The following is a 142919-nucleotide window of genomic DNA, read 5'->3' as shown; positions in this document are numbered from 1 at the left end:
AATGGGGTTCAATCGTGATAGGCTTGTTGGGGAGGGTGCATCTGCCAAGGTTTATAAAGGGTATCTTCCCTTTGGAGGGGATGTGGCAGTGAAGAGATTTGAGAGGGAAAATGATTTGGATTGTTTGCATAACCCTTTTGCCACTGAGTTTGCCACCATGGTGGGTTACTTGCGCCACAAGAATTTGGTTCAGCTTAAGGGGTGGTGCTGTGAGGGAAATGAGTTGGTCCTGGTTTATGAGTTTCTTCCCAACGGGAGCCTCAATAAGGTTCTGCATAGGAACTTCAATTCTTCCATTGTTCTTTCGTGGAGGCAAAGGGAGAATATTGTTCTTGGGGTTGCAGCTGCTCTCACCTACCTTCATGAGGAGTGTGAGAGGCAGATCATTCACAGGGATGTGAAGACCTGCAATATAATGCTAGATGCCGATTTCAATGCAAAACTTGGGGATTTTGGGCTTGCGGAAGTGTATGAGCACAGTTCTAGCACGAGGGAGGCGACTATACCAGCAGGGACAATGGGATATCTTGCTCCTGAGTATGTTTATTCTGGTGTTCCTACTGTGAAGACTGATGTGTACAGCTTTGGGGTGGTGGTGTTGGAAGTGGCAAGTGGGAGGAAGCCTGTGGAAGATGATGGAACTGTGGTTGTGGATTATGTGTGGAGCTTGTGGGAAAGGAGGAAACTCATTGAGGCTGCTGATCCAAGATTGATGGGGAAATTTGATGCACTAGATATGGAAAGGATGCTATTGGTGGGGCTTCTTTGTGTGCACCCTGATGATCACAAGAGGCCAAGAGTAAGAGAAGCAGCAAGAATTCTTAAGAAGGAAGCACCACTTCCTCTCTTGCCTCCCACTAAACCAAGGGTCAGAATTAGGCCTATTTCTCCTCATGCTACACCTGAAACACCCTATGTTGTTACAGATTCTTTCACCACAGATGAGGCTCCATATTTGACCCCTAGAAGTCAGTTTTACTAGGATTTTCTACATACAACTCAGATTATCTCCAGAAGGAAAAACACTTGTTTTCTTGTTTAATAACAATATCCACTTTACCAGCAACTTTGTGTTTTTAGACTTTCAAATCAATTCAAATTTCCTCAAAACTAAACTTGTTTCAAACTCTTTATGATCAGGGAAAGCAGATTCTCTGGTTTTGTGACCAGTTCACAAGAAACTAACTGAATGAAGAAATCAAGCAAAACATTTACAGAGTAGGTTACATGCATTTAGTGAATCAATAATATGAACAGTGAAAAGAAAAGTACTTATAGGAGGAACCTAGAAAATGACAATACTTAAGCAACACGATACCTACCAGGATTGGGGAAAAACTGAACACACATGTAAGCAACTTGTACGGAATTTTTTTCAATAAAAATGCTATTTTAATGTTCGTCCCTGTTATTTAAATTTGAAAAATTTTACATGTACACCTTTAAATTTTTTTGGGAAATATTTTACAGAGCTCTTAAGTTTTTCTTTAATGATATATAATAAATTTTAATTAATATATCGTAATGTTTTTTTAATATAGTATACTAACTTTGAATATAATAGATTTCAAGAAGTTATTTACTCTGTGTTGATAAGATAAGATATTATTTACTCTTATAATAAGTATTTAGAAAAATATATTTAACATACTTTTGGTTGATTAATCTTGTAAAAGTATTTAGTGTATGAAAACTAAACTCTAATAAAAATAGAAATCACTTAAATTTCATTTATGATAATAAGAGTTTAAAAAATCACTGTATGATTTTTCAAATTAAAACATGATAAGAAATATTTCTTCTAAAATGATAAATTATCAAAACTATTAATATTTTATACTTTATATTTGTAGAATAGTGATTTTCCTTTATATTATCGTTAAATTTATATTCAATTGTTTTTCTACATGTATATATGCTATATCTTCTGGGAAAGAGATAATAATGTTTAAGTTAAAAATCAATATTTTAGGTGGTGAAATTTTATCTAGAAGTATTTAGCAAAATAATATTTGAACTGGAGTTATATTACATTAAGTTTAAAATTAATATATTTAATTTTTGCTGATTTTAATTTAATTTTGTGATAACGTGATAATTTATTCTACAGAGAGTATTCATTTTTTCAGTGTGAGAAAGAAAGGTGCCCAACCCAAAGCGAGAATGTTGTGCATGTTAAGATGAATCCGAAGGGTCGGTTTTCGTTTCAGTTCTGCAAACACTTATGGTTGTTTAGTTCTCTGCTACACTTCTCTCTCACATCAAAACAATCCTTCTTTCACAGCCCAATCCAACCCTCGCGCTGCTCCAACATCAGCGTATTGTCATCAAAATGGTCAGTTTTTTTCTTTCCCTTTTCCTTACGATGATGGAGTAAGATTTCCTGTTTTGTGGGCAGACAAAAATGTTGCCCTTATGAATAAAAATTGAATCTTTATCGTTTTTGTTTACTGGTCTCTGTCTTTGAAGGTGCGAGGTAAGTGGTTTATGTTTTAGGTGATGTAATTGCTTCCGCTGAGATGTTGTCTGTTTCATTGTGCTGTTAATTTGGTTGGTAAGAGTAATGTGCCATAAATGGCAATCCTAAGGTCATAGCATTCTGGCTCGGTAGAAGAATTGTGATTATAATTTTGGAATACTTGCTTCTTACGAAGTCTACTGGATCAATTTGTGTTTAATTTGATTTAATGTTGTAAAATCCAACATCTGAAGAATTATTGATCTGGTTGCCATTTTGGAGATTCCTGTTGTTGGTTTGTGGAACATGCAATCCAAATGATTGTATTGTAATCTCTTGCTAAGATACTGGTGCATGAGTTGAAAAGGGGGCAAGTGTTGTTAGTGTTTTGGAATTGTTCTTTACATCAACCAATAGATACATACATGACTCAGAAGATAAGCATAATATATGATTTGGTTTTTGTATTCATGTGTCTGTTATAATATTTAATGAAAGAGGGCGTGTTTGGAGTTGCACTCGTGGTCTTGTGAACCTTTTCAGTTAAATATTTAACCATTGTTGTAGGACACTGTTTGTCTCAAATGTGGCGATAGAGGCTTTCAAGTTGCATTGGTTTTTTGCTCTGGGTGTAAGGCTTATGCGCTACATAGGTAATTATTGCATGTGCCCTCTTTCTGCCTTCTTGCATGCACTTATAGCAATTTTTATCATCATACTTAAATGCCACTACTACTTAATGCTGCTTGAACATTCTATAGAACTTCTCCAGTAAAAAAAAACGATGTAAGACTGTACTCTCTATAGCTGGAAATTCCAAAAAATAATTGGAATGATACTCACTGCTTAGTATTGATACCCTGATCACTTTTTATAGTGTGTATTGTTTTTTTTATCCATCACGACTCTGTAAAGCATATATGTACCTTTGGATTTTAAATGTAAGTGCTTTTAAAATTATGATTTACTTTATTAGCCAGATTTTAAAATCAGTACATAGCTGATGGTGCCTCTCTTTTTACTGCCATACAGACCATCTAAAATTTCTGTTGGTATTGAAGGTATGACCAGGGAGTGATACATTATTGCTGGTTTGGATAAACTGAAGGATTATTGAATAGATATGCAACATAACTGAATAATTCCCTTTTTAATTGGATTTTTTTTCTCCCAATGTTTTATGAAAATAGAAAAACTGCAATGCAACTTGTAAATTTGCGATTTCGTTTCTTTAAGTCTTTAGTTGACCTTTGACGTCTTAATTGTCCTTTTTTTATCAGGTACTGTTTAAAGGGGCCTGTGATTTTTACTGATGCTGTTACATGGTTCTGTGATGATTGTGCAAAACGGCTTAGGATACCACCTTCACTCGACCAATCTACACCTCTCTCATCTGTAACAAGAAACTATAAAAATTTGGAAAAAAATGTAACCCAAGCCACGAGAGTAGTTGCAAATTGCAAAGAGAGAGTGAAGAAATTGAATAAACTGCAAAAAGAGAAGATTAAAAAGAAACATAAGGAAGGAAAAGTTAACTATGAAACAAAGGGTGTACTATCCAGTTCACCTGAGCTTGAGCATCCTCAATGCATTATCAGCAGTGAAGAAGAGTGTGAGGTAACAAATGAGTGTGGGGCAGCTCCAAGGGATGTAGCTAATTCTGATTTGGGTCTCCAAACTGTTCCATTTTCTCAAGGAGCTACCAATAATGATTCAAGTTGTGTAGAATTACATGATCGTGTTTATGCACAGCCTCTAATTGATCCTATCTGGAGGTACACAAGTTGTTTTGCTGCCTTCTTTTGAAATTGGTGAACTGCTATAGCTGTTGTGGTGAATATCATTTGAAGTTGATTTTTCTGGTTAATAGGGGAAGCATATACTTCTGCAATGAAACTATTGGTACTGTCAGTGGACTTCTTGCTCATGTGTCCGATTTAGCATGCTCCAAAGTTGCACAGGAGACAGGACGTTTCCCAGAAGTTCTTCATGCAGAATTGGTTCCAAAATCTATTGTGTGGCCTGAAAGTTTCAAGAGGAAGGAGCCAACTGATCAGGACATCGCACTTTTCTTCTTTCCTGACAGTGAAGGGTGATTTTTCTCAGACATTTTTTTACATAATGTTACTATTTCTTTCTTTAATTTGATATGCCTGAATATTTCTTCCTTGGCAGAACTGAGAAGGTATTTGACGCGCTGGTTGATGATGTCATTTGCCAAGAACATGCAATAAGATTTGTGGCTAAAAATACAGAGCTTTTAGTTTTTCCTTCCACCGAGCTTCCAATCGCTTATTGGAGTGAGCTTCATTTATTGTACCTCTTTAGGGGCTCATTTCTATTTGACTTAAGCTTATATTTTAACTTTTTTGTCCTTTGGACAGGATTTGAAGCTAAATATTATTTGTGGGGTGTCTTCAAAAGAAAGCAAACTTCGGAACAGAGAAATAATGGTGCATGCAGAGATTGACGAAGCTCTTATTAGGTTAGCTTAACCTTAGACATAGTCCATCCAATATACAAGCATGATGAGGATTAGAGTGAATAGAATAGAATGTGATGAATGCAAGAGTTTAGATGGCTTGTAGTGGTACACCCTTGTTGTGACTACTTCATATTCCAAGATAGAGAAGCATACATAGATGTATGTTCTCGAAACCTTTTGAAACTGCCTCAATTTTGTCTGACCAAAGTCTTTGATTGTGGTAACTGGTAAGCATTGTGGCCTTTAGTGTGCCATAATCTTGGTCTTCTTAAAACGTTTTTCATCACAATGTTATTTGTATTTCAGGTAGATTTGGGCCTGTAACTTGTAATTTTTCCTTTGTTGGAAACCATGCAAATATATACTGATATTTCATGTTGAAAGAGTTAATGTGACACAACTATAGTAATAAATAAATATACGTGTTTAAAAATCGATGGATATATCCATTGTGGTCCAACACTAGTGGACTCCACGTACCCGTTTTCTCTGGCGGCTTCTTCTTGCACTGCACCTCTATATGTTCTTGTGGCATCCCATACTTTGTGAAAATGCATTTTTGTTTTTAGATAAAAAAAATACATTTTAGAACATACTTTTTAAACCGAAAGCTTCTCTCCAAAAAGAGAGAGGTTTCAAGATTGTAATTCAGAACATACTTTTTTGAAAAAAAAAATTGGATTTCATAATTCAAAATTATAGGGAATTTTTTTTTTGGATTATGGGATCAGAATGTATTTTTATATGTAATTCAATTTTTTTTTAAAAAAACGTTAAATATAAATTTGCATCATATGGATTGGTTAATCCACATTTTAGTGAATATGGAAACAAGTTTTGAATTGCGTTTAACTGAATTTAAAAACAAGTTTTGAATTATCTAATCCAAAACTATCATGGATTGATTAATCCGGAACATTTTAGTGAATTTAGAAACGAGTTTTGAATTGTGTTTTACTGAATTTAGAAACAAGTTTTGAATTATCTAATCCAAAACCCGTTTTCTCTCTGTCTAAGCCTGGGCTGTATAGCCTCATCTTATTAAGAAGCCAATAATTTTTGGATGAACTTAATTTGACGTATAACTAGCTGAAAGTAAAAAGTTAAATTTCTTATTTACCTTATTATGAAGGTAAAGATGAAGATAATTTGAGGTCATATTGGGTATGTAAGACAAACAATGTATATATAATTGTGCGTAAAACACTAATCAGAGAAGAGAGAAATGGAGAGATGTAAATCTGAAAATGGAAATGATTTTACATTATCAAGTAAATAAAATAATTTTAGATAACTTTTTTTCTAATATAATTATTATAAAACTAGTAAGTAGCCTTCTGAAGACTTGCTTTTGAATATGCACATTTTATGTGTGGAGACATTAGTGAGCAGATGTGGCGTCCTATACAGAACAATGTAACATCACATCAATACCAAATTTGACAATCAAACAATGTTATATGATGGATGCATCCAAACCAACTTTGGATTTTCTACATTCATATCCTGGTGATAACGTAGGTTTTTTTTTTTCTATAATAGTGTAAATTCCTTTTGAATTTTCAGAAATGGATAAATTAAAATTTTATTTTTTAATTGGGCGGTAGGGGTAGGAGCTATGAGACTCAGACACTTCTCTTAAATGGTGTATCCGTGTTGGACACTCGTAAAACACTTATCAAGTTATCAGTGAAGATGTTCAATTCAAAAAAATGTTTGTTGAATTTTTAAAAATTTTAACATGATTCTAACACAATTTTAAAATGTATAAATACAATAATTTTCTAAAAATTCAAATTTATTGTATAAATTTCTATTATGATTATAAAAATAAGGAACAAATTCTTTTGAACCAGTCATGAAAAATATCTTCATGCTTCCAAAAGAATCTCAAACATAGCACATAAATATTTATTTTCAATTTATATAATTTAAAATTATATAATATATAGATCCGTGTCCCATGTTCTACATTTTAGAGATTACACGTATCTCCGTATCCGTATCGTGTCCTCAGTGTTCATATCTGTATCTGTGCTAAAGAATTAATTTTAAAAAAATTGAATTACACGGTTATTTTCAATATTTTCATGTAAACTTTTTATAATAAGATTTTTGAAGGAAATCATAAGAAATGTGATTTTAATTAGAATAAAAAAATTAAATTAGTTAAAATCGTACACTTCAAATATGATTTTAATGAATATAAAAAAATAAATTAAATTTATAAGTAAAAAAAATGAATTCTTAAAATGATGAAGAGGAAACACATGTACGAGTGAACTCGTCGCGGATAACATGTTTGAGTGTTACATGGCAAAATAATGAAATGCATAGGTCATATTCATATTTTAATTTTATAGTATTCATTATGAAATTGCACCTTTAAATTCAAAGAAACACTAATTTAGCCTTCATCATTTCAAAATACAATTTTTTTACCTATAAATTTAATTCATTTTTTTATACTTATTAAAAAAATATTTGAAGGGTAGAATTTTAGCTAATTTAGTTTTTTTATACTAATTAAAGTTTTATTTCCTAAATACAAATTTATTTAAAAATTTGATTGAATTTTTTTTCACATAAATTATAGGTAAAGAATAAGATTTTTTTTTTAAATTTTAAAAACCGATGTAGCACAAGAATTTGATGGTAGGTTTGCCTAACTGCTCCATTGGTATGAAGCTGTAACCTTGGTACTCTGGGACATGCACAAATTGAAGCAGTAGTAAGCACAATTATCACGCAACCAACAAAAACAATGTAACATCACATCAAGAACACTTCAACATGTTACATCACAATGTTGTACACACACTCGACACTATCAAATTAAGGTTACACTTTTTCCCAATATTTGTGTATATTTTTATTTTAATATGAACATGTTTAAATAATGAATGAAAATTATTAATATAATTTAAATAACTATGAAGGAAAATACCTATAACATGTGTTCAATTCCACAAATGAATTTAATTAATAGGATTTTATAATTGTGTAAAATTAATATTTTTATTTATATTTGAATCATTGTTTCATTGAGAAAATTATACATTCTATTTGTTTGGCACTATTAGAGACATAAGTACAATAATTAAATGGATAAGGTTGTTTTCTAGTGTATTAGGTAGCAAAGTAATCAAATTTTGTCCTATAATGATTGACTGATTATAAGGAAAAATTGCACCAAAACGGATAGGGAGATCTATCTCCCCTCCCAGCATAGGTTACTTAAGTTTTTACTCAACCTCAATACATATAATCTTTAAAAGAAAATTTATATATATATATATATATATATATATATATATAATATAGACAGCTAAGATAAATATACACACACAAAATTATAAAATAAAAATTAATTTTAAATATCAAAATAATTAGTTATTATATTGATTAAATTAGAGATTATTTTATAAACTAAAAAAAATATTTGTATCTAAAGTATTTTTTATTATTAATAAAAATTTATAAAATAGTTTTGAAATTGATTAGCTACTAAGGTTTATTTATTAATTACTTATATTTTAATTTAATTTTTATTAATCTTTTAGAGACTAATTTAAAATTTAAAATATTAGTAACTAAAATCTTGGTAGCTAACTTAGATACCAATTTAGAAACTATTTTATAAATTTTTATTAATAATAAAAATTACTCTAAATATCATATTTTTTTAATATTTAAAATAGTATATAACTTAGTTAATATAAAAACTAATTATTTTTTTTCTAAATTTTGTTGTTATTCAATTATTTTCTTATATTGAAAAATACTTATGCTTAAAAAAAGTGATTATAAAATAGTAATATAATTTTTTTCTACGTTTACTAAAAGTTATTATTTTATCAAAAAATTACTCTTTTTTTTTCTTTACGAAAGTTATCCAAACAAACATTATCTTTCTGGTGGATTCACTTCTTTTCTCTTTTTATTTAATGAGATTTTCATATTTTCTTTTCATGTTAAGTTACTTTAAATCTTGCGTAATTAATTTTTATTTTTTTATATGGGTAAGTTATTAAATTTATATCCAAGACAACCAAATCTTATTTAAGCTTTGAATTAATGAAGAAAAATAATAAGCCATCTCCTTGATTATGATATAGATGATATTACATATTACATAATATATATATATATATATATATATATTAGTTATATTGTATGTTTAATTTTTTTTACTTAAGAGTTAGTATTTATCTATTTAGAAGTAAGTTGCATATAATAAAATTGATAAAATAATTATTTATTGGATAAGTTGTTGTAGTGTCAAGAAAACAGGGTTTTAACGAAGGTTATTTAGAAGAAGAGAATATAACCTTAGAAATTGATTTAATTAATAGAGATTTTTTTTAAAACTTTCGTCCAATTTCAAAGGTTATTCTAAAACCTTAACAAAATAACATAGGTTTTTTTAATCTTCGTTAAATTTCAAAGGTTTATTTTAAAACCTCAGCAATATAACAAAGGGTTTTTTTTAACCTTCATTAAATTCAAAAGGTTTATTTTAAAATCCAAGCAAAATAAATGAGGTTTTTTTAGCCTTCATTAAATCTATTTATGAATAATTAATAAAAAACTATATAGTTTTAAAATATTTTATATATAAATTTTCTAAATTTTGAAAAATGTTACAAATAAGTTTTCTAAAGTTTCAAAATTTTATTTTAAAAACTCAGCAAAATAACTTTGAATAATAAGTAACTAATCTTGGATAATAAATATTACAACAGTATTTGCATATTTCTTATGATTGATGATAATTGGTTTATATAATTCCTAGTTTTTTTTTGTTACGAACTCATACTTCAAAAAACTTGAATTATTTTGTTTTATCTTTTGATGTTCGTATATTTGATGTGCAATTTTAGTTTTAGTTATAATTGCTAATATTTAATTCTCATAATTTTGAAATATTTTAAATTATGGTCTTTATTTTAATATGGATCTAATAATTAATTTACTGTGAAAGTGAGAAGTAATAAAGTTAATTTCTCCTGGCAATATGTTTTTGTGATCTTTAGTCAAAAACACACATGACTTTGAAGCCCAAATCTAACAGATAATGCAATTATTTAGCATATATAAAGCAGTGATAAACACTAGTTGTTGTTGAGATAGGTAACAATGGTTTGTGACCTAAGTTGGGGTAGTAAGGTGATGGAAGAAGCAATATTGGAGTAAAAAAAAGATAGTGTTTTATTTAATGTTTCTTCTCCTTAGATATAATAATCAGAAGTGTGATTGAATTGTGATTCCTTGTTAGGACTACCATCAACAACCATTGAGCCTCTACGGGAGAGGTGTGTGTCTACCGTGGAAGAGAGAAGTTAGGAGGATCGTTAGAGATGGTAAAAAATGGGGTTGAGGGTTATTTCAAACAATAAATCATTTTATGAAAATTTTGAAACTCATGGTATTTTACACAGGTTCTTAAACCCATGATATTTAACAGAGTTTTGAAAGACTTTTCCTGAGGTTTAAGAAAACCCCCGGAAAGACGTTTCCCTGAGATGGTTTAGCGAGGAAAAGTACAACTCTGAGTAAGTGACTTAATAGAGGTTTTAACCATGATAATGAAAAAATAAATCTCCGTTAATACAATTTTTTCTTGTAGTGTGTTACATATGGATTTTATAATAGTTAATGCACAATGTTTATTTATTTTTTGTATAATTAAGACTTAAATTTAACAAGAAAACATCCTTTTTGTTGTATCTTGAATGCATTTTGTTCTCACAAGACGCACTAAAAAAATCAATAAACAATAATTAAATTAAAAAAAATAAATTAATTAATCGTAGACTAAATTAGATATTATTTTAAAGATTAAAAATTTATTACTAGTGTGATTTTTATTATTAATAAAAAATATATTAAAAGTACTAGTATTATTACCTTAGAAATAAAAGTATGAAAAAGATACCCACACTATAATTAAGAGTGAGAATTGAGAAATATTAGTACTTTAATAAAATTTAAGAGGTTGATATTGATAAAAAGATAAACTTAATTTGATATTAAGATAAATTAATATAAAACATTACTTGTATTAATTCTTCTTTTGATATTTACTTTAATCTTTGTTAAATTATAATTTTGCTAATTTATGAAAAGTTTAGTTTTCAAAAACCATCATTTATCGTTCATGTCGCTTTTCTCTGAACAAATATTGACTATAATATTTTATACATCTAAAAATCATACATGATATCTTAAAAAAACTTATAAAAAAGTTGAAAAATTATTAAGAGTACAATTCAATCTCGTCTTGTGTTTTCCTTGTTTTATATTGAATTTATGTTAGATACTTTTTCCTTGAGTTAACTTCTAGGTATGAATTGAGGGTTATGTTTATAATATTATGCAACAAATATGAAGCCCCTGGTCACTTGATGACCTTAGAAATAATTTACCGATTTATGTATGTCTCATAATAATTATTCAGATAATACTCATTTATTTATTAAAAAAATTAATTATAATCATTTAACTCTTACAATTTAATAGTTTTTAATAAATTATATTTTTAAGATTCATTAGTTTTTATGCACGATATAACATTCCCAGTTACTTTATCAAACTATTATGTCATGAAGTCTAATATATAAACAATGTTACATGGAAATATTATTATATCATAAAATATCTTTCATTCATATAAGAATTTTTAAATATATACATCATCAAACAAAGCATTAAAAGATCTAAAATGAAAATTCCATCATCTTCACTGTGGAATCTCATAACTTGCAACATCCTCTACTCACATGTAACACACAATCACTATAATTTTTTAAATAAATAACATGAACAAAAAAATAGGGTGAGTTAGTGATTCTTAAATCCTTCGATAAAACTTTAGATTTGAATTATCTAATCACAATCATATGAATCATCACACTTTATTCATTCCAAATATATTAAACAACCAAATGTCTGTAAATATCTCATGTTTCACATTACTCATGCTAGAAATTCACTGACATAGTTCGATACCAGTCACGTAAAAAATCTATTGACATTCATATACATACACTTGACTCTACTTTCGGAAGACTCGTACATTGACTTAGACTCAAAGATTTGTACCTGTCATACTACCACACTATGAAATTCACACAACTATGCGCATAATAATCTCAATATCAATCACCTTATATGACAATGTTAATTTACATGATGCTATACCAAATTATTTTTCGAACTGAAGACAAAGTCATATGAACCTCCTTTGACTCTCACCACCTGAATAACTTCATCTATATGATTCTATTATATCAGTACAGTCAAGATATCTCATTCTAGACGAATCATTAGTCAATGCACATCCTAATCATTCTCAACACGATATTTTCTTTCCTGAAAATATTATGTCTCGATCCAATTCCACATAATTCATATTTCATCTCATTCATCAACATACCATCTAATCACAAAGGAGTCTAACTTTTAAAATTGGTAGAAATTATCAATAATCGTCTAATATAAAAATTTCTCAAATAAATTGTTTTAAACACTTATGTTACATAAATTTAATCAAATATAGGCCTTGGAAAGTTGTAATTATTTCCAATTTACAAAAATGATAAATTTTCAAAAGATTTAATTCAATTTCATGGTATATAGAAAATAAACAAAAAGGTAGATGAACAAAATAAAAAAATGTTGTCAAAATGGATTGAGCCAATTAAGATTGGCTTGTGCCTAGGAAAAAATGGTTAAGCGCATGGAATTTGACTAAGCGCATTTGAGGTCGAGAACACCCCAAAATTGCAAATCAAATCCATCAAGCATAGAGAAATTTGGCTGAGCGAATTTGAGATTGAGATCTCCGCTAACCCTACATTTGAAATTCGCTTTAAGCGCAAGAAAACGCTAACTGAATTTGGGGCTAAGAGCACTCCAAATCTGTTTGTCCAAATCCGCTTAGCACAGAGCAATTTTGCTAAGCAGATTTGAGACCGATAGCAAGTATACCTTCTTTTTAAAATCGAAATTTTCAAGTAAATTTCATAATTCATACTACAATCAATTTAAATTCTCAACTACTTATCCAATTGTTACTTTTAATCATTTTTCATAAATTTACATCTATTGAAAGATAATACTAGTTTTTCCTACCTGAATTTTCTTATCTCTAAAGCAACCTTTCAAAATCTAAGTAAGAAATGATATACAAAAGTCAGAGGACCTAAAGAAAGTTATTTAAACATCACCAAATTTCAGTATAAGGTTAATCAGGTTTTGATGATTTTTTTTAATTGATAATAAAATCATAAAAAAAACATAAAACAACGAATCCTTAAAGTAAAAATAATTTATTTTATTTGAAATTCTTATCAAATAAGATTGATTTGTGATTTCTCGACTATTCAAAGATATAATCAAATTCTAGAATGGATAAAAAAAATTAGAGATGAGAAATAGAGATAGAGTGGGAGAGAGGAGATTGACACAGGGAAAAAGGGGGAGTGTGGCTTCGGTGTTACACATGAAAGCACCAAGAGGGATGGTACTAGAACAATACTATGTTCCCCAAATTCATTTGCTTTTGCGTCCAAACACTTTTTTGAGGGAAAAAAAAGAGAAAAAGAAAGAAAGATAGTCAAAAGAATGTTAAAAGAAGTGTACGTAACTCAGTACACATCAAGTTTATGAATTGTTACTCCTTTATGAGTCATAACATAGCGCATTGGGAGATTCATTTCACGCACCAAATTTCTCCACTTTTTAAAAAAAAAATTATTATAAACAGATTTTAAAAAAGCTTAATCAGCTTTACATATTCATTCACATTAGTTTTTGGAGCCTACACATTATTCTTGCAAAAGGAAGATATTTGTAAGTTAGCAATTTCTCTTTTTCTTCCTTTTTGATTTTCAAATAGCATTAACATTTGGTTGTTTATGCTCAAATAAAAATACTCTTAAAACTCCTATCAAGGTAGTTGAAGGATAGAATCAAATCAAATGAATATGTTTAAACTTGTAGAATAAATATAATTAAATATTAAACAAAATAAAATTTTAAATAATAGAAGGTTGATAAATGATATTCTGTTCATAGGTTCATAATTGAAATATTAAAGTATTAACAATGGAAATAAGTTTGAAATTAAAAAAATTATTATCCTAATTTAATATTCATAAAATATTTTCCTCTTATCTGTGTGTGAGGATTATAATACAACATATAGTGTGCATCCTTTTTCTGTCAAACACAGAATTTTGTGTAGTATATGCCTTCACTTTCTTTTTTCTCCCTCCACTTTTTCTTTATATTCCCAATGTTTTTTTTTTCCTTTAATATTGTTCCCAAAGCTTTCTTTCTTTCTATTTTTTTCCTTAATATTAAATGAACCGACTATTAAAGGATGTGTTGATCAAAAGTCAATTTTTTTGTATTGTTTTAATTAGTTTGTAAATTATTTTGAGTTACTTTACTAAATATTTTTTTGTCTTAATTAAATTAGTTTATAAGGGAATTAAATAAGTTAGTTGTTATGTTATTTACCTTAAAAAGACAAATTAGGATGAGTTTAGTTACTTGTTAGAATTATAAAGTTGTACATTATTTCCTCAGTAAAAATAAACATGTACAAGTGGAAAACAATATGATTAAGTAAGATTTTCAATAAAAAACTTGTAAAAGAATATACTTTTATAATAAAAAATTTATCAATAAAAAATTATGATTTTTGAAGGAGTTAATATGAGAAAAATTGTATAGATTAATTTTAATTTACAGAAAAATATTTTTTTTCCGCAGGAAAACTTATTCAAAAAATATTTTCACAACTTATTGAGATATATAATATTTTATTAGAGAACGAAAACACAAAGACAAGAGGCTAAACCAATTTTAGTAAGATCAGAAGCAATTTCAATCTTTTTAAATACAAATTCAAACTTTGTAAAATAAACAAAAATTCAGCCAGTGTTATATATAAATAAATATGATTAATAAAATAATTAATTATTTCAAACCAATAATATGGTTTAAAAAAATATTTTATGTATTTAATCAATTCACTACAACAGAATTAATAAATAAAAAAAAAATTTTAGTCACTATATTAACTAAATTAGATATTAATTTAAAAACTAAAAAATTATTAATATCTAAAGTGTTTTTTATTATTAATAAAAATTTATAAAAATAATTTTTAAATTAGTATCTAAATTAGCTATTTAGATTTTAGTTATTAATATTTTAGATTACAAATTGGTCTCTAAAAGATTAATAGAGACTAATTTAAAATATAGAGTAGTAAATAACTAAAATCTTGGTAACTACCAATTTAGAAACTATTTTATAAATTTTTATTAATGATAAAAATTAATTTAGATACCAATAATTTTTTTAATTTATAAAATAGTTTCTACTTTATTCAAATAATAACTAATTATTTTAGTTTTAAAATTAATTTTCATTTTAATGATTTTTTTTAGTGGTTCAAACCATATTTATCAGAAAGAGATAAGTAAAAGTTGTATACCAAATAAATGTGTAGTAAGCACTAACAAAATTTTTTCACTAACTTTATTAGACAGTTTGAATCTTTGATGGAACACAATTGGGTTGAGAACACAAATACCTTGAAAGGAATGTTACAACAACTATATATTATGATATCTAAGGTATAATTATTATAATTAACATTAGGAAGTAAGCCAACTTGCTAAATTTAATTATATTTTTCAAGGTTTAGTTTATTTATTTTTATGAAATTAAATTAAATGTTTATGAATCTTATTGAACCTGATAATCATCATTGTATTTAATATATAAATTCTTTCAATTGATTACATAATAAATATATAATAATTATTTTCTATTTATCTAATAATTATTATAAAAAATATTTTATATTTTATTATATGAATACTATTTATGTATTTATTGTAAGTATTATCTTTACTCCATATTTATTAAATAAGTAATTAAATTTAGTTAAATTAGGTCAAAAGTTAAATGGAAAAATATGATTTTATGTGTTACTACTCATATTATAATTTCTTAACACATTGTTTGATTCTAAGAAAATAAAGTGACTGAAAAAAAAATGAGAAAAAAAGTTAGGTCTGAATCCATAAAAAGAAGATTAAAGTTTGAAAATCAAGAAAATGTGTGGTGTAAACATGTTTTCATACAAATGTGAACGGTAAATGCATGAACATAACACAAGATAATTGATCATGTTGTGTTTTTTAACCATAACTCACATTAAAAATAATCTCATAATTAATTATGAAGTCAAAATTAATAAATAAAGTTAAACCAAAATATATAAATAATGCAAAATCAGATAAAATAATTTATACTCAGAATATTCTATTCTTGTTTTTTATTTCTTTTAATTTTGATTTTTTTTCATTTTCATTTATTTTTTATTTTTCACTTTCTTACTTTACCTTACAAAGTCTAAAGTCTAAAAAAAGTAAAGAGAAAAGAAAAATAGAGTAAATAGTGAAAAGCAAAAGAGTAAAAGCATAGCCATCCCAAAGCCTCGATCAAAGCAATAAATTTGCCTAAAACAAAACAAATATAAAATTTCTTAGTTACTATTAATCTCAAAGTTTCAGAAAATGAAGTTTTTAAAAACCCAATCATAAATCATGCAACTAATAATATTTCCATTTTTCACAGCTCACAATACCATCACACCAACCTAACTACCCCATTTTGTACGACAGTGGAATAATGTTTCCCCTTTTTTTTTTTATCGAAATCCAATTGATTTTAAAAAAAAAAATATAAACTAAAGAAAATCGGGTTAATGTGTCACAATTTATATCATGTTAAAGTGAAGTCATAGTAAAGTGATACGGTTTTAAGTTTGTAGTTGAATTCATGTTAATTTAGTACGATTTTGATTAAGAATTTTTTTAGGAAAATTGTGTCTATATGTGACATGACTACTTTGATTGATTTTTTTTAAATGTTTTATTTTTTATTTGTTTAGAAATTAAAGTATTAATTTATCAAATTTTATAAAATTAAAAAAGATTTATTTTTTAATTAAAAAATTAAAGTGGTGCTAAATCCTAAATTTAAAACTTAAATTAAAAAGATAAAAATGTACAAAATGTTTCAAAAATACCAATAAAAAAAGCTAGTAGTAAATGATTGATTTTTTTTAAATTTAGTATCATCAGTCTCCTACAACATTCTTTATAATTCGAACAACTTTTATTTTTAACGCATTTCAGTCTTACGTAAATTTATTTTTTTACAAAACTTTCTTAATCTTATAAAATTTATCATATAACAAAAAATATTTTTTTTTATATATATTAACATTTCTTATTTAATACATGTATGAAGTTAAAAAAAATGACTTACAATAAAGTCGTGTTTAGGTGGATCATGCCAGAGTGACAAAATTTCACTTAACAAATTAAAATAAATCTTAATCAAATCCAGAATTATAATCGGATCATCTTAACACGATTTCACTTTGACATAGCAGAAATCATGCTACATTAATACGACTTTCAGTACTTCTAATTTTTTACAAAATCAATCCTATTTTATTAAAAAGAAGAAAAATTATCCTACTGTCTTAGAAAAAATACCCTTAACCACCATTGATAACTTCACACTTAAAATTTGATGGTCAGCCATGCAACCAATAATGAGTTAAAGAATAATCATCATATATTATCTTCACCTTATCTCTTTTTTTTTGAAAAAAAAATTCATGTTAAACATGATCCTCACCTTACCTCCTTACACATTAAGAGATCTGATTTTTCATTATCATCAAATCCTAAGTAGGGTATTTAGTGTGAAACTTCAATTATCTTTATATTTGATTATATGTGTGTGTTTTGTTTTCTTCTTCTTTTACAATACCATAAAATCAACAACTAAAGTTTGAAAGTTAACATTCGTAAAGTTTAATAATTTAACGACGGCAATGGCACCGATCCTGAATCTTGCCATCAGTGTACAAACATTGCCAATGAATAAGAAACAAAAACAGAAATGAATTGGGATACAAGAAACGAAACAAAACAAACAAACCCAAAACAAATTTCAACAACTAATTAGGCACATGTTTCCATGTGACTTTATTATGACTTGCTCCGAATATTTTGGTCTGCTATTGTATTTTTTTCCTATGTATTAAGTAGTAAAATTTAACCTAATTCAATTATCTTATAAAATTGATTTTGAGGGATCTACTTTCATTTATTATTATGGTAAATTTTGAATAACTCTAATATCATATTAAAGTACTGAATTTTTAAGTATAATTCAATATCATTAAACTGACTTAATAAGATGAGATTTGTCTTTATTTATGTACGGTAAATTGATATTTCTTACTTGATGCAATAACTTAACACGTCTCTTTGTTGAGAACATCGAACATGAGAATCAAAAGAGACCTGATAATAGATGGAATGATAGACCAAAAAGTATCGACTATGATAGATTTTTAATGACTCATATTAGGATTGTGAGTTTTAAGTTTAACTCATCTTTACAAAATCAACTTAATAAGATTAATTTTTTCCCACTTAAATATTATAAATTGATTTTATCTCTATCATTGTCGAATTTTTGATCTATATTATCAATGTACATCACTATCAATTTTCACATTTGATGTTCATAGTGTGAATACACAATGGCATCAGTGGTTCTCTTTCACCATAACACGGAAAAACATTGGAACATTTATTTAAAGAATGAGCATGTCTTAACTTCTTTTGTCTTCTCTTAGGCTTAAAATTTATATGGAAATGAGAAGGAGACAATAATATAGCATCAATGTAAATAGCAAATATGAATATTATCTTGAGGGCTCCATCACTACCTTACCAAAACGATATACACACGTATTGAAAAGGAGAAGTGCCGCATAAGAAAATATCAAAATTTATGATTTGAAATAAGTAATAGTAAAATTGTCGTATGATAGTTACAAGTGAGAGTTTAAAACCCTAAACCCTAATTTGGATCCTTTTGGCCTTTATCGTAATTGGTCGAATTGCAAGAACGAATTTTAAAATAATACACATTAAGAAATTATTAATTTTAATATATATATATATATTTAATTTCTGCATATATATATATATATATATATATATTTAATTTCTGCAATCTTATTGCAAAATTACAATCTATTGTTTGAATAGTATAAATAAGTCAATTTTGAGTTAGTTTAAAATTCACTCTTTATCACTTATTTTCTTTTTTACATGACTTATTATTTTATATTAAAAAATAAGTTTTAAGAAACGAGACATCCAAAAAATATTATGTGGGATTTTGTTTAAGAATTAAATATAAAATATATTAAATTAACTTGTACCAATTGATTTATAATATGTTATAGCATTTATACTTTTAAATTAATTTTAATGTCGCAGTTTTTTTTTTGTTAATTTCTATGAAAACAAAAATGTAAATTGAAAATCCAATAACCAGCCTACTACAAATTAAATCAAGTCACAGATAAGTTAATTTTAAATTAATTAGAAGGCAAAATATTCTAAATTAATTTTAAATGAACAAAATAAAAATTTAAAGCACCTATATATATATTCTCACAAAATGATCAAATTAAATTATTGAAGGATCAATTTTAAGCGGAGAAAGCTGCCGACAAAAAATTACATTTAATATGACATGCCTAAAATACAAAAATGTAACATTCAACTCCATTATATCAACCTATTTTTTTAATTATTTATGATTATTAATTGGTATAAAATTGAGTTTTTCAAAGTCTTAGAGAAATTTAAAAAAAGAGAAAAAATTAATTTGATTTTTATTGACTAGGAGGGAAGAAGATAAGTGGAAATTTTAATTTGGTTTTATTAACATTTTCACTACAAAACTAACTACAAGGAAAAAAATGTCTAACACGATACTTAAGATGTCTGGTGTCTATAAGATTAAGTTGTCTCAATCAGATACAACTCAAATATTATTTTTAGATTTTTCTAAAATTTATAGAAAATAAAAAACTTTTACAAATTAATTTATTTTGGAATAATTTCTTTTATAGCTTAAATTATTATCACGTAACCGATTGAATGATGAACTCGGTGGTCTGGTCCTTTTTATGCTGATGGAAAAGCATTTCCCTTCTTTTAGCCACCGTTACCAACCTACACCTAAAATGGAAGAAAGCCCCACCACAACTCTCAATAACAGCAATAAAAATAATAATAATAATCTTCATAATATTTCTTGTTGGCTAACTCAATAGTCTACGTAATCTAATCTGGAAGTAGATATTAAAAATACTTTCTCCTTATAATTATCAACTTAAAAAATTTATTAAAAATAAAACTGTAATAATTATTTTGAAAATATTAACTGGCAATGACCTAGTTAAAAATATCAATTTATAGTCATTCAAAATTTCTGTACCTCATCACATAAGTCCATATTTTAATAAATAACTATTTCTACTTTTAATTTTAGCAGTTTTGTTAACATATAGACTCTATTATATAATCGTATTATACACATTTTTTAAATTTTTTTTATAATTTTGTACACTTCCATTTTGTCTAATATTATTATTTTAGTTTAAAATTGTGTTTATATTTATTTTTATAATACAATTTTGATTCTTTCCTTCTCACAGTGATTTGGCAAATGGGAGTGTAGAAAAATTACAGTGATGGTCCCAGATTAAAACAACATCCTTGTCTCACATACGTTGTTTCTGGGAACAACACAAATGCAGACAAGTAAAACAGTGAAAAAGGGAAATGAATTTGTTCTGTAAATGCAAAGATTCTTTGTACCACCCGAAAACCTGTCATTTCGTGCTTTGCCTATCTCTTCTTGTTTTCCCACACACGCTTCTGCACTATTAATGCATTATCCTTCTATTCTTAAATGCTTCTTCTTTTTAATCTGGCTTCACTCCAAATAATGGCAGTGTATGCACTATTTGCGTCTATCTTCCGTCTATAATACTATTACTATTCCCTTTCATCAACATGCATGTATGCATGTTATACTTTTCTGCGTGATTCAGCTATAATATATAGAAGGAGTGAAGGACCACACTTGGTTAAAGCTTCTTTTGCTGCTTTTCTTTATTCAGGCACACACTTCGTTCTTCAATCTTACACATGATTCTTCGCTTTCCGCCTTTTTCTCTCTGAAGGGAATGCTTTTGTGTGAGTCGGCAACTTCCACGGGATCACAATTATTCGGTCACAATAATGATTACGTTTCTTTTGTAACCTTGCATGCATTTCGAGGACCATCTCACAAGTTAGTGTTCCTGTAAACACGCGTTGCCCTTTCAGTGTGAGCTCTGCATGCCATAATCATATATACCTCTCGTCGTTGAAGTTGATCTCTACTCTTACCTGCATATGCAAATGTGCTTTTCCAAATTAATTATATTATTTCGTACTCATAATAGTTTGAAAAGAAAGGGGTATTCAGCTAAGCAAACCCAAAACATGCTATGATTAAACCCTTTACAGGCTTACATTTTCGTGGTTTTTCGAGTGTGTTTTAGTCACAAAAACTTGTTGATGATCTCCTTTTTCTGTTTTTTTTTTTGCCTGTTGATGTTACAGAACAAGGAGAGTGAGGCTTTGAGCAGCAACTAGAAGGCAAATAAAATGGAGAAGTTTTGCAGCATGTTTTGTGGGGAATCTGGTTCTTCAGAGCCAGGAGGGAATCCATGCATTTATGAGTTTGAGTTTCTGAAAGATCCATCCTCGTGTATCAACCATTTGCTATTCATTTGCATTGATGTGTTGTTGTTGATCATGATCTTATTTACAATGCTCAAGAAGTCATCAGAGAAACCATCCCAGGGTCTAATCAGAGTGCACAATTATTCCAAATTGCAGCTAGTGTCTGCCTTAGCCAATGGCTCTCTGGGGCTGATACATTTGTGCTCAGGCATTTGGCTTTTAGAGGAGAATCTGAGGAAAACACAAAATGCTTTTCCTCTTCATTGGTGGATGCTAGAATTCATTCAGGGATTCACATGGTTGCTGGTGGCTTTTACAATAAGTCTTCGGCTGAAACAACTTCCAAGAGCATGGTTATTTATGTTTTCTATTGTAATCTTCTTGGTTTCCGGCATTCTCTGTGTTTTATCCTTGTTTTATTCAATTAATAGCAGAAAACTATCCCTGAAAGTAGTTCTAGATGTTTTATCTTTTCCAGGGATAATTTTTTTGCTATTATGCATTTACAAGGAATCTAAGTACAGAGACACTGAGAGAGAATATAATGGAAGTCTATATACCCCTTTAAAAGAAGAGACCATTAAAGTTGACTCTGTTAGTTATGACACACTATTTTCAAAAGCTGGACTTTTCAGTAGGATGACATTTTGGTGGATGAATCCATTGATGAAAAGGGGTAAGGAGAAAACACTTCAGGAAGAGGATATTCCAAAGTTGAGCGAAGCAGATCAAGCAGAAAGTTGTTATTTTCTGTTTCTAGACCAATTGAACAGACAGAAACAGAAAGAACCGTCATCACAGCCATCAGTTTTGACGACAATAATTATGTGCTACTGGAAGGAGATTTTGATATCAGGATTATTTGCTTTGCTAAAGGTAATCACTCTCTCTTCTGGCCCTTTGCTTTTGAATTCTTTTATATTGGTTGCTGAGGGTCATGCGAGTTTCAAATATGAAGGCTATGTGTTGGCCATATCACTGGTCTTCACAAAGATCATAGAATCCTTATCACAAAGGCAGTGGTACTTCCGCACTAGACTCATTGGTATTAAAGTTAGATCATTGCTCATTGCAGCAATTTATAAAAAGCAACTAAGGTTGTCCAATGCTGCAAGATTGACGCACTCTGGTGGTGAGATAATGAACTATGTGAATGTGGATGCTAATAGAATTGGAGAGTTTCCCTATTGGTTTCACCAGACGTGGACAACAAGCGTCCAACTATGTATTGCATTGGTTGTGCTTTTCCGTGCTGTTGGGCTGGCAACATTTGCTTCATTGGCGGTGATAGTTCTAACTGTGCTCTGCAATACTCCACTTGCTAAGTTGCAGCATAAGTTTCAGAGAAAACTTATGGTGGCACAAGATGAGAGATTGAAGACCACTTCCGAGGCTCTTGTGAACATGAAGGTTTTGAAGTTATATGCGTGGGAAACCAATTTTAGAAATGCAATTGAAAAGTTGAGGGATGTGGAACTCGAAAGGTTGTCTGTGGTGCAATTAAGAAGGTCATATAGCAACTTTCTCTTTTGGGCCTCACCTGTTTTGGTCTCTGCTGCTTCCTTTGGGGCATGTTACTTGCTTAATGTTCCTTTGCATGCAAATAATGTTTTCACTTTTGTAGCAACTTTACGCCTTGTTCAAGATCCTATTAGAACAATTCCTGATGTAATTGGAGTGGTCATTCAAGCAAAAGTTGCATTTGCAAGGATTATAAAATTTCTTGAGGCACCTGAACTGCAAAGTGATAATGCTAGGAGAGGTTTTAGTGACAATACGAGGGGCTCAATTTTGATCAATTCGGCTAACTTTTCATGGGAAGATAACATGTCAAAATCAACACTGAGAAACATAAATTTGGAGGTTAGACCAGGGAAAAAAGTAGCAATCTGTGGAGAAGTTGGCTCAGGAAAATCAACCCTTTTAGCAGCAATTCTCAGAGAAGTTCCTATTACTCGTGGAACTGTAAGTTTTAACCTCTTGTATGCTTATAGAAAACACTGCAATAACTTGTGATAGCTTAAATGGTTTTTAGCAAATAACATTTAAGGACATTTTATTCCTATCTCCACTTCAGTATAAATGGTATTATTGTACTGTTAGATATCTGATTTTCTTTTTCGAATTACAGATTGAAGTACATGGGAAATTTGCTTATGTTTCTCAAACAGCATGGATACAAACAGGTACAATACGTGAGAATATACTGTTTGGAGCAGCCATGGATGCTGAAAAATATCAAGAAACACTTCATAGGTCTTCACTGATGAAGGACCTTGAGTTGTTTCCAAACGGTGATCTCACTGAAATAGGGGAGAGAGGGGTCAACCTGAGTGGAGGTCAGAAGCAGCGAATTCAACTTGCTCGCGCTCTTTATCAGAATGCTGATATTTATCTCTTGGATGATCCATGCAGTGCTGTTGATGCACACACTGCTACAAATTTGTTCAATGTAATGGAAAAAAACACCATTTCTTGAGATACTTTATTTATGTTTGCTTTTTATTGATAGATGGTTTTGAAACTTCACAGGATTACATCATGGAAGGACTTTCAGGGAAGACAGTCTTACTTGTGACTCATCAAGTTGATTTTCTTCCTGCCTTTGATTCTGTTTTGGTAAATTTCTTAATCTTAAAAGACCTTGATCATGTCTTTTTCATTTTTTTCCTTCTAATTAATCACTTTAGATTTGTTGTTTCAGAAGTTTTATTTTTTGTTTCTTCAAAGTTTTGAATGATGACAAGATGATTACTTACAGTTGATGTCCAATGGGGAAATCATACAAGCTGCTCCTTATCATCATCTGCTGAGCTCAAGCCAAGAATTTCAGGACCTTGTTAATGCTCACAAGGAGACCGCTGGTTCTGACAAACTAGTTGATGTCACTTCTTCTAATAGACATTCAAATACTGTTACAGAGATTAGTAAAATACACATGGAGAACCAGTGTGAAACATCACAAGGCAACCAATTAATAAAGAAAGAAGAGAGGGAGAAAGGAAACAAAGGGTTCAAACCTCACTTGCAGTATCTGACTCAGAACAAAGGATATATATACTTCACTGTGGCTTCTATTTCTCACCTTATTTTTACAGTTGGCCAGATATTTCAGAACTTATGGATGGCTTCCAGTGTTGACAACCCTTATGTCAGCACATTGCAATTGATTGCCGTGTACTTGTTGATTGGTTTTATTTCTGCATGTTTCTTGTTCATCAGAAGTCTTGTTGTAGTTGCTATGAGTATTCGAACATCAAAATCTTTATTTTTACAGCTACTAGACTCCCTTTTTCATGCACCTATGTCCTTTTATGACTCCACACCTTTGGGAAGAATTCTTAGTAGGGTAAGCTTATCAAATAGTTTTTTTTTTCTTCCTTTACTGTGAAATGCAATGAAAATGTTAATATTGTTAACTTTATCTCCTTGTTCAGGTCTCCTCGGATCTAAGCACTGTGGATCTCGATGTCCCATTTGGCCTTATTTTTGCTGTTGGAGCTACTGCAACTTCTTATTCAAATCTTGCAGTTATAGCAGCCATTACTTGGCAAGTCTTGTTTATCTCTGTACCAATGCTTTTCATAGCATTTAGCTTGCAGGTATTACACAGATTCTTTGATTTATTTATTTTTAGATTTGGTATCTATATTTAACCATGTAATACTTACATTTGAAATGAATCATATATTATCAAATACATATACTTTTTATTCTATATTATATTATAAATGAAGGTAAATGCATAATTTATAAGAAATACAATGTGTGATTACCTTATTTAAATAATACTTTATACACAAAAAACAAATATTATTTATAATACCCTAAAAGGTAAAAACAAGTTATAAAATTATATTTTGTGTAATTTTATTATTCAATAAAATAATAAATATATTACTTAATTGAATCATATATCCAAAATTAATGTAATTGTCTTTATTTAAAATATTTTAATTTTCTTAACTAAAAAGCAACAAAAAATGGTAAGAATCTAAACTTTGCTCAATCTAAAATTGAATGAGAGATCATATTCATGGAATTAAAATATTATTCAAGCTTTTGTATGCATAACTGTGTTTAATTTCAATACAAAATATTGTTTGCTGGAAACATAGTCTGCTAAGAATCTTATTTTGTAGAGATACTACTATGCCACTGCAAAAGAATTGATGCGGATGAATGGCACGACAAAATCTTTTGTGGCTAATCATCTTGCTGAATCTATTGCTGGAGTTGTGACAATAAGGGCTTTTGAGGAGGAGGATCGTTTTTTTGCGAAGAATCTTGATCTAATTGATGTGAATGCAAGTCCTTACTTTCATACCTATGCAGCAAATGAATGGTTGATGCTGAGGTTAGAAACAATCAGTGCAGTGGTTTTTGCATCTGCAGCACTTTGCATGGTGGTACTTCCACCTGGGACTTTCAACTCTGGTGACCCTTCACTTTTTTCTATCTTTGAAATTAATGTCACTTTATGTGTTCTCTAATACCTTACACATTATATGTTATTTACTTGTCAAAATCTAACATTCTCTCTTGTGCATGTATTTTCTTCTCCACATGTGACGTTATTCAGGGTTTATTGGCATGGCTCTCTCATATGGCCTTTCATTGAACTCTTCCCTAGTGTTTTCAATTCAAAACCAATGCACTCTAGCAAATCAAATCATATCAGTAGAGAGGCTAAATCAATACATGCATATACCAAGTGAGGCCCCAGAGGTGATAGAGGGAAATCGTCCACCTACTAATTGGCCAGCTGAGGGAAAAGTAGAATTTCATGATTTGAAGGTATAATAAAGTGAACTTGCTGCAAGTTACTTATTTTGAAACTTAGGTGGGACTTTATCACTTAGACACATGATTTGTTTGATGATACCAAACAGATAAGGTACCAGCCTGATTCACCACTAGTACTACGAGGGATCACATGCACATTTGAAGGAGGGCACAAGATTGGTGTTGTTGGCAGAACAGGCAGTGGAAAGTCTACTCTTATAGGTGCCTTATTCCGTCTGGTAGAGCCAGCTGGTGGAAAAATAGTAGTTGATGGCATAGACATTTCTTCTATTGGACTTCATGACTTGAGGTCACGCTTTGGTATCATACCTCAGGATCCTACTCTTTTCAATGGAACTCTCAGATACAATTTGGACCCCTTATCTCACCACTCTGATCAAGAGATATGGGAGGTAACAGCTAATAATATCATAGTTTTCAACATGTACATTAAGTCTGTTTGGGAAAATTTTTTCAGAAGCCTCTGTAGCAGAAGAAATAAGAAAAATTGAGTTTCAAAAGTTAAAATCAACTTATATAATATGCACTTTAGTTTTTTGAGAAGTTCAATGAGATAACTTATATCAAAATTAAGTTCATAAACTGATTTTAGTTTATACAAGAACTAGATCCTTTCTTCTTATTTCTTTCCTGACATGAAAAAGTTGATCAAAACAGAGATTTTCTGGTAGTTTATCTTTTCTTTGATTTGCTGAAGTGGACTAGTTGTTGCTTGCATGTGAAGGTTCTTGGGAAATGTCAATTGAGAGAAGTTGTTGAAGAGAAAGAAGAGGGGCTGGACTCTTCGGGTACATTTTTAAGCTTTGTTGAAACAACCTTACAGAAATCAAGTCTTGCTTGATTAAGTAATTGGTAGTGATGAAATTTTATGCAGTTGTTGAAGCTGGAGCAAATTGGAGCATGGGACAACGACAATTATTCTGTTTGGGGCGTGCCCTTTTGAGGAGAAGTCGGATACTAGTGCTTGATGAAGCAACTGCATCAATTGATAATGCAACTGATTTGATTCTACAGAAAACAATCAAGGGAGAGTTTGCAGATTGTACTGTAATCACGGTAGCCCACAGAATACCAACTGTGATGGACTGCACTAAGGTTGTAGCCATCCATGAAGGTATGTTGCATACTAATCCATAGACCTTATTAATGTTTGATCTCAAAGCATATAAACCTTATTTTATAATAATCGATTTTGTAAGTTGCAAATGAAATGAGATAGTTCTATTGAATGAGTGTTGATTTCACATTTGCACTTCTAATAGCATAAAAAAGTAATAAAACATTTGATCTTACTCTAAGAAAAAGAAAATTGTGTGACTGTTTTTTCAGGAGAATTGGTGGAATATGACGAGCCAATGAAGTTGATGAAGAGAGAAGAATCACTGTTTGGACAGCTTGTGAAGGAATACTGGTCTCATTTGCAGTCTGCAGAATCACACTAAAGCTAGAAATATTTTCTTCTAATGCATCTATTGTGTTTATAGGTGTTAAAGAGAGTTGTTGTCTATGATATGAGTCAATTTATTACAACCAGGTTTATGAACTAAGCAAATTAAAAAGTGACACATAATGAATAGGTTGAAGTGAGTTAACTTATCAACTTTTTCTTATCTTTCTAGACTTTTTTTTTCTCCTTTTTGGTTTCAAAATTTTCTTTATATCTATATTTTCTTATTCTGTGTGTTGTTGGTATGTTGCATTTTTTTATATTCTTCTTATATTTGTGTATTTTTTTAATTTTTGTTTTATTAAATTAGATAAACCAACTCATGAACTAACTTAATTTACCCACAACTTATAGTCCGATGAGTCAATTGTGTAATTTTAGTTCATAAAAATAAATAAGTCAAGTTCATCTAACTCAATCTTTTAAGGTATGTTTAATTTGATTTTTACTTGTAAGCATTTAAACAAAAAAATTTATTCTTTGTAGTTTAAAAAATTCATCTTCTAGTCCAATACTAAAAAACATCACTTTTAGTCTACATATAATGTTTTTCATCTTTTCTAGCTTTTATGAGTTTAAACAATAAAAACTAAAATGAGATTAACAAGTAATATATATAATTAAAATAGATTAAAATTGCATATGTAAGGATAAGATGGATTATTTTTAAGTATAAAAAAAATAGTATAACTAGAGTGAATAAATAATGAAATCAAAATTTTAAAACCAAAACTAGTTTTTAGTTTTCGTTTATTTTTAATCATTTTATTCTAATTTTAAAAAAATTGAAAGTTCTTTATCGTGTTAAAATTAAATATCTGTTTATATTGTAGTGGACTGTGTTCATAAATGATTTTAACTGATAATAATAATAATAATAATAATAATAATAATAATAATTTTAATAATATGTGAGTTATATCATTGTTGAAGTAAGAGATATTTCCTTCAAGTTATTTACTTCTATAATTAATACTTCTAATACTTTGAATAAATGACACTATCATCATATAACCTCATATTTAACTATTCAAATTGAAATATAATCTATCATATCATACCTCATTTAAATCATACTTTTTCATAAAAATTAATCAATTTTAGCAAATTATAAATTTCACTAATTAAAGAGAAACATGCAAAATATATACCCATAATTCTATTAAATCCATAAATATCAAATTTATTTAAATAAAATAAACTTATAAATTTCTTTTAGTTTTTGTTAAACATGTTAAGCGGAAATTACATTTCTTAAACAAATCAGTTTGAAAATGAAACTTAAAACAAATTTCTTTAAGCGAATTTAACAAATCTGTTGATCGAATTCAAATTCCATGAACAAATTATGCACAATCTATAAATGTACATTTTTTTCAAATTTTTTTTAAATCCAAATGACCTAGTTTAAACATTTCAACTAGAACTCACAAAGTCTAAATTACATGTTATAACATATATTTCTAAATTTGAACATTTTCAGACAAATATTTATATTAAAACGTAATAATTCATCATTGAATCTCACCAATAGTTCAAAGATGTTAATGAAATCAAACTCTTCTACTGAATCTTTACACTTATCTCAAATTTATTTTCAAACTTACACATGCATATATCCTTGTAAAAACCATTTTTGACTATTCAATACTCATATGCACAAATAAATTTAACAATTTAAATTTATAATCAATTTAAATCTGAACATTCATTCCATTTAACAAAATATCCTAACACTATGTAATTTCATAAACTTAACATATTCATTATTTAAATAAATAGTTCAAAATGACTCTCATTGTTGAAATTGTATTAGGAATTCAAGTAGAACTTAAAATTTGTTGAAAACTCGATAATTTATTCATCAATAAATGTAATCATATATAAATTTAAAAGGTTAATTTGATCACAAACAGAAATTATAAAAAATATAAAGACTATGAAGTCAAAATGAACTTAGTGTAAATGGTATAATTTAATTGTAGAAAAAATTATATGTGGAGATAAGAATTTAAGAAAACGAAGAGCACATAGATATATAAGGTGAAAAATTTGAAAAGAAAAGATAGAAGGAGAAAATAAAAGAAAAGAATGCGTCAAAATGTCCTCACATATTTGAGTATAATTTCCTTGATTATCTTATAACATTGGGCTTTTTCTTTCTTCATGGCACAGTTAAACTAAATTATTCTAAATTATTTTGCTTATTTTATATTTTTATTTAAGTAGAAAAGAAAATAATTTATAATTTTTTTTTATTTAGAATTTTAAAAGAAAAAAACATTGAAGGTCATTTTTAAAAAAAAAAAAATTCACCTGTCCTCTGTCTTCTGTTTATTGTTGGGTTTTAGTTTTTATTTCTGCTGCTTTTGTTTGTGGGCTTCTTTTAGAAAGGCCCGCTTTTCTTTTTCTGTCTTTTTTCATATATAGAGACTTAGTTTTCTATTGGCTTCTTCTTCCTGCACCCCTACGTTTTTCTTCCTACACCCCCACAATTTTGTAAATTCCAAAACTGACCTTCACCTTTTATTTTAAAAAACTAGAGTTTTTTAGGTTACCGGATTCATCAATCCGAGAGTGTGCTACGGATTCATCAATCCGAGAGTGTGCTACGGATTCATCAATTCGAAAGTGATTCGTGTTTTTTTTCAAATAAAGGGGTGTTTCGAAGCAACTTGTTGATTTCCAGATTGTTGAATCCGGAAGTCTAATTTTTGTTATGGATTGATGGATCCGGAAGATTACCGGATTGGTGAATCCGGAAGATTACCGGATTCACCAATCCAGAAGATTACCGGATTCACCAATCCGGAATGCAAAAAAATAAATGTGGATTTCCTATTCTGTAAAATTACCGAATTGCATTGTCCGGAAGAAGAAAGAGTAGTGTGGGTCTTATGTGTATTTTGGAAATTTTAAAAAAATAATAGGGATATTTTTGTCTTTGCATTACATTGTGGGGGTGCAGGAAGAAAAACGTAGGGGTGCAGGAAGAAACTGCCTTTTCTCTTTGCATCTATTTTTTTTTTCATTTAGAACGTTTTGTTTTTGGAGTGGTTATCCTATGTGCATTAAGCTACACATACTGTGTATAGTAAAAATTGTTGGAAAATTTAATAAAGTAAAATAATAACTCAATAATAATAAGTAGTGGATAATAATTTCTCTAACTTGTAAGAATCTGTAAGGAACAATAACAAATAATGACAATAAAAAAATACATTGAAAGAAAACAGACAAGTTTTAACGTGAAAAACCTTCTTAACGTGAGAAGTAAAAAACCTCCGACACAAACAATCAATCAAGCTTCATTATGATCAAAATTAAATTACAAGAGTCTCAAATCACAACACAAATTATGTTCAATAATCAAACAAATAACAAAAATTATACTCAATAATCAAACAAATAACAAGAGAAAAGAAATGAAATAGATAACAATGAACAATAATAAACAATAATACATCTCTTACTTTTAATCTTGATATATTTTTTTCCTCGCATCTATTTGGTTATTTTCATTTAGAAAGTTTTGTTTTTAGAGTGGTTAATTAATGCGCATCAAGCTTACACAGTATAGTAAAAGCTTCACTCTTTTCTTTTCATTTTTTCTCTGTTATCCTTTCTTCTTGGGCTTCATTTGTTATCACTGTGGTGCCTTTTCTACTTATGCGAAGTATGTTTCTGTTCTTAATTTTAATCTTATCTTGATATATTTTCTTTGATTTTCTATTTATTTTGTTACTTTCATTTAGAACGTTTTGTTTTTAAAGTGGTTAACCAATATACATCACGAAGCTCCAGTATAGTAAAAGCTTCACTTTTTTTTATAGTACAATCCAAAAGTCAAAAAATAATCTTTCAACTGTGCAATTCAAAAGCTTTCTTTTTTATGCAAAAAAATATGTCTAGATAGTTAAAAAAAATAGATTACACAAGATAAAAGTTATTTGAAAGTTTTTTATACAAAAATTAACTTTCAGATTATAAAATTTGAAAGTGAAAAGTAATTTAAAAATTATGCAACAAAAAAAAATATACCAAAAAAATATTCTCAAATTGTTGCGTACAAAAGTATTTTTTCATATTTATAAATATTAGGTGAAAAAAAATTCCCTAAAACATTGTTGGACTGGATATAGGATTCAAATACATAATATAAAAGTTTTGTTGTCTAAATTTAAATTAAAGTGTTTATTATAGTTTTTTTTATCTTTTCCTTATCTATTTACAAATAAAGTAGATAAATAATCAAACAAAATAAACATGTTGATATTATTTTATATTTTATCATGTAATTTGATTACTAACATACTCTTTTATTTTTATTTGCTAATTTTAGTTTGTGTTATATGTGGATTGTACAGAACAGTCTCATATTAAAAAAAAAAAAAAACAATTTAAGGTACAAATTATACCATAAAAGTATTTTGAGTGTGGCTTTTGTGGATATAAAGCACTACCACAAGGTAAGGCAGTGAGTGAGACAACACAATGTTAAAATGATATGAGTTTATTTTATGTCCTTATTCCATTAACCTTTTTCTTGCAGAGTCTCTCTCAAACACACTTTGTATTCCATTTGAAAGTCACCAACTGAGTTTATATATCACAGTCATTCATTGGAGAAGGGACTAAGAAAATAAAAGGACAACGATTCCACACTTTTGAGTATTACAAGTTTTTTTTGAACATGTTAATATTATTATATAGTAAAAAATTAAATTTAAATTTTAAAAAACTTTGGTTCTCAAAAATAAAAAAACATTTAATTATAATAATTAGATCAACTTTTAAACATGTAAATAAAAAATTATAAAAACATAGGTATTATATAATCTCTTGTAACTTAATTCTGATTGAAAAATAATTTGCTTCACTCTTCCAAAATCTTCTGCAGTGGACTGTGTAAAGTGCTCATATTCTCTGTCTTCATTCCATATAAAGAAAGACATAAGAGATTAACAAATACAGTGATAGAATCTTTGTCTTTACTTCTCCCTTTTTACTCTATACATGTAACTTTAATTTCAGATAAAAAAAAAATCTCTAAATTTCTATGTTGATAAGCATATTAAAAATAAATGGACTTAAGACACAATTTTTCTTTATATTATAAGTTTCAATAAAATAAGAAAATTATAATCTTAATACAAAAAATACTTATTTTTTTAATGCAGTTTACTCTGCCTCAGCTTTATAACTGCACTTATTTGAAGCTCTGTTTTAAGCACGTTGTCTTCTTTTAACATGAGCCAAACACACTTTATGAATGTGCTGCTTAGGACCCACACCATCTCTTCAAGAAGTTGTAAGTGCGTGTGTCTCATTAGGTCTTAATGTACTAACTTTTAATGCTCTTTATACATAAACTAGCAGAACCACATGCATGTCTGTTTTCACTTTTATGTAATTTTATCTATCATTTAAAAGTAAAATAATTAAATATATTAGTTATCTATAAAAAAAAATGCTTATTAATATGAGTAAAAAAGGGACACTAACTATAACAAATGGATGTCAAAGTGTAGTTATCATTAAAATTTGGAAGCTAATATGCTCAACATAAAAATAGTGGTGCGGGACACAAGTGATGCTCCCCACACAAAATTATATTTTATATTGTTTATTTAAAGAAGGTGGGTTTAACCTACATATTGACCACATAATTTTTAAACAAGCGTGGACTTAACCTACATGTTGCTCACACAAAATTATATTTTATACTGTTTACTCAAAGAAGCGTGGACTTAGTCAACAGAGTGACCACACAATTTTAAATTTTTAAAAGTGTGGGCTTAACTTTCATAATTTTATTGCATATTTAAATTTAATTTTTTTAATATATATATTATGTTTGTGTGGGGTTTAACCTACCAAATTTTAAATTTTTATTATTATTTATTATTTATAGTTTCAATTGGAACCGTTCGACCCACTCAATTTTTTTCGTTTATTTCCATATAAACCATGCTTACCCACGCTTTATTTTTATTTTTTTTAATAATGAAAGTTTAGTGGACACTATTTAGCGTTCATAACATCACTTTCACTTTCTTTTGCAGCTAATTTTGTTTTTTGGTGTAGTGGTTATTATATATTATATTAAAATTAAGTTATAATAAAAAGCTCATTATAATTATATTCATATCTAAAAGTAATTAATTTTTAATTTTAATTTTTTACTGTAATTTAAAAATATTATTAAGAATGAAATAGATAAATAATTTATGTACACTAAATTAGATAATATCATCTTCTATTTCATTTTTCATAATATTCATATTGCATAATATTATATTTATAATCATAAATTTATTTTGAATATATATGATAGATGTCGTTTTGCTCTCAAATTAAGATCATTGTAGTGTAGATATTACCGGACAAAATCATTATTAGACTTAATTACAAGAATATAATCACTATTAATGAGTTTATAATTAGACTTAATTATAGGAATATAATCACTATTAATGGGTCTATAATTAGTCTTAATTACAGATGTTATGTTAGAAAAAGAATCTGTACGGTTCTAATGCTATGGTTATATATATGTATCATTGCTATAGATGAAAGACAGATTGAATAAAACAAAAAATATTCTTTCATGGTATCAGAGCACAAAACTCTGATACCCGACAAACACAAAGCAAAGGCAACGGTGCACAACCATGCACCAGAAAAGAATAATGCCAACAAAGCAGAGCACGAAGGAGGAGGTGCTAAGAAGACCTACTCGCCATATGATCTCAATGCGAGTGACAATCCCGGAAACATAATCACGCAAGTGGAGAAAATTACGACGAATGGGCAAGAACAGTAAAGATCTCGCTTTGTGCCCGGAGAAAATGGGGCTTCATTGATGGAACACATATCCAACCAGAGGATGAGGCACCCGACCTTGAAGATTGGTGGACCGTGCAGTCCATGATTGTCTCTTGGATTCTAAACACCATTGAACCAAGCTTACGATCCACAGTAGCATATGCTGAGACTGCACATAACTTGTGGGAAGACATTAAAGAAAGATTCTCGGTCGTGAATGGACCTAGAATTCAACAACTAAGGTCGGACTTGTCAAGATGCAAGCAGGAGGGAATGGTGGTGGCAACTTACTTTGGAAAATTGAAGGTCCTTTGGGATGAGCTTGCTAACAGTGACAAAATTCCATCTTGTACGTGTGGTGGATGCAAGTGTGGGATTGGTGCTCAGTTGGAAAAACGAAGGGAGGAGGAGAAGGTTCATCAACTCCTTATGGGGTTGGATGACGCAAGCTACGGGACAGTAAGATCAAACATTCTGGCCTCAGACCCATTGTTGTCTCTGAACCGCGTATATGCTATGTTGGTACAAGAAGAAAGAGTGAGAATGATGGCCAAATCAACGGAAGAAAGGGGGTTGGTCGTGGGTCTCGCGATGCAGGCCAGCTACAAAGAAAAAGGGCGTGGAGATATGGTGGAAAAATTAATGACGTGCAGTCATTGCGGTAAAAATGGTCACGACATGAAGGGATGCTTCCAATTGATCGGATATCCCGAATGGTGGGGTGACAGACCAAAAAGTGAAGGAAAATGGAACAGCAGGGGACGCCAAGGGATGCGAAACAAAGGTAACCCGACACGTGCAAATGTGGCACACGCTAGTGGAAGCAACAGTCAAGCCAACAATGACGACAAGAAACTTGAGATGGCAGGTCTGACCAATGAACAATGGAAGGTACTGGTTGATATGATCAGCAAACAAAAATCAAATGAATCAGAGAAAAATGACTGGTAAGAGCATTTGGGATTTGTGGATTATTGACAGTGGGGCATCAAACCATATGACCGGGTCACTGGAAAATTTGAGTGAAAAGGAAACTATACAAGGGTGCCCCGTAGGGTTACCCGATGGTGAACGTGTTCTAGCTTGCGAACAGGGAACAGTGACTCTTGAAGAAGGACTTGAATTGAAAAATGTCCTTTATGTTCCTAAATTAAAATGCAATTTACTTTCAGTACCTCAATTGACGGATGAAGAAAATTGTGTTGTAACATTCACTGATAAATTGTGTATAATACAGGACCGCACTTCGAGGACGCTGATTGGAGCAGGTGAACGGAAAGATGGGCTTTATTGGTATCGTGGGGTACGGAAGACTCAAGCATGTCATGTCAAGATGGAAAATCAACTAGCACTTTGGCACCAAAGATTAGGACATCCGTCATTTAAGATTGTGCAAATGCTTCCTGATATAAGTGGGAAATGTACTCGTGATGAGTTGAATAAAGTTTGTGAAGTTTGTGAAAAACGAAACAAACGAGAGATAAGTTTTTCTTAAGTGCGCATCAAGCTTTGAATATTTTTGATTTAATTCATTGTGACTTATGGGGTCCTTATAAAACTCCTTCATCCTGTGGTGCTTCATATTTTTTGACAATTGTGGATGATTGTTCATGGGCAGTTTGGATCTATTTGTTAAAAGAAAAAACAGAGGTATCAGTGACTTTGAAAAAAAAATTCACACTCGTTGAGAGGCAATACAACAAATGTGTTAAAATGGTTCGCTCTGACAATGGAACCAAATTCATGTGTCTAAAACAATATTTCATTCAACAAGGTATCCTTCACCAGACTTCCTGTGTCGGGACCCCGCAACAAAATGGACGCGTCGAACGCAAGCATCGGCATATTCTGAATGTTGCTCGGTCATTACGGTTTCAAGGCAATCTTCCCATTAAATTTTGGGGGGAATGCGTTTTGACTGCATGCTACTTAATCAATCTCACACCATCCTCCATTCTAAAAGGAAAAACCCCTTATGAAGTGATCCATGGATGTGTACCCAGTTACGCGCACTTACGAGTATTTGGTTCATTATGTTATGCTCATAATCAAAATAGACAGCGGGATAAATTTGATAGTCGTAGCCGAAAATGTGTGTTTGTCGGGTATCCATATGGCCAAAAAGGATGGAAATTATTTGATTTGGAAACAGAAACTTTCTTTGTCTCTCGTGATGTACATTTTTTCGAAAATAAATTTCCATATTTTGAAGCCAAAAAGATGGACACTGCACCACCATTGCAAAACCCAATTATTGCCAACTCTTTAGAAACTGGAACGGACCCACATTTTCTTCATGAAGTTGCCTCCTCAAACCTAGATGAATGCATCGTCAACCAACCCATTGCATCTCCCATCCTAGCCAAGGAGGATGCTACCCTCACAGATGACTTCGACCACACTATCAACGACTCCGATCCGTGTATAGAAGCCTCGACGCTACCCGCGGATCCACCGCCGCGTCCGACGGAGACGGCACCGTCGGTTTCTTCACCACCGCTGACGGCCGCGGTTCCCCTTGGGCGAGGGCATCGTGCGAAGCTGCCTTCCGTACGGTTACGCGATTTTGTCGCAGCCACCACGATACCGTCAAGCCCCTCTGTTCCGTCACCTCCTTCAACAGAATCCTCAGGTGTTTCGTATCCTATACATGATTTTGTGAATTGTGATTCCTTTTCTAAACATCATCAAAGTTTTCTTGCCTCTTTACACACCGAGCAGGAATCCCTGTTCTTTTCTCAAGCGGTCCGAGAACCCCGGTGGCGTGATGCTATGGCATAGGAGATTCATGCTCTCGAACTCAATGACACCTGGAAACTCACTGCTCTCCCTCCTGGAAAGAAGGCACTTAGGTGTAAATGGATCTACAAAATCAAATACAACTCGGATGGAACAATTGAAAGATTCAAGGCTCGATTGGTAATTCTTGGCAATCATCAAGTGGAGGGTTTGGATTACAACGAGACGTTTTCTCCTGTCGTAAAGACGGTAACCATTCGCACAACTCTAGCAGTAGCAGCCGCAAAAGATTGGGAGCTTCATCAGATGGACGTTCACAATGCGTTTCTCCATGGTGATCTTGATGATGAGGTTTATATGAAACTCCCTCCTGGCTTCCAAGAATCTCAACCAGGGGCAGTGTGCAAGCTTCAAAAGTCTCTATATGGCCTCCGACAGGCCCCCAGGTGTTGGTTTGCTAAACTATCTTCTTCTCTCACTCGTTACGGCTTCCAACAATCCCCGAAGGATCATTCCCTGTTTACTCTTAATAATAATGACATACAGTTGGTTGTGCTAGTCTACGTTGATGATCTTGTGATTGCAGGGAATAATGGTACTGCCATCCAATGTTTTAAAGGCTACTTAAATCAATGCTTTCATATGAAAGATTTAGGCCGCCTCAAGTACTTCCTGAGGGTTGAAGTTGCTCGCTCCCCCAACGGAATCTTCCTTTGTCAGAGGAAATATGCCTTAGATATCATTACTGAAGTCGGATTGTTGGGTGCGAAGCCCGCCACTACACCATGTGAAGAAAATCACAAATTGAGCTCCGCTACTGGTTCTTTTCTTTCTGACCCGGCTACTTATCGTAGACTTGTTGGGAGGTTAATTTATCTGTGTTTCACTCGACCTGACCTTGCCTACAGTGTCCAAGCTTTATCTCAATTTATGCAAAATCCACGCTCCGAGCATTGGCAAGCTGCTCTTCGTGTTGTTCGATATTTAAAGGGGCATCCTGGACAAGGAATACTCCTACCTCGAGAGAACAACTTACAACTCTTTGGGTGGTGTGATTCTGATTGGGCAAGTTGTCCACTGACACGGAAATCTCTCACCGGATGGTTTATTCAACTCGGCACTTCCCCAATCTCTTGGAAAACCCAGAAACAACAAACGGTTTCTGCCTCCTCTGCTGAGGCTGAATATCGATCAATGGCTAAGACCACCCGAGAATTAAAGTGGATTAAAGACATTCTCGCTTCTCTACATGTTCCTCATCCTGACCCAATTCGTCTTTATTGTGATAGTCAAGCAGCACTTCACATTGCTAAAAACCCGGTCTTCCACGAACGCACCAAACACATTGAAGTTGACTGCCACCTTGTTCGAGATGAAATCATTCACAAGCGCCTTCTTCCATCCTATGTGCCCACACATACACAACTAGCTGACCTTTTCACCAAAGCTCTCGGTGTTAAAAAGTTTGGAGCCATCTTGGTCAAGTTGGGCATTCAAGACTTACATGCTCCAAGGGGATATTACCGGACAAAATCATTATTAGACTTAATTACAGGAATATAATCACTATTAATGAGTTTATAATTAGACTTAATTATAGGAATATAATCACTATTAATGGGTCTATAATTAGTCTTAATTACAGATGTTATGTTAGAAAAAGAATCTGTACGGTTCTGTACAGTTCTAATGCTATGGTTATATATATGTATCATTGCTATAGATGAAAGACAGATTGAATAAAACAGAAAATATTCTTTCAGTAGATTTGTCTAACGCTGGAGAGATGATAATATAAAAATAATTAGATGAATGGCTATAAAGAATTGAAAAATGAAAACTTTTATTAATCAAAACCTCATAACTCAATGGGAAATCACAAAGAATCAACCAAAAGGTTTAGTTTTCATGCGAAGGCAAAAGAATTACAAAGAAGAAAAGAAACTAAGAAAACCCCTTTTTTAATAGGTTTTTCTGCTCCAAGGATATTTGAGAAAATATTGTAGTTTAAATTTTGTAAACAATTTCCAACTTTCCATAATTCTTTTTATTTGGCAGAAGATTTGTTTCCAATTCTGTTTCTAGGATCTTGTAACTTTTATTTTCTCTTTCTTCTCCTCAGAGCTTGTTTTCTGTTTCGATTCAAATAAATAACTTAACTTTTGCATATTCGACTCATTCACAAAGGTAGACAACTTCAAATCATTTATCCTAAAAACACAAAATTACCAAAAATGATAATTAAGGCCCAAATAAACCCAATTATATGAATATTAATTAAAACAACGAATTTATTTATTATTATAATTCAATAATCTATAATTAAAGTTATTAAGTGTGAATAAATATATGTTCATCAATATATTATACTTTAGTTTATATTTTATATTTACTATATTATATAAATGTATAAAATGTTAAACATAATATATTAGAATATAATTTGGTTGACCTAATCTTGTTTCTGAGTTACTATTCCTAACTAAATTGAATTAAAATTTTAGCAAGTATCTCTCAAATATTTTTGAATAAAATAAAAATGATAAACTCTTTCTAGTTGAAGTAGTAGGGTAAACAGGAGAGAATAATAGGAGGTGAAGTACAGTAACAGGAGAGAATAATACATCGTACATATGATAATGAACTAAAGTTGTTGGTGTCAGCGATTTGACATGAGATGAATGGCATGCATTACATCTTTGGTTAGAGAGAAAGAGAACATTTAGCTTTTTAACTTTGCATCTTTATGGAGAACTAATTCTTACTTTAGATTGGGTGGGAGTTGACAAAAAAGAAAAAGAAGAAGTGCCAATTAATGTACAATTATATATGAAAAACATCAAATTTAAATAATTCAATCCAACTCATGCAATAAACACTATAAGAAAATTATGAAATAAAAATTAATTTTTTAAAAATAAAATAATTAGTTGTAATAGTAATTAATTTAAAAACTATTTTATAAACTAAAAAAAAAATTGGTTTCTAAATTAGTTTATATTATTGTTAAATAATTTATAAATTAGTATCTAATTAGCAATCAGTTTTAACTACCAATTATTTAGTTTCTAAATTTGGTAGCAAAAATATTGGTTGCTAATTAAATACCAATTTAGAAACTATTTAACAATAATATAAACTAATTTAGAAACCAAACAAAAATTTAGTTTCTAAAATGGTATCTAATTTAATTATTATTGTAACTAATTATTTTTGTCTCTAAAAATTGATTTCTATTTTATGATTTTTTTTAGTAACATACAACACATGTAAAATTACAAGTTACAACACATATATTACTGTAATTTTGTTTGTTAAGAATATAAATGTTAATGTGATTATATGAGATTTTCTTTTCGATCAAATTGTTGATACTAAGGTAATGAAGTTCTCTTTATTTATTGATTCTGGAATACAATTTTCACCCGTATTTAGAGTATTAGGAATTGGAATACTTTGTCTATCAAAATAGTTATTACTATAAATATATATTAAAGGATTTTTACTTAAATTTAAAAGTGGTTGATTTTGGTCACTTGTGTATTAAGGTAAACTAAACAAAGATGAAAATTAAATCCTGAGATTGATTTATTGTGATTAACTTTAAATATAAAAGGTAAAAGCTTTTACTTTTAGACATATTGAAGAAGATGAGATGAGACAATATTTTATTAATAGATTTTAAAATGAATTAGTTATGATTTCTGATCCGGTCGGTCATCGATAGTTGGTGACATCAACAACAGATAGTCACGTGGACTGTTCTTAGCGGAACACGTGGGGCAGGGAAGCAGATGAGTCATTGAGAAAGTCACCCAGGGTGGTGATCGGTGATCGGGGGCGGTGGTAAAAGAGGATGCGCGATCAGCGCCTAGATAAGCGCCTGGAAGCAGAAGGCGTGGCGCTATGGTGCACCGATCGGTCATCCGTTGTGAGCGATGATAATCGGGTTTTCGTGTTACACGCAGTTAAGATGGTAACGAAGGGTGATTCACAGGGAGAGCGTTGCATATGAGCCTGGCGTGGCAGGGTATCAGAGAAAGGAGAAGTTATGTGCTTTGTAGTGTCGTGCACGAGAGTGGCCTAAGAGAGCTAGTAAGTCAGTCGGTGATTGGTGCTCTCTTAACCCATAACGTGCATGGTGCAAAACAGAGGTGATCGTTCACACAGTAGGTAATGTCTGGTGCGTGCGCTTAGCCAAGCCACACTTGGTATTCACACTGAGGTTGCACGAGCCACCTAGTGGAAGAAACACGCTAAGTTACTTCATGCACGAATAACTTAGGTGCGCAACATAGTATATATAAAGGGCATTCCGCGCTCATGCAAAGGGAGGTAAGATTCATTCTTGCAAGTTACCAGTTTACACACACAGAGAAAAGAGAGAATCACAGAGTGCACACGAGTCTCGCAGAGAGTTAGTTCTTAGTTCTTTGGTGGTTTTGTAAGGCTGACTTGAGCGTCGGAGTGCCACCGACCGCTAGAGGCGCCGTTTTGGTGTGTTTCGCAGGTTTGCTTGGAGTTCTTGTGGAGTTCCTAGAGCGTTCTTGCACTTGTCACGATTGCGGAGGTGGAAGATAGAGTTTGACGAGGCCAATCCTTTGACGTTTGAATCCTTGCAAGATCAATTTCTATAAATAGAAGTTACACTAAAAAAATCATCATGAAATAGAAACCAATTTTTAGATATAAAAATAATTAGTTGCAATAGTAACTAAATTAGAGACCATTTTAGAAACTAAAAAAATAGTTTCTAATTTAGTTTTTATTATTGTTAAATAGTTTTTAAATTGGTATCTAATTAACAACCAATATTTTTCTAACAAATTTAGGAACTAAATAATTCGTAGTTATGGATAATGAAAATATGATTGATAATAATGATGATGATAATGGTGAAATAAATTACTTTATATTGAATTTAATTAACTCACCCTGGTATGTTTTTGTGTTACTATGATGATTGTCTTAGTACGAAAATTAACTTTGTTACAGTAGTGGTGGTGGAAGAATCTCAACTTTCATATAATTCATTTAATAACATGTATAGACTTTTATTTCTATATGATGTATCACATAAATAAAATATATTATGCAACATACCATTATAATTTTATCTTATTAGTATGTTATTAATAATTTTGGCTAGGCATTAGAAACTACAATCATGATATATGACTTTGAGTTTTATGATAAACTTTGAGGTATCAATATAATCAGTAAGGAGATATTTTTATGTTATGCACCCTCATAAGTAACATATACATTAGTTAGATGATAAAATTAATTTAACAAAATATTATTAAAAAATTAGACATTAATGTTAACACGATCTAACATGTAAAGATCAACTAAAATTATTAACAACATCATCCTAAAGATGAAGAACCTCCAAATGATGTGTTGGAATTGAAACCACGTGCCCAACTTAACTTGAATGCTGAATGCTCAAACTTGAATAATATTTAGACTACCAAAAGTTATACTTTAAATATAAATATTTGTCAAAGAATGGACACACTTTCACGAATCTTTAATTAATTTAGAGAAATTTTTAAATAAACATAACTCTTTTTTTCAATTTTTTGGATTACTATAATTTATATTTATGGTTGCATGTTATTTTCCTTTTTTTTCTTTGATAATTTACTAAATGTCTTTTTTCTAGATATGATTATAACTTTTACTTTTTTTTTCTTAATTTATAATATATTTAAACATGAATTTAAATTAATTATCTCATGTAATTTAAGATAAATTAATTATTAATTTAAATTTTGTTACTTTAGATATTAACTTATTATGTCTTGTTGTTATATTATAATTTTTACTTCTATTAAATTGTTGTCATGATTTTTTATTTATTTATTTTAATTTATTATATATTTTAAAACTTTAAATTATCAAATTATTTTACAAAATTATAAACATGGATTACATAATTGGTTTATTCAAAAAGTGGGAGAATACATATTTAAACGTTTACTAACATTTCATTACATTATATTTTTAATACAATAACACCTTAATAAATTTTTAAACATTAATTTATAATTTTTATTTTATTTTATCACATCAAGTATACTACTCATAAATTTTTTACTAATTTTTTTCATTTCTACTATTTTTTCATCGAAACTATCATACCTTTTCTTCTTTTCTTTTCTTTTACAAATCTCTATTTGTTTGGGGCTCTAATTTTTTTTTCTTTTCACTCAAAATTTTAGTTGTTATTTTTTAATGATAAATATATAATCTAGACTTATGAATTTGTGATCATTTCAATTAATCTTCGTAACAACTGTATTATCAACATATTTTTATATTAGAAGAAAAACTTATGATAATATCCCTTATAAACGAAGCAATATTATATTTGTTGGTCATAGTTTTCTAAAAAAAGTATATTTTATAAGAGTTTTGACAAAGTAAAAATCACCCTTTTCTCACACAACTAACATGACTGAAACATTTTATAATTCTAAGTAAGATGTGACGCAGATGGAAGAAGAATGTAGCAGATAATTTTAAAACATGGACAGCTAGCTATATCATTCTTCTGCCTATCTTTATTATAAATTCCAAAAGTTTATTCATTTTTATGAAATCAATGTATTCAAATTAAATATACTTTTTAAATCAGGAGATTATGACATCTAATCTATTTTTAGCAAGTCATCACATGCCACTTCTTATATTGAATACTTTACGTCTTAGTTCTTATATAATTTGAATTTGTATTTAAATTAATATATATATATATATATATATAGAGAGAGAGAGAGAGAGAGAGAGAGATTTATGTTTTGATTTAATAGGTATTTTAGTAAATTTTAATTATTTATACCTATGTATTCGTATAAGATAAAATAAATTTCCCATTACTGATAATGAAAACATTTATCTTGCATTGATTATTATTTAGTGAATATTTATTGATTCACATTATTTTCCAATTAAAAATGATGATAAATTAGAAAAATAAAATAAGTTTCATACTCTTGCAAAGTTTCTGAACTATTCAACATTTTTCTTTAAAAAAGTTCGTATTAATTTATTTTTCTAAGATTTAAAATATCTTTATTAATAGATAAATAAAAAAAATATAACTCAAACTTAGTAATTATCAATTTATTTAAATTTGTTGGTTGCTAAAATTTAGTCTATAAAAAATTATAAACTAGTTTGTAAATTTTATTGATAATAAAATTTAATTTAAATATCAATAAATTTTTTAAGTCTCTACAATAGTATTTATTTTACCAAATACAATACAGTAATTAATTTTTTTATTTTTAAAATTAATTTTATATATAAAAAATTACTCTTATATATAGTTTACATATTAAAACTCCTATCCACTGTTAGTTTTCATGGTATAATTATTAACATGATTAAAAAATATATTTAAAATTTAGTTAAATATAAAATATAAAAAGCCTCATATATATATATATATATATATATATATCCCTTAAAAAGCCTCATATTTTTAAAGAAAATTACATCTTTTCATAAATATGTTATGTATTATTAATTGATGATGATAGTAAGTAATAAAATAAAAAATAATGTCTAATACAGATGATGAGATATATGTCACCTAAAATATTTTTAAGGGTTGAATTTATTTTTTCCTTAACACATACTATATTTTATTTGCTTTAACATTTGTTTTTCAAAAAATTTGTCCTTAATAATTTTCATTTTATTTTATTTTTAGAATTCTATTTAAAATATTTTATTTAATTTTTAAAATATTTTATTTAATTTTTAAAATATTATTAGTTATTTTATTTTATTTAATAAAACTTATATAGTTATATTATTATTTTGTATCTGTGAACTAATTTATTAATTTTGCCAAATATTTATAATCTAGTACTTAAAATTTTTAAGTTAGTAACAACTAAATTTACCAAGTACATCTTAGATAATTTCATGCAAATAAAATTTGGATACGTGCCACGGAAAGAAAAAAAAGAAAGAAAAGGCAAATAAATATAAAAGTATGAAAAAAAAGAGAATAAAACACACTAGTAAGAAATATAATAAATTTTGGAGATGTTTTATTTGAAAATATGAAGAAAAAAAGTTAAAAGTGTAGAATATGTTCTATTTGAAAATGGCAGTAGAATCTAAATTAGTTAGATAGTGTTGGGGTGAATTTCACTTAACAACTCTTTTTAACGATAAAATATTATACTTAACTAAAAACAAATATAAACAAAATTTAAAAATAAATAATATTAATAATTAACTACGTGATAGTGTGAAACTTTTATCATGATTGAACAAGAAGTGAGTGAGTGAGGCACAGAAGAAGAAAAATCCATAGCAACATACGTTAGCCATGACGACATCGTATGGCATATAAATCCACCGTCTTCCCTGCAATCTTCACTTTTCAACACATTCACTCATTTTCCACTGTTACTTCATCTTCATCTTCATTTTCTTTTTCTTCTTCACTCATTCTTCTCATCATCACTACATGCGTACCTTGTCTTCACAAAACAACACAAAGCAAAACAAGAACTACAACATGTGTTTTTCTGTTTCCTTCTTTCTTGTTATTTAACCATCACACAAGTTGTCCTTTACAGTTTTCTGAGAGACGCGTTCAAATGCCAAAAACGTTTGCGTATCGCACTTAGCCACCGAGCATTTCACGCTTCGCACGATACACTATACAGGTTTGTCTTTTTCCTGATTCCTTTTTTCATTCTATTTTATTGAATTAGTCATTTTCCGTTTGTCCATTTTCAATATTAATTCCTTTCGTTTTGCTCTCATTTTTTTTTTATATATTATCATAAGAATACTTCAACGTTCGGTCATTCGCTTTCAGAACCAAATCAGCAGAAGGCATTTTTTATTTTGTTACTTTCTCCATGTTTTCTTGCTGAAATGAAGTTGTTTTTATTTGAGAAACCAGTGTAAGAGAAAAAGGGATATATGAGCAGGAGAGAGAAATAGGAAATAACGTGACAAGTGGTAGAGAAAAAAATGAAAAAGAAAACTAATGGTACAGAAGATGATGAAAGGGAAAACGAAAAATATGGATGGAATTAGAGTTTAACTTTAATGTATCATGGGCCTAAACCAAGCAGAAGAAAGCCAATTTTTTATAAATAATCAAGAATAGTTGAACCTGCCCTATGTCGACAGTAGCTAAAGTACATGAAACTGGAACAAGATGAAGATGTATAGAAAAACATGCATATTAGTTACTATAGTAATTGTGAAACTCAAAACCATTTACTATTATTAAGTAATAAGAAATAAAATAGCTGACACAATTTAAGATACATCACCACCAAACGCAGGTTACTTGTACTCTTCTCTAGTGACGTTTGAGTCTCGTTAAACAATGTGTTCTATTTCTAAGTTACTGTCATTCACATGATTTTTAGCCAATAGGAGAGTTGTGTATTGAAAAGAGAATGTTTGAAAATAAGTTAAGAGTACTCTTCCACTTCAGAAAGCAAAAGCAAACTCGTGTTAGCCGTTTATGATTCGCCTTTGTCATATTTCTACTTGTTGTTGATGATAAGTGATGACTGCATGTGCAAATTTGTTTGTCCGTGTTCATTTATCTTTAGACTAAGAGGCTTGATCTAAGTGGTGAGGGGAAAATATTTATATATTTTTTTCTCTCTCTTAAAAGTCAACTTAGATAGAGACACGCTCTCAAATATGTCTCTTTGGCTAAAGCTTGTTCATAAACTGTTTATGGGTTTTAGTTTCAAAGTTTTACGCCAATGATTTGCTCTACAAAGTCATGATTTTACGGGACTTCTTTGTTTTTTTTTGCAGAGAACTCAAGGAAATGACGGTTTTTTGGGGCGTGTTTTGTGGGGAGTCTGGTTGTTCGGAGGCGGGAAGAATGCCTTGCATTTATGACTTTAGACTTCTCATCGATCCTTCTACTTGTGTCAACCATTTGTTGATCTCTTGCTCTGATGTGTTGTTACTTATCATGCTTGTATTCATTATGATCCAGAAGTCAACATTAAAACCATCTCGGGGTATAATACAGGTGCAAAGATATTCATATTTGCAGACAGTTTCATCCGTAGTTAATGGTGTTATTGGGTTGGTGCACTTGTGCTTAGGCGTTTGGGTTTTAGAGGAAAAGTTGAGGAAAACCCAAACTGTGTTGCCTTTTGATTGGTGGTTGCTAGAAATCTTTCACGGTTTAACGTGGTTGTTAGTGAGTTTAATGTTAAGTCTTAAGTTGAAACAACTTCCAAGAAGATGGTCGAGGCTTTATTCTATTATAATATTCTTGATTTCTGGTATTTTCTGTGCGTCATCATTGTTTTATGCAATTAGTAGCAGAGAACTGTCCCTTATTATAGCTTCAGATATTCTATCTTTTCTGGGGGCGATGTTATTGTTATTATGCACGCATAAGGAATCCAGTTATGGAGACACTAACGGAGAAACTGATGAAAGTCTTTGTGCCCTCTTAAATGGTCAGTCTAATAAAAAAGAATCTATTGCATATGTAACACCATTTGCCAAAGCGGGATTCTTCAATAGAATGTCGTTTTGGTGGTTGAATCCATTGATGAAAATGGGTAAAGAGAAAACACTTCAGGATGAAGACATTCCAGGGTTACGGGAGGAAGATCGAGCAGAAAGTTGTTATTCTCTATTTCTCGACCAACTGAACAGAAAAATACAAAAGGATCCATCCTCGCAACCATCAGTTTTGAGGATAATACTTTTATGTCATTGGAGAGAAATTTTAGTATCAGGATTCTTTGCAATGCTTAAGGTACTTGCAGTGTCTTCAGGACCTCTTCTTTTGAATTCTTTTATATTGATTGCTGAGGGTAATGAGAGTTTCAAATATGAAGGTCTTGTGTTGGCAATATCACTTTTTTTTGCAAAATCCATTGAATCCCTTTCTCAAAGGCAATGGTATTTCCGCTGCAGACTTATTGGTCTGAAAGTTAGGTCACTGCTAACTGCAGCCATTTATAGAAAGCAATTGAGATTATCCAATTCTGCTAGACTGATGCACTCTGGTGGTGAGATGATGAATTATGTCACTGTGGATGCTTATAGAATTGGTGAATTTCCCTATTGGTTTCACCAGACTTGGACAACTAGCTTCCAGCTATGTATCTCATTAGTAATACTTTTTCGTGCTGTTGGGTTGGCAACAGTTGCCTCCTTGGTGGTGATAGTAATCACTGTTCTTTGCAATACTCCACTTGCAAAGTTACAACACAAGTTTCAAAGCAAACTTATGGTTGCACAAGATGAGAGATTGAAGGCTTATTCCGAGGCTCTTGTGAATATGAAGGTGTTGAAGTTGTATGCATGGGAAACCAATTTTAGAAATGCTATAGAGAGATTAAGGAATGAGGAGCTCAAATGGTTGTATGGAGTGCAAATAAGAAAGGCATACAACACCTTTCTCTTTTGGTCCAGCCCTGTTCTGATCTCTGCTGCTTCCTTTGGGGCATGTTACTTTCTTAATATTCCTTTGCATGCAAATAATGTTTTCACTTTTGTGGCTACTTTGCGCCTTGTTCAAGATCCAATTAGAACCATCCCTGATGTTATTGGGGTGGTCATTCAAGCAAAAGTTGCGTTTACTCGGATTGTAAAATTTCTGGAGGCACCTGAACTGCAGAGTGTAAATGTCACAAAAAGGTGTCTCGATGACAATATGAGGGGTTCAATAACAATCAAGTCTGCCGACTTTTCATGCGAAGATAGTGCATCAGAGCCAACACTTAGAAACATAAATTTGGAGGTTAGACCAGGGCAAAAGGTGGCTATTTGTGGAGAGGTTGGCTCAGGCAAATCAACTCTCTTAGCAGCGATCCTCAGAGAAGTTTCTATGACTCGAGGAGAAGTAAGATTATGTTCCTTTTTGTCTATTATAAACATTGCAAATTGTCATACTTCCATGGGCTATAGTTTAGATAGGATTTTCACTTTGTGCAAGCAGTGTTATACTGACTAGCACATAAATTCAAGTTACCAGAATGCATTTTTTCTATCATTCGTTCGAGTAGTAATATTATTAATTGATTTGATTAATACGTACCTGATTTTGTTTTGTGATTTATAGCTTGAAGTGCATGGGAAGTTTGCCTATGTTTCTCAAACAGCATGGATACAGTCAGGTACAATACGTGAGAATATATTGTTTGGGGCAGACATGGATGCTGAAAAATATCAAGTAACACTTCATAGGTCTTCACTATTGAAGGACCTGGAGTTGTTTCCCCATGGCGATCTCACTGAAATAGGAGAGAGAGGAGTTAACCTAAGTGGAGGTCAGAAGCAGCGAATTCAACTTGCACGTGCACTATATCAGAATGCTGATATATATCTCTTGGATGACCCATTCAGTGCTGTTGATGCACATACTGCAACAAATTTGTTTAATGTAATGAAAATTTCTCTTCTTCCAGTACTACATGTGTTATGTCTTGGTGTTATTAACTTTTTACTGATAAATGGCTTTTCCACTGGACAGGAATACATAATGGAAGGACTTGCTGGGAAAACAGTCTTGCTCGTGACTCATCAAGTTGACTTCCTTCCAGCATTTGATTCTGTTTTGGTAATTTCTTCCATCTTGAAGCACTAGTTATGTAGTTTTTTTATTTCCTTTTTTTGCATATAATTAATGGTTATATAATTGAAAAGCACTGGATGTAAATTAGCATGACTGTAATTACTCTTGTCTACAGTTGATGTCAGATGGGAAAATTATAGAAGCTGCTCCGTATCATCATTTGTTGAGCTCAAGCCAAGAATTTCAGAACCTTGTGAATGCCCACAAAGAGATTGCTGGTTCTGACCGGCATGTGGATGTCACTTCTTCCCAGAAGCATTCAAATAATTCTAGGGATATTAGAAAATCATCTATGGAGAAACATTATGAAGCATCAAAAGGTGATCAATTGATAAAGCAAGAAGAGAGAGAAAAGGGAGACCATGGTTTCAAACCGTATATACAGTATCTGAATCAGAACAAAGGATATATATTCTTCTCTTTGGCTGTTTTTTCTCAAATAACGTTTGTGATTGGCCAAGTATTACAAAACTCATGGATGGCCGCTGGTGTTGACAACCCTCGAGTCAGCTCTTTGAAATTGATTGTCGTTTACTTGTTGATTGGAGTTACTTCAGCAATGTTCTTGTTGATTAGAAGTCTTTCTACAGTCGCTTTGAGCCTTCAATCATCAAAGTCATTATTTTTAGAGCTACTAAACTCCCTTTTTCGTGCCCCCATGTCATTTTATGACTCCACTCCTCTAGGACGGATACTAAGTAGAGTAAGCATATTAAACATTTTTTTCTTTCTCTATACAATCTTATGCAATGAATGGAAGTACTGATATTTTGTCTGTTATTTCCTTGTTTAGGTCTCCTCAGATCTCAACATTGTGGACCTTGATGTTGCATTCGGCTTGATGTTTACTGTGGGAGCTACTTCAAATTGTTGTGCTAATCTTACAGTTTTAGCAGTTGTTACTTGGCAAGTCTTGTTTGTCTCAATCCCAATGATTTATTTTGCTATCCGCTTGCAGGTGATGAACGAATTTTTCTTTTGATTACATTACATGGATAATTTGGCATTATTTTTTAAATTAATTTAAGAGTATAATTATTTAACAGCACAGTATTATTGTTTGACATATGATGATAAATGACACATAGACTTCATACCAGCATTTGTAGACAATGTAGGTTTTCCAAACTTATTTCCATGTAGAAAATTTTGAATTTTAAAATAGCTGAGAAGTATCTGATTTAATCAAGATTTGACTTATAAAATAAGGAAACTTGTGTAATACAAAAGTTCAATTCACCAAAAATAATTCCAGTAAATTCACAATATGGAGGTTCTTTTATTTCTTTTAATGACTTCGTAACAAGTTTCATAGATTTAAATACCCTTGTTACAAAGTAAACATACTAATTAACCTTATAATTTCTTTTATGTAGAATTATTACTTTGCTTCTGCGAAAGAACTGATGCGGATGAATGGCACCACAAAATCCTTTGTAGCTAACCATCTTGCTGAATCTGTTGCTGGAGCTGTGACAATAAGGGCTTTTGAGGAGGAAGATCGTTTTTTTAAGAAAAATCTTGATCTAATTGATGTCAATGCTAGTCCTTACTTCCATAGTTTTGCAGCAAATGAGTGGTTGATTCAACGTTTAGAAACAGTCAGTGCTGTTGTTCTTGCATCTGCTGCACTTTGCATGGTCGTACTTCCACCTGGAAGTTTCTCCTCTGGTGAGACTTTTTCCATTATTGCTTTTGGAAATCTACTTTCTGTGTTATTCGTGCAAATGACGTTTTTCATCATAAGCTCGGTCCAATATGCAAGTATTATAATTTCAACTTATGTTGTTATTCCAGGATTTATTGGCATGGCTCTATCTTATGGCCTTTCACTTAACATGTCCTTGGTATTTTCAATTCAAAATCAATGCAATATAGCAAACTATATAATATCAGTGGAGAGGCTAAATCAGTATATGCATATACCAAGTGAGGCCCCAGAAGTTATAGAAGGAAATCGTCCTCCTGCGAATTGGCCGGTTGCTGGTCGAGTACAAATAAATGAATTGCAGGTATTCATTACTATTTCAAAATGTGTTGCTCTCTATGTCCTTAAAAATGGGGGTTGAACCCGTGAACCGAAGCTCTCCTAATTTGTTTCTTGATATCAAAATAGTTACGTTACAGGCCTGATGCACCACTAGTACTGCGTGGGATCACATGCACATTTGAAGGAGGGCACAAGATTGGTATTGTTGGCAGAACAGGCAGTGGAAAGTCCACTCTTATAGGTGCCTTATTCCGTCTGGTAGAGCCAGCTGGTGGAAAAATAGTAGTTGATGGCATAGACATTTCTTCTATTGGACTTCATGACTTGAGATCACGCTTTGGTATCATACCTCAGGATCCTACTCTTTTCAATGGAACAGTCAGATACAATTTGGACCCCTTATCTCACCACTCTGATCAAGAGATATGGGAGGTAAAGACATACATGCTTTGTTATTTTTCAGTATGTTTTCAAGTCTTTTGTGTGTATTTTATCTCTACTTTCCATTACGTGTGGATTGATTTTAGCTTCAATGTGAAGGTTCTTGGGAAGTGTCAGTTGCAAGAGGCTGTGCAAGAGAAAGAAGAGGGGTTAGGATTAGACTCTTCAGGTACACTTCATGTTATGTTGTTACAACTCTGCAGTGACAAATTCCTACATAAGTATTAATGACTAGTGACAAATTGTTCTACAGTTGTTGAAGCTGGAGCAAACTGGAGCATGGGACAGCGACAACTATTTTGTTTAGGGCGTGCTCTTCTACGCAGAAGTCGCATATTGGTGCTTGATGAAGCAACTGCATCAATTGATAATGCAACTGATTTGATTTTGCAGAAAACCATTAGGACAGAGTTTGCAGATTCGACAGTTATCACGGTAGCTCACAGGATACCAACTGTGATGGATTGCACCAAGGTTCTTGCCATCAGTGATGGTATGTTGCACATCAACTACCCCTTTTCTTATCATTCTTGTTGAACACATGCTTTTCCAAAATAATCTATAATTTAATCATTTAGTAGTTAGTAGATACGTTAAGAGAACAAATAAGGCTGATCATGCGTTTGAACATGCAATGTTAGTTATTGTCTTCTATGAAAATAAAATGAGTATGTATTTTCAGGAAAACTGGTGGAGTATGATGATCCAATGAACTTGATAAAGAGAGAGGGATCACTGTTTGGGAATCTTGTCAAAGAATATTGGTCTCATTTTCAGTCTGCAGAATCTCAATGAAACTGAACAAGAGTTTTGGAAAAGCTCTGATATCTTTTTATCTGTAACATTAACAAGTCAAGAAAGTGTCTTTAGATTAGAAGTAGGATGGAAAATGTAGTATATTTCGACAAACCAAGAAACACATTCTCAATTTAGTAATTTAACCTACTTTATCTCTACGCAGAAATGAATTTTCCATTTTGATTAAGAAAATTGTTTTTCAATGATTAAGAAACAATGTCAATAAAATCTTTATAAAAACTCATATGTTCAAATGATATTTTTAATCGCTTAAGTAACCAGTTGCTTTAAGACATTATCAATTATCTTGGAATTAATGTTATATCTAACATTTGATTTTAACTTATATTTTAGCACGTATACTCGATTAGTTATTATATTGTTCTTCATTCTACTACGTGATGTTCATCATAATTTCTCTTTTTTAAACTCCAGAACCTACATTTAAAGTTTTCTATAATATTTTTTTTTACTTTAGATCAATTAATTTTACTAACTACTAAATTTTATTCCAAGCACATTAGTTTTTTTATTTCCATCTCTAATAATAAATAATTCAATATTTTAAATATTTATGATGGTATAAGAATGGTGTTAATTTTTTTAATGATAACTGATTATAGTTATAAAAATATTTTTAATGTCTAAATATTAGTTATGATTGTAATTTTTTAAAACTTACAAATAAAAACTATCTAAAACGGATTTTGAGGGGGAAACAAAACGAGAGTTCTTCGTGCACCCTTATATTTTTTGAAATACCGAAATCATTCTTTAATAGTTTTTATGATTCCGATATAGGAGTTCTTTAAAAGTGTTTCTGGAAAGAGGGTTCCGTAATTTAAGGTTGTTTACGGAATAAGAAATTTAGAAGACAAAAAAATCATTCAATAACATTCATTTCAAAACTTTTTTTTTATTTTTAGATTGATAAAAATATGTTTCGGAAAATATGTTCTAAAAGTATTCCGAAAAGAACAACCTGAAAGTCATTTTTAAAAGAAGGAAAATAGTATTCTTTGAAAATGATAAAGTGCAAGAAGAAATTTGTTCCTGCACCTCCATACCTTCTTGTGCCACCTCCATAAATTTTTTTTATTCTAAAAATATCCTTTTCAATATTTTGGATTACATAATTTGAAAGTTTTTTTTAGATTCAAAATTAGCTTCTGGATTATGTAATCCGAAAGTCTTTTGTAATTAGCTTCTGGATTACATAATACAGAAGTCTTTTCTATACACAAGATTAGTTTTCGAATTATGTAATCCAGAATTTATCCGATTACATAATTCATAGGCTTATTATTTCAAATCCAAGGGGTGAAAAAAAAGGATAAAATGGTATTTTTATATTTAGTATAGGGGTGGAACAAGAAGGTATGGAGGTGTAGGAAGAAAGAGTCCAAGAAGAAACAGCCAACCAAGACGTGTATGGTAGTGGGCTTTTGGCGAGGAAGTTGGTCTCGTTTTGGAGTCTTGAATATTGTAAGGGGATTTTTTTTTGTTACACCCCCATAATTTCCTTTTGCATTTTCATTAATATGAAAATTTTAACTCTCTTTCTAGTTTATTGAAAAATGACTTTTCAGTACAAAAATATATTTTATGAATTTTAAAAAAAAAAATCTACAATGTGAAAGTAAAAAATAACTTTAAAATTACATAATTCAAAAGTCATTTTTCACATAAAAAATAAATTTTAAATTACACAATACACAATACAAAATCTAAAATACATCCAAAATACATAATTTGAAAGCATTATTTTTTTTTTAAATTGTACAATTTAAATAAAAAATTCAATTTTTAAATTATACAGTCCAAAAAACATTTTTTTACCTCTAAATTACACAATCGATAATTATTTTTAAAAAAAAAAAAACTTTCGAATTATATAATTTAAAATTTGAAAATCATTTTTACATAAAAAAAAAACTTCCCTGTTACAATATGCAAGTTATTTTCTGTATTTTATGAATTGTGTAGTTCGTCCATGATACAAGACATGGACAAAATTGTTCCCGCGCCACAATAGTTACGAGAAGTGGCAGCATGAAGGGATGGTGTAGACAAGGGACAATATGGTCTTTTACTTCTAGTTTTCATTGCATGCCACTAAATAAAATTAAAATTAGTGTGCAACTTAAAAGAGTTGAATTTTTTTACTTTGACAAGTTCTCCAAAAGTTATTTTAAAATATATTTTTTTTTGCACAAAAATAGTGATAATACAAATTTTGACCTAATTTAAGTTATTATTCTGAACACACACCAAATGAAAGTTGAGGACTACAATCCGGACGTTGACTATTGATATTTATCTTATTCCCCTAACTCATACTAATAGCACTTGCAGACATTATGGACTGCATTTTTTATTAATTCACATTTCAGACATATACCTTATTCCTTTACTCATTAATTAATCCACAAAATTCCATTCATATCTCATTTCTTCCTTATTAATCACTATCTAATCCAAAAATAAGACTTCACATTCTGTCTTATAATATTCAAAACCTTTTATAAAGATAATAATCACTTCATATTAATTTAATTTAAATTCTTTTCATTCTCAACTTCAATATAAGAATTAACCCATTTTAATTAGTTTTTGGTCAGTATTTTATGTTGCTATACTAATAAAATGTTTCTGTATCTGAATTAATACGAGAACTAGTTCGTAAGCATTATAAAGATATTTTAGTAGTTTTAATTAATTACAGTAATTCCATAATTTTGAAATAATTATTTATAAAAGAGTTAACAGCTTTTAATTACATAATACTCCATAATTAGACAATTTTGTAAAAAAATCACTTTTACAGTACATTCCAACAATTTTTTAATCTTTAAAATATTTTACCTTATAAAAATTAATTTAATTGAAATACATTAAGTAGGGTATAAATTTGCATTTTGTTAATTAATTATGGCTTTTCATATTGAATTTTATATATTTGAATTAATATATATCTAACAAGAATATAAAATTTGTAGACAGTAAACATAATCTCTAAAAAGTTTATCAATAAACACATGCTTATTTATTTATTTCGTAGAGAAATTTACATTAGTTTTCTACATATATCTTAGAAACAAGAATTACAGCAGGAATGAAACAGTGGCACACTTGCATGAATGCTTCTTCAGCTGACTTCTGCTGTGATAAACTAATCTAGGGTTTGGCTCAGTCACGTAATCGAATCCATTTCTAGTTTCAGTTTAAAAGCAGAACAATTTACAAATATAAAACAGTAACAAGAAGACCAATCTTCTTCTGAGTTTCAATAGTTTAGCCCTTGTCATAGTTTTGACTTTTGATTCATCTGCTTCATAAACATAAACATAAACATAGTGATAATGATAGTGGATACTATACTATAAATTATTTGACAGATAATGTAGTTGTTGAAAATTGAAGCTCTTTGACCTTTTCCCGTGGGAAATGACATCTCCTTAGTCAACACCCTAATTCTAATATTCAAACTTTAAAGCTGTGAAAAACCAGCTTTTGGCTCTATAAATATCAAAGGTGCAAGGAACCCTTCACAACACAGCAAAGGGTAGAAAACAGAAGCTAAACTCACTTTTAGAAAAATGGGCAAGAGCAAAAACTCTCGTGCTTTTCCTCTTCTCCTTCCCCTCCTCTTCTTCACTCTTGTAGGAGCCTCTCATGGCGGTGGCATAGCCATCTACTGGGGCCAAAACGGCAACGAGGGTACCCTTTCGGAAGCATGTGCCACAGGGAGATACACTCACGTAAACATAGCTTTCCTCAACGTATTCGGCAATGGCCAAACCCCAGAAATGAACCTGGCTGGTCACTGCAACCCCGCAACCAATTCCTGCACAAAGTTCAGCGCTGAAATCAAGGACTGCCAGAGCAAAAACATCAAGGTGTTGCTTTCCATTGGTGGTGGCATTGGAAGCTACACTTTGGCTTCCGTTGAGGATGCAAGAAACGTTTCAACCTTCTTGTGGAACACTTTCTTGGGGGGCAACTCATCAACAAGACCACTAGGCGATGCCGTGTTAGATGGCATAGATTTCGACATAGAACAAGGCTCAACAGAAAACTATGAGCACCTTGCACGTTTCCTCAAAGAATATAGTAGGGTAGGGAAGAGGGTATACCTAGGTGCTGCCCCTCAGTGTCCAATTCCTGATAGGTTTTTGGGCACTGCCCTAGACACAGGCCTATTTGACTTTGTTTGGGTTCAGTTCTACAACAACCCTCCATGCTCCTACGCAGATGGGAACATAACTAACCTTGTGAATTCTTGGAACCGTTGGACCAGTACAGTGCCAGCAGGGAAGATATTCTTAGGGTTGCCGGCGGCTCCGGCAGCCGCTGGCAGCGGTTTCATCCCGGCCGATGTGTTAACGTCTCAAATCCTTCCGGTGATTAAGGAGTCGCCAAAATATGGTGGGGTGATGCTGTGGTCAAGATTCTTTGATGTTGAGAACGGGTATAGTGCTTCAATTATTGGAAGCGTGTGAAGTTGCAATTCAGCAGTGATTTTTTTTATCTCCTAGTTGTGATTTTAAAAGTAATAACTATAAGAAAAAGAATAATGTTGTACTTTGGAAGTGGTGTGTGGTTATCTGCAATCGTAGGCGCATGTTGACCTGAACCTTTTGCTTAAACCATTCTTCAATTCCCCATTTGCATTCTGTTGACGTGAAAGTTTTAATTTTTAGTTGAAAACAAGCAGGGGATAGATTAAGCTAATGAAATACACAGAAAAGAACATGTGTGGAAGAGTAATATATTTTAAATGACTCTTCTGATATCAAGAAGAAAATTTTAATTCTAAATCAGTAAAACTAACTTATAAATTGATATTACATCCACTTTTATATATATATATATATATATATATATATATATTAAAATATAATATTTTTATCTCTGGTTGAATCGGTTGAGTCGAGTGAATGTGGGATCCTATATTATATTAGTAAAAAGAGTTTCTAATTCCAATTTATAATTATTTGTTGGTATGTATCATGATCCTTGATTAATAGGGAGATATATTAATATATAGATATGTTGAAATATCTGAAGAATATTTGTGTCATCTTTCAGTTAACTAGTTTGTAGCTGATTTGTTGGAAAAAATTTCTGAATATTCCGAGATTCGAATTATGACTCATTAAGTACTACTATATCTTTCGTTACTCTCATTTATTGTTTTGAGGTGTCTTTGACTTGGATGATCGATCATCCCGATTGAGATCACTGAGTAGAAATAGTAATTCTATTTGTTATTAATAATTTTATTTATTAATTTTAACATTACTTTGTAATCATTTATTATTTTATAATGAAAAAATTACAAAAAAATATTTAAAAATACATATCATGCTTGTTCCGTACAAATATGTAACGACAAGCAGTAAGCCGACAATATTAGGTGAGTTTTGGTGACAATAACCTGTTAACATCCATATAGAGTATACTGTAGATCGTTAAGCTATGTTTTGAAATCGTAACACAAAAAAACTATAATAATCATTCTCATACATCTAAAAAATATGTTAATTGGTTAAAAAATCAGTGACAAACCAGGTCAATAAAGATTCGCACCATTTAAACCTTTTTTCTTAAAAAAAATCTAAAATGTTTATTATTTTATATATAAATGTATTATTACTAATATTGATATTTAATTTAAAAACTGATTCATCTATTATAATATACGTGATTTGAATTTGATATTTATTTTGAATTATAAGAGCCTATAAAATTATGCTTTATTTAGTTTTTATTATTATAAAATTGTGATATTATAACATTATTTTATATATTATATAATTCTTATAATAATTTCATTAATAATAAACATTTATCTTGAGTGACTAGATGAAATGTCTGGTATCTGCAGTATAAAATCTTTTACGCCTAAAACATCTTTAACATATAACATTTTTTTTAAAGGTACATTAATATATATAAAAAAAGTTACCATGTACAAAATACTTCTTATAATTTTGTTATTTATTAACTTGCAAACAAATTTTGAGAAATTGCATGTCAATGAATAGAAAAGAAAGATCTAATCTTAAAACCCTAAAAATGAAACTTTAACTATAACTAAGTAGTAAGAGAAGATTTCCACCTACTTATTATAAGTTATCTTATTTTAAAATCAAATTTAAATCAAAGTCCTTGCCTCTTTTGAAACCAATAATAGAGACAACAGGGGAAAAAAAACTTATACTAATGGTGGTCAAATATCTGGCTTCCTAATTTGGATATTAAATATAAGAAATACAATAAACAATTAAGGCAATGACAATCATTCCAACTTCTTATCAAATTTCCAATGACAATGATTACTACTAAAATACGTCTAGTCAATAAATAATATGGAACAATCACTAAAAAAAGATGACAATAAAGCTTAAATGGGGAAAAAAATGAAAAGCCTAGACAAATAACCTAACAAAAGCAATTTGCATGAAGCCGTGTCATTATTCTGTTTACACTGTTCGGACCTGGATATTGTGAGTGGATTGGGACCTCCATATGGGTTGCTTGCCACTTTGTACTAGTGCCACTTCTTCTCCTGCTTTCACCATTCCTAGCTTCTGCATATGGACACAACAACAATGATCATCACAAAACTAAACCTGTGAAATTGTACTCAAATTCCTTACATAACACTTAGGATTTGTCTTGTGAATAGAGAAAGTGAGCAATAGAAAAAAAAATCCCACTGAACAAGTAGTTAAGTACTCTGAGCCTGTTTATATGCTTCTTATATACTATTTCAATCACTGAAGATATCCTCCGAATATTACCTGCAGCAGATCCAGGGCTCTTCTGAAAGTCTCTTCGGCATCTTTTGAGAATTCCATGTAAATTGGACAGACTCCTTGATACAAAGCCAACCTCTGCTGTGTCCTCTTTCTGCATGGCCAGCAAAATTAGGCCATGGTTTTCAATTGAATCATATACTTCAATTTAAGAAATCAGACTCACAGAAAATGAGAAAACTAATTATGAAGGAAATATAATAGAACAAAATACCACAGATGCAAGTGGCTACTTCTGTTAGTAAGTTTTGAAACAAAAGTTCTTTCAGAGGCAGACAAAACAGATTTCCAAAACAGGCTATAAATTAGTTTACTAACTACCTAGTACATTCTGTTTTCGTCTGGTCGAGAGAGAGAAAGCGAAAAAGGAACTTACTGATCTGTAAAAGCAAATATGGTGCCTGAAGGTCGATAGTGGCTCAAAAGGATAGCCATGGAGCCTGATCTAGTGAAGACAACAGTTGAGGTTCCAAGGGTATTAGACATCATGGTTGCATGGTAAGCAAACATCTCACTCATGTGGTTCTACTCAGCACAAAAAATATCACATTTCAGTACCAACAGTAAAATTAGAACACAGTGATTAAAAATAAGTCAAGTCATTGAGTTTAAAATTCAAACCTTGAATACATTCCCAATATTAGGTGGCAACCGACCATCAGTTATAGTGGCTTCTGTCCGTAATGCTACAGTGTGCATTACTTTCACAGCTTTTAGTGGGAACCTGCATTATAGTGAATGTAATTATTATAGTCACATTGCATGAATGCCTTCCCTTTATATTACTCTTCCAAGTCACTAAGTAGACTGCTACAAATGAAACCAGATATTGATATTCTAGCATGTAAAATCACAATATCTACTTTCAACTACACACACCATTAAAACCTAATTTTTCAAGGTAAAACCAATTTCATTGTGATAATTTATTTTCCTTAGTAAGAACTCCAACAGGAGAATATCAGGTGATTTGGATAAGAAATATTACTTACTTTCCGTGAGCAGTTTCCCCAGAAAGCATTATTGCGTCAGAACCTTCTCGAACAGCAATTGCAATATCAGATACCTCAGCTCGGGTTGGTGTTGGGTGAACAATCATGCTTTCCAGCATATTTGTTGCCACAATAACGGCCTTTCCCATGCTTCGGCATATGCTGATTATCTCTTCCTGCATTACCAGGCATTATTGATGAAGAACTCAAGTTGATGTCCAGCTATGGAAGCAATATCCTATAATTTTCTTTGTCATTAACTCATTTCTGTTAAAAAGGACTTTACCTGCAAAAGTGGAACCTCTTCAATTGGGAGCTCTGCACCAAGATCTCCTCTTGCAACCATGGCCTAAACAGGATGCCAAAAAGTAGACAGTTCAATATCAACAAACACTAAACAAATGCTCCAAAAACTTAATCCACAACCTCTAAGCAAAACAGTATCAAAGATTTATCTTTTTACAATATGGGCCAGATCATCCCAGTTTCCCAAAATCAAGAAGTAACCATTGTGAAAAAATAAATGTAAGGATTAGATTAGCACCCCATCAGATGCTGTAATAATTGAATGCAAGTTTGGTATAGAGTCTGCACTTTCAATTTTTACAATGACGTGTATATCAGCATCACAGCCTGCAGTGTTGAGTGGACAATTTATCATATTTCAAAATAATTAGAGAAATTAGAAGGATGGACTAACTAAACAAATTACAATTATATTGAATATTTACTTTTCAAATAATTCTTCAGTTCATGAACTACTTGTGCATCCTTCACAAAAGAAACAGCATAGAAATCAACTTTGTTATCCACTCCAAATTTGATGTCATCCCAATCCTTCTCTGTATCAAATCAACACAAATATTATGTCTTTGGGAAATCAACATAGCCTTAATCCTCATCCAGTGGCCAGCAGAACCCATCCACATAGAGAGGCATGTAGAAAGAGATGGACAAATATTTAAAAAATATATATGACAAGAATGGGAATAAAATAATAAACTGAAATCTAACCAGTGATGGAAGGCAGTGTTGCACTTTTTCCTCTAACATTCAAATGTCTCCTTGACTTGAGCTCTCCTCCATCAACAACTTCACATTTCACAGAATCCCCTGTCTTAGACTTCACCACCAAAGACATCATACCACCTACATCATAACAATAGGAGACACCACTGACTCAGTATTAACTCTTCCTGAGATAAATAGGAAAATACAGATATTGTCCAACAACAATTAAACATATTATAAGTGCATTTGGTTAGTCACGTGAGTAGTTTATAGCCTACTTTAACTAGCTTATAAGTTTGTTTTACTAAAATAAGCTTGTTTGGTACACAGGCTTATTTTTGTAACTTCTAGTTTATTTTCATACCATTTTAACTAGCTTATAAACTACGAATTTTTGTTTTTGCTTTTCATTTTTATCCTTGTCAATTTATTGCAAACGCTTTATTACTTCAAATAACTAAATAAGTCCTTTCTGTCATGTTAAATTTATTAGCTAGCTTATTAGTTAAGTTTACCAAATACTTTCGATTCAATCAACTAGCTTATAAATCAACTAAATATGTCCTTCCGTGGTTTTAACAAACACACCCAATATGCATTATGTAAAACACTATCCCTTGTATACCATATTCTTCTTTAGCAACACACAAATATATCTTCCAATATCAATATCAGAGCTTAGCAGCTAACTCTAAAAACGCTATTGCTATTTTAAATACTATTACACAAACCAAATAATTTATACCACACATATATTTTACTCAAAGCAACCAAAAGCCTAAAATTGCAGAAACTCATGATAAATAAATCAAAGATTAATAACTCAATCACCATCGATCTAGAGCAATAATATTACCGATGAAGTAAAAAAATGTGAGATTATGGTGAAATTAATAGAAAAATGACATAACAAATCAGATAAGAAAAACTAGAAGAACGTGAACTGGGAAGGCTAAAGAAAGAAGAAAGAACAGAACAAAAAATATAAAATAGTCCTACAACGTGTGAAGGAATAAATATCAAATACAGGTAATTTTTTGCAGAATATTTTACCTAAAAAACCTCTGGAAATGATGTTTAGGGGTTGAAATCCTATGTTGTGGTGGGGTGCTATAGCGCACAAAAAACCACTGTTTTGGCCACTGATGAAAACCACTTCACTATTTGAATCTCACAGCGGCCCAAAGCCATGCTGCTCCTCTATCCCACTATAGTGACTATTCATGTTGTGTTGACTCAAACTTTCATGAGTAAACTATAACTAATGATTTATAGATCTAATAGAAACTTGCGCTCTGCATAAGGATGGAAGATGGAGATAACATAAAAAAAATTATATCTAGCAACTTAAGATGCAAACATTTTTGAACATGTAATGCTTCATCCACAACCAAAACCATATTTACAAAATCAAGCAACTAGTCATGATTCATGGAGATGCAAACAGATCAATATAGACAAGTTATAACATATTTGCACCAGAAGACCACCATTCCACATGCCTTGGAAGACTCATCCTTCATATCACAAAATATTTTAGAGACTAGAAGACTTTCCCTAGTTACAGTACACAAAATTCAACAAAGGTTAAAGAAAACCACATAAAGAATAAATTAGTCTCATGATCGGTTATTATAATTCCTTGATCATAACAATATTTTTATAATTCAAACATTTTTACCAAAAAGCTGGTTGACATACCATCAACAAGAAGCATGTCCCCCACTTCCACATCATTGACAAAATCATCATAGTTCACGCTAACACAATCTGCAGTTCCAACACCTCTCCGGATGGTAAAAGTGAATTCCTGCCCAGGTGTTAACACAATTGGTTGAGGCAAATCCCCACTCCTAACTTCAGGACCCTGAAAACAGAGAAAATGAATTATCTGCTGACACAAAATCTAAACTGTAATCATAGAAATATGGTATGAACAAAGTACCCTTAAAAACAGTAGTAGATTGAAGGAAGAACTTAAGCATTACCTTGGTATCAAGCATAATTGCAATGGCATTGTCCTTGGACTGAGCATTATACTCTTTAACCAAATCAATAACTTTCTGATGAGAAGCATGGTCTCCATGAGACATATTCATACGGGCAACATTCATCCCAGCCTCAGCCAGCTTCCAGATCATTTCCCTGGTGTTGGTAGAAGGACCAATGGTACAGACAATCTTTGTCTTCCTCCTAAACGTGGGTTTGGACCACATTCCAACCGCAGTGTCACCAAGTAGCTGCATCCCACGCAACTGCTGCAACTCCTCCTCAATCTGTTCACCGCAACACTACATGGGTTACAAACTCAACGATGCTTTATGAAAAATACTCACTATACACTCACGTTCTCTTCTATCTGATTTCCACACAATTTTCGTCTTATTCATAACTTCCTTTTCTATCCATCACTTACCATATTTATCACTTTTCTTTACAAAAAATAAAAACTCACCATGAAATCACTTTCTCAGCCATCTCATTTCCACCCTATTTTCCTTTTATGCCTCTCTTCATTTCCTATTGCATCACTTATCCACGTCTATTATTTTTTCATAGAATTTAGGTTTGAAACTAAAACAATTGCAAAATCATGCTCTAAGTGAGTGTTCCCCCATTTCTATATACTATTTTGGCCATATACCTACCCAGTAAATGGGATCTCCAACCCTTTATCTCTCTACAATCTCTTCTTTCCACACCACCCCCGTCCACCATGCTTCTAGGTGGAAGTTTCTCATTACACTACTTCCATTTCAGGTCTTTCCATTCAAAATAACAAATCTTCTCACTCCCCGTCATATCTTTCCCAAAAGCAGAGGGAAAAGTACAGTGTGAGAGAGAAAAGGCACAGACCTTTGAATCATCCTCGGGTGACACGGGGACAACTTCAGCGGGTGCAGATTTCCTCGCATTGACGCGGCAACTGGGGTAGCGAACTTTGGAAGGGGTGTTCCTTTGTTGCGGGAACACTTTCGAAGCAAAAGTTGGAGGCTTCAATGATGTTAGCAGCCTGTGGTGTGCAGATCCCGAGGTGGGGCGCGTGAGGGAGGAGTGAATGGATCGAGTGGCAACAACCTGAGACATTTTTGCAGAGAGAGAGAGTAATGGAGTATGCAGAAGCTATGAAGGATAAAAGGGTGGAGAAGAAGATGAAGAAGGTGGAATTGTGTTGGACAGAGGTCAGGTCATGAGACAAGTATAAAGTGGGGAAACCGAGAACACGACAGAATACATATAACACAACTTCGTTTCTATCGAATTGACAATCATCATGCTATCTTTGCTCCCATAAACTAAACACATACTTTGAAAGCGAGTAATCTAAGTGTCGTTCTTATTATTTTATCATATTTTTTAAAGAAGCTCACTTTTAGATGATTCATTGCTACTTATATGGCTGTTATTGCTAATTGCTAGGTGATGAGGAAATACATAGATAAATGTGAATGAATGTTGTTTTAATTATGCCACCAAGATACAATTTTCTTCCACCTTTTAACAAGGAAAATGACTCACTTTGATGATATATTATATTTTTTATGTTTATCATGATTGGGAGACTATGCTCTTACTTAACATTGTAGTAAGATAAGACATGTAACTATCTAAAATATTTGTTGAGTCACCTTCAAACAAAATATACATACATATATATATATAATTAATTGAGTAACTCGAGACAAGTGAAAATATAATTCTATGTTATATATCTACATTTAAGAATGTATCATGGAATCTCATTTTGGAATATATTTTTTCATATGGATCATGTAATCCTGAAACTTTTGAAAGCATTATGAATATAACATTTTCTAGAAAGCTAAGAATTTAAAAAGTCATTTTTATTGAAATAGAAGGATGCAGAAAGCAAATATGGAGGTGCCAATAGCAAATCCCAGTTGGGAAACCACCGCGACAGCCTGTTTTTAAAGCCCACGACCCAAGTAACAACGAGAATAAGGCTGCTTCTTCCTGCACCTCCATACCTTCTTGTGTCACCCCCATAAATTTTTCTTATTCCAAAAATACCCTTTTCAATATTCCGGATTACATAATCCATAAGTCTTTTTCTAGATTCAGAATTAGCTTCCCGATTATGTAATCCGAAAGTCTTTTGTGATTAGCTTTCAGATTACATAATCCGGAAGTCTTTTCTATACATAAGATTAACTTCCAGATTATGTAATCCGGAAGTCTTTTTTCAGATGTGTTATTAGCTTCTGGATTACATAATCCGGAAGTCTTTTCTAAATATGAAATTGACTTCCAGATTATATAATCCGGAATTTAACCGGATTACATAATCCATAGGCTTATTATTTCAAATTCAAGGGGGTGAAAAAAAAGGATAAAATGGTATTTTCATATTTAATATGGGGGTGGCACAAGAAGGCATGGAGGTGTAGGAAGAAAGAGTCCGAGAATAAACGACATCATTTTTCTATGGCACTTGCTTCCTGCACCATATCACAGCACCCGATCCCAGCGAAAAAGACGAAACTGTCATTAAAAAATAAAATTTAATATGTGTTCCGGATATTTTTTTCCAGAACAAAATTTTATATTATGGATTTTTTTATCTGGAATGGATTTTTTATTTTTGTTTCCGGATTTTCATTTCCGAAACACAATTATTTATTTTTTGGATTTTTTTTCCGGAATGTATTATTTTTCAATTCTGAATTTTTTTGTCCGAAATAAAATTCTAATTTTTGTTTCCGGATTTTTATTTCCGAAACTCAATAATTACTTTCGGATTTATTTTTCCGAAATATATTATTTTCAATTCCGGATTTTTATTTCCAGAATTAAGGGCATTTTTGGAAATTAAAAAAATATGTTGGGTGCAGGTTAAGAATGATTGGGTGCAGGAAGCATTTGCCTTTTTCTGTTGGCTAACCAAAGTGAAAGCCCACAGTACCGAAGAAAAATTAAACGACACCGTTTTCTTCTCAAAAGCGCGGGAAGTTTTTCCGCCATTCTTCAACTTAACACTACTCAACTCAACTCACACCTTCTTTTAGATCCCAAAACCGCATAGTCTCTCCAATTCCGTCATCACCATGGACACCGAGGGTTTATCAGTAATCTGCGGCGGCCTTGGAACCGTCGAAGAGGACAATGAAGGCAACCGAATTGGCTTTACCAAAGGCGAATACTGTCTCGGTACGATTCTCTTGCATTTCCCATATCCCCTTTTGATTTTTTTTTTCATTTGAATTCGATTAGATGATAATTTCTGGTTCCTCATCGCTTACACTCATTACCAATTACTAGATAACCTGAAAGATTTGCTGCGGTTTCTGAGGCGTGACGATCCCCAAACGCGCGATGTCTTTAAACAAGTGTGCAAATGGAACATTGTTTCTAAGTATTTGATACCCACCATTGAGCTCTATCACGAAGATCGCAATTTGCTTCTGAATTCAGGTTTTTCTTATATATATATATATTAATTTCTTGAATTTAACGATTAAGGCATGTTTGGGCTTTGATTCACCTGTATTTGTTTTTTTTTTCTTCAGTGAAGGTACTGGTGTTTCTTACTATGCCCATCGAGCCTTCTTCCACGGATATATCTCAACAGTTGGAGTATCTGTGGGGTTTAAAGTCTGCTGTGACGAACAGTGATGTTACTGCAGTGATAGTTTCGTTTCTAGAGAGGCCGCTTGAGAATTTGGAAAGGTGAGTGTCTGCAAACAGCAATGTGTTTTCCGGTGTGACTAATGGAAAAAAAAATGCTTATTTATGTGTTTTTAATTGTTTGTGTACAGTGATTCATTTAGCGAGGATGATTGGAAATTGGTCCAGCTTGTGCTTACGTTATTTAGAAACATTCTTGCTGTTCAAGAAATTCCGTTGCACCAGAAGTCAGGGGGATTAGCCAGTCAGTTTCTATCTCTGAGAGACCGGTTTCTGGAGCTTTTGTTTCGCGAGAATGTCATGGATGTAATCTTGGTTATTTCTCAATATGTTGGTGGTTCTAATACTTATCTCCGTCAAGATAACTTGCTTCTACTGGAAGTTTTCCATTACATTTTGATTGGTCAGGACCCGGAGTTAATTATCAGAGAACATTCGAAGGGATCAAAGGTTAGTCCTCACAGTGACTAGTGTCTTTTTTGCCAAGCTGCCAAGGGGCGTCCTACTTATTTAGATTATTCTTTTCTGAATGTACTTCGCTAACATTATTTGCAAGGTCTTTTGGAATGTGTGATGATTTCCTCTCTCTAACTGCTCCCATCTAGTGCTTTTATATTTTTGTTAGGTCAATTACATATTGTAAAATCCTTTTTAGGCTGATGAAGATCCCCAGGCTTCTCTTAATAGTCTCCACCAGTTCATCATGGAGGAGAAAAAGAAGAGAAAAAATAGTAGTAAGCTCATCAATCTGAGTAGACATTCTCAATTTAGTGGAACATTTTCTCGGCTTACAATGGTACTACTTTTTTGCCCTGCTTGTGCTTTTATCTTGGTGAACTTGAGTGATAATGGCTGTCTCTATTTGGCAGGATGGTTCTAAGGCAGTAGTTAAGGGAAATCCTAATTCTTCTCATAATGTGCTGCTTAAAGCACACAATGTGAGTCGGGGTCCTACCAAAAGAATTGCGTGGGATCATCCAAGGTTGCCTTCAACAAAGGATAAGATATTGGAGTTGCTTCACGGATTTTTGAATCAGTTTCTTTCTGGGGGATACAACGGTATGCCTCTGTTCTCTAATAAATTGTATTATTTGCAAATATATTTATTTCTTTTGGCTTCCACTTGTAAAGTCAAAAGTAATCTCACATCAATTTGAACCTGTATCAGTTTTGATGCGATCCATCCGTGAAGATATTGAAAAGGAACATCCCTCAATTCAAAGAAGTGATGTTGTTGTTTTCTTTCAAGTGGCTGAATTTGTCACTGCGTTTCAGTTTTACAAGTGTTCAGCTTCTAAGGTGAGAATGATAATATGAGAATTTCAATATCTCAGCATACGTTTCTCTTGTCCTCTTTCAAACTGAAATACTTAATGTTGCCCCCTTGATTAGAGGTATTCAATGCCAATTTTAAATTCATGGTCTGGAACAGGAAGAATTTCTGATTCATCTGAATGTTGGAATTTTATAGATTCTCCATGCATATTTAGTTGGTTTCTAGTTACTTAGGATTTTGCATTAAGCATAAGTGGTTGTTATTTCAGTTTCTCAAACCATGTCGAAGCAAACTTTTCATGTTATAATTTTGTTTGTAGGCCTTACAATTTCTGGCATATTATGGCTATCTGTTAGTGAATAGTAAGCGATACTAATTACTATCTATATACATCACAAAAAAAATATAACAAGAGGATAAAAAGACACTTAAATTGATTTCTTTGCTTGGGTTTTCTAGGTTTTTTTTTCTGACCTTTGGTTCGTGATGGTGAACATAGCTAGTCATTACTCATGTGCTAAATGATAAGTTAACAAATGGAAATTTCTGGCACATTACGGCTATCTGTTACATGCAGCACAATGAAAGAAATAACAAGAGGATAAAAACACACTTAAGTCGATTTCCTTACTTGGATTTTCTGAGTTTATTTTTTTCTGACCTTTTGAGTCATGAAGGTGAACATAGCTAGTCAGTACTCATGTGCTAAATGATAAGCTAACAAATGAAATTTTTTGGCTGGACAAATGGAAATGAACAAAAATGTCAAATAAAATTAGACAATGAATAACAACATCTGTTCTCATCTTGTGAGTTTTCATTTGCTGCTTTATTTGTAAAGAGCATACCTGTGATTTTTTAATCTACGAATACGATTGAGAACAGCTGTCATTCTTATACATGTTCTCGTCTTCATTAGACCAAGGAGGGAAGAGACACATTTGAGACTTTTGGTGATAAAGATGCAGTTACCTCAGATTTCAGTGGTCAAATATGTGGTCCAATTGCAGCATCTTTGAATGAGTCAATGTTTCACTTGGTAATTTCAAAGTGGCGGCATGCCTATGATGGTCTGAAGGAAACAAATGACCACCAGTTTCTATCTGCAGCTGGTTCTCTTTTGAAAAACATGGTAATATAAACTACAAAATATTAATATGTTCTGTTTTTTTTTTTCATATGTTACCGCATCAACTTATACTCTCTTTTATATCCGTGCTCTCATTTTTAGTCAAGGTGCTTAAGACTGTAAATATATCTTAAATCTAGATCACTTCTACAAATGGTTTTGCTTTATCAATCACCATCCCATTCCATCTTTGGTAGCATTCCATGGCTCCCACTTTTGTCTATTATTGTTTTGGATAATTTTACAAATTAGGGCATTCCACAAGAATGACGTCAAGAATTCCATCCCTGTGCATAACTTCTTTAAATGTTTCCTAATTTCCCTTTTTTGATTTTTCAGATTCGCATGCTGGATTTGATACTTAAATTGTTGCCTGAAGACTCAAAGGAGCCACAAACAGCTCGTATCCTTCTGTACAAGTTAACTTATGATCAGACCGAGGAAGGGATGACACAATTTCTATTGAATTTGATGAAAAACTTTGACACCCACAAGCAACCAAAAAGGTTTGACCTTGTACTGCTTTTTTCATGTCTTAAACTTGTATCTTAGCGGCCTTCTGGTCCTGAAAAGCTATTCAAAGGACATCTGTTGACCACGTACTGGTTGTCTTAGTTCATACATCATACAAAAGTTAACACAACATACTCTACTGGTGAATGCGTTCATTGTTAGAAAGCTAAGTACACCAAGTTTCATTAAAGTGTTTCTGTTCTGTCCAATTAACTAATTTCTCTTTTGTAATGAACTTAAATACCATGCCCTTTCCAATTAAAAAAGTGTGCAAAATTGTCTGTTATGGAAGGCATCCAATTGTCATCATATACGTGAGTCCATGATAATAGTGATTTTATGCATGCTTTTGTTCCGAGTTTGTGTATAATCCATGGTTCTTTCTTTGCTGCCATATTAATGAATTTTGTTTCCAGTGGTCTTGCAGATTTAGTAGAAATCATTCATAAGGTTGTAAAGCTGATGGATAGTCTTCAGTCTCGAGGAACATTAAGGGTAAGCTGAAACTTGTGTTTGTCTGTCAAGAGTTAGTTATATTTGAACTAAATCACTGAGATCAGAACAAACAAGGAAAGATGCCTGTAACCACTTTACCCCAAATGCTTAGCATAGCAATTCAACTTCATATGCAATACCCCACTTGTTTATATTGATTTAAATTTCACATTTAAGTGTAATAGCTTTGCTTCCGTTGGCTTTGTTAGAGATATAATAAAGTCATTAACGAGCCTTCACTAATAACTCAATTTTTTGGTAGAGTTAGTTTTTTGACATTAATAATGTAATATGTAGGTATGTAAAAAATCTGTTGCAGAGATACTGTCTAAACATTTTCGTACATTTTGATAATTTTTTCTACTTTATATATTCTAATTCAAGGTGTCCAAAAAATCAAGGAAAGTGAAAAAGAAAAAAATTCCAGAAGGAACGGAATCAGGGAACAAACTGTCTGGAGATAATAATTGCATTCAAAATGAAACTGGCATCTCAACTGTCAATCAATCAGCAGAAAATAACCTACTGCAGGAATGTCTACCAAATCCAAATCCCACCGGCGAAGATGTTACCCTTGACGATAATGAACATGAAAATCATGTTGAGGAAGCTGAGAACTCCCAAGTTGGGTTGGAACCAATGGAAGCCACATATCCCGAACATGATAATGAGGATATGTTGGGTGGTACTAACGATTTTTCTGAAGATGAGCAACTAAATGCAATTAATGAAGTTGATTTCAAGGTTTCAGCGCTGGTCTCTGCCTTTGCAAATCACAATATCATTCAGAAATTGTGCTGGTTGCTCAAGTTTTATAAGAGTAATTCCTTTGCTACAAATCATTACATAATAAGCATACTGCGGAGAATAAGTGATGATCTTGAACTCCAACCTATGCTTTACCAGGTCAAGCCCAGAAAGCATTTAATCTTAAATGAGAATGTCTAGTTTTTTTAATATTATTAATGAATACCATTTATTGATCCTGTTGACACACTCTTGCAGTTGTCGCTGCTCACAACTTTTTATGACATCCTGGTTGAACAAAAGTCATGTCCCTGCAAGGAATATGCAGATATAGTTGATTTCCTGAATTGTTTGGTCAGAAAGATGCTAAAGAAAATGAAAAAGCAACCCCTCTTGTTTGTAGAAGTCCTTTTCTGGAAGACTCGAAGGGAATGCCATTACATCAATGCTGAATATTTGTTGAGCGAGCTTGGTCATTTGAAGAAAGAAAGTACCAATTGGAATAACATTCCACAAGATGAAGTTGGTTTATCCCCAGCGAAGTTGTGGACTCGTAGAAGCATAGCTGATGCACTTGGGGAGGATGAGGCTGATGTTTTGATTACTCCGGACTCAGGATATCAAAAGTAAGATAAATATCTCAAACTTTGCCTGTAAGCTTCGTATGTTAGATTTTGAACTTTCTATATTTTTTGGGAAATTTGTTGTCCACACTGAGATGACCATCTCTAAAAGCGGGAGAAATTTTCAAATTAGGCTTGTTGCTTGATTGGTTCATAGGTATTATTATTGATCAAGACAAAGGTAGATATACTACGAAGAATTATCTGCACTTTTGAAAGAGGAAAAAATAGACGGAAGAGATACTAAAACTGTGTAATTGAACTACGTAATGAATGGAGTCCATTTTATTTAAGTTAATAACAATAAATACAAATAATTATTGGAAATTTTATTCCTATATACATGATATGATATGCTTGTAAATCAAATTAATCAGATACCCCTACTACAATTATAAATTTATTAATTAAATAAGAAAATAAATAATAAAATGTAGTAGAGTTCCTTTGAGATAATCTAGGATACTATAAAATATTATATGATGATACCATCGAATATTTCCCATATTTTCTAACAGAGATTACTCTCGTTTTTTGTCTTTCTTCTAGAGACAAGCTTGACGATGTTGTCGAAGGCTTTGCATCTACCTCTGGTGCTAACAATGGCAAAGATGATAATAAGTATGTTTACAACTTTACATCAAATTTTTCTTTGATATTTTTTGTAGTTTCTGATACCTGATTCACTTAGATATCACAGTGGGGAGCAATTGTTGGAAGATGATTCTCAAATAGTTCAAAGGAGAAGGAAAAGACTTATTATTGATGGTGATTTGGAAGGACAAATTAAGGATCTCTATGAAAAGTAGGTTTAATCAGATCAAACTTTTGTGTGAACTTTGGAGCATGGTTTACATTAGAGCCTTGTCAAAAAGAATTCACTTTTTTTTCTTTAACTTTTTTTCATCATCATTGGTTCTTGCTTTGATTATTATAGATTCAAAGAGGACCGACGTTGCAGTCGCCTTATAGCGGAAGCGCTAGAGCCAGATGTTAAAATTTCACCAACTCAAATTTCCAATACGCTAAAAAGATTAGGACTAACAGTTGCACCTAGGAGAAAGATGGGTGATAATGCTGCTGAAGGACCTTTGTCTACTAGCCCTAATCAATTAGATGGTGACACAATAACGGGAGATACCAATCATAAATCATTGAATTTGGAGGGAAGCCAGTTAGTTCAACACCTGTACGTTTATATGAACTCTGATGCTTATTAAGTATTACTGGTATCTTTTTTCTATTAAATTTCTGTTTCCTTCGAGAAGTGAAATGTTGTCACTATTGTTCATCCTAATTCAGCAATTTTTACATACATTCTGATGCATCGAATATGTTGTGGTCTTTGAATTTGAGTTCAATTTCATATTTACAGGCAAAAAAAGAAGAGACTCCGGGCTTTCAATGAAGATCAGGAAGCTCTAATCAAAGTTCTATATGAGCAGTGAGTACCACTTGCACTTGGTTGCCTTGCATTTGATCTCTATCAGCTATCTAAGTGAGAATGGCTGAACGGGTAGTTAATATGTTGCTGAGGATGACAAATATCAGAGGACTTTAGCATATGAATTTACAGCTGGGTTGTTATTTCTGCAGATTCAAGGACCATAGAAGATGTAGTTACATGATAGCCAATGCACTGGATGAGGATGGTAAATTCACTCCTGCCCAAGTCTCTCGAAAACTTAAGCAGCTTGGTTTATCACTTCCTCAGAAGAGATCTAGAGGCAAAGTTCACTCAAAGGGTGCGGGTCTCATGGATAGTTTAAATGATAGTATGGGTGAATCTGAAGATGAGACATTGTTATCATTGGTAAAAAGGTAATTTTGTGTTTCGTTTTTGGTCTGTAGTTTTACAAAGCTGAGGCATTAATACTTCTTCATATTTGCAAAATAATATTCACTCATTGGCATGTGTAACTTCCAGGAAGCCATGGACCATTTTAATGGATACACTGTTCAAATTTTATACGTAAATTTATGCTTCAGCTGAATTTCAGTACTTCGCCAAATGCAATTTTTTTTTGCTGTCCGGATGAATGGATCTCTTCTAGCTCTTCTTTGTTTAACTATTGTTCAATGTTTATATAATTTTAGGAAGAAATTGGAGAATGACAATATATCAAGGGGACAGTCACATGGGCAAACCAATGAGGATAGATTTTCAACAGATGATTCGGATGATGAAATGCTCAGCTCTGTTATCAAGTAATGTTCATCTGCCTTTACGTTTATAAGATCACTAGTTTACTGATCAATAATATCATAAATGATGTCAGGAATTTAGTTTAACTTGTTGATTCTGCCGGCTCCTGCTTCTATCTGCTTTGACTTGAAAAAAATGATGGATTCGTCTAGTATATCAACAATTTTGTTTTATTTCGAGTTAACTATCTTTTTATTTAATTTAGGAGGAAAATAAATAGCAAGGTATCAGCTGAGAAATTACTTGCACCTATCAGTGAGGATAAATTAAGAGAAGATTCTGATGATGAAATGCTCAGCTCTGCTCTCAAGTAAATATTCCATACTTCAACTTCTCTTTTCTTGGATATTATTGATCAATGATAAGACATAAATTTGTATATCTGGAATTTAGTTTGAACTGTGTATTTTTATGTGAATTTTGCTACAATATTAGTTAAGTTTGTATATAAGGAAAGATTCCTCTCTCTTGTTAATTTCTTAAAACCAATTGCCCATTGTTTACAACTCTTAGCCACTTGTAATTTTAGTTATCATATTCCGGCACCATGCATGCCATATTTAATTTTCTTTATGTCTTATTGGTACAATTTCCGGATGTAGAAGAACTGGACGATCCTTTCTTAAATCAAAGCAAGATGCGCTTGAAAATAGTTCCTTAAAATCAATTACGCACTGTAGACAACTCTTTACCACTTGTAATTTTAGCTGGCATATTCCGGCACCATTCATACCATATTTAATTTTCTTTATGTTCTTATTGGTACCATTTCTGGATGTAGAAGAACTGGAGGATCCTTTCTTAAATCAAAGCAAGACGAGCTTGAAAATATCCAAGTTCAGCAGAGAATAATTGGCGATGATTATTTTAATGAAGGCATAACAGAGGTTATCGAAAGGTACGTATTTGTTGTACTCGGTATCCTTTTATATTTTTGGTATCTTTTATTCAGTGTACAAAGATAGCATTGAGAGTCATTTTTGCTAATATGGTCTAATAGTAAAAGACATCTTGTTGCAATGCACACTTTTGCTAGTCGGCTGATCTTAGGCTGACAATTGAGTCAATTAACATTTTTTTGGTTATTTAGCCTATTTGTTGAAATATAAATTGTTGTAACACTTGTTGCTATTAAGAAGTAAATAAGAAACAAGGGGTATTTCATAAATTATTGCCCTTGTAGAAACTAGAAGAATACATCTCTTGCCTCTGCATTTAAAAAAAAAGTACCAAGTTAAATAGTACTAGTAGAAGTGAGTGTTTTGTGCAGTGTAGTTAGAGACACTAGTGATTTGAGTAGTGTTATTTATAGGAATCATATAGAGATTTATGGAGAAGAGGAATTACGTTTTTATTGTTGAAGTTACTCTCCATTTTAACCTTCTATTTTTTGTAATATAGTGGTTACAAAAAGTAGTTCGTCTTTAGCTGTAGGTCTGTGTTTTGTAATATAATGGTTATTAAAAGTAACTCGTCAATAGCTGTTAGTCTAAGAGAAAAGAAAGGTTGAGATTAAGAGTAATTACATGAGAATAACTTGATCTTGTGTGAAGAAAGTTTGGGACAATAAATAGATTACATAGATGTGTACGTCAAGGTCTCGAAGTGACTGGAATTTTGAATTGGCAGGGAAAATCTTGTTGATTCCATGGATTCCTCCCAAGTAGAATATCAGCAAATGGACGACTTAGCAGATTCAGAGGATGAATTGGATGTCAGTGTCTTCCCGGACAATGCCAAATCCAGAAGGAAGCTTAGAATGGTGATTGATCCCGAGGACGATGACTGAAGGGGAAAGCTTGATTAGGGTACAGCTTTCTTTATTTTTGCAAATATTTTGTACAAATCTTGGACCCTTCCGTATACTCCTTCTGGCTGTCAGTTGCTCAAACAGCACACCATCACCTAGGAAGGAATGGCATTACAGACCATTTCATTAATACTCTGCATAACCTTTAAAAAACCTCTCCATCTCCTAAGGTTTCTCCAAATTGGTCTATTCTCCCATAAATTAACTACGGTTTTAGCACACAACTTAATTCAAGATATGCGTAAAAACTCATTTTATGCATTCAGAATTAAAATACTCGACAAATATTCACCTTTTTTTTTCTTTGTGCCTAAAACATCCGTTAACGTAATTTCTGGCTGGTAATTCTTACCTATCGATTCCTAAAATCCTTGTTTAAATATGTGGAAGCAAAGACGCACTGGGCAAGGAGAAAGAAGGGACGAATATTTACGGAAAAACGAAATAGAAAGGACATATATAAGAAATAACGAAATAAACAATAAATATAATAGTATTAAAAATAAAATAAAATATACGAAATAAAAATATTTTCAATCACATTAATCATATTTATTATAAACTTTTTCCTAAAATCCATTCAAATCCCTATATCTAAGATTGAACGAATTGTTTGTCTCATGTATTTTAATTATATTTTTGTTATAATGGTTATATTCATGATTGCTGTTACTGATACTATTATTCTTACTAAAGATATGTCATAAACGTTATTTATAGAATATTTTTAAGTTTATTTTAATTCTAAATGAAAATATTAAAAAAATAACAAAAAAGTCAAAAGTTATTTAAAAAAATATTTTTTATTCTAAAAAAATAAATAATAGAAATTAATTTCGATATCAATAATTTTTTTAATCTTTAAAATAATATCTAATTTAATTAATAGAATAATTAATTATTTTTTATCTTTAAAATTAATTTTTATTTAATGATTTTTTTAGTAAATGTTTATATATCTACCTAAATATGATGTAATAGTAATATTGATGATAATTATATTAACTCACTCTTACACATATATGTTTAATCTACTATATTTAATATAAAAGAAATAATACTAAAGATAATAGAAGACAGAGACTATACCGAACTAGAAAAAATTAACTTTTTTATAAATATTTTAATGACATTATATATACATTATTTTGAGAACTACATATTCTAGAATATTTATATACTACATTCTCTATTAGTATAATTAGTTAAAAAAATTTACTACATTATATTTGATTATAAAGTACACGTCTCTCAATTTTAATTATATGTTATTATGAAAGCAAGAATTGTATATCATCAATGTCACTTCTTATTTGATTCAAATATATTAAACTAATCCGAATTTCTTAATATTACATTTTTTTCTTATCTAATACTATTGCCATTACAATTTTATTTTAAATAGAGAATAAGTAATACGTTTAAAATTCTTTTTATCCTTGAATGCTTTCATTCAAATTTTAAATCACATTATCTATATTTAATTATCCTAAAAGTATTAGTAAGATAGGATTTAGATCCTTTCATGATCAGTATTGGAAGAAAAGATCATTGTTAATAAATCTGAGTTATTTATTGTTTATTACTTAATATATATTGTTGAAATAAAAACTACCAAAAAATCTTTGATATATAATGAGTCTTCATCAAGAGAAAATAAATGAGTTTAGTAAAAGTTAGAGTGATCATGGCTATCACTTAGAAAACAGTTGTTGTTTTTTTGTTTGTGGGGGATTTTGAATGGAATAAATCTTTCGTTTTCCTATTGTTTAAGGGCTAGTTTTTTTTGGTAGTGGCATGAATAGAACAAAGAAAACAAAACAAAACTACAACCCCTAAAAGGCTACCCCTACAAATATTGTGGCTCTTGATGTGTCTTTGTCAAGGATAAGGCACCATGTTGAGATGTCCCCGGTTCTGCATAACTAAAAATGGCAATATAATCAGCCACACACCAAATGTCACTAACATATTGAAGGGACAGATGATATATTAGTGACTATCCGACATAGTGGAGAAATTGGATGCTCCATCCACTCTGAATCTAAAGAATAGACACAACAAAGACCATTGAATTAAATAACTAATTAATTTCCTCACTGTTTACATATATGGAAGACACACTTCAACCACATATAAACTTGTACTGGATTGAATGCCTTCCCACCATCAAAACATCTTGCTGAGTGATCATGAATGCCTCTCCCTTCAATATTGAACTCTTTTTACTTTGCTTATTATGTTCAATCATCTTCAATTCTGTCATGATGTGCAGTTTGAAGATTCATTGCAACGAGAAGGACATGAACACACTCCTACACTTCAAACAAGGACTCATAGACCCTTCTGGTGTTCTCTCCTCATGGTTCCCAGAATTAGATTGTTGTGAATGGAGTGGAGTGAAGTGTGATGATATCACAGGTAGAGTAACACAACTTTATCTCCCTTGTTATACAAATCATCCTCAACTTGTTCCTTATGGAAACAAGGACGACAAGTCACACTGCTTATCAGGTGTATTCAGCCTCACTTTGCTGGAACTTGAATTTTTGAACTACTTAAATTTGAGCAACAATGACTTCAAATGTATCAAATATAGCTCAGTTGGTAGCCATGAATGTAATGACTTGTCAACTGAGAACCCTCCTAATCTGTTTGGAAACACTACCAAGCTGCACTATCTTGATTTATCATATAATTATGATCTTCTTGTCCATAATCTACATTGGATTTCTCCACTGACCTCGTTGCAATATCTCAACCTTGGTGGTATTTATATTCACAAAGACATTGATTGGCTTCAACCAGTAACCATGCTCCCTTCTCTTGAAGAGTTGCACTTGGTGAGTTGTCAGCTTGAAAATATCTATCCATCTCTCCATTACGCTAATTTTACTTCACTTCAAGTTCTAAATCTCGCTCACAATCATTTTGTATCTGAGTTGCCTACCTGGTTATTCAATCTTAGTAGTCACATCTCTCGTATTGACCTTAGCCAAAATCAAATACATAGCCAACTACCTAGAACATTGCCATGTTTTAGAAGTCTTAAGTCCTTGGTTTTGTCTAGTAATTATCTCAAAGGAACCATTCCAGATTGGTTTGGACAACTTAAACAACTACAAGAACTTGATCTTTCTCAAAACTTTTTATCTGGTCCAATTCCCACAAGTTTGGGAAATCTATCATCGTTGACTATTTTGATACTTGAGACAAATGAGTTGAATGGAAGTCTTCCAGATAATCTCGGGCAACTCTTCAACTTGGAGACCCTTCGAGTTGCAGTCAATTCCTTAACTGGGGTTGTCTCAGAAAGAAATTTACTTTCATTTTCAAATCTGAGGGAACTTTCGTTGAGTTCACCTGGCTTGGTCTTTGATTTTGATTCTGAATGGGTGCCTCCCTTTCAACTTAAACGTATTAGATTGGGCTATGTGAGAAACAAATTTCCTGCATGGCTGTTCAAACAGAGTTCTCTGAAATACCTTACAATTGGAGATTCAAGTTCTTCATTTGAGCCTCTTGACAAGTTTTGGAAGTTGGCTACTCAACTTGAATTTATCTCCTTAGAACGTAACATTATCAATGGGGACATGTCAAATGTGCTGCTAAACTCGAAAGTCGTTTGGTTAGTGGGAAATAATTTAGGAGGTGGCATGCCTCGTATATCACCACAAGTGGTTGTTCTACACTTACGTAATAACTCTTTATCAGGATCCATTTCTACTTTCTTGTGCCAAAATATGACAAATAAAACCAATTTAGCGCACTTGAACATGGCTAATAATAATTTATCTGGAGACCTAACAGATTGTTGGAATAATTGGGAATCCCTGGTTCTTATTAATTTAGGACACAACAACCTTAAAGGTAAGATTCCTAACTCAATGAGCTCTCTGTCAAACCTTCGGTTTTTGTCTCTGGGAAGCAATAAGTTATCTGGGGAGGTTCCTCTTTCTCTAAAAAACTGCCATAATCTTTGGATATTTGATGTTGGCCATAATAATCTTTCTGGGGTTATACCAAGCTGGTTGGCACAAAATATTAAAGGTCTTAAATTGGGATTCAATCAATTCAGTGGCACTATTCCCACACAGATGTGTCAACTCCATTCCTTAATGGTGATGGATTTTTCAAGTAACAGATTATCAGGATCTATACCTAATTGCTTGCATAACATAACAACCATGGTTGGTAACTATGCTTCAACTCGTAGAGTAGGGTTCGTCCTTAATTTTCCAGGTTTTTCAATAACCATTGTCACTAGCATCCAGATCCTTACAAAAGGAAACGAGTTATCATATGTTGACTTGATGAATGTGATTGATCTCTCAAACAACAACTTGTCTGGAAATGTGCCTTCAGATATGTATATGCTCACTGGACTACAGTCCTTGAATTTGTCCCACAATCACTTAATGGGAACAATATCAGAAGAGATTCAAAACTTGAAACCATTGGAATCCATTGATCTCTCAAGAAATAATTTCTCTGGACAAATTCCAAGATCCCTGTCTACCTTACATTATCTCGAGGTCTTGAATTTCTCATTCAACAATTTTATGGGCAAAATTCCATCAGGGACCCAACTTGGTTTTACAGACCTTAGCTATATTGGCAATCCTAGCCTCTGTGGAGCTCCACTCACAAATATTTGTCCGCAAGATATAGAACTCCATGGTACAAAACCCATGGAAGAAGAAGAAGATGATGATGATGACGACGAGAAACATGAAATATATTCGTGGTTTTACATGGGTCTGGGAATTGGGTTTGCTGTGGGATTTTGGGGAGTTCTGGTCAGTGCCATTTTTTTCAACAGGAGATGCAACCATGCTTACATGCATTGAATTCTAAGAGACCGCATCTATGGTACGTAAATATTATTTTTTTAGACTTTTAAATTTAGTCAATTTTTTTTATATATATTTTTGTTTAAATCAAATATACTTTTAATCCTCTAAAAATAATTTCTCTTCCTATATAATAATTCTAATCTATAAAATACTACAAAGAAAGAATAGCCTCCATTGCATAATGTCTGTTGTATTTTTTTTCAAGTGGTTTTATCTTATTTTTCTGGGCAAATATTTTTCTCAGACTTATGTAAGTCTGCATCAATTTTTTATTTTTACGAAAACTTTTATATATATAATACATATACGCGCATTTATATATAAACCCATAGAAAATATAACTGATTTAGTTACACTGTACTGCATAACAGGTCTTTGATGTTCATGCATTGAGGAAGTTACTTCGTACAAAGGTTCTTTCTAAGATGACACACAAGGTTGGTGTCTTATATATATGAATAAAAAAAAGGGTGTGTTTACACTGAACCATTCCTTGGGTATCTGCACTCAGAAAAATATATAGAGAAGAGATATAAGTAATGAATATGACGATGATAAAACCAGAAAGTTATTATGAATGATGATATTTGTAACTTTTCAGTGTCTAAAAATCAGCATCCTAAGTAGAACATTATGGCTTGTGGGTTCAAGATTTTATGAACTTGTGTAACCTGTAACAAACGCTTCTATTTTTTCTTTGGATTTGTGTTTCAAAATTATTTAAAATGAATAAAATTAGAATCTTCATCAAAATAATCACTCAAACAGTTTCACTAGATAAAAACGTTAGATTAATTTTGGTGTAGCAATTTATAAATAATAAGAAAATCGCATGAAAAGGAAAACATAGGAATGCAAATTTAAATTTACAATATAAATAAGACAAATGTGCTTCAACTTAGAGCTCCTATATATATATATATATATATATATATATATATATATATATATATATTCAATTTGTATGATATTTGCATTAGTTAACCCAATGAACTTAATGAAAGATCCAATTATGTGAAATTTCATGTTATCCACTTAAATCTAAATTATATTAATTTACTTAATTTCTTTTAGTTTTTTAATATAAAAAGGGAGCAAGAAAATAGGTGTACAAGGTGGAAAAGGCTATCAAGACTACAAGTGCCAAACATAGACTAAAGCATTGGAAGAAACACCCCAACACAAGCTTAAAACTTAGACTTATATTTTTCGGTGAAAAAAGTTTGAACAATGTAATAAGTATTGACATATTTTTTTAATATAATAAAAATAAAAAGTATAGTTTTAATACATCAATTTATTTTTATTAATTTTATTTGAATTTATTAATGATTACGATAATTGAACACATGTTTAATGTTTAATCTTTAATGATTGTTAGATGTGTTATTAATATGTAATTATTTTTAAAGAAGTCTTTTACTATGTGCATGTGCTGTTTGCTTTGTAAATTTAAAATTATTAGTAAGGATAATAAAATATTAACGTTAAAATGTACATTTTTGAAATATTTATTGTTTCATATCTATGTCTTGTAAAATAATTACAAAGCTATCTAAAGATCAAAAGATTAGAATATCAAACGAAAGTAATAAAATTATTTATAAAGTAAATGATCATCATATATTGAATGAAATAAATTAAAAGTTATTATTTGAGATCAAACCATGACAATACATCATATCAAAACAATACAATTGTTAAAAAATAAACAATCACTAAATCATGAAAGAAATTTAAAACTCAGATCATAATACATAAACACTTAAAAATAAATAATTACTATTTTGAGGTTGTTCGAGAATGAACAACTATCATATCATCGGAACAAAGCAACTTAGTAAGATGAGTGAAACACGGTGAGGTTGAGGGTTTCCTGGCGAGGTAGAAAGTAAGGTGAGGATGAGGTTTTCCGGCGAGGTAGAAGCAAGGTGATGGATGATGTATCGTTTTTTTTCACTAACTTTCCTGATCATTTCTTTGAAAGGGATCTGTGGAAAGTTTTTCAAAGATGGGGAAGAGTTTTGGATGTCTTCATATCCAGAAAGCTCAATGCAAGGAAACAAAGGTTTAGTTTCGTTAGGTTCCAAGGAGTGAACGACGCTTTTTCTCTAGAAAGGGAATTGGATGCTATATGGATTGACACTTGGAAGTTACAGGTGAATATACCCAGGTACCGGAGGAACGAGTTGGCAAGAAATGTTTGGCATGACAACCAAAGACCGGAGCGCACCATGTTTTCACTTTTAAATCTGAAAATTGTGAATATGCATTCTTTATTTTCTTATAATTTGTTTTGATTTCTCGTCAATTTGTCTTAAGCTATTCGTATGTGGCTTTTTATACCCCTAAATGGTTTGTTGTGTATTTCTCCTTGTTATTATTTTTAAGGTTGGTTTTCTTAGATCTAGATTGTTTTTGCTTTCTCTTCAAGCTTTTAGTTTTTTTTTTATATTGTAAATTTTATTATTAAAAGAGGATAGTGAAACTGGTGATTAATTTATCTGTCCATTCGATTTTTAGGATTAATTTATCTGTCCAAAATCTATAGCCTTAGAGTTTTTTTATTAAGATTTGAGAGATGGCGGTATGATTTTAGATTGTTTGCTTTTTGAGCTTTGGTTGTTCTATGCGTTCTTGCTACAATTTGAGGATGGTTCCATTTGTTGTTATATGGTGCTTTAACTTTCTTCGTGGTTTTTAGGGGCATCAAACTTTTACAAACTTAAATGAGATTCATGAATAATTCGGATGGTACAATGCACACTCACACGTTCGGATTGTTCAAGTCACATAGTTTTCAAGATTGTAAATTTAAAAATCATTTTTGACTTTCCAATTAGTAGCTTGTGAATTATATAGTTCAGTGGATTGAAAGTCACTTACTTCCATAATCATAACAAATAAAGTGAAAATTTTCATACCTTTAAGATGATACCCCCAGGTTTCTTTGCCTACGCCCGAAATTGGTGTACCGTGTAATGTTAGGCCTTTGTCAACCTCTTCGTTAATCTCTTAGCCTATGCCTTACCCTAGTGAGCTATGAGATAATAGACTCTTTACCACCCCCATTCATAAGGCACATCGAACGTATGTCCCAGTATGTTTTAGTGATTATACTCACTTTTAATAACAGTGTTTTATTTCATAATAAATCAAACATGATGCTAATTAACAAGTAAACATGGATCATCAATGAGACCTCATTCATACTATCATTTTAGTGAAGAAATGATCGAATTCATAATTTAATTATTAGAGGAAAATCAAGGGTAACACCCCCAATTACGGATTATGACTGACATGAGATAACCAGATATAAATAAGAGACCTGAAATCTATGAGAAGACAAAATACAAGGCTGAGGGTTCTAGCTTAGAAGGTCTCCATATCTCTTGGCAAGAACATATAGTGATCAACTTAAAACAAGCCAACTAGATCAAGAAGTTGGTTCTCATAAAAAAAAATTGAGCCTTTGGAATATTCATAAAAAATGGTATTTGGGTAAATAGCAAACCATGCTGCTGATAATATAAGATCTGTTGGTAACCTCTATATGTCTATCGGTCGATCTAGAGAGAGAGAGAACACCAATATATTACACAATGAAGTCTAAAAAAAGAATAATAAGAAAACTCATATGTTACAACCTTGTACTATGACAAAGATGTTACTCGGACGGAGTTATCAGCTGATCCAGTCAAGAAAATGGGCAGGGTCGGATGCCAATCCACAGCAGTAATAGGAGCACCGTGCGGAAGTGTTCTCCAACCATTTATATGACCATGAACCTGACACAAGAGAACCAGACATTGACAATTCCAGATAACTAGCAAGAGAATCGGAAATATTCAAGCCAAGATATGGATAACTGAAGTATAACCCCTTAAAAGCAGAGGGGTCTAATCACAATTCACGAGGAAAAATCAACCTGATATATGGGTGCTCTGACTGAACTGGATGTTACCAAGAGTCTCCTCCCATTTGCATCTAATGCCATTTCATGTCTGCAATATTTTGAACCGATGAGGGGGTCACAGAACCTGAAAGGTAAAAAGGTGTCATGGTGATGGTGAGAATCAATTCTTCAAACATCTAAAACCAAGGATATGAGGAATAGAGATAAAAAGTTAAAAGAGCAAGCCAGAAAAAAAAAAAATCCACACATCGTACGACTGTTGTTCCACATATATTGCATTCAGTTGTATATGAAGATATATACTGAAAGACCTAAAGAAAGCCAGTGCAGACAGATGGTTAAATTGCCTAAATTTGATGAATGATCCAATTGGATGGTTGGTTGGCTTGGGCAGAAAAGTACTTCAAGATTCCAAACACAAGACCAGAGATGAAGGGGCCTCTAGCCTTTGTGACAATGGATAGAGGCTCTGTTGTGCATTGGTTTTACCATTTAAGTATTTGAAAAATAAATTACACGAGAAGAATTGGGAAACTGACTGCAGAATTGTTCTAGAGATGTTAAAAAATGTGGAGTGCAGCAGTTCTTCATGTTGCTTGTGTAGTAAGAAATTCTAGAACAGGCTTGAGGATATTTTATGAATGAGTTGAACAAAGTTAGCAGAAGGAACATGCAAAGGGTAACTTCCTTGCACAATTTATTTAAGATGATTTGTTTAGATGAATTTAGGGTCATGCAGTTATATGTAATGGTGTGATAGTTACATGTTATGTATATATAGGTTGTGATAAGCTTTGTAGAAGGAAATTAAGATGTAGGATTTTTTTTCTGGCATTTTGAAAGACGAAATTATTTGATAGGGAGAAACCCTGTCTTGCTTGATGTTTGTACTAAAATCTGGCCTAAAACCCAGATAATATCCATAATTTATTCATATTGAAGGGTATTTACTTCTTTCCAACATATGACAACCCTCAATTTCATATATCTAATTTCCCTGCCTGACAAAGTAAAAACTACTTTAAGCCATACAAAAAGAAAAAAAGGAAACATTTTAAATCTAATTGTAAGCTGACAAACTAGAAATATACCTACTACAGTCTCTCGACCACAAGATTTGGCCTTGATTTTGCAAACTCCACTCAAAAATCTGAAAAAAATAAACAATTAGTAGCGATGCACAACCTTTTTCACAATCTGGAATAACATTAAATTATCTATGCTTGCCTTCCCATCAGAGCCAAGGCTAAAAATGCTAGTCTCGTCTGGTCCAAACAGAATAGAAGTGATGGAAGAATCATGTGCTGGCCAGCCAGTGATTTGTAGACCAGCAGACATGTCTTCCACTAGTTAAGGATGACACGATTGTCAAACCATGAGGTCACTGATTCAACATTCAAAATACAATTTATTATCCAAAAAAAATTGCAGTATTTTATTTTACTGAATGACTGAGCCCAATAATCTTAGAATAACTTAGTCCAATAATAGGGAACCTTAGAAAGCATAAGAAAACACAGCAAATTAACAACTCCAGCAAGAGAAGATATAAATAAATACAACTACTGTTGAAATTAGGTAATGATAACTAAAGGTAATTAGACAATAAACCAAGGATTAAGTGAACTTAGAGTCAAAACAGATAATAATGGAAATATAACAATCAAGTCAAATGATAATGGAAATATGTTAACAACAACAAAAAATTATTTCATAAAGGAATCACCAAGACCAAAGCAAGGAAAGAATCAAGTGAATAAAATTAAGGATACCAAACATGTGAATCATTCCATCAACTGCAGAAGCTGCCAAAATCTTTCCATTGTGATTAAAGCATAGAGAAGTAATAGCTGGGGGATCTTCTCCAAGAGGAAGGACTGTCTTTATGAAATCCAAAAAATTAAAAATAGCCATAAAACAACATAAACATAAAACATTTTATGCAAAGAAGCACGTACCATGGCTTTCCAAGTCTTCATGTTCCACACAGTCAGGGAAGCAAAACCCAGGTTGCCAACATATTTGGAACCAGCCCTACACAGACAGTATAAACATCATAATATTAACAAAAGGTGAAAAACAGAAAGAATGTATAGTGAAAGCAAAATAAAGGAAAGGATACCCTAACCAATGGTATTTAACCATAGTTCCATTCTTATATCCGAAATCAAAACAGCAAAACATTCATATCATATCATAAATAAACTAACATTTTTTTAAAATAGATTATCAAATTACCAAATTAAATTAATTTGCTAGTTTAGCAAAGAATTCAATATTTAAAAATTTAACAATTACCCTCCAGATGCTGCTGCAGACACAAAAATAGGTTCCACAGGACTGCACTTTATGTCCAATACACTGTAAAATATGGGTAGAAGTGTTATTAGGAAATGCACGGAAACCTGAAAAACTTATAAGGTTCAAATATATTTGAAGTCCCCAAAAAAATATAACATTTTTTTAGTTCCTGTAATTTTTTTATCCCTGCAAAATTCGCCGTCACTTGTTTATCCTTGTCATAACAGTAGAGACTTAAAAGGAAAACCTTTATATTTTATAGATGCCTAAAAGTAGGGACCATACAAAAATTACTATATCTGTGGGAACTAAAAAAAAATATTGTTATATTTTGTAGAAACATAAAACCAACACTGCTGTATTTGCAAAGAAATAAACATATTATTGTTAATGACAAGTTAATGTCATGACAAGCACCAAAAACAATGACTATTGCAAGGAGCAAAACCAAAAATAAATATAGGGATTAAAAAAGAAAAAAGCTACTATATTTGCAGTGACCTTCAAAATATTTAAGCCATCATATAATTGGGAAATACCTTGGAAATGATTCAGTTGTGCTGAGATCACAGACAACTCTCTTTGCATCCACATTCCATGCTTTAATGCACCCATCGGATGTACCTATAAGAAGCTTTTTATCAAGAGGAAAAACTTAATAATCTGATCGTATAATCTCATGTTCATTGAAACTGAATAAATTCAATCACCGATCAATTCACATACCAAGCGGTCTGATTTACATTCCCAGTCAAGTGACAAAATTTCAGTGCCACAATATATGGTTGCGTTTCTAGACACTGGAGTTGATGTATCATATGTCCATATCCTTCATTAAAACATGCAGAGCAAACAAAGGTGAAATTGCCTGAGACTTCATAAAAATTAAGGAATAGGTGCAGATACTCGGTGAAAGGTAAAGAAGGATTGATGAAGGGAAACATATAAAGGGCATTTTGTAAACATAAAGGCATTGGAGTGCATCATGCTTCCTTTTAATTTAATTTATATGTGACGTTTATGTTGTTGTTCAAAATAAATCTGCACACATGGGTTCTAAATCGTGACAAATAAGGTACATGCTACAGCCAGTAATTGAGACTAAAATTTACACGAAAACTATTCCATTTTTTCACTAAAGTAACACTTCATATCAACTCCTAAAAAGGGTACCTGACAGTTCCATCAAGAGAAGCACTGGCAATATTGTTTCCAGATGCAGAGAAGCGACATCGACTGATTGGACTGGTGTGCCCCAGAAATGTCTCCTAGAAACCACAGTGATATTACATTCACACAGATTCCAATAAAACTTGATTCTGATATAGAAAATGCAAAAGCAGAACAGCCGGGGGACATATATAAGGCTCTGTAAATTTTACCTGGTGCTCTACTTTGACCTCAGCGAAATCTTCATCCCCATCGTTTTCTACCACAAAATTCATTGTTAATTTTCATTTCCAAATATTCAATCAAGGATTACAGAAACATTTAGTAATTGCTATCTTACTCTAAAGAAAAATTTATTCAGTGTCCACAAAATTAGGTGTGGTTTGAAGTTCAGATAAAGTGAATCAGAGTTACATGCTGAATTAGTGAATACAAAATATAATTCTAAGAAATAATAAGTAAAGATAAATTGATAGGGTTGCTTTCATGTTTGAAATTTAAATAAACAAATACAAAGCTTTTAAGTCTCATTTCGATGAGTTATGCAAGATTGCAACTGATTCTAGCTTTCAGCGTTGTCTTAGGAAAACTATCATTTGAAAAACCAAAAAAAAAATAGATCTCTCGACATACAAAATCAATATCTTGTTTCAGTGCAATTTGTGGTTTCAAGTTACAGCTTACAGCTAGTGGCAATGCAAAACTGATGTCATCACTGTCTCCAGGATGCAAATGAGAGTCATATTGGCAGAGAAAAGCCCAGGCATCTGACATGGTGTCCTAACTTTTCTCGGCACTTGCATGACTAATTAACTAGTTATCTTTTCAGAACAACAATTAATCATTTTGAAGATGTCCGAACACGAATTAGAACAATTTAGAACAACTCTATCCATATAAAGCAGCCATTAGGCAGCAACTATCTTAAATACAATGACCAAGCAATTAAATAATGGCAAATGCTATCGAGTGCCCTAAGGGCACTGGTTAAGGAATTAAAAGGGAAATTTTATTTTTGGATGTGTAACAATGCACTCCCCGATGATTTTTGAGTACGCTATCTCATTATTTCTAATAAAAAAATTCTTTTTTATTTCTTTAATCAGTGTCCACTCGTTAAAGAATTAAAAGAGACTGAGCGATAGTGAAGCATGTCTGTCTGCTTCTATAGGAAATGTGTTACCTTTTAGGCTGGCATTGTCAGCTCCGCCATTCCTCAAACAGTAATTCGATAGAGAAGCTGAATCATCATCACCAGATGTGGAGCCAATCAACTCGGAATGAACATTTCCGAGTTCACCCACAGCTAAATCTTGGCTAACCTCGATTTGACCAACTTGTGAAATGCTAGTTGGAAAAACATCCAGAGAATTTTTCACCGTACGGGTACTTTCTTCACGCAAATTGCTTGATGAACCAATACTCCCTTCCATACTTCAATCCAATTAATCAGAAAACCAACCATGTCCATTACACGCCACAGGACTGAATAAACAAACACACGCTTACCTTCTAAATTGACGTAACTGTGCCTCTTTCTCATCAAGCAAAGCCTGAAGTTGGGACAACTTCAGATTTAAATGTACGATATCTCTTTTGAGTATATTAGTAGCATTCATCTCCGAACTAACCTTCAGTAGTGCAGGTAGACGTGATACAATATTAAGGCTATACAAGTTGTGAAAGAGATAACGATATTTTCTGAATTAAACAAGCAAGACACCGAAATTCATGGTTTTAAATTATGGTCTACAATGACATAAAGGTTGTTTGTATCACCGCACCACAACCACATCGCCCATGTTCCAAAAAAATCTAAATCTAAATTGACTAGTGATAAGACCAAAAACGGGAGTAAATAAATTAAGGAAAACTCTCACCTCGCAACTGGTTTTGTAAGATTTAGTTAGAGTATAACCCAAATGCTGATATGGGATCAGAGTTTATCTTAAATCCATTAATAAACCACCTATCACGTTATTCATGCACTGAGCCTGATAGTAACGGACACGAGAAGCGTATTGAATAAACTCAACTCCGAAAAGTATATAAGTGGGAGAGAACACTTAAGCCACAAAACAGTTTTGTTGAGCTAAGTTAATCCAAAACCCAAACTCTAACATACTACAGTCTCATCTACTGCAATTTCCCACAATCTCAAGGATAGCCATGAAATGAAATCACAACACCAATTTAGTACTACGAACAGAATTAATGTGAAGGATATGAGTAGCACTGAAAACCTCGCTGAAGAAGTTCCTAGAAGAAAGATGCAAAGCCTGATACCACTCCTTAGAGAAAAAAGCCCGAAACTCGGGATCCAAGTGCGGGTTCTTCTTATAAGGAATTGCTGCAACACAAACGACATCTCATTTCACCGTGCAAGTTCATCACATGAGAACAGAAACAAAAACGACGAAAGAGAAACAAAACGCACCGAACCAGAGAGTCCAATCTTGCGACCTCTGCAACAATTCGGAACCGTAGAGCGCGAAGAACTCAACCACCTTGTCGTTACGATTGCACTGCACGGCGTGGACGACGTAGAAGCGTAGAATAGAAGCCTCCAACTTCGAGAGCGTGGAGACGAGTAGCGTGTCGGAGGGGGAAGAGAGGTAGTGTTTGAAGAACCCGAGAAGCGCGACAAGCTTATCGGCGTGGAACTTAGGAACATAGACGGAGAAGATTAGGTCGAGGATCTTGTTGACCTCGAAGCCCTTGCCGATGTCGGTGCGCAATTCAGTCTCGTATGATTCGAGAGTGTTGGTGAAGCCGCGGAACACCAGAAACTCCCTCACCAGCTCCTCGGCGTGACGCATCTTCTCCATGGTCGCCTACAAGCGCAAACGAACGTCGCTGTTGTTATCGTTACTCAATAGCATCGAGAATTGATCAGGGGAAATGGAATGGTGCTGGATTGAGAGAGGGTTTGCGGTGGCGGTGCTAAATTGCGCCGCTGGGGTTTTGTAGCGATTTGTGTTTGTCTTGCGGATTGGTAGTTAGTTAGCACGTGCCGCGTCTCCGATCTTCGGTGCTGATTGTGAACGGAGTCCCTCACCTCACTTCCAAATCCAATCAGCTGAACCGGTTCACCGTTACCGTTAAATTGTACAGTAAATAAATAGTCTTTTTAGATTGAGAAAATATTTTTATGTTTATTTTATTTTAATTATAAAAATAATTGTATTTTAAACTTGTAAAAGCGCGTATAAAAATGATAAAATTGACAAGGTGAAGAAAAGGATTTCTAATAATTTAAATTAGAGATAAAAATAGTTAGTTAACTCAACATTTTAAACGTTAGTTAGAAAGTTTGATCAAAATGGAGTTTTTATGCTAATGCAACCACTGAAGTTATCCCTGCTCCGCAAAGAGTATAATTACGTAGATACAATAACCCTTTACTACGAAGTTAATAAGAGTCTATTTCCATCCTGTGTGGGACTTCTCCCAAAACCATAGAAAGAGTCATTTCAACATTGTAAAGCTTCCATGATGAACACGAAAGACAATTTCTTAGGTTGTGGCAGCAAAAACTTTGAAGACTATCTTGGTGACATTGTGGAATTGCTGCATGTGGCACGAGATGTGAGATGGCTGGTAAGAGTGAATGAGCTGGAGTGATTGTAGTCTCTTTTCATAGCTTTGTATACATGGTCTAAGCCTTCCTCAATTAACTCTAGCACTGTTTGTGGCATTGGTGGCATATTAATGTCTATCGAATCTTCCAGCAGTCTTACCACTTCCCCCATTGTTGGTCGCATTGATATCTCATCTTGGATGCACCAAAATGCTATTTTCAGAGCTCTCGTTAGCTCTTCTTCATCAACTGCCCCATTCAGTCTTCTATCTGCCACTTTACTTACACACCCATTTGACATCTCCTACAGTACCCAACATTTTCCTTATCAAACACTTAGATAACAAATTTAATACACATCACGACTATGATACACTCTTTCTAACACACTTAGTAGTAAATAAGTGGGATCTGAGAAATATACCTTGTAAGCCCAACCAGGATAGAAGAAATCCTCTGGACCAAAGGACATGTCAAGATTTCTCCTTCCACCAATGATCTCTAAAAGAAGCATGCCATAGCTGTAAACATCAGCTTTGACAGTTATAGGGCGATTACCAACCCATTCTGGTGCCAAATAACCTCTAGTGCCTCTCACCATTGTCACCACATGAGAGTGCTCCCTTCCCATCAATTTGGCCAGTCCAAAATCAGATACTTTTGGACAAAAGTTTTCGTCTACCAATATATTCTCAGGTTTTATGTCACAGTGTATTATCCGATCCCTGCATTGCTCATGAAAGTACGCAATCCCTTGTGCAGTAGCTATGGCTATATTCAAACGAGTTGTCCAATCTAACAATCTATCTCGCCCTTGATACGAAGGGAAGATCCATTTATCCAATGACCCATTCTTCATGAACTCATAAACCAGAAGCCTGTCAAACAAATATTTGTCAAAGCCAATTAAAGCATTACAATTTTAGTTTAGTAAACATGTGTCAGTCCATAAAATATCATCGTTAGGATAAATTTTAAGATAGTTATTATTAAAGTTAAAATTGATTGTGAGGAAAGAGTGCATACCTATGTGATCCCTCAGAACAATAGCCGCATAGGCGAACCAAATTCATATGATGCATTGAGCCAATAGTGTTTACTTCAGTGATGAATTCCTTCTCTCCATGAGGCAAAACCTTGTCAAGTTTCTTCACTGCCACCAGAGTACCATCTCCCAGACTTCCTTTATATACACTCCCAAATCCACCTGCAAAACATGTACATTTAGTAACACTTCACACAACATCGAAACTCTTCATGTAACTGTAACTTATTTGCCATGAAATTTAATATAGAACACACTTACCTGTTCCTAGCAGCTGTGAAAAGTTGCATGTCCTGATCTGCAAATCACGGTATGTGAAGTTCATTGGAGCACCTGATAAGATCAAGGAACTTTCCATCTCCCTTTTCAAAGTTCTCTTCCTGTGAACACTGTAATACAGTAATAAACTCAGGAAAACAATGAGAACTACCATGCTCAAAACGGTAGGAATAATCACAGCTTTCTCCTTTGCACTTCCCATTCCATCAGAAGAGCTACTATTAGACCCTCCTTCTTGGCCTTCTGGAGTCCATGACCCATTTGCTCTGATCTTCACAAACAAAGTTGAGCTTGTATCCTCAAAACCACCAAAACTTAAGCTCCTCAACACCCAACAATATGGTCTCTCCTCATTTAGCCCATAAACAGAAGCCACACAATCACATTCTGACAAGCAAGCATCCCCACATTTTGACACATTAGTATCACTGTAGTTAGCTATAACTGAAATGTCAGAAAAATAATAGTTGGTTTGCTGCACCGTCGAAATCCTAAACTGAGATGTCAGGTTTTCATGCTTGTCATTGCATTTTCCTACAAGAGATGAATTCTCATAGCACTGCCCATCCATCCCAACTTTAGAAGTTCCTGGCAAGCAAGTGCAAGTGGCTTTTGTCTTGCTTCTATCCAAATTGCAAACCCCATTGCCACAAACTCCAGCAATGTCACATGGATTTGAAACTGCAGCCCACTGTGGCATCCACTGCCTTGAGCCATTCACTTCGTCCCATCGATATAACCGCAGATTGCCATTCTTCTCCAGTGTTAGTCTCCTGAGAACAGTTGATGATGCAGATTGATTGACAGCAGAAGATAAGCCTGCATCGTCACCATCATTCTTGTACACATATACTGCTCCATCAGATGAGTCTCCATACACAATCCCAAAGCTCCCAGCATGGTCTAAAACTGCTATAACCTCCCCAGTCACATTGGAGATATCAGGGCCTTCCCAATAGGAATAGTTAGTGTATGATTCATCTGAGGCTTGGTAAGTCTCGAGAAGATTGTAAGTGAGAGCAAGGCTTAAGGAAGTACGCTGTTGAAGCATTTTGAGAGAATAGTAGCCGCCACCATGAGAGGAAGACTTTGATGAAGTTAGTTCAGAAGACACTGTTAGAAGCTGGTTGGGGAGGAGAGTGTCGGAAGGTTGAGAAAAACTCTGCCACACTGGGTGGCTGGTGGCGTTGTGGAGGATGAAATTGCCAGATTCTGCCATGACTGCTGCTTGTACTCCAGCACCTGAGGTGTTTGAGGTCCACACTGTGATGTCTCCATCCATGAGAACAAGGTTGCCACTGGTGTCAAGCTCCAATATTGCATCTTGGGATACAGGAGTATCTCTATTTGGATTGAGATCAAAGAAAATGAAACATGTTGGCATTCATAACCTGCAGAAGCTTTTGTAAACACTAAAGACTACATGGATATATGATTCATGACTTTCTCTTTCTCTAAGTCAAAAACCAGAACTAACCATCTAATCTGCACTACAGTCACATGTTGATTTTGGCTTAATCCCAAGTCCCACATCGGTGGGTTCATTGTTTGGGAAGGAGGTTTGAGGGTTATAAATTAAACTCTTCTCCTTCACTGTTATATATCCCAATTTGTAATATCTTCTCTCATAGTAATAAAAGTGAGCTGTTTTTGCTGTGCTCGGAGATTAGGCTAAACAGGCCGAACTCCGTTAACAATTTTCGGGTGTGTTCTTTCCTCTTTATCTCTTTTATTATTCCGCTTTATTTATTCAATATTATTTGTCGGGTAGCTCTGTTAGGGTTTTGTTTTAGTGGGAAAATTACCCGTTTTTCCCAACAAGTGGTATCAGAGCCGAAGGTTCGCCTTGGGTTGTTTGAAATTATTTGTAATATTGAATATTATATTGTGAGTCTGTAATGGCAAATTCGGATCAACGAAGTTGTGGCATATGAGGTTGGGACATGCTGGAGAGAAATCCTTGCAAATTCTTACCAAGCAAGGATTGTTGAAAGGTATGAAGGCTTGCAAACTTGAACTTTGTGAGCATTGTGTTCTGGGAAAGCAACGGAGAGTGAAGTTTGGCACTGCAATTCACAATACCAAGGGTATTCTGGATTATGTGCATTCAGATGTGTGGGGACCTGCCAAGACTCCGTCAATCGGAGGTAGGCATTATTTTGTCACTTTTGTGGATGATTTTTCCAGGAGAGTTTGGGTGTTTACTATGAAGAACAAAAATGATGTGCTTGAAATTTTCCTTAAGTGGAAAGCTGAAGTTGAAAACCAGACAGGAAGGAAGATTAAGGTTCTCCGAACAGACAATGGAGGAGAATACAAGAGTGATCCGTTCCTGAAGGTATGTCAAGATTGTGGCATAGTTCGGCACTTCACTGTTAGAAAAACACCACAACAGAATGGGGTGTCGGAGCGTATGAACAAGATACTTGTGGAGAAAGTTCGTTGTATGTTGTCTAATGCTGAGTTAGGCAGAGAGTTTTGGGCTGAGGCTGTGACATACGCTCAACATCTCGTCAATCGTTTGCCATCATCTGCTATAGATGGCAAAACCCCGTTAGAGGTATGGTCTGGAAAACCTGCAACTGATTATGATTCTTTGCATGTTTTTGGTTCTATTGCATATTATCATGTGATTGAATCAAAGTTGGATCCACGGGCAAAGAAGGCTCTTTTCATGGGCTTTAGTCCTGGAGTGAAGGGATACCGTTTGTGGTGTCTAGAGGCAAAGAAGACGATTATCAGCAGGGATGTTACCTTTGATGAATCTGCCATGTTAAAGAAGGTAAATCCAGAAGGAGCTGATAGTACTCCACAACAGGTGGAGTGTGTTCAGAAGCAGGTGGAGTTTGAGCCGACAGTGGTGATCCCAACACGAAATACCACAAGTGACTCTCCTATGGCAGAAGAAGAGTCAGATGAGGAAGAGGTTCCTACCCAAGAATCTCAACAACAATCAGCGCCAATTGCAGTTAGAAGACAGAGACGAGATATTCAGAAGCCTGCTCGTTTCATGGATATGGTTGCCTATGCACTTCCAGTTGTTGATGACATTCCATCCACTTACCCAAAAACCATTCTGAGTTCAGAGAGTGGTAATTGGGCGGGTGCGATGGAAGAGGAGATGCAGTCTTTGAAGAAGAACAAGACGTGGAAGTTGGCACAATTACCAAAAGGTAAGAAGGCAATTGGGTGCAAATGGGTATTTGCAAAGAAAGAAGAATTTTCTAATAAAGAAGATGTTCGCTACAAGGCAAGGTGGTTATAAGGGCCAAGTTTGAATATTGTTTAGACTTGGTTAATATTTTGCACATTTGAAGTTGGCGCCCAGAGGCGCAAATTTGAAGCACTGTAAAGTTTGTTTTTTGTTATGTTGTGAGAAGATTTGTTTTTAACACTGAGATTGTATTTAATTAAATTGATTTCTAATACTTTTTAACCTGTAATGTTTAAAATGTTTTAGTAAGATATTTATACAATTTTTAATTACATTTCTAACTGCTATTATGTTTTAATCCTTTAATAAATTAATGTTTTCATTATTTCCAGACAAATGGAAATACAATTATAGTATATATTAATATTACCTATTTCAAAGATTGGTCTGTAAAGATTTATCAAGAAGAGAAGTGTAAAGATAAAGTTAAAAATTTATAAGCTAAGAACTATATTTAAAAATGTAACAAAACTACAATGTATGCCAAATAATTTAACCTTTATATTATTTCAGCAAATAACTAAATTTTAATGACTTTTACGTTATGAAAAAAACACCTACAATCTAAACGTGAGTTCATGTGTTTTATAATTGAAATAAAAAAGCACTTCTATTTATCTAAAAGATGGAAGAAATATTGTACAACTAAGACTATATATATATGATTGTTTTATTCTCCTTGCGTCTTTGATTCCACTTAGTTTTTCAAATATGTTACATCATTTTTCTGTGCTCCCTTGAAATATTGTTGTTGTTTAGTTTTTCCATTATATTTGGCTTAAGACTCTTTTTTTTTTCATTTTATCTTTCAAAAGTGTTCTCGTTATTCATTCTCTCCCTCTATTATGATCACTACCAAATTTTAAGGCAAATTCTCCACATACTTTCATATCTTTTCCCTATATAAGGTATGTGTGTTTCATTCCCTTATTCTTTTTTTTCATTTTTTTTTAAATTATAAAAAAAAACAAATAAGTGTAAAAATAAAATACAAAATTAAAAAAATCTTTGCACCGGAAAATACATAAAAATCTTCTAGTCATCCCTTTTTCATATACTTAAATGATAAAACTAGATATTACGGCTGAAAGGAAAAAAAAAGTAAAAGTGTTACATCTTATGTTATTAAAAAATGAGGTGATATTTTATTTTAAATTATTTAAAAATTTAAAAATATTAAAATTGATTTTACACAATTAATATAGTTTTTCAATTTTAATCTAGTTAAAGTTATCTGTGGATTAAATTGAAGAAGAAAAACTTAATTTACACACTCAATGAATTTTATTATATCAAATATTTTCTGGTGCATATTTTTCTGTATTCACAAGCATTAATTGTGCACAATAAGCTAATTTACAAAGAGGAGGATGATAAAAAAAGGTACCTATTGGGTGACCAAACTAGAGTTGGATCTCCTGGAAGCTGTGCAAACCAAACACCAAGCTCAAACAATCCATGATCAGTATCTGCTGGAGTGAACCCCAAAGCAAATGTGCCATTTTCGGAAACCCAAGTTTGGGCCTTGCTAGACAACAACTTGGAGCCCAACCCAATGTGGGCCGAAATGCATGATCTAAAAGAAGAGAGGGCAAAAGCAAGAACTAGGCAACAACATGAAAAGGAAGAGGAAGCAGTGATGGCCATGGAAGAAGGTGTTAGAAAAGAAGAAAGCTTAGAAAATGTTATGGCATGGTGTTATATAAGGGGGTGAGTAGCGGGGGAGTGTAGTGTTGTAGTTGGAGAAGAAAGACACAGAAATTGAACACGTGGAAAGGGGTTGTTGAACTACATGTTTGAAAAACGTTGGCTAATGTGTGGTCGGTAAATAAGATATGATTAGATATGTGTGTATGAACTGAGTGCTTTGTGGGTTTCAAATAGGGATTGAGATGTGTGCATGACCCAGAGATTGTAAAGGCTACACAATATGGGACACGTAATTCTTTAAAACACGTTTCACATTTTTTCAAAAATAGGGGCATGTTTATGTGCATGCTGACTTTTCACAACCTAACTTCCTCACTCTATTTTTAATCACAACTCTTTTCTTAATCACTTTTTTTAAATTTCGATCACAAACTTTTATATAAGTAATAATTTTGTGGACTCACTTTTGTTCTAGAATAAATTATCCATACCAATCACTATAAAAAAAAATAAAATTGAGTCATTTTAACTTGATTACATCTATTTTGGTTGTTGGAGATCTCACATCGACTAGAAACGAAGACATTTCATTATATATAAGTGGGTGCAAACCGGTTTTATGGAATTGAGTTAGGCTTAAAGTCCACTTCGTAATATTGGTCAATAACTCTACAAGTTTGACTTCAATGAACATTCAAGTGTCTCCCATTTGATATTTCACACTATTTATAGAAGAAAAAAAATATTCTTAGTGTTCAAATTGTTAATAATTTTTGTAATTTCGTAATATTTTTCTAATTATTCACAGAAATCAGTGCTTGAGCACCCCCAACAAAGTAGGGAGTGGTTCAATAATTCCATAATATATGGATACCTACACTATTATCATACATGTATCTACTACGACATTATTAACAAATTAACAGCATATATATAATACATGATATTAAAGAAAGGTAATGAAAAAATGAGATAAAAAAAATAGTAGTCCTACGTTTGTATCTTAATATTCAATTATGGCAATAAATTAAAAATATATTTAGTAAAAGAATTGTTAGAAGTAAAAGTTTATTAAAAATTATCAAATTGTAAATAAGATTCATTAAGTAAAGAGTAGGACAAATATAATGTGTCTTTTTTTATATTTTAAGTGATAATAAAAATATATTATTATTATTATTATTATTATTATTATTTATTACTTACTTACTAACAAAACAGATGTCGCTAATACTTTCAACGTTTATTATTAACTTTTATAAATTAGTTTTTTATTTAAATATCATTTATCAAAATCTAAGATAATATTAATTATTTTATAAATTGTATAATTATTTTTATTTAACTTTTGATCAATTTTCATTGGTATAAATTTATTGTGACAGAGAAATAAAAAAACCATAATTATTTTATTAGGATAAAAATAGTACTATTTTTTTATTTTTTATGTAAGAATCTTTAAGAGAAATAGATTTTTTTTTTATGTTAATGCTTTATTTAGAATGAACAATATAAAAAGGTGAAAATGGAGAAAGATAGAAAGGAAAAGGTGTGGTGATTTGGATTGAGAGAAAGAAAGTGGAGAGTGAAAAAATAAGTGAGAAATTTATAAGTAATTTAATTCATATGATAAATTAAAAAATTAAACTTGTATCCTTAACAAAAGACCAAATTACCCTTACGTTAAAAATGAATTTTGATTAAATGTTAAGTATTGTTTTAATTAGACGTGTTGTGCAACACATTAAATGTTAAAATGAAAATTTTAAAAATATAAAATAAATTAAAATTTTAAAAATGTTAAAATTGTTGGTTCTTTACTATCATACACTACCTAATATAAAATTTGTTATAGGAGTTATATCGAGGTACATGCATAGTCTCAAAGGATCTTGTCTTCTAGTTGTCAAACAGATTTTTAGATACATCAAAGCAACTTGTATTCTCTTTAATAACACACCAACTCGAAAAATTGAAGTTGTTGGGCTCCCTGACACAAATTGGGAAAATAATAAGGATGATCATAGGAGCATTTTAAGGTTTATGTTATTTGTAGAAGGAACTCCAATCTCATGGAGCTTGAAAAAGGAACAAGAGGTTGCATTGTTCACATGTGAAGCATAACACATAGGTGTTGCTACGTGTGTTTGTGAAGCTACATGGCTAGAAAAGTTATTGATTGAATTGAAGTTGAAGCATGATGCATGAATGAAGTTTTTTTAATTAAAAACGGGTTTATAATAAACTTGTTAAAGAATCCCATAACTCATGGTAGGAGTAAGCATATTAACTAAATTTCACTGTTTGAGATATCAGTGTTTCCCAATGCTTAAAGTGGATTTTACATGCAGAGTTAGGGGAAATTTAAATTTCCAAGTTCACTTAGCCAAATCTCATTCCCTCAACGGATTTGAGATTTAAAGTTTTGAAAATTTTCTATCTCAAATTCCCCCGCCAATTTTCATGGGCTCAAGCCATTTTGACAATATTTGTTATTTTTGCTTAACTACCTTTTATTTCTCTTCTTTAAGTTATAAAATTCAATTAAATCTTTTGAAAAATTAACAATTTGTAAATTATAAATGATTACAAATTTAAAATACCTATATTTGATTAAAATTATGCAACTTAAGTGTTTAAACCAATTTACTCACTTTCTTTGTGAAAAATAATGTTTTGTGACTATTGACGATATTTTCTAATTGTGTTAAAAATATAATTTTTTTTGTATGATGGAATGATATGTTAATGAATAAGATGAAAGATGAATAACGTGGAATGTAATCAAGACTATTTACCGTGTTGAGATTGTTAGGAGAGTGTATTGATTTGTAAGTGTTTTGTGAAAGAGATGATTTTGATTCTAGTGATATCTTGGAATCACATAGATGAAGAGTACTAGGTGGTGAGAGTCAAAGAAGGTTCATAAGATTGATTTTGAGGTTTAAAGAACTTATCAGAGTAAATCATATGAATTTACCCATTGTCATGTGAGGATAGATTCGTGAAAGGGAGATTATGTTGTGATGAAAACATGGTAATATGACAGGTGCAGGTCTTTGAACACTAATTAAGTGTCTATGTGTGGATGTTAACAAATTTATGACGCGAGTGATATTGAACTATGGTAGTGGATTTTTGGCATGAGTGATGAGAAATATGAAACATTTACAAACACTTAGTTGCTTAGTATATTTGGAATGAATGAAGTGTGATGATACATGTGATCATGATTGGATGATTCAGATTTAAATTTTTTATTGAAATTTTAAGAATCACTAGTTTACCCTACTTTTTTTTTGTGTGGTTCTTTTCAAAAATCTGCAATGATGATGTGTTACACGTTAGTAAAGAATATTGTGGGTCTTGAGACATCAGAGTGAAGATGATAAATTTTTCTTTTATTTTTTTTATACTTTGTTTGATGATATAAATATTTATAAATTCTTATATGATAGGATACTATTATTTATAAATTAAATGATATATAACTTTAATAAGGTACTGGGAGATGTTAGAATATGTGTTTAGCCTACAAATAAATTATTATGTTATTGAATAGAAAATTTAGACCTTTTGAACCATCTAATTATATTCATAAATAATCAATTATCACTTCCAAAATTATGGTTAGTTATTGGTGAGGTAACGTGTTTTCTCTTATATCCAATTTAAGAGTTTCCACCGTCCATACCTAAAGGTTGAACTCCAAATTTGGATAAACAAATTTTAAAAAAAACTACAATTAGCTTGCATTTATCCATTTTCAATTCATAGCTACTTGTTTGAGTTTTGTTTCTTTTCTTTTTCATTCTCAAAAGTGAGAGACGCAGACACGTAATTTACTAATTTGAAGAAGAAAAAAGTACCAGAAAATTTTCCCTATCATTGCATCAAATCTTGAATCATGTTTTTATTTTTCGTTTTCATATTTAGTCTCTGACTTTTTAAGCATTTTATTTTGTATTTTATTCATTAAAGTATTTTTTTTTAAATTTAACAAAAAACTTTACAATATGAAAAATAAGACATGATTTTACATTTCACTTTCTACAAAAATTTACGGAATTTTTTAAAAAAAATCAAACCTAATAGATTATATTCTATAAAATCAATTATATTTTTAACATAATTGATTATGTTTAAAAAGTAATTATATGTATAGTTTTTTATAATATAATAAAAAATTAATAACAAAGAATATTATAGTAAATAAAATCAAATAATTTGATATCTAGTAATTAATTTTATGATAATTCTTAAATTTAATTAATTAAATTATGAATTAATTTTATTATATATTTTTTTAAATAATATATGGAAAAAATTATAAATAATTTGTAACTAATTATTTAAATATTTGTTACCTTTATTTTTAATTATAACATAATTATTTCATAATAAAAATTCAATTTTAATTCATACTCATTTTAATTAAATTTTAGTTAACAATATTTTGGTAACATACTGCATTAGTTAATTAAAATTAATTTTATTTTATTATATCAATAAAATCTCTAATTTATTTCATTTTATTTTTTACTTTTTGCTTTCTTACTCTTGATCTAAATAACTTTGTTTTCCATTTTTTTTTCTTTTTTCTTTTCTACTTCATCCCTACTCCAAATAAAAACACAAGTAATAAGTAATATATGATCACAGTAATATATTCAACAAAGTGTCATGTTAAAAGAAGTTGGGTTGTGGTGATTGATATTGAGTGTTATATGATCATGATTTGATGGAAAAATGGTATGAAATTATACATATAACTGATTAATCTAATTAAATTGTTTTACTTATGATTGCGTAGGTTATAGTTTTACTTTGGTAACTTACCCTTACATGTATTGTTTGTGTGTGGATTGCGATGAATATATTATGTACATGAATATACATAAATACATAAGGGACTTTGAAAACAATTATTATTTTTAGTTTTTTTTTGTAAAATAATACATAAAATAATACATAAGGACTTTGGAAACAATTATGTGTTTTAGTTTCTTTTGTAAAATAATTTATATATTGTAGGATGTTATAATACATAATTACATTCCAATAGTGTATGTGATGATTTTTAAAAATATATTTAATAAAAATTAATTTTATAATTAAATAGTATAAAAAGTTATTAAAATAATAATATTGTAAGTTATCAAAAGTATAGAAAAAAAATCGGTTTCTACTTATCAAAATTCATTAAATTATTTTTAAATGTTATTGATATTTATTTTTATTAGTTAAGTATAACATTTTATTAAAAAACTATCATTTAACACTCATATTTTTCTCTTAATTTCATTTTACAATTCTTTTCAATAATAAAATATCATATTTAACTAATAAAAATAAATATAATTTTTTTTAAAAATAAAATAATAATATCTTTAGTTACCAAAATGAAAATATAAAAGAATAATAATGTCAAATTATCATCTTCCTACTTTATGATTAAAAGGAATTTATAAAGTACATGTAAGAGAACAAAAATGGTATCAAATGATAATTTTCCATGCATTGTATATGAAGTTGTGTTGAGATGTCTTCCCCTCCCTCCCACTATATATAGAATTTAATAAAATACAAAAAAGAAAAGTTGCACAAAGAAGAAAGGTAACAAAAAATATATAGATTTTAATAAAAAGCAAAAAAGAAAAGTTGCAACAAAGAAGAAAGGTAAAAAAGAAAATGCTAATGACAAAGTACATGGATTGACACCAAAGGAAGAAAGTAACAAAAATGGCAAATGACAAAATATGCAACATCAACCTACCTTCAAAGGCAGCCACGTCCTAATAAAAATGTGGATATTATTTAAGAGGAGTGACACCTACTATATAACTAAAAAATATTAATATTTTAATTAGATTTATTTTATTTTTTAAATCAAAATCTTGAAATATTATTATATTAATAAAATAATTGTTAAGTGGGTGTATTTTTATTGGGTGGGTGATGAAGTATTGTTTTTCATTATTTACAGAACTGAAGCAAAATGCTACCATGTGCAACTCATGCTCTCATCCCTGATTATGTGATAATTATCAATTTTAATTGTAGTTTATTTACAATTTACTAAAGTGAAGGGTGTGAAAATTTGAAAAAGGCCAAAGTTTAATTCATGGTGTAGGCAATTGACACCTGATATTATTAGAAGAACAGTGTGTTTTGGTTTCATTGGTAGGAGTGGAAGCTCCAATCCAATGGCCATATTTTTGTGTATATGATGCCCAGTGAAACAATCAACCCTGTTCATCAATCTCTGGTGTTGAACTGCCATCAATGTTCACCACCATTTCTTCCCTTCCCTTCTCTCTCTCCCTTCACCACAACTCTAGGGTTTCGCCTTTCTATCTACCTTCCGCTCCTATTCCATTCCAATCATCTATCACCTTTCCCACAAAAGTGAGTTTTGTTTTTGAACGAAGTTTTTAAAAAAAATATTATTTTTATTGATATTTAATCTAATGGGTCAATTGGGTATTGATTTTTTTAATCAATTAATTATTGTTAAGGGATTTAGTTAAATGATTGGATTGGTGCGTGAAATGGGCAGTTGGTGTATGAAGCTTGTTTAGTTTTCTGTTCATTATTATTGCTCTGGCCTGAATCATTTGTTCATTATAGAAATGGAGATTTTTGTGTTATAGACATGAAAACTCTTCATCAGAAATTAATGGTTCTGAGCTCAAAGACGATAAATTGGCCGAAGATTTGGTGAAGCTTGAAGGTGACCAGTCCGATGACCTCAAAAAAGATTGGTTTGCTGCTATTCACGAGGTATTTACTTGTAAACAACGAATTATTCATTGCTGTCTCTTTGGTGTCCGTCTTTTGCTTTAGAGATTTTAAGTTTCTATTCTTGGTTAATGCTGATTTCTTAAATACTCTATGGGTTGCGCATGTCTTGATTGTGTTCTTCTTGTTTTAAAATGCACAATCCCATGGCTTTAACTTACATTCAATGGATGAAACATGTCTAATATATTATGAAGGTTGTCATTGATTAAAGAAAGATAAACCCTCTTAATTACTATTTTGTTTTAGATCATGGTTTTAAATTGTAGTTCTGGTTGGTTTGTGATTTTGTGAGGAAATCCTGTGTTAGACCATGTTAAAAGTGAGTGAGAAGAGAAGAGAAGGTGACTTGTTTAGGCTATAAAAAAACTTGCCTACGTGGCAAAAGGTGACGGAAGCTAACTCATAAAGTTAAAGGCTGTGTAAGGGAAGAGGGGGGAATGAGAGAGGTAGGAACTTCTGTGGGGATTTGAGGAAGGTTCAGTTCTCCGATATGAATGACCTGCACTATCTTTTCCCCCCTAGTATTCTAGAGGTCCATCTTCATTATACGGAGCTGGTCTCTGTATTTTCTTAAAAAGTTCAATATCCCATAATTACAAAAATTTCAGGGTATTGAGGTTGATGTGGTTTCAATTGTAATTTCGGAGACCTCCAAAAACTACACTTTTGTGGCTGCAGATCATATTTTATAACCATTTCTCTATCATACAGTCATACTATTCTTATATAGTTGTCTTGTCTTTTTGGTGAACATTTTTTTGCTTATTTAACCCTTCAACCTGTTCTCTATTTACCTTTTATTTAACTTTACATTAAGATTATCTTACCCTCAGTTTTTAAGTCCACAAAGAAAAATGGTTAGATTGTTTGTTCAGGTGAATTCCCACTCTACTCACTGTGACTGTAAATATTACTCACTTTTAACTTAACAAAATTCTCAACTTTGACCCAGATTTTACGAAATGGCATCCACTTAATCCTTTTTTGTCAAAAACAATTGTAAAAATTAAACTGGTGAACAAGAATAAAATGGACTACTTTTTTGCAAAGTTGTGGAGGGACTAGAATGGGGTTTACTCCTTTTTCCCCTTTCTGTCATGTACTTCATGAAACAAAATTTCATGGCAGCGTTATTATAAGCAGTGACCAAGTGGGTAGGATAAAGTATATTATAAAACACAATCTTATTATTGATCAATCTGAATTCATAACTTCATGTGAGATGTGTCGGGTGAAAATCTTGGATAAAGATCTATATGCTATTTTCTCCCACAAAAAAAGGTTGAGTATGCTACTTCAATTGACCAAATGAAATCCGTAATCCAATCACTCTTAAGTTAAAAGTTCAAACAGTAACTGCGTGTTTGGAATGGTGTTTTGTACTCATGTCAGAACTAAAATCCATGTCAAAAGTGGTAAAAGATGCAGAAGCTGCTATTATTTGCTTAACCTACTGATTGAACATGTTTACCCAATCACCTAATGAATTATCCTTCGATCTTGACAAATTTGACATGCCATTCTGATTTAATTCCTTAGGACAATCTGAAGAACATGAGCTGATTCGTGTTCTCTCCCCTTGTCATATTGGCACTTGACTAACCAAAGGAAAAATTGTGTTTCTCATGATGTAATTGCTCCTTAGTTTTAGAACTAGAACCATGACAAGGTAAGTTTTTAGCTGTGAAGATAATAATAAATATGCTAGATAACATGAAGCAAACTCTTGTTCGTTCTTCATTTTTCAACTTACACTTCATGTTGTTAGAACATTAGAAGGGGAAAAGAAAGACTCTTTATACATAGTCATATGATAGTGAACAAAGAACAAAAATATAAGGTAGAGGAATCTCAAAGAGATATATATGAAGATAGTTGATCTTTTTGAAAGAGTTAGCTTTTAAAAGATGGGCTTTCTAATGTTTGCAACTTCTATGATATCGCCCTATCAAATCTTATTTCTTGACATAATTTTACTTGTTTTATTTCACAGACACTTTCAACAAACCATCAAAATTGTTCTAATTCACTGACACTGATAAAAAAAGAAGATAAAATCTCTAAAATAAAATCTATTTAAATGATAAAAGTCCAAAAGCCTAGAATATATGTTCAATGATCATTGTTAAAAACACGATTATCAAGTGTCCAACATTTTGGTTTTGGAAAGTAAATCTTCAATATTTAGACTGGGTCATAAGCAAGGATCCATCAGATTGAGGTCACACTTCTATGCCATGAAAGTAAAAGATTACCAAGTTGCTTAAGAGAAAAGATTGAATCCAACTACTTAATAATATGTTGAAGAAAAGAGGATGAACTACTTGCTTTAATGATGTCATCAACATATACTAGTAAGTAGACAACACAAGATGCATGACTATGAATGAATAAAGATGGATCACACTTGCTATCTTTAAAGCCAAACTTTAGTAAGGTAGTTTTGAATCTATCTAACCAGGCACAAGGAACTTATTTAAGACCATAAATGGCCTTATGAAGTCTACAAACAAGGGATGTATCAATGGCTTCAAATCGAAGTGGTTGAGCCATAGAAACTTCTCCATATAGGAAACCGTTGAGAAAAGCATTGTGAACATTTAATTGGAAGATATACCATTTGCATGTAAGAGCAAGAGTTAGAACAATTCATATAAAAAGTGGTTTAACAACTGGAGAGAGTTTCTGTATAATCAAAACCCGACCATTGACTAAAGCCTTTTTGCGACAATCCTTGCCTTATACCTTTAAATAGTACCACTAGGATTTTCCTTAATCCAAAACATCCATTTACATCCTATAGCTATTCTGTGAGGCAATAGTTAAACAAGAGACCAGGGTTAAAAGTTTCATCCTTCAAAGCATAAAACCATTGTGGATCACGAAGAGATTGTCTGGTTGTAACTGGGCAAGAAGAAGGGTAGGATGAAATGAGTTTGTAAAATACCAGTTTTGGATCTAGTTTGCATATGATGAATGTTTGAAGGTCTTGGGTATTGACTAGGTTCTAAATTAGATGAAAAGATAGTGGTGGCTGAAGAAAGTGATAAAGATGGAGTTGATGAAATATGAATGTGTGTAGGTAGCTGTACCGGTCGGCGTCGAACGACCGAATGGTTTACGTCGAATAAATCTAATTAGGTCGGCGCCGAACGACCGAATGGTTTACGTCGAATAAATCTAATTAAATCCGATTAAATCCACTACGATTGTCTCGCGTGAAGTGAAAAGCAGTTACAACGACCATTGACTAAGTCGAAGCATGTTCTCTAAATCATTCCCCTAGTTTTCAGGACACCATCAAGCACGACCCAGAAACCGCTAAACACGTCTCTGACCATCAACTGCTTGGTCCACATGGCCAAGGCCCAAGTCAGCCTACTAAAGAGACTTCTAAAAGGGAAAAAAGGTACGTTTTTATACGATCAGAGAATTCTCACTTGGGCACTATCGCTGACTTGAGCGTTGGAGCGCAATCGCAGGTACCCCCACCGGCCGACCGAGGCACGCGAAGAGGAAGGAGACTTGAAGAATAGGACAATCAAGAGTGAAGTAGACACCTTGTATCGACATGGATCAACATTACTCAGTCCCCAATATCCATACAGGTACAATAGCTATTAGGTGATAAGGTGGAGCTTATTAGATCTGAAAAATTGGTGTTTCCTAACTGTAAATGCTAGGTATGACCATTGCAATCGAAATTATTATTAGAAATAGTGAGTGTTTAAACTAGAAGTAGGGAAATAGAAGGTTCTTCTTGTGTATAAGAGGCAAGATGCAAGCTGGGAAACTAGTACAAGCGATCAAGTCCAACTTTTCCTTGAAGAAGACTTTCATTGGATGCTTGACATTTGACATAGAAATGATCAAGATGAAACTCAAAGTAAGCTTTGTTACCTTGAGCAAATTTACTAACATTGAGAAGATTTTTTGTAATGGAAGGAACGTGTCAAAGTTTGGTAAGGGTAAAATGCATTATGGGATTATGTAAAAAAGTAAGGGAAGTAGAATTGAATGAGCAAATGGGTAAAACTTGTCCATTCCATGAAGATCTAATCAATACTTCAAAAGGAGATGTTTGTTGAATATTTTGGGCCATATTATTTACATGATGTGAAACACTAAACTCAGGGAACCATGTCTAAGGAATGGCTTGATCCATATTGGCTAACATTGCTTGAGGCGCTTTGGGAGAAGTAACATGTTGGGAAGTAGCAAACTGTGAAGGTTGATACTAATGTTGCAAAGACTGAGGAGGTGGTTGTGTTTGATGAGAAGAGAAATATGAATTTCCTTGAGGTTAGCGCATGCTAGAAGTGTAAGAGTCTTGAGGTGGTTGAAATTGTGGATTGAATCAATTGTAGCATGAAATCATTGCCTGACCAAATTTGAAATATACTTGGCACTGAATGGAGGCTTGACCATCATGACTTCAACCATGATTGTAGCAACCATTTCGTCCCTTTTGGTCACAAAAAATAAAATATTATCGATCATTGGAAGATGATTATGATGGTGGTGAAGTTTGAGCTATGTTGACAAATAGGTAAAAGGCTAAATCAATGTTTTTTTTTTCTTTCAATACTTCTGTTGGTGTAGATTGTGCACAAGAAGCAAGTCTCCCACTTTTTTTGATTATAATATCTTTGGTGCAACTTTCTGTCAAGGTGATGACAAAATCATACTCAAGGTAATCCCTCAAGAATGAAATCAAGATGTTCTTTGGAAGAGACATGATCTCCAATGGGCGCACATTGGCGTGCCTTTGTACGAGTTTGATGATAAAAATATGCATAAATCTTCTACCAATTTTCATATTAGTTAGTATAAACCAAGAACATGAGAAAGAATAGTGTTGGAGAGCAAAGATCAAACTCATGCTAAGAGTGATTGATCTTCTTGTTACCAAACAAGATAGTCAAGGTTTAGTGATTAAGATCACGATCTTACTCATTCAAAAAACACAATGGAATTTTCATAACAATAATGAAATGATGTCATCGGTGTGCTTGGATAACTAGTTCTACTTGGTGCCATAGGAAAATTTTGTATCATCAAGTTTCTTTGTGATTTGATGTGAAAAGGTCACTGAGCTTGTGTTGAAACAAAGGAAGTAGAGCCACCATATACATGATTCGTGTATTAGATGCTATGGCATGAAGTTGATCTGTTAGTGGCGGAGGAGGAGGTGGAGGATCAATAGGTGTTTGATTTTCAGAAGCCATGGATCAATTTTCTCTTGATTGATATCACACAAAAGTGGAAAAAATCATTTATTGATTCTAAAGTGAACGAGTACATGGATTGTAAACTTGTCTATTCTTTGTTCCATAAGTCCTATATATAAGAGTAGATAGACCTTTAACAAAGTTTGTTATAACTAACTAAACCAGTTAGTTATATTATCGTTACAATACACAGACAGAAAGGTAAAAAAGTAAAATGAGAACTATCTCTAACAACAATTGATTTGGTAGTACGGATTAGGACCAAATAAATTAGAGTAATATAGATTATGTCTTGATATGTTTTTGGTTAAAATGGATGTGATGACATCATTCTCAAAAGAAATTATAACATTATCAAACTGTCTAAACATCAATTTACTTTTAAATCTTCGCCATCTGTCCTCAAACAAATTGTTAAACACTTATAGAAGAAGGAAAAGAGTTGAGTGGGATGGGAGTTAGTAATGTTGAAGTGTGAGGAGAGAAGGATTCGTTGGTGAATAATAGGTTCATAGGGAGCAGGGGTGCATGGTGGCGGGGAGGAAGTGAGTATTACTATGTTGCAGTGGGGCTAGGGAGGTTATCTTCCTGTAGATGCTCAGGCTCTGGGTGTTCTTTAAGGTTTCTTGATTGTAGTAGCTCTATTAGTTCATTTTGTGTTAATCAATAATATTGTGTTCATATAAATCTGTCATAGTCAATTCAAACATATTTGGGGAGTCTTAGAGATTCTAATAGTACTGTGTTTTTAACATTTCAGGTCATAACTGTTATTCATAATGTGGAACCCTGGACAGTTCCTTGGACAGCAAAAACTATTGTTCAGGTAAAGTATATGCTTCCTAACGTTTTGATACCATTGTCAATGCTATCAATTCTTTGAGTATGTTTTGTACTTTAGATAAGGATTTCATGTCTTCTTACTTTAAGAAGCTCTATTTGTATGTTTAGTATATGAAAAGGCATGAAATGACCATTCCATTCAGGCCTACTTCTGCATTGCCAAGAAGGCCTCTTCCTATTCTTTTGTAGTGAATGGGGATTCTTGGCTGTCAAAAGGGCAATAAAGTTATTGCTTGACAACTTTACCCCAATTTCATTCATGCATAAACGATAAAAGGTATTAGTTGATTGGCAAATAATAATGTGGTTAAAATTGATATTTTCCACTTTCTGTATTAAAATGGCTGCAAAATTAATAAACTGCTCTTATATTTAAAAATTACTATAAAAACTTTGCACCCTTTGCTACCTGACCATCTGAATTTGGAAAACTAAAGTAATTACTTTTTTATTGAAATTTTTCTGTTCAAGTTCAAAAATGTAAAATATTCATATTTTGCAATCATAACATTTGATTTTACAGGAGTTTTTATTGTCATTCCAATACAATTCTGATTCTATTCCCTGTTCCAAATATACAATATGTTATGAAATCACGATGCTAACCAGCAATACAATGATCACTTCAATCTCTTTCTTTATTCTCCTTTCATAGTATGCAAATACCATTCTCTGTATCAAACTGGCTCTTAGATTTTAGGTCAGAAATAAACTTTTATTTCACTTCTCAAAGTTTTATCTCATTTCAAAAATAAACTTTTAGAATAAAGTATTATAATTTTTTTATTGATTTGATAGAAAGGGTATTTTGTTATTGTTGAAAAGAGAAACCGAGAAGGCATATGATGAATTCTGAATGTAGTGTACACTCATGATATGAGTATTCTTACTTATAATGAAGAAGAAATATAATAATAAGAAATAAAATTAATAATTCATAAAGAGAAATATTTGCTTATTGATGTAATAAAATCATATCATATTTTCCTATTTAATGTTATCAAATCATATCTTTAACAGTTATGTCTCTTTTCAATTAAGAACTAGTAAATGGATAGAATTGCCAAATATTTACTTATTCAGAAATTATATAGTCGATTTGATTTGCTCTTAGTATCATTACTTCTAGAAGAGCAAACTAAGTTGGATTCTGCAGGTTATGCTCCTCTGGATTGCCTCATTTTGGTTTGTAGGATCTTGGATAGTTCCATTTTTAGCATACACAGCAGGGTTCAGAAAGGATTCTCTTACATACAGAGGGCAAGCATTGTACAGCCTCTTGACCGATGTTGCCGAAGGTGTGGTTGGGATAGCAATTCTTTGGCATTGTCTTGCAAAGTTTCAACCTCTTTCATCTGATTGGTTCAAATTTGAACTCAAGGGGAAGTGGCAGTTTGATGTTGGTTTAGGCTGCCTTATGTTCCCCTTTATCAATCAGCTATCACAAATGAACCTAAATTTGTTGCCTGTTCTTCAATATACTCCAGTTACCATCTCAAGTGTAGAACAATCCATTGTTGCCCGAGACCCTGTGGCAATGGCGCTCTATGCAGTGGTAGTCTCAGTTTGTGCTCCAATATGGGAGGAGATTGTCTTCCGTGGTTTCCTTCTCCCATCTTTAACCAAATACATGCCTGTATGGAGTGCAATATTAGTTAGTTCAGTATCTTTTGCCTTGGCACATTTTAACATTCAGAGGATACTACCACTTGTATTTCTTGGCATGGTGATGGGTACTGTCTTTGTACGGTCCAGGAACCTCTTGCCATCAATGTTGTTGCATAGTTTGTGGAATGCTTTTGTATTTCTTGATCTCATGAAATAAATATAAAGTTTTTGACCATCTTACTTTTTTGGCTTTCTTGCTTCCGAGTCTGTCTATTTTCCAATCCCTGTCCGACACATTAAGATGCACTTATTATGCCTTGACCAAGATTTTACATAATTTATTACTTCTCAATGTTTTAAACTTGGAGGGTTAAAAGTTAAAAGCAGAAGGAGGAGGAGTAGGGTGGGTGGGGTTGTATTGTACTACTTTTGTCAATATTTAAACACTTGACATCGGTAGTACGATTATTGTCGGGAGAACTGTCAGCAAAACACTATCTAATACACTTTCTTCAACGCGTTCTTTACTATTGATTGGAATCTGTTAGAAAACATAAAAACTTTTTAAATCCCACTTCCTATTTTCAATGAGTTTCTACTTGATTTTGTAATTTTCAAAAAAATTCAACTAAGAATAAGGAGTGTGTTAGAAAGTATGTTGCGAAAAAGTTTCTCAGAGACTTGATTGTATCATTTTCAAGCTCCAAAGTCCTCGATTTGAAGCTAGAGTGTGTTGCGAACACCCCTCTCTTATTGTCAGTGCTGATAAATGTTTGTCATGACCCCATTTGCAGAGCCTCACATTAAGATGGTTGCAGGCTTTAACCAAAAGCAAGAACTTCAGAATTTCAACTTTCAATGCCAACTGTAGATGGAATTCCAAGATAAAATATTTCAGAAGTCTCTGGAAGATGAACAGTGAAGGATGACTGAAAATGAAATGCAGCAGCAGAGTATGCTTTATTCAAGTTATACATAATCCAATATGCAGAGTTTGCTTTATTAAGCTATACAGAATCCAATAATGTATTGGTTGCCTCTCTCAGTCTTAACATCCTTACAAGCTGGCCCCAGAACGGCACTTAATGACAAATAGTTACAGAATGAGTGCATGTGGTTTGCCTAATGCCTATAGCCACATTTTACCTGCTGCTGAGCTGGTTGTCATGATGCTCCCTTGTGAAATTTATCTGCAATGCAACTAACTATATCCTTGTAGATAAAAATTCTGTCAATTTTGATCAGAACCACTTAATTCTTTGGGTCCTTCCTGCTCTCATGAATGGTGCAACATTCTTTTCAGAATTAGACTGCATTAATGAGTGTTGTATTTACTAGTAAATACATATTGTCTTAAATGGGGACATAGGGGAGGGACCAATTGGTTTCAAGTCACTTACTATCCTGGCTTAGTAGCTTTTGTCCCAAGAACTTTTGCTCATGCTTACTTTATCCGACAGCTGATGGGACCCTTGTCTGCTATTTTAGCATTTCATAGAATTTCTTATCAGAACCAGTTTGCCCGTTTTTTGATGAAAACGACGTAACTTACTCAAGCATTTAAGCCTCAGAAGATCTGTGTGCAGCTCCACTCAGACTGCTAGTGGATCAAAAAGCCTGAATTTCCTTACCCCACCAGAACCTCACGAGTTTTGCTCTTTAAGAATTCAAATTCGTGTTGAACTCATCGAAGGACAACAATGATTCTCTACATATGTTATCGTGTAACTTATCAGTTTGTAATATGCATATGCCTTCCTTTACGAAGAGACTGCATGAACATTTGATTTCAAGTTATCTTTATGAACATTTTAATTTAAGCTTGGTTACTTTTGGTCCATTGACAATTATTAACTGTATAGAAGGAATGCTTTGCTTGGATTTGGTTCTTTAAATTTTTATAATCAAATTGTCACGCGAGTTGAAATTTCCATTTTCTTCTACAAATCTCCATGAATCGAATCATATGAATAATTTTAAACACTTTTTTTTTGTTTAAATCTCACTAATCAGAGTATCATATTCATTATTCACGTAATAAAAAAAACTCAAATTTTCTCTCTTCAAATCCCTAGACCCACATTCTATAAAATTGTTCAAATTTCATTATTTTTTTTATTACTAGCCTTTTGAATAATTTTATACTACAAGTTCATCCTAAATACTTAATTATTAAATAAAAAAAGAAGTTGAAGGCTTCAGATAGAGGAAATTTGACGGGAGAACTTGATAAAAAAGTTTTTACTTGTTATGAATCAATGAAGTGGTTAGTTAAATTAAATAAACTATTTTTACTTGTTATGAACCTTTATTAAAAGTTTCTAACAAACATTTATTGTAAGTTAGATATTAAAAAAAATATGATTTTGTTCTTGAAATTTAATTATCACGAAATTTGTATGTAACCTATACTTAGTTATCTAGATTTAATTTGATTTTGGTTTTTTCACCTTTAAATTATAAAGAGTCGTAATATATTGATAATCCAAAAATGAATTGATTGAAATTACTAGAAAAAGATATAATATTTTATTAAAAATGTAAGTTTATGTCATTTTGTTTTTAAAATGTTAAAAAGTGATGTCTTTGACTATAGTTGTCAAAATAATATTTTTTAATTATAAATATACATTTAATGCTCGTAAGAACTACTAACAGACCTTTGAAAGCAAAGCATTACAGTGTTTTTTCTCTTTCTTTTCTATTACTCATTTTATTTATTATTTTTTCTCATAATATTACCATGAATTTATTGTAGATACGTGTGTGTGCATTATTTTTCAAATTATATAAACTATTTCTTACAAGTTGTCCTGCTCCTCTCTTTTTCTTATCACGATCTTTCCCAAAGAAAAGTAAGATCCAATTTAGAATCAAAATTTTGCTTTTACTTAGAAAGGTTTACCGACACTCACCTTTTAAAGAGCTTTCGGTTATTATCGAAGAAAACCTGCTAGGTAAAAACTTACCACTGCGATTCTTGATAGATATATTTAGTACAGTATTCTCTATTCTAAATTTCTTGAATAAGACTCAAATCTTGTGCATAGTTAAAAACCATTGCATGACGCTAATCCACTAAACCACTATGGTACAATGCTTTTTCTCTTCATCAGACAATAATGTTGTCCAAGAGTATCTCCTGTATACAATAATCAATGATGTTTCAATAAAATATACAACATATCTGTGTCATTTATGTTGCATGCACATAATAAATATTGTATGATGAGATATTTTATGATTCTAAGTTTAGTCTGGTGTTGCAGGCGTGCACAGTTGGAATGTAGTATCACACTGATGAAATCACCTTTCTAAAGTGCTCATGTCCATCCAAATAATATTATTACACACAACAACAAGACAATAGCAAAACGTAGAAAACCTTAGTACAATCAACAACATTGCACATATTGATTCATCATAACAGAGGATTTAAACCAATAATCCTCCTTGATTACTTTTGAGTTTCAATTTACTGAAAAGAAGGGGTAAAAGCAATATTCTAAAGCATGTTTTTTTTACTAGATTCCTAGTGTAACAACATTTGAATGTTAGTGTGCAAGAACCTGCTGGATTTTTTAAAGAGTACTGATAAAGAGTGTTGATAACTTTACACTAATGTCTTTTAATTTGCACTTGTCAAAGTAATATTTTATTTTTTAGAATGTGATTTGCAATTTACAGTATGAGTCAAGAAACAAACCAACTCCTCTTTGATGAAAATTTTAAAGCAAATAATGAGTAAAAAGAAAAGGTGAGGCTAACTACTGATGAAACAGGACATTATGGGTGTATTGGTGGGCTCATATTCCTGTTTCTTTTTCTTCCTTTCTTATTTCCAATTATTAAAACTCATTGTCTCTTGCCAGACAGCCACATGACTAATTCTTGGACAGAGATGATATATTAAGGGTGTGTGTGTGTTTGTATACATATAAGTCAAAAGATATGCTGCACAAGAGGAGTGAGTGCTTTTGGTAGCAATAGGCCACCTTGTATCCCCTTCCCTTAAATTGTCAATTCTTTCCAAGATCCCTTCTATACCTTCACAATACCACAGCCATGGAAACTTCCCAGCCTCTTTCTATTGAAAGCTTCTCATATAGTTGGTTAGTAAACCTGAGGCCATCATTGCTAGAAAGCCTTGAAAGCTCTCTTAGAACTTCCCTTGATGCATCTGATGAAGCTTCTTTCATTGAGATGGACCCAAAAAAGCCTCCCTCTAAAAGATTCTTTAAGAACTCACAGGACTCCAAATTTGACTTCCCAATTTCACAGTCCCCTCTTACTCTTGTCCATGCAGATGAACTCTTTTCCAATGGCTACCTCATGCCTCTTTTTGCTGAATCACTGCAAATGGAAGAATACGAGTCCTCTGACTCCAACACAAGCCCGGTTTCATCTTCACATGCACCAAAGAGTGAGGCTCCTACATGCCCTTCTAGATGCCTTTCCTTGAAAAGGTGCAGAACATTATCAAGGAGAGTATTTCAGAAGTATCTGGATTTCTTGAGGCCTTTGTGCAGAAGACTGAGGGGTCACAAATCAAGTACTGAAACTGCTGCTAAAAGAGGTTTGTCTGTGAAGAACAGGAGATACTATTCAGACACATCCCCGCGAATTAGTGTAGCCCTTTCTGCTGATGATTGGCGCTACTCTTGTGATTCTGAAAGCTCAATATACGAGGCAGTTCTTCACTGCAAAAGATCCATTGGTAATGGTAAGTGCAAGTCCAACATATTATAGATACATGTCAATTGAACATAGCTATTCCCATCATATCTTTCTCTACATTTTTGAAGTTCTAACATTTTAATACTTTGTTTATGGCAGAGAGAATGAGCCAAGGGAGCTTCAAAATGGAAGGGAGAAGATGAAGATAAAGAAAATGGATTAAACTTAATCCACTGTCACTGTTACTGTAAAACACGAGGAAAACAAAAAAGATGACACTTTATTGTTGTAGCTAAAAGCTTTTTCATTTCTTGTGGAAGTTTTAATTTAACCATATTTTCAGTAAGTGGCATCTGATGGTTCACTAATATTACACGCCAGTGGATTCAAATCCATTTTAAAAAAATAGGAAAAAAAAGAAGAAGAATGACAGTCACATGTGAACTGAATATGCATGAAGCCAAATTATCATCAGCCACTCATCCCTCTCACTGTTCTCCTATGCTTAAATGATAAAGGAATTTCACATGAAATTTATGTGTTGTTGGTTAGTCACTAGTCAAGCTTTTTGCACTCAAATTTGTGCAAAATATTAAAGATAACAAAATTTTTATTTTCTAATCTTGTTACTAAACTGAGGAACCATTTTACTAGAAATATGATTCTGCTTCTGTTGGAGATCCCACATCGTCTAGAGATTAGAGCCTTTCATTGTATATAAGTGGGTGCAAACCTCAACCCTATGAGTCGGTTTTATGGGGTTGAGTTAGGCTTAAAGTCCACTTTGTAATATGGTATCAGAACCATTTCGAGTATATCCTAGCGAGTATTTGTTGGGCTTATCAGGCCACCCGCTATCGGGCCGCATTAGAGCATTTCATTGTATATATGATGTCAAATTATATATCATTCACTAAACTTCATAACACAAGAGATTCTTTTAGTTACATAATAATTTTCAACTCTACTAGTCCAAAAGGTTTTTATTTTTTCCAGGAGTTATTCATTTTCAAAAGATGATGACTGAAACATATAATTGTTTAAAAACTTAATGTTTTGACTAATTTTGAGTAATTGTTGAGTTGAAATCAAGCTGATTTTGCATATGACACCAAGTTTCCAATTTTTCATACACTAAAATGTGAAAAGCAATTTTGAGGTGCATAGATGTAATCTTCTCATATGCGAAGAGTTTGATTACTACACTACAAGAAAATCATCATGAAATAAAAACCAATTTTAGAGATAAAAAATAATTAGTTGCTATAGTGACTCAATTAGATACCATTTTAGAAACTAAAAAAGAAAAATTGGTTCTAAATTAGTTTTTATTATTGTTAAATAATTTTTAAATTGATATGTAATTAGCTACCAAAGTTTTAACTACCAATTATTTAGATTCTAAATTTGGTAGCAAAAACTTTGGTTGTTAATTAAATACCAATTTAGAAACCATTTAACAATCATAGAAACTGATTTAGAAACCAAAAGTATTTTTAGTCTCTAAAATGATATCTAATTTAGTCACTATAACAACTAATTATTTTTTGTCTCTAAAATTGGTTTCTATTTTATGATTTTCTTGTAGTGATACGTTAGATATTATATGGACCTCAATCATCACAAAATGTTTACTTATTTCATAAAAAATATAAATCATTAAAAAGAAGGTATGTTATCATGATCTCTACAAAAATGGAAATTTGAATTTTTTTTTTCATTTTCATAAATATAATTACAAAAGTGCCAATTTGTTTTTCTTTCTTTTTTAATTTACATAAGAAGTATAAAAATGTAAAACTATTTGTATAGTGATTTTGGTATATTAAATTATATATAGTTGAGTACATTAAGATTTGTATGTATTGTAGAAACTAATTGAAGGAAATAACAGAAGGCAAAAGGTCTTAGAAACTAATTGAACGTAACTGCACGAAATTGCAAAACTACTGAACTGATACTCTATGGAGGCTATAAAATAGGAATACTAACAACCATGTAAACGAATCATTAATGCAATACTAACAGTAAATAATTTAAGAGTAATAAAATGTGAATTAATAACTAACATTTAAGGCTAATAAAATATAAATTAATAACCAACATCCTCCCTTAATTCTGATTTGGAACAACTTTCATGCCCAACAGATCTCTTAACTTGATGAAAGCATCGATCTTCAATGGCTTAGTAAGAATATCTGCAATCTGATATTCTGATTTACGTTATTCCAATTTGATCATGTTCTTCCCAACTTGATCTAAGAGGAAGTGATATCGAATATCAATGTGTTTACTTTTTTGATGAAAAACCGAATTCTTTGCAAGATTAATTGCAGAGACATTGTGAACATAAATCTTGATTGGAACATCTAGATTAAAACCAATTTGAGTCATGATATTGCTGAGCCAAACTGATTGACAAGCACTTGCTGTTACTTCTACATACTCAGCTTCACAAGTAAATAATGCAACAATTGACTGTTTCTTTGATGACCACAAGCAAACAGTCTTTCCGATCATAAAACAATTACCACTAGTGCTCTTCCTCTCGTCTGAATCTCCATCTCAATCACTGTCTGAGTATCTGAAAATATCAATCTTCTTAGATGAAGAGTAAAATAGACCAAAAGTACCTTTGATGTAGTGCATAATTCTCTTTACAACTTGTAAATGAACTTGTCGAGGTGACTCCATGTATCGACTGACCAATTCCACAACATAACATATGTCGGGTCTAGTACATGTGAGATATCTAAGGCTCCCAACAATTTGCTTAAAGTATGTTGCATCTATAGTTCGTCCATCACCTTTGTGAGCTTAATTCCAGTTTCAATTGGAGTCTTAACTGAGTTTGAATCCTCCATCTTAAACTTCTTTAAAAACTCAGCAGCAAATTTCCTCTGATGAATGAAAATTCCATCATCTCCTTGGATGACTTCAATGCCAAAAAAGTAGGACATAAGACCGAGATCAGTCATCTCAAATTCCTTCATCATGATATGCTTGAAGTCACCAATCATTTTGAGATTACTTCCTGTAAAAATCACATCATCAACATAAAGACATAAAATTAGCAAATCTCCATAATCATTAGTCTTTACATAAAGACCATGATCTGATGCACATTTTTTGAATCCAGTGGCATGAAGAAATGAATCAATCCTTTTGTTCCAAGCTCTTGGTGGTTGTTTAAGACCATATAAAGCCTTAGTTAGTATGTACACCTTCTCCTCTTTGCCAGATAGTATGAAACCCGACGGCTGCTTTACATAAACCTCTTCATCAAGTGGGTCGTTTAGAAACGCAGACTTGATGTCCATTTGGTGAATTTTCCATTGCCTTTGTGCAACTAAAGCAATGATTAATCTCACTATTTCCATTCGAGTTACAGGAGAAAATATTTCTTCGTAATCATAGCCTTCTCTTTGCTCGAATCCCTTTGCACCAACCTTGCCTTGTATCTATCAATCTCACCATTTGCTTTCACTTTAATCTTGTACACCCACTTCACATCAATTTCTTTGTGTGCTTTTAGAAGATTAGTGAGCTGCCATGTAGTATTTTTCTCAATCGCCATCAATTCTTCATTCATATCCTCTTTCCATTTGGGGTGTTGAATGACATCTGCAAGTCTCACGGGTTCTGAATATGCAAAAAAAAGCAAAGTGAACCAAATCTCCATTGTCATCAACTTCATCATCAAGATTTACTTCGCAATCTTGAAGGTGTACAGGTTGTTGCTACTGCCTTCTTGGTCGCTCCATCATAGTTGCAATTGGAGCTGCAACTTCAGGTTGAATTATAACTCCAGGTTGAACTGCAAGTGCTTCAAGAGTGACTCCATCTTCCACATCATCGTTCAAAACGCAAATATAAAGTTTTTTCGAATCCATTTCAGCTGCTGCATTCCATTGCCATTCCTCATCTTCTACAAATGTAACATTACGACTGGCAATCACCTTCTTTGTCATTGGATTGTACAATTTGTATCCCCCATGCTTATATCCAATGAAAATAGTCTTCATTGAGTTATCATCCAACTTCGATCTTGCTGCCTTGGGGACATGAGCATAAGTAATTGACCCAAATGCCTTCAAGTGCTGCACATTGGGTTTGAATCCGCTCCATGCCTCAATCGGAGTTGTGTTAGGAACACTTCGAGTAGGTGATATGTTTATCAAATATACCGCACATGTTACGACCTCAACCCAAAAATAATTTGGCATACCTTTCACTTTAAGCATGCTCCTCGCCATGTCCATGATTGCTTTATTCTTTCTCTCGACAACTCCGTTGTGTTGAGGTGTGTAGGGACAGGTTATGTTATGCTACAACCCAAGTTCTTCACAGTGCCTCTTGAACTCATTAGACTTGTACTCACCCCCTCCATCACTACACACCATCTTAATTAGTCTACCACTCTATCTTTCAACAAATGCTTTAAATATTTTAAAGCAGTGGAATACATCATCCTTGCTTTTCAATAGATAAATTAAAGTTTTCCTTGAAAAATCATCAATAAAGGTTAAAAAATAATTATTACCTCCAATTGATGATATGTTCATCGAGCCACAAACATCTGTATGAACAAGCTCCAAAGGAAATTTCACACGCCGAGGCTCCTTAACAAATGGTATATTGTGATTCTTTTAAAAAATGCAAGTCTTACACAATTGATTAAGGTGATGAATATGGGGTAAACCATTCACTAAATTTCGTTTGGAGAGATTTTCCAAACTCTGAAAATGTAAGTGTCCAAAGCATAAATGCCACAACCACGATTCATTATTCACTATTACATTCAAGCACTTGAAATCACCCATATGAAAATCTACTGGAAACATGCAGTTTTTTTGATAAAAAGGTTTTAAGAATCAAATTACCTTTTTTTCTATCAAAAATTGAGAACTGATTTTCAACTATTTGCATCACGTAACCCTTTTCGGCTAGCTGTCCCATACTCAATAGATTACTTTTCATATCAAGTACATAGAAAACATCATAGATATACCTGTGATCACCATTCTTCAATGTGATAAGAATTCGCCCTTTTCCAATCACCGGAACGAACCTGCCATCACCAAATTTCACTTTTGTGCGAAATGAATCATCCAAATCTGCAAACAGCTCCTTCTGACCACACGTATGATTCGTGCAACCTGTATCCAAATACCAAGTCTGATTTTTTGGAGTTTCATTTGACGTGGCTGTCATTAGTACTGCATGATCCTCTTCATCTTGTTCGTGATTACTATCTTCTTGAGCACAATTGACAACATGATTATCACCTTTTTATCTGCACTCATTTGCATAATGGTTGCGTTTATGGCAGTTATAACACTCCACATTTGATTTATTATAAATGTCTCCTCGTCCTCCGTGACCACGTTCTCTGCGACCACGTTCTCACGAACACGTCCTCCGTGCCAAGAGTTATTTGAACTTGGATTGTGATTGGAACCAGTGCTGTTTTGCTTAGTGACTCCATGATTATGGCCACCACGACCTTTGCTGGAATAGCTACCACCACGTTCCCGTCCTCTGCCTCGTGAAATACCGTGTTTATGATAAAAGCTACCAATTGAGGCTTTGAGCTTGAAAAGCCTGTTCAATTGGTTTTTCAATCTTATTGTCATTCATCCGCTGCTCATGCGCTTTTAGTGAACCAAAAAAATAACCTTACTGTCATTGTTGAAATGTCATTGGTGTTGATTTTGGCTTAATCCCAAGTCCCACATCGGTGGGTTCATTGTCTGGGAAGGAGGTTTGAGGGTTATAAATTAAACGCTCCTCCTTCACTGTTAGATATCCCAATTTGTAATATCTTCTCCCATAATAATAAAAGTGAGTTGTTTTTGTTGTGCTTGGAGATTAGGCTAAATTGGCCGAACTCCGTTAACAATTTTCTGGTGTGTTTTATCCTCTTTATCTCTTTTATTATTCCGCTTTATTTATTCAATATTATTTGTCGGTAGCTCTGTTAGGGTTTTGTTTTAGTGGGAAAATTACCCGTTTTTCCTAACAAGTGGTATCAAGAGCCGAAGGTTCGCCTTGGGTTGTTTGAAATTATTTGTAATATTGAATATTATATTTTGAGTTTGTAATGGCAAATCAAGAAGAAGAAACATTGGTGGCAAGAGGTCGTCAACAAAGCCATACAAAGGGGAGAAGAGGGAGGTCTAAGTCTAAAGGTCGAGCCGTTGCCAAAGATGAGTGTGCTTTCTGTCATGAGAAAGGAAACTGGAAGAAAGGGAAGGCTCCGCAAGATGCAAATGTTGCAGAATGCAAAAGTGATGTGGAATCAAATATCTCTTTAATTGTCTCACTTTTAGCATCATCGTATCCAGATGAGTGGATATTGGATTCAGGTTGTACCTATCATATGTGTCCCATTCGGGAATGGTTCTTTGAATTTCAGGAACTCGATGGCGGGGTTGTTTACATGGGTAATGATAATCCATGTAAGACAGCTGGGATAGGTTCAATCAAGTTGCGGAATCATGATGGATCCACCAGAATTTTGCGGGATGTACGGTACGTGCCAAAGTTGAAGAAGAATCTCATCTCATTGGGGGCTTTAGAATCTAAAGGCCTAGTTGTGACAATGCGAGATGGAATTCTTAAAGCAACTTCAGGAGCACTGGTGATGTTGAAAGGCGTGAGGAAGAAGAATTTGTATTACTATCAAGGTAGTACAGTGGTGGGGACAATAGCGACAACAACTTCTAGCACTAAGAAGGATGCTGAGGCAACGAAGTTGTGGCATATGAGGTTGGGACATGCTGGAGAGAAATTCTTGCAAATTCTTACCAAGCAGGGATTGTTGAAAGGTACAAAGGCTTGCAAACTTGAATTTTGTGAGCATTGTGTTTTGGGAAAACAACGAAGAGTGAAGTTTGGCACTGCAATTCCCAATACCAAGGGTATTCTGAATTATGTGCATTCAGATGTGTGGGGACCTGCCAAGACACCGTCAATCGGAGGTAGGCATTATTTTGTCACTTTTGTGGATGATTTTTCCAGGAGAGTTTGGGTGTTTACTATGAAGAACAAAAATGATGTGCTTGAAATTTTCCTTAAGTGGAAAACTCAAGTTGAAAACCAGACAGGAAGGAAGATTAAGGTTCTCCGAACAGACAATGGAGGATAATACAAGAGTGATCCGTTCCTGAAGGTATGTCAAGATTGTGGCATAGTTCGGCACTTCACTGTTAGAAAAACACCACAGCAGAATGGGGTGTCGGAGCGTATGAACAAGACACTTGTGGAGAAAGTTCGTTGTATGTTGTCTAATGCTGAGTTAGGCAGAGAGTTTTGGGCTGAGGCTGTGACATACGCTCAACATCTCGTCAATCGTTTGCCATCATCTGCTAGAGATGGCAAAACCCCGTTAGAGGTATGGTCTGGAAAACCTGCAACTGATTATGATTCTTTGCATGTTTTTGGTTCTATTGCATATTATCATGTGATTGAATCAAAGTTGGATCCACGGGCAAAGAAAACTCTTTTCATGGGCTTTAGTTCTGGAGTGAAGGGATACCGTTTGTGGTGTCTAGAGGCAAAGAAGACGATTATCAGCAGGGATGTTACCTTTGATGAATCTGCCATGTTAAAGAAGGTAAATCCAGAAGGAGCTGATAGTACTCCGCAACAGGTGGAGTGTGCCCGAAAGCAGGTGGAGTTTGAACAGACAGTGGTGATCCCAACAAGAAATACCACAAGTGACTCTCCTATGGTAGAAGAAGAGTCAGATGAGGAAGAGGTTCCTACCCAAGAATCTCAACAGCAATCAGCGGCAATTGCAGTTAGAAGACAGAGACGAGATATTCAGAAGCCTGCTCGTTTCATGGATATGGTTGCCTATGCACTTCCAGTTGTTGATGACATTCCATCCACTTACGCAGAAGCCATTCTGAGTTCAGAGAGTGGTAATTGGGTAGGTGCGATGGAAGAGGAGATGCAGTCTTTGAAGAAGAACAAGACGTGGAAGCTGGCACAATTACCAAAAGGTAAGAAGGCAATTGGGTGCAAATGGGTATTTGCAAAGAAAGAAGGATTTCCTAATAAAGAAGATGTTCGCTACAAGGCAAGGTTGGTTGCTAAAGGCTTTGCTCAGAGGGAGGGAATTGATTATAATGAGGTATTTTCTCCAGTTGTTAAACATTCCTCCATTCGAATTTTGTTGGCCTTGGTAGCACAGTTGAATTTGGAGCTAGCTCAACTTGATGTAAAGACCGCATTCCTACACGGTGATTTGAAGGAGGAAATCTATATGACTCAACCAGAAGGATACAAGGTTGATGGTAAAGAAGATTGGGTTTGTAAACTTAGCAAATCGTTGTACGGACTGAAACAATCTCCGAGACAGTGGTACAAACGATTTGATAAGTTCATGAAGGATCAGAAGTACAAGAGAAGTAAATATGATCATTGTGTGTATTTGCGCAGACTTGAAGATGGTTCCTACATTTACTTACTCTTATATGTTGATGATATGCTGATTGCAGCAAAGAGCCAAGTTGAGATTGAGAGGTTAAAGGCTCAGTTGAGTAAAGAGTTCGAGATGAAGGATTTGGGGGAAACCAAGAAGATTCTCGGCATGGAGATAAACAGGGACAGGGAGAGGGGAAAACTTTGGCTGTCACAGAAGCAGTATTTGCAGAAGGTACTACAACGTTTTGGTATACACGAAGATACAAAACCTGTAAGTACCCCACTTGCTCCTCATTTGAAATTGAGTAGCTGTTTATCTCCGACGATTGATGAAGAACGAGAATACATGGCGAAAGTCCCATATGCAAATGCAGTTGGAAGCTTGATGTATGCAATGGTGTGTACAAGACCAGATATTTCACAGGATGTGAGTGTTGTTAGCAGGTACATGCATGATCCGGGCAAGGGTCATTGGCAAGCTGTGAGATGGATTCTACGATACCTCCAAAATACCTTAGATGTTGGATTGACATTTGAGCAAGATGAATCACTTGGTCAATGCATAGTTGGATATTGTGATTCTGATTATGCAAGTGATTTGGATAAGGGACGGTCTACAAATGGCTATTTATTTACTTTAGCAAAAGCGCCAGTTAGTTGGAAGTTTACCTTGCAGTCTACGGTGGCTTTGTCTACGACAGAGGCAGAGTATATGGCGATTACAGAGGCTGTGAAGGAAGCAATTTGGCTTCATGGGTTGCTTAAAGACTTGGGAGTTGGTCATAAACAACTTGAGTTATATTCTGACAGTCAGAGTGCTATTCATTTAGCAAAGAATCAAGTCTTTCATGCACGGACGAAGCACATTGATGTTCGTTATCACTTTGTGCGTGAGATTCTTGAAGAAGAGGAGATTGTTCTCCAGAAGGTTCACACTACGGAGAATTCTGCAGATATGCTCACCAAGGTGGTTACAAGGACCAAGTTTGAACATTGTTTAGACTTGGTTAATATCTTGCACATTTGAAGTTGGCGTTTGGAAGCGCAAATTTGAAGCACTGCAAAGTTTGTTTTTGTTATGTTTTGAGAAGATGATTTGTATTAGGTGAGACTTGAAATTAAGCCAAGGTGGAGATTTGTTGATTTTGGCTTAATCCCAAGTCCCACATCGGTGGGTTCATTGTTTGGGAAGGAGGTTTGAGGGTTATAAATTAAACGCTCATCCTTCACTGTTAGATATCCCAATTTGTAATATCTTCTCCCATAATAATAAAAGTGAGTTGTTTTTGCTGTGCTTGGAGATTAGGCTAAATTGGCCGAACTCCGTTAACAATTTTTGGGTGTGTTTTTTCCTCTTTATCTCTTTTATTATTCCGCTTTATTTATTCAATATTATTTGTCGGGTAGCTCTGTTAGGGTTTTGTTTTAGTGGGAAAATTACCGTTTTTCCTAACAATTGGCCTCTTCAATTGTGGCAACAACATGTTCAAATCTGGGAGTTAAAGACCTCAAAATCTTCTCCACCTTTGTTTGCTCTGAATGTGTTTCACCATTGGTCTTCATCTGATTTGTCAAGGCAACAACTTTATTTATATAGACATCAACAGTCTCTATGGTTTCCATCTGCAGCAGTTCATATTCACTACAAAAAAAAGTGTATATTGTGGCGGTTATTTTCGTATAAACTGCGTTTATAACCGTCACAATATACACTTGTGGCGGTTTCCCAAACCGCCACAAAGTTTAATGTGGCGGTTTTACACTACCCGCCGCAACACCCGCCACTTTAAACGTAGTGTAAATAGTGACGGTTTTTATATGTAAGTATTGTCAGTTATAACTGTCGCAATTTACATTCATTGAAAAAGATTTTGGCGCCAGAATCTACATAAGTAGTGTTAGTTATAACTGTTGCAATTTACATTCATTGAAGAAGATTATGGCGTCATTATATACGTAAATAGTGACATTTTTAACTAACGTAATTTAAATTCTAAATAAATAAAATTTAACCACCACGTTTTTATAATCTTTTTTATAATCTGTTTTATACAATTATAAAATTTAATCACCACTTTTTCATAATAAAATTAAATAATGTATAAAGTTATAATCATTCATTCATTTCATTGAAAATTAAAACACACATAATAATGTTTATATATAATTAAAAATTAAAACACAAAAACTTCATACATCTCTACTCAAGTTTAAAATTACAACACATAATTGTTAAAAAGTTCAATTAACATCATTTCGGTAATTGTTCAAGTTCCACAACTTCCCATCGTGCCTCTGATGTGTCCACCAGAAGGGGTTTTGTTTCAGAACTTGGTACTGCTTGAAATCAGTGCGCACTTTCCATCCTTTATCATAAACCAAAAACTTGATGTCTTTTTACGGCAAGTGCACCGCGTTTGTCAGAAGTAATAATTGTCCCTAAGGACGGATATCGATCCCACAAAGAACAGTGAATCATCGAGTACAATATTCGCTAAATATAACAACAGAACAATAAAAAAGAGAGTTTGAAGTGATTATGTTGGCACTGATCAATAAGAAAACAAACAAAGAATTAGTTGCTTCAATTGGAAAAATTGGGATTAAGTTTCATCTCTCTCACTCTCATGTATTTTGATTAGCATGTCAATATTAAGTTCTTTGATTGAAATTGATGCCCGTATAAAAATCATTTATATCGATTCCTCGCATATAAAATCCTTAAGAATGTCCCCTAACTATCGATCCCTCGCATAATTATAAGAACAACTTAGAACGAAGCTCAGACGTTTAATAGCAATTAACATTTCAAGTCTATTCCTAGCACTCAAATATGTTAAGTATTGTTGTTTAGGTCCGAACCCTAAAAATACCTCCCGGTCAGATTTAAGATTCTCAATTTGTCACGGAAAATTAAAAGTAAAACAACAATACCAATAATCAATCAAGAACTGAATATTAATATATAAAATATCACCTCAATACATAAGAGTTTGAGCAGATTACTCCCAATCCCAAAGGGTAGAATTAGCCACGCATACTTCTATCACCTTCCATTCTCCCAATTGGGTTACAATTCACTCTATGGTGTTTTCCTCTCAATCTGGCACCCTAAGGTTGAGCCTCTAGCCCTCTATTTATCCTAGTTTTCTAGGGTTAGGTTGTTTATTGTGTCGCGCTAATGGGCTAAATGATAAAACATAAAAAAAGGCCCAATCTTTCTTTGCATCTTTTCCATTCTGGGACCTTCTATCTTTATCTTTTTAGCTCAAATCATTCATCTTTAATCCAAATCTCCAATCTTCCTTAGAAATATGCAATTAACACCAAATTTGGGAATAAAATACTCTTATTCAAATAAAGATCATAAAAAATGTAAAAAGGTATAAATTCATAAATTAGGGATTATTTTATATGTAAATTAGCAATAAATCCTCATAAGTGCCTATATTTTAATATGAAATATTACTGAAATTAGACATTTATCAACTTTCCATCCTTTATCATAAACCAAAGTGTGCCTATCCTTTTGAAACAGAGTGTTAATACGCGGTATACCTCTCCCATGAATCCTGCATAACAGATTAACATAACTTAGTAGGGAAATAAGTAGATTTGTCTCAAAGAAAAACACATGCACATTACCACTGCATTATCCAGAGTCACAACAACTACCTAAACACAAATATTAAGGTCAATAAAAAGTCAACAGAAACTCACTTCCAGATCTTCCAGGGTCAAACGTCTGTTTTGTGCCTGTGCTTCCTGTCTTTTCAATGCATATCAACTCAGACACGCTATGAATCAATGAACTTGCTCTCCCAAGGCTGCATGATCCAAGAGAACATAAAGATAAAGTTTATTTTAATATATGACTCTTAATAAACCACATGACAAGGCAAATGCATACATATTAGTACATATAAGAGGAAGATAATTAAGGTTCACCTGTATATAACGATAAAGGTTGGGAATCAGTTGGTCCTCCTCGTGACTCATTCCACTCTTGAAGTGGGTTACTCCAACATCTGTCTGCTGACTGTATCGAAGATCACTTTGTGGAATCAAAATGTGACCCATGGACAACAATCCAAACCCTCCTATTTCTTTAGGAGTGTAGAAAATGACAGGTGAGAACCTGATAAAAGATACAGTGGAGCATAGATTTGAACATTAAAACCCAATATTTATGAATAAAATATTTAGAAACAACTAATATACCTACCATAAAAAAAAAGAATTAATTACCTGCTAGGCGTCTTTGAGTCTGAATTTTATTTTCACATTTAACTAGAAAATCTAAAAGCTCTTGGGTATGCACAGTTGCCTCTCGAAAATAGGTCATAAGCCCTGAAAACAAACAAAGACCATGGGAAACCAATGATGACCTCTTCACAGACTATCCACAATTGAGCTTCACTCACCAATTAAAAAAGGAATTGGTATTCTTAAAGGCTTGAATGCAATGAAAAAAGGGAAAGATAAAAAGGAATTGGTATTGTTGAAAATAATCAACACTCACATGCTGAAAAGCAAGTTTGGATTATCCTTGCTGTAAATAGAAATAAAGCTGTTCTCCCACTCCAATGTTGAGATGCTTCGAGGAAGACGATTCTTCATATCCCAAAAAACACTCCTCCCAAGATCGACTGAATTATACCAATTAAAATGTCAAACAAATTAAGAACCAAACGTCAATATATAATATATTACAATATTAATATATTATAATAAATGTATGAGAAATGTCATGTGATGGAGAGTTTAGTATTATGGAATTCACAAATTTGACTTCTCAAGTCTATTAAAATACTAGTGTACGACTATAAACTTATACTTCACGTATTTTTTTTATTAGCAATCAAGAAATATATATACTCAGGAACCACTTTTTATCAACATTATAAAACGTATAATTAATCCATTTTTATGAATATTAATTCTCAATAAAGTTAGTAGATATTTGTCAGCATATAATGGAAAAAAGATATTAAAATTTAATCAAATTTTGGTTTCATAGATGTGGATCTAATTCTACTGATTAATTTCTTTTCCAAGTTTTAATACTTTGTGGATCTAATTCTTTAGCCAGGCAATAATGGTTAATTTGTATTGTTTCTATATACAGGTTAATAATATACATGGGAAAACCATATAAAAAATCATGGTGTAGGAAGGTTCACCCAAGGTTTTGCTGCCTTCCTCTGCAGACAAGCATTTCATTGTTATCATATCTGGTTTCTTGTGATAAGTTTGTCATGGTTTCAAAGATATTAGTGTGACTATTTTATTCCCACTTTTCCTTTCTACTCCCTATATAACTATACATCACCAAGTTCATCCTTTGTTTTTGAAGAGGTAACATGGAGATATCAAGAAACTTACAAGTGTAACTTTATATCAGAAAAATTCAGGATTTCCTTCAATCTGCATAAAAAGCTCTCGTGCAGCTTCAACTATGCCTGAATGCCCAAGGTGGGGGAATGATGAAGTCACATCATAATGAATGTAGTTGCAACTGCAAACAGAACATAAAATGTTGAAGTGAGGGACCAGAATATTGTGTTGGACCATAGAAAGGATCTATGCAGTTTGGCCCATATAAAACTATTACACATTGGAACTGAAACTATAAGGTATATAGAGAAGATGATTTATGCAGATAAATGTAACTCAATAGGGATGTCATTACTCATTAGCCTTTGTTTATAAACAGTTTATAATCAGACATCATAACATAACATGTCAAAATTCATTTTCCAGGGTATGTATGTCACAACCTTCCAAGTCATTGAAAACCAACCGACAACAATACCAAAGGATATGTAGTTGTCCTAAAATTTAGATGTTCAAAATTGCATCTTAAAATTGTGAGGATTGTTTATTGCTTTGTGTATTGCTCTATCAATTTCAGAATGGTGTACTGACTCAAAAAAAGTTATTCTGTAAACAAAACTTAGCTATTTTTTTGGTGCTTAAAATATTATAATCCTAGTAGTACCTTCATAAGCTTCCCACGTTGCCCCATCATTCTGAGGGCACAAGGTATTGGTAAATTAAACATGTTACTAATATAAGCAGTGACAACGTATGCCTTAGCTATTGAAACAGTTATCTCCCTGAATCTTGATCGATAACTTACAAGGCAAAATGGCTTGAATTGATGTAATTATTGTCCTACAGTATTGTCCTGTCAATAGGCTTTCGATTTGTGATTTCAGTATACATGTGACAAGCACAAAATTCTAACACAATTTTGTATTACCACTCTGGGTTTTCTCTCTTTCTCACTCATTCATCACACTTGGTAGTTCCTATACAATATGCAACTATCAATACACATAACTATCGCAACTCGATCTAAAATAGCTCAAGGATTGGAATAAACCAAGCATCAGTATATATGCATTATTCAACAACACAGCTTTTGCCAACAAAGTACTTATCTTTCTATCATAACCCAAACAGGAGATAAGGATAGATGCTGATAAACTGACATAAAAAAGAAAGTTGAAAGCAATTGTTATTGGACTCTTTCACCCCTCACCTTTTCAAGGAAACCTTGTATGTACATTCAATATATTTGTTACGAGCAGTAGGTACTAGTGTATTACAATGTTTACAACCTCAACCTGTATGAATTTTATCAGTGAATTAATTGGGAATTCTTAGTAACGTTTCACCACCACCCTACTCAATCAAATACATAGAATATAGCAAATCAAAATAGTCACTCAATCAGGAGAGCATAGTCACCATCACCAAAGCATCAAGAGGGACTAGTTATGGGCATCATAGTGAAAACTGAATTCTTAAAAGAGTTGTGAAAACTGAATTCTTAAAAATAATCTCAGCACATTGTTTTCCTTTAGTGGTAGGTGAAAGAGACACAATTCCAAAATAATGATTTTAAATTTTTGAGAAATGAGAATTAAATAGAAAACTAAAAAAATTAAAATATAAACTCACTTTTATATAATCTTTTAGTCATGATTAAGGACTTAATAAAATCCCTTGACTTGACTTCTTTAACAATTTCCATAGATCCAATGCTTAATACAGAAAAGCAGTTTCTGCAGCAAACCAAATCCTTGTCTTGGTAGGTTTCTCTCACAACTATTGGGCCTTATTCATGGAACATTCAACTGCTTCTGTAGTATGCTTAATAACCTTAGATTTTATTTTATTTCAGACTTTCTAAACATCTTCAATTAATATAAATAAATTGTTCTACAACATGTGAAAACTCAAAAGAGATGGATATGATTGGAAAAATCAAAATAGAAAAAGCTAACAGTGGTTTCTTTATCAGTTAACTTTCCTAACACCTTCTCCATGATGATTCTTTTACCCAATTTACACTGTCGAAGGTGCATCATACAACACCAGTTACCAGCAGAGAATACCAGCAGAGAATTATACCTTGGAATTTTAGACTGCTCTAATTTTGCATTTGAAAGAGATATTGCATTTTCTTAGAACTCAAAATGAGTTTTAGAATTCTCTCACCTGCCTCTGTGATAACTTGCTTCAATTGCTCGAAAATCAGAACTCGAGTTAGGAAACTCTTTCTCCCTTGCCGCCTTTGTGATAACTTGCTTCAATTGCTCTTTAGCTACCTAGTAAAAAGATGAAACACATAATGAAATACACAAATAGAATCATATGACAAATCCTAAACATCAAACAAAGTCGATGGTCGGCATTGAGAAGAGAACGCGCGAGCATTTAATTACCTTCAAATCGGTTCCGTGTAGAGGCAGAGAGCGCTAGGGTTCGTATGGAGGCAGAGAGCTAGGGTTCGTGTGAGGGAGAGAGCGATAGGTTCGTGTGAGGCAGCGAGCGCTAGGGTTCGTGTGAGGCAGACATCACTAGGGTTCGTGTGAGGCAGACATCGCTAGGGTTTGTGTGAGGCAGAGAGCATTCGGTTCGAGTGGAAGCAGCAAACGCTAGGGTTCGTGTGAGGCAGCAAGTGCTAGGGTTCGTGTGAGGCAGCAAGTGCTAGGGTTCGTGTGAGTGTGAGGTAGAGAGAAGGACGAGAGTGAAAGCGTTAGAGTTAGGGTTCACTCTGGTTTTCAAAATGAAATTAAAAAAAAATTTATTTTCTTAAGTTTTAAAAAAAAATTCATTTTTCAAGTGAAAAACTGAAGGATTTTTAAATAAAGTTAAAAATGTGAATATAAGGATAAAGGAATAAAGCAAAAGAAAATTATGACAGTTAAAAATGACATAATTTGAAAGATAATTATGGCGGTTAATGAAATGACGTATTATACTGAAATTTGTGGCGGTTATCAATAACTGCCATATTAAAACCGCCACTTTTTACACATTTTTTTTGTAGTGATTGGCGTCTTAAGGTTCGAAGACGCACCCTCTTAATCTTGTCATCACCTTTATAATTGGTTGACAAAATGGTCCAAACCTCACTTGCAGCTCCTTCTATATGCTCAAACTTCTCGTCATTCATCCCTTGATGGATGAGATACAAAACCTTCTTGTCCTTCTTCTTCTGGTCACGATGCGCTACTCGTTGCGTCTCAGTTGCATTATCAACTAATGCAAACACTCCACTCTCATCGACATCCCAAAACTCATGATAATCAAACAAACCTCTCGTCTGCACACACCATCGATTATAATTTTTTCCATCAAGGATAAGGACTGATAATTGGGTAGAGTTCATGATAACAAACTGACTCTGATACCAGTTGTAGAAATTAATTGAAGGAAATAAAAGAAGGCAAGAAACTGATTGAACGTAATTGCACAAAATTGCAAAACTGCTGAATTGATACCTTCATTTTGATTTACTTCAATAATATATATAATAAAATTACAAATACTGGAAGCTATACAATAAGAATACTAATAGCTTTGTAAACTGACAATTAATGCAATACTAACAATAAATAATTTAAGAGTAATAAAATCTGAATTATTAACTAACATTTAAGGCTAATAAAATCTAAATTAATAACCAACATGTATTAGGTATGAAATCATGTAATATTGATATATATATATATATATATATATATATAATCACTAAAAAATAAATATAAAAAATTGTTAATGGTGTAGATTTGTAAGAAAATTATTTAAGAAATAAATATTTTTCAGAATATATAGTAAAAATTTATTTATTATTATTATTATTATTATATACTATGTGTAGATTTTTCTTATAATAATTTATTTACGTTGTATTTTGAATTAAGAGACTATTTTTTTTAATATATTTGATTTTAAGAAAATAATTAATTATATTAAATGTTTGACTTGAGACATATTCTTATGGTGTAATTGAAGAATTATATATTATAAAGTGTTGTAAATTTTGTAACGGGATTAATTTAGACATGTTTAAATTTAAATAATTTAAAAAGTAAAATTGTATTTAATTTTTAGATTTGATTTTGATACTCAAAATAAAAAATAATTAACTAATACAAATACAATTAAAAAAAAAAAACTCGATGAATGCAAAATAATGAACATTGCTATAAATCAACTTGATTGAGTTTAAAATGCATAAAACAAGATTCATGTACTTATATATATATATATATATATATATATATATATATATATATGTCACTGAATTCCATATAAATACAGCAAACAAAGTTGTATGATACATCAATGCTATCAGTTATGGAGTCAGTGCAACAAGGTACATAAGACTTCATATTAGTTCGTTTTTCTAATAGTGATGATGGGACATTGTCCTTGAAAAATATGAAAAGTTTGTCAAGTATTATTTTGGTACAATTAGAATAGTATTATTTATTTACTGTTGAATATTATAATTATTTCATGATAGAATAATCTTTAATATTTTTAGTAAAACTAAGAAGATGCATTAAAATCAACAAACATTTTTTTAATGTTTTTATCTAACAAATCATACCATTGCATGATTGCCTGAATTAAAATATAGTCTCTTGTCAAATTCTCTTTTCAAATTTTCAAAAAGAGAAAGTATAATAATAGATTATTAATTAGTGATGTAAAATTAATATTTCATAACTAAATCCTAAAAATATACCTACCAAACAACTAAAAAAACGGAAAAACACGGTTGGACAGTAGTTGCTTACAATATTAATGGTATTCAATTCTTGCCACTCCATTATAAATAAACTCAAAACATACTCCAAACACAATCAAAAGTGTGCTTGAGATAAAAACAAAAAAAAAATGAATTTCTCTACGATTACAATATTTTTATATTTTTTTGTAATTAATTTTGCTTTACTTCAATCTGCAAATATTGATATATCAAAATTTGGAGGAAAACCAAATGGAGATATAAGCAAGGTATAAACATTTGATATTGAATAAAATGAAATTGGCATTGTATAATAGAAAAAGTGCCTTTTATGTCAAATTATATTATATTTTTTTGTTATGATCATCTTTGGCTGTTACTAATTTGTAATTTGTATGTTCTTAAGGCTTTGACAAGTGCATGGGCTGAAGCATGTTCATCCACAACTGCTTCTAAAATTGTGATTCCAAGTGGGACATATCAAATGACCCATGTAGAAGTAAAAGGTCCTTGCAAGGCTCCTATTGAAATTCAAGTTGATGGCACAATTAAAGCACCTCCGAAACCAGAGGATGTTGGTGGTGAGCAATAGCTCAGGATTGGTTATGTTGACCAGTTAACGATGTCTGGTAATGGAGTTTTTGATGGTGAAGGTGCAACTGCTTGGAAACAAAATGAGTGTGCGAAAAAATTTGCTTGCAAAAACCTTGGCATGGTAAATAATGAATATTATTTTCAAAATTCATATAAGATGTAAGATAACTTGCACACTTATCGAAAATATATTTCATTCACGTTTCTATTCTTTTATCAAATGTCAACAGAACTTCGGTTTTAATTTCATCAATAATTCAATAATTCGTGACATTACTAGCAAGGACAGCAAACACTTTCATGTCAATGTTTTGGGTTGCAACAATTTCACATTTGACGGATTTAAAGTAAGTGCTCCAGGTGATAGCCACAACACCGATGGCATCCACATTGGAAGATCCACCGGTGTGAATGTTCTTAATACAGATATTGCCACCGGAGATGATTGTGTCTCATTGGGTGACGGTAGCAGACAAGTACTTATCCAAAAGGTGAACTGTGGACCTGGTCATGGTATTAGTATTGGAAGCCTTGGGAAGTACAAGGAAGAAGAGCCTGTTGAAGGTGTTACAGTTAAGGGCTGCACTTTGAAAGGAACTACGAATGGAGTGAGGATTAAGACATGGCCTAACGAGCCAGGAACAATTACAGTTAATGACATGAAATTTGAAGATATTACCATGGATAATGTGCAGAACCCTATCATCATAGACCAAGAGTATTGTCCAAACAACCAATGCTCCAAAGGGGTACTTAGTCTCCTATCCATTCATGCACATGTTGATGTTATTATTTAAGTAAAAAAATATTTCATACACTAAAGTGGCTTAAAAACTAACTTTTATCTCATTTTTTTTTTATTGTTGTGGTGATTCAGAGTCCATCAAAAGTAAAGATAAGCAAAGTTTCCTTCAAGGGTATTAAGGGAACTTCAGCAACTAAAGAAGGAATTATTCTTGCTTGTAGTAGTGGTGTACCATGTGAGGGTGTTGAGATAGGTGATGTTACACTCACATACAACGGAGGTCCGATAATAGCTAAATGTAGTAATGTCAAGCCAACAATAACAGGGAAAGCCCCTGCCTGCGGTGATGGGGCTACTGATACAAAGCAAAGTGATTCTGCTACTGATAAAAAGCAAAGTGATTCTACTACTGATAAAAAACAAAGTGGTTCTACTACGGATAAAAAAGAGAGCACTGATAAAAAACAGAGCAGTGATAAAAAACAAAAAGAGTAATGAAAGTTTGTTTAAACAATTTATATTTACAATATTTTATTTCTTTTAAAAGTGAGAAAGGCATCCCATTAAATGAGGAGAACAGTGAAATAAATTAGTTGTAATATTTGTAATAAACACTTGAAATAAATTAGGCCATACAATTTGTATGTTCGTACTTAGTCTTTAAGAGTAATTTTCCTATTCTTATAAATGTACTTGTAATATGTCTAAAACTCCTATCAATACTTGTTGGGAAAGAAAGGTTCTTTGGAGGATTAAACTATAGGGGTAAGTCGTGAATATATATATTTTTTCTTGTAATTGATGCATTTAATTATTCTTTATAATTAGAATATTAACAAATCAATATTTTTCATTTATCAGTTTATTGAAGTGGTATATTAAATTGATTATATAAGTAAAATCACGTGAATGCTTTGTATATAATATCAATGCTTTGTATTTAGACCAAATCTGTAACTTTTGACTCAATATTTAGTTAAAATAAATTAGTACAACTATTTGAGAGATATAACCAACAAAAGTGAAATACTCAATTTTTTTTTTATGATTGAAAAATAATTTGTGAAATGAGTGTATCCATTTTATCATTTTAAGAATGAGTCTGATCAAAATTTATTGTTTTCATGACTTTTAATCTGCAAATTAAATAAGTTTAGATTGGGTGGATGAATATGGATTAAACCGTTTTATATAATAGTAATTACATCGTTTTATATAATAAATGTTTCAAAAAATGAAAGTACTATATTAAATTATTAAAAATGAAAGTCCTCTAATAAAAATTTATTTTGAAAAGTAAAAATTTATTTAAATTTATTATTTTCCTCTTTTAATACGAACCAACATGTCTTATTATATAACATAAACTAAGTCAATTTTAAATAGAGTCCTCTATATAGTCTCGGTGAAACCAATTTTGTATAGTTGTTTCATCAAAATTTTAATTTTTAAAATTAAGTTATGTCATGTAAGAATAATGTACATTGGTTTATTCGTCCATAAAAAAATGTTGGAATATGAAAAAATGTTTATAGTATAAAAAATATGTAATAACGATTAGAGTTTTTCCGTCCACCACCACCACTATCATCGTTGTTATCACTGTAATTGAAAATTGAGAAGAGAAAACAACAACATAACTAAAACAATTGACAATTGGAAGCATTCTTATGTCATTGACAACAATAGAATCGGCTCTAAGGGACTAGAGGCAGAAATCTTCTATGAGAAAACCATAATTTTTGACAAGAGCAATTGAAAAGTGTTGATGAATTTGTTCTTGACATTTGCTTTTGTGATCTCATGGTGATTGTAATGTATATACCAAAAGCAAATAAACTCAAATTGACTCAATGTTTTATACTTTTGATTAAACATTACAATCCATAATTTCACTTACAAAGACACATATTGTCATATTATGAGCGCTAACTTTAATAACTATTAAACAATTAGTTAGTGTTAATTAAACCTATACCAACTTAAATAAATATAAATATAAATATTAAATAAAATTAAAATTGACTAGACCAACCTAATTTTGACTTAATTAATTTTATTAATTTTTATTATTCTTGTTTCAATTTATATTGGACTTAGTTGACTCTAAGTTTTCTATTTGATTTATTTTCGAGAAAATAGTATTCATTAAGTTGAGAAGTATTGATTTGTTTTATAAATTTAAATTATTTATATTTTCTTAAAGTTGGTTAAGTCCGATAAGTGACTTTATGGTTTGTGTACCGTAGGCATTGGACGAACACACGTGGCCGACTGACCGAATGCATAATAAATGTAAGGGCCTTTATGTAACACGCTAAGGTGGTTAAGATACACCTTCGAAGAATAAGGAATACGCGTTTAAAGAAGATATGTTCCCCGGATATTCAGGAGCACGACTGGCAAGGCCTATCCATAACCACCATGAGCCCAAGGTATATAAAGCTCATTAGGCAATCCTATAAATACTATGTTCAAGCCAGAGAAAGGTACGTTTTCATTCACTTACTAAATCTCACTTGGAATCTCATACTTACTTGAGCGTCGGAGCGCCTTCGCAGGTACCCGCCCCCGCCCGACCGAAGGAGACACCAAGAAGGAACGACCGACCGAAGGAGAAGAAGATCGACACGTCAGCAATTATACTACATCAACCGACCGTGCCTGGGCCCCATCTCTCCACTCAGGTACAATTGGCGCCCACCGTGGGTCCGAGGCAAGATTTCAAATTTTAAAGCTATAATGGTTGCAACAAGGAACAACAACGACGCTATGGCAGAACAGATGACCATGATTCAAACCCTCCAAACTCAGATGGAGGAACTACGGCAAAAGGGGATTGAAGACCGTCGTCAACACGAAGAGGATAGACGCCGTCAAGAGGAAGAAATCGCCTTTTGAGAGAGCAGAATGTACAACTCCAGCGACAGGTTGATAATCCCGAACGAGAAGGCCAATCCCATATGGCCGACCGAACCGCCTCTCGCATACCTACACCGGCCGAAACCAATCCTGCTTCCAGAACTGGAATAGTCGAAAGAAAGTTAAGTAAAAGGGGTCATCCTTTTACAAACGAAATCATCACCACACCATTTCCTGACAAGTGGAGAGGTCTCGCCATTAAACTCTATGACGGCTCGACCGACCCAGACGAGCATTTAAATGTTTACAAGACGCAAATGACTTTGTATACCACAGATAACAATGTGTGGTGTAAAGTATTTCCCACGTCGCTTCAGGGAGAACCTCTTACTTGGTTCACAGAGCTGCCTCCGAATTTCATTGACGACTTCGACGTCTTAGCTGCAAAATTCTCTACTCAATATGCCACCAGCCGACCGCATCACATGTCCTCCATATCTCTCATAGCGGTACAACAAGAGAAAGGCGAATCTCTCAGAACCTTTTTAGATAGATTCAACAAGGCATGTATGAATATCCGAGGGCTCAAACAGGAAGTCGCATTACACCATTTGGTTTCGGCCATCCGGCCGAGCCGTTTTACCGAAAGTCTCATCAAAAAGCCGCCTCAGGACATGGAAGATCTTCGAACTCGAGCAACCAAATTCATGCAAATTGAAGAACACATTGACTATCACCAACGGTTCAAAGCTGTCGGATCCGGAGTCCTCAAAGATCAAACCCCGAGCAAAGAAAGAGAAGTCAAAACCGAACGGACCGTCCGAACCACTCCATGGTCCGATCGGAACAGAGGAGGCCGAATCCCCAAGTCTAACAGTTACACCCCTTTAACTGTTCCGAGGGGACGAGCCCTAGATGAAGCACTACAAACAGATTTAATTCCGACACTAAAACAATATCAAACACCACCGAATGCAGATACTGCTAAGCATTTTCAGTACCATCGAAATTTCGGCCACACGACCGAAGGATGTCAAGCGTTGAAGGACAAAATCGAAGAGCTGATCCAAGCTGGCCATTTGCGGCAGTTCGTCAAGATAATAAGGAATTCAAGATCCCCACCATGAAGTACCGATCGTCCATCCCGTGGTGACGACCGGTCATACCATAACAATTACAAACGACGAATTGACCATAGCCAGGCTTCACGGAAACGCAGTGAAAGCCCCATTCGGTGTACACGCGCTCGTAGCACAAGTCCCGACCGAAACGCCCGCCCTCGTCAACGAGTCCGCGAGGTCATCAATATGATTGCTGGACCCGTTACCTTAGGCGAACCAAACCACGAAGCAAATTACATAGCCGGAGGCTTTGTCGGTGGCGGGTGCTCAAATTCCGCCCTAAAGAAACATCTCCGGGACATTCAGTCCGCTCATGCTACTACGAGAAGGCGCCCACACATACCTCCGATCACTTTCACTGACGACGACTTCACAGCCATAGATCCAGCCCAAGACGACCCTATGGTAATCACTGTGGAAATTGACAAGTTCGCAATTGCCAAGACTTTGGTAGACCAGGGTAGCTCGGTCGATATATTATACTGGGAAATCTTCAAGAAAATGCGCATCCCAGAAGCAGACATTCAACCCTATAACGAACAAATTGTAGGGTTCTCAGGTGAACGGGTCGACACTAAGGGGTATATAGACTTGTATACAACCTTTGGTGAGGAAGACGGTCCCCATAAAACAATAAACGTATGATATCTTCTGGTCAACGCCCAGACTTCCTACAACATACTGCTTGGCCGACCGTCCATCAACAGATTAAAAGCCATTGTTTCCACCCCACACTTAGCCATGAAATTCCCTTAGGCAAATGACGACATTGCAACAATCCATGTCGATCAAAAAATCGCTAGAGAATGTTATGTTGCGAGTTTGAAAAGTGAGCCAACTCGGCGACTCTACATGACCAATCCGGACGACCGACTCTCGCAAAAACGAGGATGATACCCAACTCGGCATTCCGGACGGCACATGTCCCGTCGTCAGATGATAGCCCTTGTTGATCTCGACCCTCGCATGGATGATCCCCGTATGGAAGCAGGAGAAGACTTGCATCCATTCCCACTTCGCGATGATCGCCACGCTACACATATTGGCACCTCACTAAAGCCGGACGACCGAATGGCCATCGGCACAACGCTTGCTAAAAATGCCGACCTGTTCGCATGGACAGCCGCTGACATGCCTGGCGTAGACCCGAAGGTCATTACCCACCGATTATCATTATATAAAGAAGCTAGACCAATAGCTCAGAAGAAAAGAAATTTAAGGGACGAACGACGCCAAGCCGCACGTGCCAAAGCTGATAAGTTGTTACAAGCCGGATTCATCCGAAAAGCCCATTACACTACATGGCTAGCCAATGTAGTTATGGTAAAGAAAGCAAATGGAAAATGGCGA

The 142919-nt window shown here is 32.6% G+C and overlaps 14 protein-coding genes and 1 long non-coding RNA gene across 28 annotated transcripts in view; 11 read left to right on the top strand and 4 right to left on the bottom strand.

Annotated features, from left to right (window-relative positions):
- LOC137828860 (L-type lectin-domain containing receptor kinase S.6) overlaps positions 1-1031 on the top strand; it is a 2103-nt gene extending 1072 nt beyond the window's left edge. The window contains exon 1 of the mRNA XM_068635597.1: positions 1-1031. This exon is cut by the window's left edge and continues 1072 nt beyond it. Within this exon, the coding sequence (XP_068491698.1) occupies positions 1-982 (982 nt within the window). The 3' untranslated portion in view covers positions 983-1031.
- A 1070-nt stretch (positions 1032-2101) lies between these two features.
- LOC137829513 (PHD finger-containing protein 1) lies at positions 2102-5326 on the top strand. Of its 2 annotated transcripts, XM_068636324.1 has the most exons (6): positions 2102-2335; positions 3026-3111; positions 3739-4233; positions 4329-4550; positions 4634-4758; positions 4843-5326. In XM_068636324.1, the coding sequence occupies exons 1-6, from the start codon at positions 2333-2335 to the stop codon at positions 4926-4928; spliced, it is 1017 nt and encodes a 338-aa protein (XP_068492425.1). In that variant the 5' UTR covers positions 2102-2332; the 3' UTR covers positions 4929-5326. The 2 variants fall into 2 exon arrangements, with proteins under 2 accessions (XP_068492425.1, XP_068492424.1); XM_068636323.1 differs by lacking the exon at positions 3026-3111 and having other exon boundaries at positions 2126-2335.
- Positions 5327-20872: 15546 nt separating this feature from the next.
- LOC137828284 (ABC transporter C family member 10-like) lies at positions 20873-28076 on the top strand. 4 transcript variants are annotated; one of them, XM_068634778.1, is made up of 12 exons: positions 20873-21251; positions 21530-23617; positions 23784-24104; positions 24185-24271; positions 24414-25001; positions 25090-25254; positions 25795-26089; positions 26235-26449; positions 26545-26850; positions 27183-27246; positions 27333-27572; positions 27788-28076. In XM_068634778.1, exons 2-12 carry the CDS (start codon positions 21575-21577, stop codon positions 27898-27900), a joined length of 4437 nt encoding a protein of 1478 aa, XP_068490879.1. In that variant the 5' UTR covers positions 20873-21251; positions 21530-21574; the 3' UTR covers positions 27901-28076. The 4 variants fall into 4 exon arrangements, with proteins under 4 accessions (XP_068490879.1, XP_068490880.1, XP_068490882.1 ...); XM_068634779.1 differs by having other exon boundaries at positions 20936-21215; XM_068634781.1 differs by having other exon boundaries at positions 21212-21327.
- A 17718-nt stretch (positions 28077-45794) lies between these two features.
- Positions 45795-53469, top strand: LOC137828633 (ABC transporter C family member 10-like). 4 transcript variants are annotated; one of them, XM_068635284.1, is made up of 12 exons: positions 45795-46168; positions 47292-49350; positions 49570-49890; positions 49981-50067; positions 50198-50785; positions 50876-51040; positions 51459-51753; positions 51880-52094; positions 52199-52504; positions 52613-52682; positions 52767-53006; positions 53196-53469. In XM_068635284.1, exons 2-12 carry the CDS (start codon positions 47305-47307, stop codon positions 53306-53308), a joined length of 4446 nt encoding a protein of 1481 aa, XP_068491385.1. In that variant the 5' UTR covers positions 45795-46168; positions 47292-47304; the 3' UTR covers positions 53309-53469. The 4 variants fall into 4 exon arrangements, 2 of the variants coding, with proteins under 2 accessions (XP_068491385.1, XP_068491386.1); XR_011083930.1 differs by having other exon boundaries at positions 45881-46168; positions 52210-52504; XM_068635285.1 differs by having other exon boundaries at positions 45868-46168; positions 49570-50067.
- A 3122-nt stretch (positions 53470-56591) lies between these two features.
- Positions 56592-57960, top strand: LOC137828634 (hevamine-A-like). Its single transcript, XM_068635287.1, has one exon. The coding sequence runs from the start codon at positions 56911-56913 to the stop codon at positions 57811-57813; it is 903 nt and encodes a 300-aa protein (XP_068491388.1). The 5' UTR covers positions 56592-56910; the 3' UTR covers positions 57814-57960.
- Positions 57961-59600: 1640 nt separating this feature from the next.
- Positions 59601-65686, bottom strand: LOC137828632 (plastidial pyruvate kinase 2). The gene is made up of 12 exons (XM_068635283.1): positions 64995-65686; positions 64127-64414; positions 63840-64005; positions 62142-62276; positions 61859-61969; positions 61672-61760; positions 61414-61476; positions 61128-61303; positions 60757-60859; positions 60512-60660; positions 60121-60229; positions 59601-59907 (listed from the first exon to the last, which is right to left on the bottom strand). The coding sequence occupies exons 1-12, from the start codon at positions 65223-65225 to the stop codon at positions 59800-59802; spliced, it is 1728 nt and encodes a 575-aa protein (XP_068491384.1). The 5' UTR covers positions 65226-65686; the 3' UTR covers positions 59601-59799.
- Positions 65687-67101: 1415 nt separating this feature from the next.
- On the top strand, positions 67102-76681 carry LOC137828470 (uncharacterized). 4 transcript variants are annotated; one of them, XM_068635071.1, is made up of 21 exons: positions 67102-67307; positions 67419-67571; positions 67667-67826; positions 67916-68234; positions 68440-68580; positions 68654-68843; positions 68953-69083; positions 69980-70192; positions 70529-70695; positions 71119-71197; positions 71582-72103; positions 72203-72570; positions 73117-73188; positions 73268-73372; positions 73505-73756; positions 73943-74011; positions 74164-74388; positions 74665-74775; positions 74979-75083; positions 75558-75671; positions 76403-76681. In XM_068635071.1, the coding sequence occupies exons 1-21, from the start codon at positions 67205-67207 to the stop codon at positions 76560-76562; spliced, it is 3759 nt and encodes a 1252-aa protein (XP_068491172.1). In that variant the 5' UTR covers positions 67102-67204; the 3' UTR covers positions 76563-76681. The 4 variants fall into 4 exon arrangements, with proteins under 4 accessions (XP_068491172.1, XP_068491171.1, XP_068491170.1 ...); XM_068635070.1 differs by having other exon boundaries at positions 75555-75671; XM_068635069.1 differs by having other exon boundaries at positions 67149-67307; positions 73259-73372.
- A 2021-nt stretch (positions 76682-78702) lies between these two features.
- On the top strand, positions 78703-83872 carry LOC137828732 (receptor-like protein EIX2). 3 transcript variants are annotated; one of them, XR_011083956.1, is made up of 3 exons: positions 78703-81455; positions 81811-81876; positions 83427-83872. XR_011083956.1 is itself a non-coding variant. In XM_068635419.1 (2 exons), the coding sequence occupies exon 1, from the start codon at positions 78776-78778 to the stop codon at positions 81431-81433; it is 2658 nt and encodes an 885-aa protein (XP_068491520.1). In that variant the 5' UTR covers positions 78703-78775; the 3' UTR covers positions 81434-81455; positions 81811-82141. The 3 variants fall into 3 exon arrangements, 1 of the variants encoding a protein (XP_068491520.1); XR_011083957.1 differs by lacking the exon at positions 83427-83872 and adding an exon at positions 82531-83417; XM_068635419.1 differs by lacking the exon at positions 83427-83872 and having other exon boundaries at positions 81811-82141.
- A 1002-nt stretch (positions 83873-84874) lies between these two features.
- On the bottom strand, positions 84875-92135 carry LOC137827735 (uncharacterized). The gene is made up of 15 exons (XM_068634026.1): positions 91267-92135; positions 91058-91179; positions 90339-90481; positions 90013-90263; positions 89042-89088; positions 88833-88927; positions 88386-88488; positions 88199-88293; positions 87657-87719; positions 87317-87392; positions 87131-87239; positions 86586-86698; positions 86450-86508; positions 85371-85482; positions 84875-85230 (listed from the first exon to the last, which is right to left on the bottom strand). The coding sequence occupies exons 1-15, from the start codon at positions 91655-91657 to the stop codon at positions 85096-85098; spliced, it is 1914 nt and encodes a 637-aa protein (XP_068490127.1). The 5' UTR covers positions 91658-92135; the 3' UTR covers positions 84875-85095.
- On the bottom strand, positions 92134-98798 carry LOC137827734 (G-type lectin S-receptor-like serine/threonine-protein kinase At5g24080). 2 transcript variants are annotated; one of them, XM_068634024.1, is made up of 5 exons: positions 98335-98798; positions 93716-95076; positions 93436-93616; positions 92834-93287; positions 92134-92713 (listed from the first exon to the last, which is right to left on the bottom strand). In XM_068634024.1, exons 1-5 carry the CDS (start codon positions 98592-98594, stop codon positions 92375-92377), a joined length of 2595 nt encoding a protein of 864 aa, XP_068490125.1. In that variant the 5' UTR covers positions 98595-98798; the 3' UTR covers positions 92134-92374. The 2 variants fall into 2 exon arrangements, with proteins under 2 accessions (XP_068490125.1, XP_068490126.1); XM_068634025.1 differs by having other exon boundaries at positions 93716-95124; positions 98335-98624.
- Positions 98799-104587: 5789 nt separating this feature from the next.
- Positions 104588-113323, top strand: LOC137828128 (uncharacterized). The gene is made up of 4 exons (XM_068634577.1): positions 104588-105005; positions 105228-105380; positions 111393-111458; positions 112632-113323. Exons 1-4 carry the CDS (start codon positions 104883-104885, stop codon positions 113298-113300), a joined length of 1011 nt encoding a protein of 336 aa, XP_068490678.1. The 5' UTR covers positions 104588-104882; the 3' UTR covers positions 113301-113323.
- Positions 113324-116961: 3638 nt separating this feature from the next.
- Positions 116962-118106, top strand: LOC137828867 (probable membrane-associated kinase regulator 6). Its single transcript, XM_068635606.1, has 2 exons — positions 116962-117806; positions 117920-118106. Exons 1-2 carry the CDS (start codon positions 117149-117151, stop codon positions 117961-117963), a joined length of 702 nt encoding a protein of 233 aa, XP_068491707.1. The 5' UTR covers positions 116962-117148; the 3' UTR covers positions 117964-118106.
- Positions 118107-129133: 11027 nt separating this feature from the next.
- LOC137829930 (uncharacterized) lies at positions 129134-134178 on the bottom strand. Its single transcript, XR_011084112.1, has 8 exons — positions 133930-134178; positions 133703-133812; positions 131579-131711; positions 130716-130842; positions 130442-130543; positions 130142-130331; positions 129914-130020; positions 129134-129765 (listed from the first exon to the last, which is right to left on the bottom strand). It is a non-coding gene; the product is annotated as an uncharacterized lncRNA (long non-coding RNA).
- Positions 134179-136358: 2180 nt separating this feature from the next.
- Positions 136359-138346, top strand: LOC137828180 (polygalacturonase-like). The gene is made up of 4 exons (XM_068634643.1): positions 136359-136516; positions 136654-136962; positions 137072-137590; positions 137719-138346. Exons 2-4 carry the CDS (start codon positions 136870-136872, stop codon positions 138079-138081), a joined length of 975 nt encoding a protein of 324 aa, XP_068490744.1. The 5' UTR covers positions 136359-136516; positions 136654-136869; the 3' UTR covers positions 138082-138346.
- A 2203-nt stretch (positions 138347-140549) lies between these two features.
- LOC137828075 (uncharacterized) lies at positions 140550-141575 on the top strand. The gene has a single exon (XM_068634493.1). The coding sequence runs from the start codon at positions 140550-140552 to the stop codon at positions 141573-141575; it is 1026 nt and encodes a 341-aa protein (XP_068490594.1).
- The last annotated feature ends 1344 nt before the right edge of the window (positions 141576-142919 follow it).

The sequence above is a fragment of the Phaseolus vulgaris genome, chromosome 7 (genome assembly GCF_000499845.2).
Source record: "Phaseolus vulgaris cultivar G19833 chromosome 7, P. vulgaris v2.0, whole genome shotgun sequence".
Lineage (NCBI taxonomy): Eukaryota > Viridiplantae > Streptophyta > Magnoliopsida > Fabales > Fabaceae > Phaseolus > Phaseolus vulgaris.
The sequence above is the reverse complement of the archived record's forward strand: the minus strand, read 5'-3'. Positions and strand labels throughout refer to the sequence as shown.

Bases quoted from the DNA above. Each gene is read 5' to 3' on its own strand.
- LOC137827735 (XM_068634026.1), bottom strand. From the start codon at position 91,657: ATGGAGAAGATGCGTCACGCCGAGGAGCTGGTGAGGGAGTTTCTGGTG. The intron at 90,482-91,057 runs CATATCCTTCAC...AATATTGTATCA, and splicing joins GCGAGGTTTTCAGTGCTACT to CGTCTACCTGCACTACTGAA. The intron at 87,720-88,198 runs GTATTTCCCAAT...CATATTTTACAG, and splicing joins ACAACTGAATCATTTCCAAG to TGTATTGGACATAAAGTGCA.
- LOC137828633 (XM_068635285.1), top strand. From the start codon at position 47,305: ATGACGGTTTTTTGGGGCGTGTTTTGTGGGGAGTCTGGTTGTTCGGAG. The intron at 50,068-50,197 runs GTAATTTCTTCC...TCTTGTCTACAG, and splicing joins CAGCATTTGATTCTGTTTTG to TTGATGTCAGATGGGAAAAT. The intron at 52,505-52,612 runs GTAAAGACATAC...TTCAATGTGAAG, and splicing joins CTGATCAAGAGATATGGGAG to GTTCTTGGGAAGTGTCAGTT.
- LOC137829513 (XM_068636323.1), top strand. From the start codon at position 2,181: ATGAATCCGAAGGGTCGGTTTTCGTTTCAGTTCTGCAAACACTTATGG. The intron at 2,336-3,738 runs GTCAGTTTTTTT...TTTTTTTATCAG, and splicing joins AGCGTATTGTCATCAAAATG to GTACTGTTTAAAGGGGCCTG. The intron at 4,759-4,842 runs GTGAGCTTCATT...TCCTTTGGACAG, and splicing joins GCTTCCAATCGCTTATTGGA to GATTTGAAGCTAAATATTAT.
- LOC137828075 (XM_068634493.1), top strand. From the start codon at position 140,550: ATGGCCGACCGAACCGCCTCTCGCATACCTACACCGGCCGAAACCAAT.
- LOC137828180 (XM_068634643.1), top strand. From the start codon at position 136,870: ATGTCTGGTAATGGAGTTTTTGATGGTGAAGGTGCAACTGCTTGGAAA. The intron at 136,963-137,071 runs GTAAATAATGAA...AAATGTCAACAG, and splicing joins CTTGCAAAAACCTTGGCATG to AACTTCGGTTTTAATTTCAT. The intron at 137,591-137,718 runs GTACTTAGTCTC...GTGGTGATTCAG, and splicing joins ACAACCAATGCTCCAAAGGG to AGTCCATCAAAAGTAAAGAT.
- LOC137828732 (XM_068635419.1), top strand. From the start codon at position 78,776: ATGAATGCCTCTCCCTTCAATATTGAACTCTTTTTACTTTGCTTATTA.
- LOC137828632 (XM_068635283.1), bottom strand. From the start codon at position 65,225: ATGTCTCAGGTTGTTGCCACTCGATCCATTCACTCCTCCCTCACGCGC. The intron at 61,970-62,141 runs GTTAGATTTCAG...GATTTGATACAG, and splicing joins AACACTGCCTTCCATCACTG to AGAAGGATTGGGATGACATC. The intron at 61,761-61,858 runs GTAAATATTCAA...TCAACACTGCAG, and splicing joins ACTGAAGAATTATTTGAAAA to GCTGTGATGCTGATATACAC.
- LOC137828867 (XM_068635606.1), top strand. From the start codon at position 117,149: ATGGAAACTTCCCAGCCTCTTTCTATTGAAAGCTTCTCATATAGTTGG. The intron at 117,807-117,919 runs GTAAGTGCAAGT...TGTTTATGGCAG, and splicing joins CAAAAGATCCATTGGTAATG to AGAGAATGAGCCAAGGGAGC.
- LOC137828470 (XM_068635068.1), top strand. From the start codon at position 67,205: ATGGACACCGAGGGTTTATCAGTAATCTGCGGCGGCCTTGGAACCGTC. The intron at 69,084-69,979 runs GTGAGAATGATA...CGTCTTCATTAG, and splicing joins ACAAGTGTTCAGCTTCTAAG to ACCAAGGAGGGAAGAGACAC. The intron at 75,672-76,402 runs GTACGTATTTGT...TTGAATTGGCAG, and splicing joins ATAACAGAGGTTATCGAAAG to GGAAAATCTTGTTGATTCCA.
- LOC137828284 (XM_068634778.1), top strand. From the start codon at position 21,575: ATGGAGAAGTTTTGCAGCATGTTTTGTGGGGAATCTGGTTCTTCAGAG. The intron at 23,618-23,783 runs GTAAGTTTTAAC...TTCGAATTACAG, and splicing joins TTCCTATTACTCGTGGAACT to ATTGAAGTACATGGGAAATT. The intron at 24,105-24,184 runs GTAATGGAAAAA...GAAACTTCACAG, and splicing joins CTGCTACAAATTTGTTCAAT to GATTACATCATGGAAGGACT.
- LOC137828128 (XM_068634577.1), top strand. From the start codon at position 104,883: ATGTTCACCACCATTTCTTCCCTTCCCTTCTCTCTCTCCCTTCACCAC. The intron at 105,381-111,392 runs GTATTTACTTGT...TTAACATTTCAG, and splicing joins GGTTTGCTGCTATTCACGAG to GTCATAACTGTTATTCATAA. The intron at 111,459-112,631 runs GTAAAGTATATG...TGGATTCTGCAG, and splicing joins CAGCAAAAACTATTGTTCAG to GTTATGCTCCTCTGGATTGC.
- LOC137828634 (XM_068635287.1), top strand. From the start codon at position 56,911: ATGGGCAAGAGCAAAAACTCTCGTGCTTTTCCTCTTCTCCTTCCCCTC.
- LOC137827734 (XM_068634024.1), bottom strand. From the start codon at position 98,594: ATGGCCATCACTGCTTCCTCTTCCTTTTCATGTTGTTGCCTAGTTCTT. The intron at 93,288-93,435 runs GTATGCACTCTT...TTTGTTTGACAG, and splicing joins TGTTCTGAGGGATCACATAG to GCTTCTGGTTTATGAGTTCA. The intron at 92,714-92,833 runs GTATATTTCTCA...TGGGTACTGTAG, and splicing joins ATCCTGGTTGGGCTTACAAG to GAGATGTCAAATGGGTGTGT.